The 118,164-nt window shown below is 44.3% G+C and overlaps 6 protein-coding genes across 16 annotated transcripts; 4 read left to right on the forward strand and 2 right to left on the reverse strand.

Annotated features, from left to right (window-relative positions):
• The first annotated feature begins 408 nt into the window (after window positions 1–408).
• Window positions 409–43,555, forward strand: numb (NUMB endocytic adaptor protein). 10 transcript variants are annotated; one of them, XM_071909546.2, is made up of 11 exons: window positions 409–541; window positions 22,991–23,127; window positions 28,575–28,649; window positions 34,953–34,985; window positions 35,664–35,738; window positions 36,509–36,649; window positions 37,143–37,347; window positions 37,847–38,152; window positions 39,295–39,465; window positions 40,335–40,469; window positions 40,916–43,555. In XM_071909546.2, the coding sequence occupies exons 2-11, from the start codon at window positions 23,002–23,004 to the stop codon at window positions 41,656–41,658; spliced, it is 2,010 nt and encodes a 669-aa protein (XP_071765647.2). In that variant the 5' UTR covers window positions 409–541; window positions 22,991–23,001; the 3' UTR covers window positions 41,659–43,555. The 10 variants fall into 10 exon arrangements, with proteins under 10 accessions (XP_071765647.2, XP_071765648.2, XP_071765649.2 ...); XM_071909547.2 differs by having other exon boundaries at window positions 40,919–43,555; XM_071909548.2 differs by having other exon boundaries at window positions 39,322–39,465.
• Window positions 43,556–44,083: 528 nt separating this feature from the next.
• Window positions 44,084–51,308, forward strand: exd2 (exonuclease 3'-5' domain containing 2). Its single transcript, XM_078289548.1, has 10 exons — window positions 44,084–44,140; window positions 45,596–45,666; window positions 45,758–46,199; window positions 46,460–46,716; window positions 46,836–46,962; window positions 47,289–47,605; window positions 48,150–48,256; window positions 48,401–48,536; window positions 48,840–49,208; window positions 49,634–51,308. Exons 3-10 carry the CDS (start codon window positions 45,789–45,791, stop codon window positions 49,848–49,850), a joined length of 1,941 nt encoding a protein of 646 aa, XP_078145674.1. The 5' UTR covers window positions 44,084–44,140; window positions 45,596–45,666; window positions 45,758–45,788; the 3' UTR covers window positions 49,851–51,308.
• A 3,201-nt stretch (window positions 51,309–54,509) lies between these two features.
• LOC139922324 (BRD4-interacting chromatin-remodeling complex-associated protein) lies at window positions 54,510–63,388 on the reverse strand. The gene is made up of 12 exons (XM_078289687.1): window positions 63,348–63,388; window positions 62,964–63,006; window positions 62,682–62,747; window positions 60,951–62,489; window positions 60,213–60,458; window positions 59,235–59,901; window positions 58,837–58,994; window positions 58,289–58,350; window positions 57,126–57,274; window positions 56,357–56,451; window positions 56,038–56,140; window positions 54,510–55,246 (listed from the first exon to the last, which is right to left on the reverse strand). Exons 1-12 carry the CDS (start codon window positions 63,386–63,388, stop codon window positions 54,510–54,512), a joined length of 3,906 nt encoding a protein of 1,301 aa, XP_078145813.1.
• A 2,365-nt stretch (window positions 63,389–65,753) lies between these two features.
• Window positions 65,754–69,874, reverse strand: LOC139922323 (enhancer of rudimentary homolog). The gene is made up of 4 exons (XM_078289646.1): window positions 69,703–69,874; window positions 69,028–69,115; window positions 67,810–67,930; window positions 65,754–65,889 (listed from the first exon to the last, which is right to left on the reverse strand). Exons 1-4 carry the CDS (start codon window positions 69,703–69,705, stop codon window positions 65,787–65,789), a joined length of 315 nt encoding a protein of 104 aa, XP_078145772.1. The 5' UTR covers window positions 69,706–69,874; the 3' UTR covers window positions 65,754–65,786.
• Window positions 69,875–70,026: 152 nt separating this feature from the next.
• psen1 (presenilin 1) lies at window positions 70,027–82,703 on the forward strand. Its single transcript, XM_071912806.2, has 11 exons — window positions 70,027–70,143; window positions 70,853–70,938; window positions 72,983–73,359; window positions 73,948–74,089; window positions 74,950–75,017; window positions 75,897–76,117; window positions 77,824–77,922; window positions 78,519–78,608; window positions 78,731–78,904; window positions 80,128–80,246; window positions 80,445–82,703. The coding sequence occupies exons 2-11, from the start codon at window positions 70,903–70,905 to the stop codon at window positions 80,598–80,600; spliced, it is 1,482 nt and encodes a 493-aa protein (XP_071768907.2). The 5' UTR covers window positions 70,027–70,143; window positions 70,853–70,902; the 3' UTR covers window positions 80,601–82,703.
• A 5,483-nt stretch (window positions 82,704–88,186) lies between these two features.
• Window positions 88,187–116,034, forward strand: paplna (papilin a, proteoglycan-like sulfated glycoprotein). 2 transcript variants are annotated; one of them, XM_071912804.2, is made up of 28 exons: window positions 88,187–88,394; window positions 90,917–90,979; window positions 91,584–91,687; window positions 94,279–94,339; window positions 94,805–94,907; window positions 95,373–95,503; window positions 97,659–97,782; window positions 98,367–98,447; window positions 98,766–98,938; window positions 99,777–99,900; window positions 100,104–100,230; window positions 100,613–100,678; window positions 102,849–103,053; window positions 103,475–103,654; window positions 103,853–104,003; window positions 104,178–104,258; window positions 106,046–106,244; window positions 106,508–106,592; window positions 107,518–107,644; window positions 109,814–110,285; window positions 111,859–112,017; window positions 112,212–112,339; window positions 112,988–113,045; window positions 113,183–113,323; window positions 113,471–113,598; window positions 113,959–114,067; window positions 114,566–114,741; window positions 115,259–116,034. In XM_071912804.2, exons 2-28 carry the CDS (start codon window positions 90,923–90,925, stop codon window positions 115,417–115,419), a joined length of 3,711 nt encoding a protein of 1,236 aa, XP_071768905.2. In that variant the 5' UTR covers window positions 88,187–88,394; window positions 90,917–90,922; the 3' UTR covers window positions 115,420–116,034. The 2 variants fall into 2 exon arrangements, with proteins under 2 accessions (XP_071768905.2, XP_071768906.2); XM_071912805.2 differs by lacking the exon at window positions 100,613–100,678.
• Window positions 116,035–118,164: the final 2,130 nt, after the last annotated feature.

Below are 118,164 nucleotides of genomic sequence, written 5' to 3' on the forward strand. Positions count from 1 at the left end.
ATATTTAATGAGGAATGTGTCAACTCACTGACAGCTGCTGGACTTCTGCTTGCTGTCTGGTCTCTGCCCCTTCCATTTCCTGATTTGTCCACCTGTCCACTCCACACACACATTGCAAGGGATTACATGATATTCTGTGTAGTCTGGTATCAAATACAGACAAGAGTCCAGTCCAACTGCTGAGAATAACCCCCTTGACGTGATTAGTATGCGGATAACAGGTGCTGGAATGCTTACTACATTAAATATTTTGTAAGAAATGCACTGACAGTCATCTTCATTCCAGAGCACACTATCATCAATCGATCACCTTGAATCTGCCCGCATCCTCCAATGAGCGCGCGCAGGGGCGGTCCGTTGCTAAGGGGGAAGTTTGGTTGAGTCTCCGAGTAGCAGCCATTCAGCAGCAGTGGTTGAAGCGATTGGACTGCGAGCGTCTCTCCCAACACTTTCTGTGGAATTTGAATTATTTTGGCACGGTTGGTGAGAAATAGGTGACAGCACTGACCGAACATCTTCTGGGACGCAACGCTGATCACAGGTAAGTTGAATAGGTGCTGCGTTATTTAATTAGCCCGCCGGTAAACCCTGTTAGCTAGCCAAGCTAAGTAACATTAGCTGTGTTTCTTGGACGCGGCTCAGAATAAACCGCACGCAGCTAATGTTAGCTACACGGCTAATGTTAGCTACTCTCCTCTGCTTTCTTGGTTGCCAGCCACGTAATGCGGAACCTCTAGGACCCAATTACATGTTATTTAGCTCGCTTGCTAACCCACCTAGACAACGAGATCAAAGCGTTGCAAAGGGACTAAAATTAAAGGTGTGAGGCTTTCTACCATCCTCCGCAGGTGTAGGAAAAGCTCTGCCCCTGCCCTGTCGAAGGGGCTAAGGCGTTAGCCGGCTAGCTAGTTAGTTAAGTAGCTAACGTTGCTCAACATACCTGGTTAGGAGGTTACTCAGCAAAATAATGGACCCGGATCGGACTGAAATGATGGGGCAAAGTTATCAGCCGTCTGACATTTTAGATTGCTGAATAGATCATTCATGTAACATCATCGTTAGTGATCTAGGTTAGCAAGAAGAGGGTGCATTTGCCAAGATGCAGCTAAGTTTAGTGACTTAGTTTGTAAATGTGTCATCGACAGCCGAAGCCGCTGGTTGAAAAGGCAGCTTTTCAACTTGGACCTCCACCCAGCTTGAACCCAGCCATTAGACAGGTTGCTAGCCTTGGACAGAAACTGTGACTCAGAGTCTGACAGGATTTTTGTGTAGTGTGATAATGTGCCCTCAGTTAGATTCTCTTATATGGTAATCATATCAGTTCCAGACCTTTAGTTTGTATGGGAGTTTCATCTTGGAATAACCACACAGCAGACATTTCCATTCTTGTCCGCCGGCCGTGGTTAGATAAACATCAGTGGTTACGTTAACATTCACATGCAGACTTTACAGAGATAGCTCTCTAATAGACTGTCCGATTGACAAAGCAGCACAAGTAACCCATCCATTCAGATGAAACATCCTGTTCATTGGTCAGTACAACCAAATTCGGATGCCCTAATTAGCCATGATTGTTCAATCGTTGCTATTTTGTTGGTAGTGGGGAGAGGAGTTGTGTGACTTGAATTTGTAGACGCTGAGATAGGCCTACTTATTTTGGACTGATCTAATTTCCAGCCTTGGGTGTGTTTAGCTCTGATGCCACTCTCTTTATATGGGAGAGAGCGTCACATCAAACTCCATGGTGAAATTTGTCAGTTAAATGTTGACAAAAGTGCTGCTGCTTGGTGTATCATATGTATGCCGAGGTTATCAGTAAGCCCTAACTATTTGGAAAAGGTCTTGAGTCACGTTCTACAAGGTTTGTTTGTTTACTGATAAGCAAGTCAACATTTAGGCCTACCTGCCAGTTTTCGCCACCTGTCGGGGCAAGTGTGTGTTATGCTTTGTGATTTGAGGTGAATTTCTTCAAAATTTCAAACACATCTTCCATGTAGAGCTCTTGCCTGAGTTCATCTCTTGAGAACAGTATGAGGGAGGCGAGATTGGCTATCTGCCATCAAACCTAATGTACCAGTCTGTCAGCTGTTTGAGAGAGGAGGAGAATGCAATAGCGAGTCTCTGTCCGAACCTTTGTGATGCACTATGTGGGTGAAACTAACTTTACTCTTGGTATCTCGGTCTACTCTCAAAGGAGAGGCCCTTTCTTGGCAGTGAGCTGTCCATGTGACTGCTGAACAGTGATGCAACACGGGTAGATAAAGTAGCTGTACAATGACAGTGCATTCAAAGCGCTTCACTTTCTGCAGTCTCACTCTCTCCTGATGGCAGCCAGATAGTCTAGCTTCTTGCCTCGAATGGTGGATGTGATGTGAGCTTCGTTGCCAGTCAGCTTCCGGCCCAATGTTAATTGAATCGATCTGAGATGACAAGAAGGAGAGATATGCCTCTGTTTTTCTATTCTTCTTTTTCAACATCAGACTGTCTGGATCAGGGCAGGTTGTCTGCCTGACTGCTCGCCTCTCCTGTTTATCTGTCATGTTAATCCTTTCTTCAGGCTGCAGTTTTGATGCAGGCCCTTGAATGTGCTGGCTGATCGTGTCAAACACAACTTGTGCTTGATGTCTACATCACTGGTACACTAGGTACCAAGCATGTTTATTCAAACTCTGAAATGTTTACTCCTTCAGTCCAGTTTGTTTGTGGGCAGGTGAGAACAGTGCCATTTGAACTCTGAGACGCCTGAAATGAGGTGTGCCGCCGTATCATTAGGAGTGAGAATGTAATCTGAATCTGTGTGTAAGGAGACAGATGTTGACACCTGATAGCCAGCAGTTTCTCACCCTTGGAAAGTCTATCAAGTCCATCATGCTTAGTTACAGGGACTTGGGTTTGTTTTGACTCCCTCCACCACTAAAATCTCTAGCCTCACAGGATGACAGGTTACCAAACATCTGTCCAATAAATGAGCTACTTGTGAGTCCATGTGAGTTTTGTTTACAAGCCGTGGTTCACTTGTAATTTGGCAGTTTGAACCTAAACGAACCAAATAGAAAAATGCAACAAAGCAAACTTCCTGTTTAGGTGTGATCACACCTTGAAGTTGAAAAAGTTTGTCTAGTGATAATTTAAGAGGACAAATCTCCTAGTAAGCATCAGTAACGTCCAGGGCCATGTGGCAATTAGTAGGCTACATTTGCATCATTAGGAAGAAGGCATACCATCTGCACGTGTTAGATTTACGCACAGCCCCATATTCTGAGCTGATTGGGACAGGATCCAGCAGAGAGACTCTCTGAGAAGATTCAACCAGAGGGGAGATATTAGAATCAGGATCTCAAATGTGCTGGTGACCCCATTTCAACATAAGTAGCCTAAAATAGGTCCTGTGAAACTGCAGCGTTAGTTTGAACTTATGTCTTTGCTGTGTACATTAGTAAGCAGTGTCATCCTTTACCACCGAGGCAAAAGGTTATTGGTCATCAACTTGTTCACGCAAATCAATGACTTTGTAGAATGTTGTCTTTCACAAACTGATTGTACACAAAACCGAGGCTAAGGAGTGTATTTTATCCAAGCCACTGTTTGTCTCTATAGGCTGTTTCTTACAAGCTGCTAATTGACGCAAATTTGGCTGCGTCAGCACCCATTTAAAACGGTGTCTGTGTTGATGTTCCTCAGGTTTTATCACTTTGAACACAAAGTTCTTTGACTGTCCCCATTTGGGACAATATCTTCAGCTCTTAATTAGGTCCAGTGGGCTTTGAGCTCCTCTTTTTGCCCTGGCTGTTAAGGCTGTGGATTAGGGCTGGTGGGGGGGAGTCACTGTATGCAAGGAGTTGTCTTTCAGGTTTGCCTCTCTATCTCTCTCTCCTCTCTGTGCATGGTATGGGGTTCAGAGACTCCTTTGTCTCTCACCACCACCCCTGGGCCCCTATATAGAGCGATACCTGAGCCTCCTGGGCTGGAACAGCTCATGCTTTATTCAGCCCTCTGATCTCTGCTTTAATTACGAGTGACCCAGGATGGGAGTGACTGGTGGTGTATCTCAGAGGGTGGGAACTTAGTACCAGCTACCAGTGCCAGCCAAAGTGCTTGAAGCCTAAGCCTTTTGGCTGTGGTGTGTACATTTGTCACCTCACCCAGAGCCGTTTATTTAGAAAGACATTCAACTTCCAAACCAGAGGAATTACCACGCTAAAGTCACTAATAGATTACAGAGCCATTGGATTAGATATAAAAATAGGGAAGCAGCTCTTTCTGCTCTCTACTCTATTAGCCACTGCAGTGTGTTAACTGCCACTGGTCAGTGGATGCATTTTTGGATTCAAGGAGTTTGGCTTGTGAACAAAAAAAAGTTAGTTTCCCACCCCTCCTTGTGTAGCAGTCAGGCTGCCGTTCTCTGGGTGTATCTGTCCCTCCATCTGTCTGGCTTCTCAGTTCCACTTTAAGGGCTGATGAGAGCATCTCCAAGTGCGGTTGCCGTAATAACTCCCTGTCCATAACCTAAGTGACCTGTGTGTGTGCATGGGCATGTGTGCTGGTTGTGTCTAATAACTCCCTGTCCATAGCATGGGCCACAGTGACATCATTCCCTCGCACTGTGCACAATTTCCATGTACCTGGCTGAGTTGACAGTCGGCATGCTGCCTCTGATATAGCTCTGTCTAATCTGCAGTACAGTCGCGGCCTTTCTGCTTCTGGGCCCTGCTGTCGTCACTCTGGACACGCATCGATGTTGCCGTGGCTCCTGTTCCCTGGTAACCGCAGCGGTTGCTGGGTGATGCGGTGATAAGAACATTATGACCCAATGGCGCACAGAACGAAATGCCCAGAGAGTTGATCCCCCCCCCCCATCAAAACCACCAGTCATCTCCCCTCAGCTGATTGTGGCTAGGAATGCACTGATACTAGGCCTAACACTGTGCCAGGTAGATGAAAAAAGACTCAGGTTTTACGTTTTTGCACCATAATTTTTGAGGCAGAAAAGCATGCAGAAAACATTCAAATCAGATCCACAATCCTTAAAATGTTTATAACATCTTATTTATTATTCATTACATTTTTCCCATTTGATTTGAACAGGAATTATTTCCACTTATTGACGAACTAGCATTTGAGATTGAAATAGTTAACATAAACTTAAACTTAAAGCTTAAATGTTTACATGTTTTCCGAATATCGCCCCACACCTCACAGTGTGATTGTATGTGTGCGGACTGTGTCAAGTGGTGACTGCAAAGAGAGAATACGGTTACGTTTGCTGACAGTGTCCCCATTTAGACTATGATTGGAAATTTGATTGTTGACTGACAGCCAATTCGGGATTTATGACAACCGTGTCTTTGTTATCAACCGAATAACATAATCGTGTATTGGCTGTCAGTCATCCAGTGCTATATGCAATCGTAGAAGCGCAGTATGTTTTGTTTTGAAAAACCACCTGCCAATGAGGCGGGTGAGAAAATAAGCATGTAGAATATCGGAAATCAAAGCAAAGTGGCTTCATTTATCTGCTTTTCACACGCATTAAGTGGTAGATCTGTCTAATGGATGATAATGGTTTACATCTTAATCATTTTTTGTGCAGTGACCTCAGAGTCTTGTCTGAGTCTGCAGAATTGCCAGTCTGAATTGGGTTGTTATCAGTCAATACCTAATGTTCTTTTCTTGGAATTGGTATCAGAAGTGAAAAAGTGGTCTCGGTGTGTCTGTAATTATGGCATAAACCACTACATTCCCCACACTCTGAGCATGTGGTTATGTTGTTATCAAATCGGCCTAGTAAATAGACTCTTATTCCCCTAGCGTAATATCTCTCTTCTCCCCGGGCCTCGCTGTTATGAGATCAGACTCATCTGCTGACTCGTGGTTTACTGGGAAGCTCCTTCTGGCCCATATGGGTCTACTTGGACCGGCACTCGCTGTTGTGTAACAGGAAAGTGTCTGATCCAAAGTCCGCTGGCTACTGTGGTGCTGTTAGATAACTGTATATGATATGAGTAGGCACAAGACTCAGTAATGATCGGAGATACTCAGGTTTGGTAATATAGTTGTGTTGTTTGCTGCTCGCGGTAGTGACTGATAGGTCATCTATTGTCGAAGTTTGAGGAACTGTTTGGGGTCAGTGTGTTGTTGAGAATGGAGGGAGAGGCAGCGCAGCATAGCAGCCTAGCCTAATCGATGACGAACGCTCACCACCACAAGAAAAATATGTAAATTATTAATGAGCTGAGTATCATGTTCTGCCTCAAGTAGTGAGGCCTAGTGTTTGTTTTTTATCGTTGCTGCTAGCTTGCATTTGTGCTAGACAGATGCAGCCACCAGATTGTTGGTGAGAAAACGAGAGGGGAGACGCATCATTCATATTCGAGAGCGCAGACACATATTTACTGTGCTTTGTCAGTCCACACTCCTTCAGATAAGGTAAAGTAAGGTAGAAAGAATGTAGATGCATTTTTCCTGGGTAGGAGGGGGTTGTCAGTGGAGGGTGGAGGAGTGTGTTTTCTGTGTGTTGCATCAGTGTGCAGCAAGTGCTGCCTTCAGCACTGCAGCTTTTTATCACACAATTACAGGGACAGAGGTGTGTGCATGCGTGTGTATACACATTTGCGTTCATGTTGCATGCGTGCAGAAGAGAGAGAGATAGTGTGAGAAAGCCCTAAAGATATGCCTAGCATGTTCCCTCACTCCACACCATCCCACCACTCCTCCACCACCAAGCGGTCTGGGGAGAGGGACGGCTGGCTTGTGAGAGTGCCACTGTGCTGAGTCGACAGGAGGGGAACAATGGCTTCGCTGTGCTGCTTGTCCGTTTGGCCGCCTTCATGCAGCATTTCAGCGAGGGGCACCGTCTGCTTTTGGCTCGGTGAGCCCTGTTGACCAGGCCTTTGCCTGCTGGTCACTGACCCGTTGTGCCCGCACTGCCTGCAGCTCGTCAGGCCTCTGAGGGCCGCCGATTATCCCACAGTAATTGGTGCCTGGGCTCTGGCTGATCAAAGGAGCCCAGCTGATTGTGGAGGCCTGGTAATTTTCCATTCTCTGATGCTCTGCAGTCCCTGCCTGCTTGCCTGTCCGTCTGTCTGCCTGCCTGCCTGCCTGGCTGGACCCCGTCTTTGGCTGGGGAGGAAAAGGCTTAATATCTGCTGGCTGTGTCGTTCCTGCTCTTCTCATAAGGGATGACATGGCATGGCTGTCTTTCACTTGTCTTGTCCAGAAATTACTCCTGCCTAGTTAAGCAAGTTTAGGTATATGGAAAGATGAGTTGAACTCAGTTTCTCACAATCAATACAGTTAGGGTAGCCTCGTGATTACAGACACTGTCCTGTAATTGAAAGGTGATAAGTTCAATCCCTGCAGCCACAGTGCGTCCATCAACAGCCATGTGACTCGGCAAAGTGTCCTTGAGCAAGACACTGACTGAACCCTTCAATGCTCGCTCATGGCAAGTTGCTCTGGATAAGAGTATCAGTATAATTTCTAAAATGTAAAATGGCTTCATTGCCTGCCTGAGTCCCGTCTCTGGCTGCAGAGGGAGAGGCCTAACTGGCTGTCTGGCTGTCTGGCTGCTTGGCTGTACGAATGGATGTGGTGAAATCACTTCCTCTGTTCATACTACAGCTCTCCACTCCACCAAAAAGACTTATCCACCATGTGGAAAAAAATGACACCTACTCTGACAAAATGATTGCTGGCATGTAAAGAAAGCACATTATGGCATACTATCGAAGTTATGAGTCATTTTGAGACCTTTGCTTACAAAGTCCTCTTTTTGCGGTTAGAATCATCTGTTTTTGAAATGTTGATTGCGTTTGGAAATTGGAATAAAACCCTTCATATTATGAGCTCATTCTCACTCACGTTCCTAGAGTCCATAGTCCGGCTTCACACCTACACAGGCGCTTTCCAGCCTGGCTTCCACAAATTACCTCCACCCCATAGCCATATTTAGGAAGAGTTATTTGCCTATATACTTATGAAATTGGCAAAGATCCAAAAGTTCCCTATACTTCCTGATGCAGTGTTCACTAAGCTAATGTACCCATGCAACAAACACAATTCCAGCCATTAAGCGGGGCTTTGGCTGATATTGCTTAGCAACAAATTGTAGTCCCAGGAAATTTAAAAAAAAAACCTTGGAGGCTTAAAATGGTTCTGGACCCCCTCAGTGTCTCAAGTCTTCTAGGTATAAGGCTTTGCTCCAACACTGACTGGGCTGCATCATAAGTCTGCTGGGTAAATATCCAGGTAGGCTTGCAGTTCGGCTTAATCATTTGCGTAACTTTGTACTCTGCAGTCATCCTCACCTCCAAGCAACTTAACAAATAGCCCAACCAGGAGACAAAGAAAGGAGCCCAGGTACGTGGAAAGCATTCCTCAAGTGAGTTAGCGGCTCGGCAGCTGCAGTGAATACCACGGCCCCATTTGCATTCATGCTAGCAGGACCAGTTTGGTTGGCTGATGCCTGACGTCAATACGACCTGCCTTGTCTCATGTGGACTCGTATTACCATCTGACTTGAGCTCCTTTTTCACTTTGGAGGTGAATGGAGAATAATTTCTGGAAGATCATTGTGTTTCCTAGATGGTAGACTCTAATAAACAGTGTGTGGTCACAGAAATATTTTTTATTCTTCAAGTCAAGTCAGCATGTTTCAAAAATCTCAGTAGTTTTTCTGTGTCCTGGCTTCCAGGTGAGGCAAGTTAGGAAATAGTGTGTTTGTGCGTGTGCGTGCGTGTGCGTGTGTGTGTGTGTGTGTGTGTGTGTGTGTGTGTGTGTGTGTGTGTGTGTGTGTGTGTATCTGTGGCATGGCCAGGTCAGAGGAGCAGCGTAGCATTCGCATGTCTGTTCGCTCTGCAGGAAGTTCCTGTTCCACTCTATCCTCTCATCACTCCTGCTGCTAGACAAATAATGCTACCGATACACACACACACACACACACAGTAAGTACCACTGACTGCGGGTCCATTTACCAATAGTGTTGTTGGGGTGAAAAGTTGTGTTATTGACAACACACTGACCCAGCAGATGGAACCATGGAGTGTGTTCTTTGGGTGGTATTGATTCCTCTGTTAGTATTTTTCCATGTAATCTCTTTTCCCTCTCTTTTTCACCATCTCCCTCTCCTTTTTTTTACATCTCTCTCACACTGCCATTCATTCTCTCTTCCTCCCTCTTTCACCCTTTCTCACATTGACCTCCCTTGTATACATCTCCATCTCTGCTTCTCTGCCGTTATTTTTCTCTTTCACTTGTTTGTGTTGCCCTTTTGAGTCTTGCTTTTCCCATGTGCCCGTGTTTGTGTGTATCTGTGTGACACGTGTGTTTTTCAAGTGCATGTGTGATGCGTCACAATGTGTCAAAGAGTATTTGTGTGTGAATGGCAGAAGCCAGCAGTGCAGCGTGTAAGGGCCCGGTAGAATAAATTTCCCCTGCAGCCATCTCCAGATGATGATGATGGGGAGAGCAGTGAGGAGTGACAGGTCTTCATCACTCAGTGAACACAGTGAACACACATACTGACACCGTTCCACACAGGGAATTCCTCGCCTCTTAAACGCTTAGGTAGCCTGCCTAAATGTTCTTTGTGCCCACCTAAATAAAAATGTGAAAAGTACTGTTAATGTCATTTATAGCGTTTTCTCACATAAGATGTCTGACAGAGTGAAGAAAAGCCTGCTAGTTTGCAGTTTGTTTAAAATCGAAAAGGGCGGATGCCATTTTCCATTATTTTCCCCTGGAGCAACATTTCACATTGCTGGAGCATTTACTGCTTTTTAGAATTAGGGCTTGCATGATTATGGCTGAAATGATAATCCTGATTATTTTGCTAGATGCTGCAGTCGTCACTATAAATCAGGATTATTAGTCTTGATTATTTGAGGAACAAAATTATTTACTGCACTTTTTGCATCTTATATCAACATCATGACTAGCATTCAACCTTTAACTCTAACAATAATGGCACACAGGCAACTGGCTCTTTTGCATTGTAGGTAATGGCACTGCAGCTAAATGAATGTAAAGAAAACATACACTGTCACAGTGAAATGTTGGTGCTTCAAAATCTATGATTACCAAGGGGAGGGAATGTAATAATTTGTGATAATTACAAAAAACAGCCCGCCTTTATTAATCCTGAAGTTGTCCCCTGATATTACCACCACATGAAAGGATATTGGGACCCCCCCCCCCCCCCCCCCCCAACCACCACTGACAGCCCTATTTAACTCTCCCTTCCCATATCAGCACCACACACAGGGCAGAAAAATTAGCCCTATGCAGCTTAATTCTGCCTAGATTGGTTCAGAAGCTCATTCAGGGAGCAGGTTAATTGGCTCTGATCATTTTTCTTAATTTGTGGGTTTCCTTTGATGACTAAACCATCTCACTTTCCTTTTGAATTTGCGACCGTGTGAGAGTAGCCACCTCCATTAGAAAAACGTTACTCTGAGCGTTTGCCTGTGGCTGTCAAGCCGGTGACATTGCTTGCAGTCAGTGCCCCATAATCATCTTTTAGGAGCCAAAGCCATTTGGCAGCTGCAGGGCGGACATCTCCTCTGGGTTGCCTTAACACAAGGACAGGGAGCAGGATGAGAGCACTGGAGGGGAGGAGGAGAGGCAGAGAGGAGGTTAGAGAGGAGAGGAGAGTAGGGAATGCAGAGGGGGGACTGGTGTTTCGCCATGGAAGAAACTCACATAAGTAGGGATGGGACGATACGATTCTGTACGCGATATGGGGTTCACGATTCGATACAACCACGATATAATATAATAAATAAACGTTCAATGACAATAAAGTATGACTGTGCAGAATTAGGCCTGTGTTTACACAAATCTTTCTAGCAATCATAAACAACAATTTAAAAAATGTCATTACAAAGTACAAATAATATAATTTGGATGGAGAGCTTGTTAAATTGTGATGGGCGAGCTGTATCATTTGTGATTACTACAGCAGAATAAAACGGAGCTGGAACACATGCATTTGACTGCTGTTTTAGGTCAGCGGGGGGCAAATGTAACAGCCGTTATTTTGCAGGGTGTTACTGCACACTAGTTGTTTTCAAAATTGGCTTGAGGACCAACATGGGTCCTGTAGAGGTTTCTCACGCGGTCTCAAGCAAAATGAAGGGTGGTTGAATTTCATTGTCATTTCATTTAGGTTTTACAGGACTTCAATTAATCTAGATTATTGAGATGAGGTATTCTGGTCATCGGTTTCACCCCACCTCTAGACACACTAACCAAGGATGTATTACTATTACATCCTTGCTTTCTATTACTGTTGTTTCTTGCTTTTTCCTGTGCTTTTCATGCTCCTGACCACTTCTTTAAGTACTACACCATGCTTTGAATTAATGGGGAGAATAAATCAAAAATTGACAGCATTTTCACAGAGGAGAGAGAGGAGGGGTGCCAGGCTCTGTGTGTGTGTGTGTGTGTGTGTGTGTGTGTGTGTGTGTGTGTTAGCAGTAATGAAAGTGTTTAAAAACCCAGCTATAGACAGTGCGACTTGCTCTGCAGCAGTTAAATCAGAAATGACGATGCTGTCAGTGCAGATGAGCTGATGGCTATCAGCGAGGTCTTTAGCTGCTGATTGCCGAGGACTGAACCAATGCATGCTGTGTGCGTAGCTGCCAGACTGCCTGAGCACGTCACCAAACTACCGGTAACGTCACCGCAAGGTTTTTTTTTCGCTTCTGTATCAGCAACTCAGCAGGAAGTACAGTCTGGTGCCTCTGCCTGCCTATTTGTACATGCCTGCCCTGCATGCTAACTGGCTCACACCGGGACAACCAGACCTGTTTAACTTGACAGAACACTGCGTCTGTCTGAACAATATTGGATACGATGTGACACAGGCTAAGCTGTCGTTCTTGGGGAAATGGGCTGACACTTGGTGGTTAAATCCTCAGCTTTAGTTAAGCACAGCAAAGGTTCTAACTTCGCATTTTGATTTTGTTTTCAGGTGTGATGTTTTTTATCTCCCCTTTACAAATTAGTCATTATCTTTTCTTTGTGTGTTTTTTTTTTTTTATACGTAGTGACTGTTTTGTTCTTTTTGCTTCTGCGTGCAGATAAACTGAACTGCAGTAGTACTATTATTGTAGTAAATGCTTCAAAAAAAGATGAATTAATGCCTCCTAGGAAATCTAATGAGAGCACTCAACTTGAGATTCAGAATACGGATGTTATTTTTACAAATCATGCTTGGAATTTTGTTTTTCCCGCGTCTATGTAGCCTTACCCACTGTCGTTTCACAGATTGTGAATTTCATATTGCTCAGCCACTGTCACTGTACATCAAATTGAACATCAGCCGATCAGATGTTACTAACACCCATAGGGAAATTCTTTTTTTGCCCTCCTCCACACGGTTTGGCTCCAGAACAGCATCCCTGGAGCAGGTAGGGATTCAGTGCCTTGCTCAAGGACACTTCAGCAGGGCAGCTTCTTGCTGACATGTTTTTTTTTTTTTAACTCAAGTCCTCTCATTAAAGGACAGTCTCTCTGCTTACTCACTAATCCACCCTGCTGGTCCAAACTGTAGCAAATCCATAACACCACTCACAGTAGGATTGCAGCTCTAGGAATGGTCACCTACCAGTTTTAGGTGAGCAGAAGTGCTGATGGATCCGTTTTTTTTTAATGAGTAAGGTAACATCCCAGGGACTTGAGCTGTGACCCTGGATCAGCATTCCTGCTCCGAGACTCAATATAAATATGTGCTAATGCTGTCGTTTTTGTTAGGAGTCGACCATGAGTAGGAGTAATAGATCATGTATTAACTGCGCTGTGCTGAGGCCTGGTGAATATGTAACAGTGGCTGTGTTTCCTCGGGTCAGTGAGGAGATTTGGGAGAGTGCCTGTCGTATAGTATTCCCCCTGATTCGCCCACCTTGGCATGGCTCGTGTAATGGCACTTTGTTTTCTTCCCCCAAGAACACCAAAGTGTAATAAAAGAGCCATTATAGCTCTGGGGCCTTGAGAAGCGGTAGTCGTCCGTCTCATTTGTGTGTATGTGAGAGAGAGTGTGTGTGTGTGTGTGTGTGTGTATGTAAGAGAGAGAGTGTGCATTTTTGAGTGTGTTTGCATTTGTGGGTATATGAGCAGGTGTGGGTATATGCGAGTGTGTGTGTGTGTGTGTGCATCTATTTGTGAACTCTTTTTTTTGCATGTGTGTGTGTGTAATGCAAGTGATGTCAAGGGAAAAAAGTAAACATGGTTTCTATGAGTAGCTTTTTGGCTCCGAGATTTACACAAAGTTTCCCAGCAGAGTTCACTTCCAGAGTCAAGGACAATGTGTAGCCAGCCACTCTGAGTGATCGCCTCTGAGGAGATTAAGCCTCTGTCCCACAGTTTGTACAACGCTGGTCTCCCCAAGGAAGAAACACTCACAAAAATAGTCATTCTCCTCAGATGAAGAGTAAGGAACAGGCTGGCTGTTTTAGGTCAGTCGGGGTGCAAACTAACAGCCACTTTGTTAAGACGTCTTCCCAGCGCTGCCACATGAGTGGGTACCTATTGTGTTACCAGCCGCAGTGTGCCGTAAAGAGGGACCGGGATTGATGGAGTTGGGGCACTCAGTCCACTACATCTAACCCCTTCTAGCAGGACAGTGCATTCAAGTCAGCAGCCCTTCTCCACAGCAGGGCTATAGTGTTTACAGCTCTATTCATTTAATTGAAACTCCACCCTAGTTGGCAAATCGTCTCCCCTGGCAACAATTTGTGAAAAAACAATCACAGAAATGCGTTTTTGGGGCATAAACAAGGGACATAAATCTCAAGGAAGCCCTCTCGTTGCCCCGTTTGACTCTGTGGTGGAAACCAGGCCGGGTCTATTGATTCAGTGTATGAGTCATAGCCAGGGTACGCCTGGGGGGAGACGATGTAGTGACAGTGATTTGCCTCTCCCCAGTGCCAGGGTGCTGCCCTGGCCATTTTAATCTGGCCTCAGCTGTTCCCTAAAGTGATCTGTGATTCTCCATGCTGAATGGCCGGCTGGCTGGTTGACTTGCTGCTGGGCTGGGCTCCCCAATGCCATGCCTGGCTGCTTTTAGACGCACACACACACACACGCAAAAGCACGGGCACACAGATACTCGCCATTACACACCCACAAATACCAAATACACAGATACAGACGGATGGATACGCACACACACACAGTGAATGACAGAAGGAGGGAGGGTGGAGAGAAGAGCAACACAATATCCCCTAAGCAGCAGTCTGGGCCCTATTTTCTTTCTCTGCCTGATCCCTAACCCCACTCAGTCACGCAGTATGCTCAGGAAACGGGGGTCATCCACTCTCGCAGGGGGCAGGGAGCAGATTGAGGGACTCGGCAGTGATTCAGTGGCAGACAGGCAGGCAGGGAGACAGGGAGGGAGCGAGCGCTGCACACAGTAGCAAACACTCCTATTCCCACCATTTCCTTCCTCTCTGGAGTACCACCCATTTGCACCGAGTCCTCATCTTTCTCTCTCTGGCTCTCTTCCTCTCTCCTTGCGTCTGACTAGTAGTCAGCTTTTTGGGACTTGAAAAATTAGTTCATTTTCCCGCTGACCTATGCACGTTTTTGATATTTTACAATGTGTTCTCAGTAGTTTGGCTTGGTCCCAAGATCGTAAAAGATTTTCTACATTTGGAGGACAGTTACAGCTTTGGACTATGGCAAAAAGAAACCGTCAAATTGCAGGTAGAAAGATTGCAGTCTACTGTCTGTAGTTTGTCTTGCGCTGTTCCTTGTCTCTGCATCCATGTTTGCACCATGGGTGTCAGTATGTGAAATCCTTTAAGGTGTCACTGTCTGTGTGACAATGTCACCAAGACGCATTCCTGTACTTGGCGAATAAAGTGCTTCTGCTTATTGTGGTGACAGTGACGATGTAAAGCATTCAGATCATCGAGCAGAGCGAGGGAGGTGCTGAGCAGGAGCAGCTGGCAATGAGTTAGACTTGTTTACTGACAGTCTCTCTCTCCACCAGCTCATGCAGGCTGCTGCTGTTTTGTTGTTGTTGTGATGTGATGTTTTTTTTTTTTTCCCTCACCACTGTTTCTGTGTTGCTCAGCCTTTTGAAGTCAATTACAGTAATTGGCTGTAATGAAGAGAGGAGTGATGCTGATGCTGAGGTCACAGCTGCATCAAAACCAAATTGCTATTGTAACTTGAAATTTCATAATGCTTGGGCTCATGAAACACTTTCAGAAGTCATTATATAATGTCAAAAATGTATTTCGGACAATCAAAAACGAAGGCTGTTTTTCTTCGTCCCTGATAAGTTGACATTTTGGAGATATAAGGTTTTTACCCGACAGCAGCAAAAAGTTTGTGTCTGACTTCAGTTGAGTTTGTATAACTTATCCCCACTTGTCACAAAGTGAGAGTATTTTTTCTGTCTTCACTTACAGGTGTGTTATTTTTCCATTAATAAAGACCAAGCTTTTCAATAGCTGTCCTGTCTATGTCAGGTTGATGGCTGGGTGAGTGTGTGCATAAGTCTGAGACCATGAAACCAACTCTTTAAGCCACCAGCCACAATGGCTGATGGATTCCAAAATTTACCAGCCACTTTGACTTTTAAACCACGTTCAAGCTATTTTGCCAATCCAAACCAGTTTTACCAAAGAGTCTGGGAAGACACTTTAATATAGGCAGCAACTTGAGCCCGTAACGAGGAGATTGATTTTACTCTGATGGGAGCGCCTGCTTTTTGGCTTGAGCAATCGCAGGTTACGTTAGTTTGTATCTTTCGAGCTAAATTATTCCTCCTGAGGAGTGGACTGCACCGACTGCCATCGTTACCATTCAAATTGTATACTAATCGATGAGGCCCAGCGCTCAAGGTTTGAGCAGAATATGATTGGACAAAATAATATATCAATTTGCTCCTTGCCATAACTAACCCAAATGAAGTCTAGCTTACTGGGCTATGAAAAATACCCCTTTTAACATTATTTTGAAGGCATTTCTGCTCTAGTAGATAGCATGCAGTACAGTGTGACAGGAAAGATGAGAGGTAGGGGGGATGACACGTTCCAAAGGTCATGATACAGATTCAAACCCACGCTGTTATGAGCACATGGTACATGCCTTAGTCCACTGAACCACCAAGATGCCAAAAAAAAAAGCATATTTCTATCCATGGAAGGGGAAAGCTGTACTGTGATCTACCTCTGGGGAACCAGTCCTGTAGACTCAGCTCTACCTCTTATCACTCTACCAGCTCCAGCCTGACCGACTGTGACCTCCTGACCCTTGACCCCAGTCCCATGCTTTCCCCTGGTCATTGTAGTTCTCTCAGCGTTTCCCTTGTATGCCCAGCCCGGCTTTCCTTTTTATGCAGCATCCAGATTTCCTCCTTGTTTTTTTTGTTTTTTTCTCTTCTTCCTTTTTTTTTTACATAACCATGCCAAGCCACAAACCGGGGCCTGGAAAATTGGATTACCACGGTAACAGCATTTTTCAGATTCTCCGGTCGTACGGCTGTTTGGGAGCAAATACGGAGGCGCTATCACCTCAAGTCGGCGGCCTCCCAGATAACAGGGCTCAGCCGATACGCAAGGCATGCTTCACATTACGGATGGCTGGCCTTATTGATTGATGTGCCCCCTATCTCATTGTCGCTCTCCAGCTATCAACTCAGTCCGAACAGAGGGAACGCTGTGAAATGCCTTGAATAGAATAGTATAAAATAGGATGAAGGATATTGGCTGGCACGGTGGTGGGGCGAGTCATGAAAGGGGACGGCGGGTCCTTTTTCTCTTGAATCGCTGCCCATTTTCTCTCTCTCTCTCTCTCTTGCTCTCTCACGCTCTCTCGCTCTCCTACCCTCTCTCTCCCTCCTCTTTGAAAACCCCACCACTGTACTCATCCCTAGGATCCTTCTGCAAGGATTAATCAGTTTTCCATTCCTGGAGAGATTATTCAAATACTGTTACATCTACAGCCAGCAGCGGCAGTCCCTCCCTCCCTCTCTCCCTCCCTCCCTCCCTTCCTTCATCCCGGCAGCACAGCGCTGACTGAGGGAAAAGTCTCACTCTTTCTCTCCTCTCTTTTTCTCTCTAAGCCTATTTCCTTGTTGCTCTCTTTCTCCCTCTGTTTCTGTCTCTCTTTCTGTCTGTCTCAATGTATTTCTGTCATTCTCCATTTCCGTCTCTCCCTGCCTTTGTCTGTATGTTTCTCTGTTTGTCTTTCCTCCTCTGTATTTCTGTCTCCACTTTCTGCCTCTCTATTTCCATCGTTCTCACTGTCTGTCTGTATTTGTACTTGCTCTCTCACACACCCTCTCTGCGATTACCATCAGTGTTGACCGTGTGTGAGCGCTTATGCCCATAATTGTCCAGTGAGCGAGTTGATGATATTGTACATGAGAGTCTTTTGAGTGGTCCATGCTTTTTCTCATTCACTGTTGTTTCTCTCTGTGTATATAGACTCACAGAGAATCTAAATGGTCCTTGTGTAATCGTACTCATTAGGGCTGGCAGGAGAAAGGCCAGGGCTCCTCACGGCACCAGACTATAGGGGCTGTGACAGCTCCTGCGGCGTTCAGATCCTGCTTTCTCCAATCCTCCAAAGCCTTCACCTCCCCACCCTCCCTTTCCCTCTGTTCCCCCCCTCCCTTTCCCACTCCCCTCCCTCCCTCCCTCCCTCCTTCCGTCCTTCATTCGCTCCCTCTGCTGTTCGCCCAGGTAAATTAACAACTGCCGAAGTAAAGTTTTATTTTGGGCGCTGTGATGCAAAAAGCTGGCCTTCAAACCTGTTGTTTCTTTTCAACGTCGTTTGCAAAAACATTTTGAATTGTTGTCAAGCACTGAAAGCGTGTTAGTGAGCTATAATGGCCTTTTATTGCAGCTACGCAGCGCATGGTATTGGGCATTTACTGTTCTTAAAGGAAAATATGCCTTGCATTTCTGGACTCGTTTTGTTGTTTGGTGTATTTTTCTTTTCTCATGGATAACTGGTAGATGGCATCATGCCAATATTTCCAGCGCAGCTACAATGGAGTTTGATTGCAGACAATTTTTCAGCTATCTAAAACATCAATAGTAATCATGTTCAACAATCATACAGGGAGAAATCCATCCTTGAAGAGGATGAGATACCAGCGTGTTGAGTAAGGGGCGTGACTCACTTTTCCCGACTCGGAAAAACTCGCTTTGTTATTGCTCTCTCCACCTACACCTACAACCAACAGATAAATGTAGGAGGTAACCCATTTATAGTTAGCAGCTGTCATACTTGCTTCACTCAAATAGCCATAATCAGATGGGAGTATCATAGTCAGCTAATGTTGCTGTAGCAACTTAGCTAATGCTAGCCTCATCAGTTTATACCAGAGTGACATTTAGACTTTAGTGCCTGGAAAGAATATGAAACACCGGGCTTGCTAAATGAAATATCAATAAAATGTCTAAAATAAAGTGCAAACCTAGGGAAACGGTGCTGCTTCATCTCTTTTTACCTCTGTTCCTCCTTCCCCCTCTCTTTCCTATTCCCTACCTCTCCTCTCTACTTCTCTCCCTCCTTCCCTCCTCTCTCCCTCCATCCTTACTGTATGCTCTTTTCCCTCTCCCCACCTTTCTTTTCCCTCCCATCCTCCCTCTCTTGCTTTGCCGTTCTATCGTTTTCTCTCCCACCTTCCCTCCCTCCTGCCTTCTCTTCTCCTTCGCTCCCTCTTTCTGTCCCATGGCCAAGCCACCCTGCTGGTCTGGGGCTAAAGCCGCCTCACATGACATGCCCCCCCCACCCCAACACCCCCCCCCCCCCCACCCCACCCCCCCTCTCAGCACCAGGCCAACACAGCCAGACTTTCCCCCTCACTGCTCATTCGCTGCTCTGTTCCCTCTGGCCCACAACTGCTGGCTGCCTGGCCTGCATCTCTATCACTGCTCACCTCCCTGCCAACACTACACACACACACACACACACACACACACACACACACACACACACACACACACACAATAGAGTTACCTACTGCTAGGGGTGCCGCTAGTAAGGGGGAGACGGGGGAGTACTTGTGAGGGAGCCTCAAGCTGGAGTGGCCCTACAGAGAGGAGAGGTGTGACATCTTGTCAGGGGGATTTCTAGCAGAGCTTCAGCCTACCGCCTTTCATTTGGCAGCACCACCCTTATCATGCACGCACATGGATGCAGGTGCATATACTTCCATGAACACATACACCATTCACCAAGTGCACACACACACAAACACATCAAACACACACACTCTCTTTCACACACACACACATACACACAAATGTATGTGCTTTCATGTATATATTCCCTCCCTTTCTCTCTCTATGGCTCTCTCTTACACACTGCAGAAAGCAGGAGGGAAAGTGTGTGGGTTGTAAGCTGGCAGTAGGACAAGTGTTAAGTGTTTTAGGAGGTGAGTTTAGTAAGGCGCTGTGAGAGGAGGCAAAAACCCACGGTGCCATAATGGGCCAACATAAGCCTGTAGGGCTGAAGAATGAATACCCCCAGACTCTGTTCCCGGGGCGGATTCAAAGAGACTCTTTCCAAAATGAGATCCCCTGGCAGGAAATGTTTTTTTTGTCCACCGGCCTCTCAATGGCTCCCAGAATTCACCAGCAACCATTTTGGAGGTTTTTCACAGTGACACCTCAGTTAAAGCCTGCTTTAAAAGAAAAAAGAAATGTAAAAAAAACCCAACAAGAACTAACCAAAAGAAAATACAATGTTGGAAATGGCAAATTGGGATGAAACTAGATTTGAAAAAACAAAAACAAAGATATTTTAGGAAAAAGGGTAGGGTCTAAACAGCTGTGGGTTTTGACAGATCAGGGATGAAGGTAAAGACGACATGACTGGAGCAGGAAACAAAATTTCTAGTCCAAAGGCCAAAGAAGATGGTCGTAATTCACCAGGCGCTTTCACTATTGTCTATACCAAACTGATCGATTTTTTTTTTTTAGAACAGAACAGGATCTATAAATGATGGCTGGTTTCCTGCTGAAAGCGTCTGGTAGAGTAGACAAACTTATTAGCCAGAGCCAAAATGTAGCAGCATTTTCTTGGTGGCTGGCGTTGGAAAGATCCATCATCTGGAAAAAAAACAAAAACACGACGCCTACTTTAAAAAAGATTGCTTACCTGAAAGTAAAACCCTTTGTTGAGTTATAGTTTTCTTGGAGATGTGTCTAAAAAACATGGTGTCATTTATCTATTCAGAATATGAAGAATGAATTCAAGGTGACAGCGTTTACTTATGTTTACTAATGGGTATATAGCATTTTGGACTCAAAGCACCTCCATTTGTTGCGCCAGAGAAGAAGAGGTGCGGCATACACTTGTGAGAGCAGAAGAGTCTGTGTTTTCTTTTCCTCCTCCTCCTCCTCCTCCTCTTCACTCTGCAGGCTGGAGGCAGGCTGCCTGTCACTGGCACTGCAGTGAGCCCAAACATGATATGACCTAAATAAACGAGTGTGTTAAGAGAGAGAGAGGGAGAGTGTGTGTGTGAGAGAGAGAGAGTGCAAGAGAGAGAGAGGGATGAAGCAGTATATCTCACTCTCTTACTCGTTGTCTTGTTTTCAAACACTTTAGTTTTTCAGTCACTCTTCTGCAGGCTACTACCTGTGCGTGTGTGTATGCGCACAGACAGAAGCGTACACACACACACTGTAGACGCACCGGGTGTGTTTATAACGTGACACCTGCAGGGGTCTTTGGCTCCGATTACAATTATGCACGCGTGTACGCACCGGCATTATGCCCCATTAGTCTGTGTCTCTGCCTGATTTTCAGACAGCGCACCATTTGAATTCACATCTCAATCTGTGGCCGAGGGGGGTTGTGGTTGTGTTTCAGTGAGTGATACTGTGGACCGTAGATAAAAGGGAAAACAGGCGTTAGCTGTGCCACACAAGGGCCGGAGTTGCCAGTATAAAACGTGGGAACGGGGTGGGAAATACACACCAGCCACAGCCAAAACTTTCTGGCATCAGGCTGGTGGCTGGCAAGCTTGCCCACGTTACCAGCCATATGGGCAAGTGGCCAACCGTCATTTTAGAAGTCTTATTCTGTTCAAAATATGTAGTTTGCTTGTAAAATTGTTAACGCGGCAGGTGAATTTTGGGATTGAAAAAGTTTCCTGCGTTTTGTGAGAGCAGTCGGTCATCGGCGGAGGCTTTTTGAATATAAAGCGAGCGAAATATGCCACCGCGCCTCGCAGATTCGGGCTCTTGTGACGTTCCGTGACGCCGCTGTCCACTCCTGGTTCCTCCGTTTAGCGGCAGTAGGAGGTTTGATATGCGTGCGTGCGTCCGCGGCCTGGTCAGGGCTGAAAGCTTCATTGTGTGCTGCCCACAGAGCTGCAGCCTGGCAGAGACAGATAAGAGAGCCTCACCTCAGACAGACTTTCTACCCCCAGCCATTACCGGCTCACAGGACAGGTTTCATTATGCAAACAGACAGCTCAGCCTTGTGTTCGTCTGTGTGTGTGCGTACGTGTGCGTGCGCGTATTTAAGTAGGTGGATGTGTGTGTGTTTGTACGGTCGCTCATGTGCGTGCGTGTGAGTGTACGTGCGTGTTTCCGTGCGTGGATGTGGACAGTCAGTTCTCCTGGATTAAAGGCCTCTAATCCCACCAGATCCTCATCAGCTCAGAAGTTAGTCGGTACAACTTGTTAGTCAAGGAGCATGCTCAGCTCACATGTTTAGAGTCGGAATTGCATGGCCGAGCAAATTTGGGTCCCCAATTATGAGGGTGAGGTTTAAGGTGAGGTGAGCCAGGCTTTCCTTGGTGGATGCTCCGCTCAGCTCTGGTGTGGAGCAGCAGTGTCTGGTTGGGTCTCTGCGTTCCTGTGCCTCCTAACCTCCTAGAACCAGTGTTTCCTCTAGACTAAGATGTAGCAGCACAGCAGGAACTCTACTGCCAAAGCTAAAGAAAAGGTGCTATTAAGAAAACATTAGCAATTAGTTCTGTTTTACTCTGAAAGTGCAAAAAGGTATACATGTGGTGTATCAACATGGTGCTATTAGCATAATAAATTGCACAATTTGAGAAGAATTTATGCTGTAACCTACATTAAAGCTAAAACTGGGATTAAACGAGGACAAATTTTACTCCCAACCACCACTGGTGCATGAATTTCACAGCTGAGCAATTAATTGTGTACAATTGAACATCACAATTTTACTTTTCACAATTTATAATCCTAGAATTTGGAAACGTAAGGATTTCATTTTATTTAATTGGTTATTAATTATTAATTAGGTGCCTGTAAGTGGAAATGGTCAAGATGTTAATTGAAGACGACAAAAGCACAATAAACCAATTTTGCTCCCCAAATCGTCTAGGTTAGTAATCGTATTTAATAATTGTGATCACACTGTCTAGTGAAATAATGTGGATTATCATTTCAGCTGTAATCTTGCAGCGTTAGTACATGTAGCAGGTAAAAAGTACATCGGCTCTCTGGGTAACAGCAGGCTGGCCTGTCTGCCCTCTTCTCCCTTTTAATCAGGCTGTTGTGACTCCCAGCCATGCAGAGACTCAGGCTCCAGTTCTCTCATCTCTCCTTGTGTGCCAGTGAGACAACAGCTTACTGCGTTGCTACACTGATGTCAGTGTTCATAGCATTCCTATTTACAGGCACATTACTGTAGCTCTGACAGCAGTGGTCTGGCACTGCGACACTGCACACCATCGATGCCATACTTCCCGTCCATTATCTTCTGCCTTCCTCTTGCCTGTCCTTATTTTTTCTTCTTTTGTATATGAAAGTTGACTTATTTACATGTTGACATATTGGCAGCATTAGTCAATTTACCAGAGTTGCAAACTTTCTGTTTATTTTTACTTTATATTTTCAGTATTGCTTCTTTATACTTTTTGTCTGATGCACTTTTTTTAATCTCTATATCTTCGCAGTGCTGCACCTTTTTATTATGCTGCTGATGACACCTCCAGTTTTCACCCTCTCTCTCTTTCTCTTTCTCTCTCTCTCACCACTCGCAGGGGGCTCAGCGATGAATAAGCTACGGCAGAGCTTCCGCCGGAAGAAAGATGTGTACGTGCCGGAGTCGAGCCGGCCGCACCAGTGGCAGACAGACGAGGAGGCGGTCCGCAGTGGCAAATGCAGCTTCGCCGTCAAGGTGACTCTCCCCTCTCTCCCTCGCACACAAACACACCTGCTCATACACAACCCTCATACACACTTTCACAGACACTCATACCCAAAGTCTCTCTCTTACACACACTCTCACACTCACTCACGGTGCTGGGCTAACCTCACTGTGGCACACTCATACCTCTTTGAGAAACTCGCACACTGCCTGGCTCCCCAAGGACGCTACTTGTGATTAATCATAAGCGTTCAGAGACCGTGAGTGCAGCTTTTATCTAGGTTGCAAGATAATGTGCTGTACCAAGCTGCTGCCCATCCAAACCTGCAAGATGATCTGTGAAAACGTCTGCTCAACTTTTGACCTGTAACCTCAGGGAGTAAATCAGAATCACTTTAATTCCCAAATACAATGAATGTACAGGATGTTTTCTTTGCGACTTATTGACAGATAACATAATTAATTATGTTATCTAATTCAAGTGCACATTGGCACAAATGGCACAAGGACAGCAGGACCTTACATTCAAGTGCAAGGGGGCAGTGCAAGACACACAACAGACAGTAGACTATACATATCGCTCTGCATTCAATACTCAATACTAATTGGACAGGATGAACAGGACCAGCCAAGGTGCAGCTGATGGACACAGGAGTGGAGAGTTCACTGTATTGTGGCAACAAAACCCTCCACTTTTGCCAACAGAAGCGCAACGGTACGCTTCCCCTACTCACGTGGGGCCAGACGCTGACCTTAAGACAGAAAGGGAATTGAGAACTTGTTCAGGAAGGGATTCGAGAAAGTGAGGTTTGACTTGGAACAGATGGAGTTCATGGTGGGTCAAGGGGTGTGCGCGTAGACGGGTGTATGGGTTTTATGGTTTTATGTTGTGTGTGTGTATACTCTGTCCTGCTTGTTTCCTTAGCGCTAGAAAGGGGAATTGAAAATGCCTTCAGTGGAGGGAGGTGAAAGTAACTATCATGAGATTTTCTAATTTTAAGGTGGATAGATAGAGACTTGTGGTGGAGATAGGTGTGTGTGTCATTAGATGGTGGGGGGGGATGTAAGACTGTCGTAAGTTTCCAGATGGAGACTTGATGTAGGGCGTGTGTGTGTCGGTGTGTCGGTTTATGGTTTCAAGACGCGTGTGCACGCTCCAGCCAGCGTGTGGGACGCCCTAGATTCCATCTCTCCCCTAAGTTGTCTTCCACACACGTCTTGACAACCCCACCCCCCCTATACACACACACACACACATAAACATACACCTTCCCTCCCCCACCTGCTCCCCATAAATTACCTCCCTCCGCTGCACTCGAAACTGGATTTGTTTATGAGCGACTAGCCTACTCCTTCAGCACCCTTCTTTAAATGTGCTGATGACCTCAGCCTCCTCAGGTTTACTTTTTGTTTACCACGGTCTCTTCAAGGATACACATCGTCTTTGATCTTTTTTTTTAAAGAGATTTTTGGAAATTGTTTGTTCAAGCTCGAGAGGTTTCATTAAAGTTATTTGCTGATTTTGCTTTCCTCTGTCTGCTTAACTTTTTAAGTGTGTGAAAACAACACAAGAGCAAAGCTAAAGATAATCATGCCCTTTAGGGTTGGTAACTAGCCTATAACCAGCCAGTGAGCAAACACTAATAAATTCTCTACTCTACCAGCCAGTTTGGCAGGTAACTGACCCTTGTTGAGGTGTCCTACACCAGTAAGGTGTTGTTGGCTGATAAAATGCTGAAAGTGGCCAGTGAATTTCGGAATCGACCAGCCAATGAGGCCTGTGGACAAAGAAAAGTTTAGTTTTCTGCCCTGATTGTCATGCTTTCCTTCTGGCACTTTTGAAGCCACACATACCTCTCCTGTGTAATACCTTCAACCGTTTTCTTTTTTTTTTTTTTTTCCTCCTCGCTCTCTGCACTGGCTCTCACCGTGCTGGTGCAACCTACCGTGCTACTCCTGCGTATCCCTCCTCCCCCTCCCGCTCCCTCTCTCCCGCTCTCGGTGCCTCAGAGGAACCCAGTTCTTGTGTGTGGGTTGGAATAGTTGCAGTGAGATTATCACCGGCGCGCTAAAGAGTGAGAGTTGAAGGAGGAGAGGAGGTGGAGGGGGAGAAGGGGGAGAGAATAAAGGCTGCTTTAGGTGGTGAGAGGGGAGAGGGAGGGGGGGGGGGGGGGGGGGGGGCTTAAGAGGGTGAAATGAGCATTCACTGTTGTGGCCCGGGGCTTCCTCCTTATAAACAGACGGTGACTTGAGAGAGCAGAGGAAAAGCCCAATTCTCCTCTCATGATCAGGCTCAAGCTCTGCCCTCTGACTGCACACAGCCTGCCAGTGGTGTGTCACGTTAAGGCATGTTTGTGTTTATTTGCTTGTATTTATTTGCGTGTTGTTTGCAAGCTAAAATCGCTTAGACAGACAATAATTCATGTGACTCAAGGTCAGGATTTTCAATGCCATAAAAATGTAGACTGTTGCTTTTTTTTTTATGGAAATGTCAGCTGTATAAGGCTACTGATGTCCAGAGACAAAGACAGTTATTCAGTTGACGCAAGGTAATCTTCAGTGCCGTAAATACATAGACTTATTTGTATGGAAATGTGGGGCTTATAAGGCTACTAATGGCTGTAGACTTGTGTGTGTGCGCATGTGCATGTGTGAATGTGTGTTGTCTGAAATTAAAACAAATATTCACACAACATAAAAGGACTTTCAGTACCATAAATATGCACACTGTTGCTGTTTTTTGTATGGAAAGTAGGGGTTTGTAAGGCTGCTGACAGCATGTTTCACTGAAATTGATGCATGGCCCATACTCTGAATTAATTCCTGGAATGCATCTGGATTACTTCCAGGGGACTTACACAAAGCCAACTCCAGTTCTGATTTGTATACTGTACGATAGATAAACCCTGAATATTTAAACAAAACAGGAGTGTTTATTACTGTCTGGGTTTGTTGTTTTGGCCCCTGCCCTCCTTATCAGTAGCTGCTTGTAATGTTGGTGTTGATCCATGAATTGAAGCTCATCCTACTGTTGCAGTGTTTCCTTTACTTTAAATTAGCTGTGGCGCTTCAACAGCTGGAAAATTGCCCTCGCAGCTAGAAAAATGTAAATACAAATCATCATCTTGCCATATTCCTCAACCTGCAGAAAAAAAATAACATTTGCAATTAGAGCACAATTGTACAAATGCAGTATAAGTATCCAAACAAGAGCCATTCCTAAATTGCTATTTATCCTGGCCCACTCCAGGATTAGTTCCAAGTAGAACTAATCCTGGAGTGGGCAAACCTGGGTCTCAGAACCAAAATAACCTCCACATGTAAATATTTTTGCAGGAAATATTGGTTGCATTTGTTTGAAGTCGCTCCGGTTAAGAACATCTGCTAAATGTGAATGTTTCAGCCCCCAGACTGTTGCTGCCAGTGAGTTCCTCACAGGACGGAGTAGGACACTACAATGAAGCATCTGTTGTGACAGTTTGAGCCTCCCATGCGGTTACTCATCTCACCTAAGCCACGTCTCCTGGCTGATCCCCCATTAGTAGCGCTACTGCTTCCCCTGTCCTCACTGCCCACAGCTGCCTCCTTGCATCAGTATTCCCCTCAGGACACATGCATGCTTGTGTGTGCGTCTGTGTGTGTTTAGGTGTGTGTGTTTGTACACGTGTGTATGCTAGTAGGCCGACCGTGTGAGTCACAGTTGCGACGTCATGCTCTCAAAATAGCAGGGCCTGGGGGTGGCGGGTGATGGGCGGGGGTCAGTGTCGCTTGCAGTGTGTGTGTGTGTGTGTGTGTGTGTGTGTGTATGTTCAGTAAGGAAAAGGGTAAGGACTTCCTCTCCAGTCCTGCACGCACAATGGCTGACTGCCTCGCGCCGCTGACCCCCGGAGGCCGCTGGATCGGTCAGGGTTACGACTCCAGAGTGACACACAGCAGGGTGTGATGCTGCTTCAGGTCCGGGAGTCAGGGAGGATGGGAGGATAGGGTCGGAGGGGGCAGCCTTTTCCGTTCATTCAGTCACAGTCAAACCCACTCACAAAGTATTTTCGAATAATTCCTGCCGTTTGTTTTAACCCTGTTGGAGTACCAGATGGGTGGGGTTTGCCATGTTGCACGATGTCGTACAATGCGTGCTAGAAGGTTCAAACAATCGCCGGAAATTACTTTAAAGTCAGTTTTCTGTGAATGACAACGTTACGTGACCCTGATCTGAATTGTCTTGTTGCGATGAGCCCCACCCACCTGGGACAGGAGCACACAGGAGTGTGCGGCATGCTGACCGTGCTGAGGGTCTGGAGGGGAAGCAGGAAAGCGTAGTAAAGTTACACTCATGTCGTCCCTGCTCCTCCTTGTATTTGCTTTTATATTCTCATGTATTTACTCACAGGCTCACACACTTTTGCTCTCGCATCCACGTACGTGCCCGTTTGTATTTGTCAGGGATGCGTTTTTTGTATTTTTTCCAGATTTTTTTGTTTTTTTGTTTTAGACCTGCTACTCCCACTCATTTTTTTATGTCCCCAGTGACAAATCTGCTCTCACCCTCCGCCGATCCAAGTTTCTACGTTGCCACTCACCGTAGTTAAATGGCACCTGGGATAGTTACAGCAGATCCTGTGCATTGGTAAATTGGAGATTAGTGTTTTCCTGCTTTCTCCCACAGCTCTATTGCTACAGCACAATGGGAATCAAGAGCCAAATTTAGACATGTCAGTCAGGGGTGTAACTCTTCTTTATACCTGTATGCTATCAAATTTTGTCACAGTTTACAGCCCTTGAGAAAATAATTTTCCGACAAATCATGTCTTATTTAGAGTATCTAATAAATAAAAGATATGAAAGTTGTATTATTGTGAAAAATTAACTAGAATCTTCGCATCTTGGCTGCAACTTTTGACACAACTCCCTTAATCTTCATCTCATATGCAAATAAATTTCACATGATGTCGCACGACATGAGAATTTCCTTCATTGCTATAATTGTACATGGACCGCTGCAGTGCAGTGACATATGTAGCTAAATGTTTACGATCGTTATACAACAGATAATCTGGCATTTTATATTAAAGTGCATTGTTGTATAAGCAGTGCTTCTATGTAAAAAATGAAATATGGTGTAAGCTATGTTCACTAATGGTTCAGTTTTGAATGTTAACAAGCAAGGCAGGTAGTCTAACGTTACTATGTCCTCCATGGATAAGATCAGGCAGCTTATCAACTAGGGAGCCATAGAACAGAGATTACACTCAAACTGCTAGTTAATTAGGTCTATACTTCACCACCAATGTATCATGGGACTGTACAGAATCTGAACTCATTTAAATCCCTGATCTCATGCCAGATTGTTTGGAGTTAGTTATTGTAGCCTAACTTTAACTTGAATAAACTAAGGGTTGTCACAGCATCACTCAGATTCTCTCTCTCTCTCTTGTCTCTCTATCTGTCTCTCTCTTCTTTCTTTCTGATCCCTCCTGCAGTACCTGGGCCACGTGGAGGTGGAGGAGTCCCGGGGCATGCACATCTGTGAGGACGCTGTGAAGCGGCTGAAGACGGTAGGTTCTCACTAGACAGCCTCACTGTACTCCTAGGAACAAGTCTTAAGGCCGGACGCTGCAAAGTTAGCAGACGTCCCTTTGCCCTCCTTTCTCTTCTTTCTCCTTCCCTTCCCTCCGCTACCTCCTTCTCTAGGGTATCTCCATTTTCTCATCCTACTGACTTTTATTGACATTTCCTCTTATCACGGCAGCCCTCCCTCATCTGTCATCTTGCGGCTTGTAGATTTGTTCTTTCGTAGCGCTGCTGCTGCTGCTGTGTTTATTCCTGCCCAGTTTTCTCTGTACTTAGAGGCCTGAGTATGGCTGAATCTTGCCGTTTCTCACTGAGGGTCTCCTCCCAGCGTGGCCCTCAGACAACCTCCGTCCGTCCGTTGTCTCAGAGCAGATAGGCCGACATGTACTTCCTGCTGCAGTAGATTCCGGCAGTTACGCAAAAGAGCAAATTCCAGTGTTGGGGGGGCGGGGGGGGGGGAAATGGGGAAACTGTGTAGCGATTGCTTTTCCATGTTGTTAGTTGTTTGCCGAGGCCCCACCCAGGTCATAAACTCCTATGGATGAATGTGACTGACACTGTGTGAGTCGGAGCCCAACCTGAGGTCGCAGGCCTGTTTGTGGTGGGTCCCTGTGTGTGTATAGAGTACCAGTCTGTTCAGGAGGATTAGCGTGTCATGTCTGAGTCCCGGGACAAGACTAAATTAGACTCCGGTGCTGATAAAGTCTAACAATCCCCGCTTTAAATGTCTGCTGAGTGACTTCAGCTTCAATTTGAGATGACTCAAGCTAGTTGAAAATTAATTCTTGTTTTCATAAAGTAACATATCCCCTTTAGTGCGGGCTTTTATCTAAAGCACCTTACAATACCATGAGTGCGTATATTTTTAGTATGGGCGGCACCAGCAGGATCTGAAACTGTACAGCTCTAGTTGTTTGAGTGGCATGCTCTGCTTGTTGAGCTATTGAGAAGCATTTATGTTTGAGTATGATTAATGCTGTAGCACATGCTACAGAATAATTTCATATTATGAGCATCAGCTCTCTCTTTATGAAATTCCATGACTCATACACACACACACACATACACAGTCTTACAGCACTCATACAGAAGCACAACACGTATGCAAACACATACCGGTACCAGACATACACACGTAGAGCTAATACACACACACACACACACACGCGCTCTCTCTCTCTCTCTCTCTCTCTCTCTCTCTCTCTCTCTCTCTCTCTCTCTCTCTCTCTCTCTCTCTCTCTCTCTCTCTCTCTCTCTCTCTCTCTCTCTCTCTCTCTCTCTCTCTCTCTCTCTCCCTCCCTCTTATAAGGCAGAACTAGGGCACACAGAAGTGGAACACACATATGCATACAGAATCAAAACACACGCACACACACACACTCTTGCAATACACACACAGAAGCACAACACACATGCAGACACACAGGTATAACACATACATACATTAGGAGCTCATATACACACACACACACACACACACAGTTAGGGCACACAGGGGCATATTTTACATACACAGTGGCACAACAAGCGCACCTAGAGGCTAAGCACACAGACACACTCATACACACTCTTATAAGACACATACACATAAGTACAACACACACACGCTCTCTTGCAGCACTTATACAGAGGCACGACACACACAAACACACACAGAGGTACAACACATACACACAAATAGAGCGTGCACACAGAGGCATAATTTAGGGCGCACACAATTGCACAGCAAGCTCACCCAGAGGTACAATGAATACACAACACAGGCACATACACACAAGTAAAAACACACACACAAGGCACGACAAGTGCACCCAGAGGCACAAGACACAGACCACTTGTACACACACACACACACACACACACAGGCCGTCTTGCAGCACTTACAAAAGCACAACATACATGCAGACACACAGAGGTACAACACACACACGCACGTAGAGCTCATACGCTCATATACACACACAGTACACACAGAGCCGAAACACACCCATACAGACACACAGCTCACAGAAGCACCATGCACGTACGTAAACACAAGTACAAAACACACACATACAGGCACAACATACACACAGAGGTCACATGGTGTGCACAGAGCCTGAGGCGGTGGGGTCTTATTGAGTTACAGTCGTCGTAACACGGAGCACGAGACGGAGCCCGACTCAAACGGAGAGACGGGGTGCTTCTGCCTCCTGTCCTCCTGCGGGCCGCGACTCCCTGACCTCCTCGCCCTAATGACATTTCTTCCTCTTTCCCCTCCGTTACTTCGCTCCCTCTCTCCCTGCCCGCCCAGAGGCCTTATCTGTACTCTAGTGCAGGCATGGCTTTATTGATCCGTGTTTATGAGCAGGGTGGGAAATTAACACCAGCCAACAATGAAATCCTTGTCACTTCTGGCTGCGGCTGGCAAGTTTGACAACACTACTGTACCTGCCACCATGTGAAGGTCCTGTCCGCTTAACAATCTATTTGGACGGTGAAATTGTGAAATCGGTTGTTGATTTTTGGGATGAAACAACTGCCGTGGTTGGTGGACAAAAACAAGTTAGATTCCTGCCGTGTTTATAAGTGACCGTCATCCAGTTACTCTATTCCGGCCAATGTCAACATACTACAATGGCCACGTGACCGTGCTGAACCCTGGCCAGGTACGTGGCATTTTACCTGCATGCCTGATAGGCTCACCTGACAGGAAGTGCCAGAAAACCTTCACAGGCCATTGGTACACAGTATGACTGCCCCCTGGTGACAGTTATCCATATCAGAACTAGACTCTCAGGCCAGACCAGCCATCTTCCTGGAAACGGATACACAATTCAATCAGCTAGGCCCTGATAGTTCCCAGTTCATCCTCATCGACTGTTCAATAAGCTAAGTGTTGCCAGGCAACAAATACAGTTCCAACCAGTGAACAGAATGTGGGCTAATATTGCTTAGCAACAAACTCATGCTCCAGGAATTAATGGCTGAATCACTGAGAAAACAAGGCCCCACACCCATCAACACTGCATAACTGGTGTAGGCCGATGAAGGGAGGCTGTTCTCTGAAAATCCGCTAACAGCAGTCAGGCAGCAGCCACAACACCAACTCCTCAGTCTGGCAGCATCAGCAGCTACTGTCTTGAGGCGGGGGGGGGGGGGGGGGACAAGCAGCAACAGAGAGCTGATGCTCCCTGTGGCGTGAGCAGGGAGAGCATGGAAATAACACTAATCTCTGTATGTGCATTGTGCAGGAGGTTGTGTTGGTGGTCTAGCTGTCCGACTGGATATGTCTATCTGTTTGTGTGTGTGTGTGAAGGCTGTGGCTGGATACACCGCTCTGAGCTGGCTCCATTGTATTCCCAGCAGCCTTTGGGACGGTAATGAGAGTTTTCTCACAGCTCTGTGACCCGTGACTCAGAGGGGAGGGTGGAGGCGGTGGAGGAGGAGGCTGCACTGCGGCACCATCAACCTCCAAGCTGCCCTTTTTACGTTTTCATCATGATGTCACTTCCTGCTGGCGCTGGCCCGTGGCCCAGGGTCGGAGGTGTATTCGGTGTTCTGGCGGTGGGAATGTTTTTGCTCAGTAGCCAGTAGCGAGCGGGAGGGTTTCTCCTGTATAGACTGGGTGGGCCGCTGACATGCTAAAAGAATTTCACTTCATATTTGTACAACACCGAATGGCCCAGCATCACTGACTCTGTGTCCAAGCGTACCACAAGGTGGATATATAAACTGTTTCTTTTATATTGGTTTCAAAACACTGTCACATGTTGTGAAATGCTGTCTCAGAGGCCTTTCCACCCACACCGGAGACATTTCTTGAGTAATCACTGAATGTGGACATGTACACAGCAAAAACCTCAGTGTTCATTTAATTCTGAGAGTATTAACATCAAAACAGTGCCAGTGTTTATCAGTCCATACCCATCAGAGTTAATTTAACATTTTGTTAGCTAATTTTGTCAAATCGAATTAATTGCCATTGAAAAGTCAGCACTTATTAAAGCTGCTATAGGCAACTTTGGAGAAATTAGCAAGAATTATACACCGCAAAATATATTTTTTGTCACACATAGATTAGTTACCGCAGTTGCGAAGCCATAGCTACCTAACACCGGTTGACATTCCCGATGAACAGGTCTTGTGCTGTGGGGAAAACAACTGGCTTCCTTACACAAATACATGGCTTCCTTACACTTCCTTCCAGTCCCAGTATTCAGTTTGGATTATCTCTTCTGTGGACATATCTGTCTTCTCTCTGCAGTTTGCAGGGAGGTCAGCACTAGACTGAGCTATGTGTGAGTGATTGACAGGCAGTAGGGGACGCCTCCTCGCAGAGAGCTGTCCTGATTGGTTGAGGCCTGCCGGGAGCAGTGAGATTTGTGAGCCTGAAAACAGAGCCAGGGGCGATCAGAGAGGCCTGATCTTCTGTCAGATCATCTGAATTACTCATAGCTGAAAAGGTGTTAGGAAATTATTGCCAAATAATGCAAAAATAAAGTTGCTTAGCCCAGCTTTAACACCAGATAATTTGCTGTGTAGGCAAACTTCCCCCTCCTCTCTACAAGCACCGTGCAGGATAGTGGCTTAGGATTCTTGGACAGCCTGTCAGGCAAAATAAGGTTTTGCTGTCCAGGATAAGCTACTCTTCCTAAAGCAGAGATGTTTCTGACATGTGATTAAGATGAATGTTGTAAGGCGTTGCACAAAGTAGACCTGTGACAGATGTTGCACAAGCTATGTCAGTTGTCGTTGCACATTCTGCTGTTTGTTACGGTTATTTTCAGGGAGGGAAATTACTGTCAGCCACCCGCTGGTAGTAACACTGGTAATTTTTGACAGTGACCGGTGTGTCTCCTCTACCAGCCAGTTTGGCAGGTAACTTATTTTCATTCGGTGACCCTATTCTAAATATCTTGTGGCTGGTAAAATCTGAAAGTTGTCAGTGAGTTTTGTGATTGGCTTGTAGGCTAGAAAGTTGTTTTCCTGCATTTAGTTTCTACCCTTTAGGCTTCATCTGTCAAAACCCACGGCTGTTCCCTTAGAACCTGTCCTTTCTCCCCAAAGAGCTTTTTTCCCCACTCTAGTTTCATCCCAGTTCACACCTGAATTTGATACTTGAATATTGTATTTTCTTTTTGTTACTTTTTGTTGGTTTTATACATTTCTTTTGTCTTTTTGAGCAGGTTTTTATTGTGGTGTCGCTGAGAAAAGCCTCCAAATATCCCCTCACCTCCTTCCCATTCTAGCTATCTCAACCCTATAGAGATTTCTTCTTACCCATAACATACTAACACTGGCTGTGTAGGCTCTGCCTTCGTCTGCATGTCTGTGGTTCACACACACACACACTCACACTAACAAGCGCTTACTCATTTCGTGTGAATCCCCAGTGCTGGTAACACGTTAAATCATGCATTAACACGGTGCTCTGAGTGCCGTCTCCACCACGGCTGTGTAACAGGAGCGGAGTGGCACTCCTTTTCACAGCCTGTGGGGAGGAGAGGAGTTCTGGGGGCGGTGCAGCGAGGGAGGATTAAGGCTAGCTCGGGTTTGATTGTTGGCCGCTTATGTGACGCGCGGCGGCCTAAACTTGACCCCTGACTCTCGCTGACCAGCGGCCAGTCACTTGGCTCGACTCAGAGGTCAAACCGCCGTCTGTGGGAATCTGTTTATGTCTGCTGAACAACCATGGAATGACCACGTCTTGGTCTTAGGCATCAGAGGAAAAAGAATAAAATGGGATTTAGGATTATCCCCTCCACACACACCTGAAGCTCTGCCAGCCTTATCTCCCCTGTCCAGGCGGCTTGGTATGATGTCTTCACTGCGGGACTGCCGTAGACTTGTATCGCCTTGTAGGGTTGTTTATTCAAATCCTCTCAGGACGGCTACAGGGGAACCTACTGGTTCCCGATATCAGCAGGGAGACATGCTGGGGCGTGAGCTTACCACTTCCTGGTGCCTGGGCTCTGCTGCGAAGCGTAACATGGTTCACTGGCTTCCTGTGTGGTAGCACTAACACTGATCATAATGACAATAACTACCATAATATCACCCAGGCCATCACTACACCTATCAATATAGAATCATGTGGACCGACCCGATCCATTGCTCCGCTCACTCACTCACACTCATAACTCAGCTTCACCTCCATAAAAAAACAAAAGCAAAAACAAACCAAATCCCTTCCTGTGGGCTCCAGACAATTTGTAGACCTCATCGGTAACATTTTCATGCCTTGTTCCTCCCTCCATCTCCCCCACCCCTCTCACCCACCCTCCCTTTACCAATACCACTTCCAGGACAGGAAATTCTTCAAGGGATTCTTTACAAAAGTAAGTTCTGCTTTGTGTGTCTGAGTGCGTGCCTCTTTGTTTATTATAATTTTATTTGTTTTTTTCTCCCCTCACGTAACACTTCACTCTTTGATCACGTCTGAAGGCTGGCAGAAACACACAGGGGGGAATCTGTCTGGACTGAGACAAACACGATGATGCATGTGTCTGTGACCGGGTGGGGCGGGGCACTTTTTCGTGTTTTGGTGTGTGTGTTTGTTTGTCTGAACGGGCGTGCCTTCTCTCCCATCAGCTCCTCTTCCATGAAGCAAGAAGGGAACAATGAGCAGTTTGTGTGAATGAGTGTTGTCTCTTTGTTTGCACACACACAAATCTTTTATTGTTGTTATTCTAACCAATGGGCCACCATTGTTGACTGCCTTATCACACCTATTCTCATATCATGTTTCTTTTATAAAAATTTCGGGTACTATTGCACAACACGCAGAACGCTTGACTTCTGTCTTCTCTTCTGTCTTTGAAAGTCTCCTACCTGGTGCCTTCTCTTTATTTCCAGGTGGTGTGTGTGGTTTGTGTTTGCTTACTGAAGTTTTATGTGGATTTTATGCATAGGTTTCAAGGAATGGTATGAGGGGATGTGATCTGCGGGGCGTGGAGAGACTGAAAAGTTGTCTTGTTTCTTACTTGTTCCTGTCCCCCCTTGTGTTTCGTTGGCAGGCTGGGAAGAAGGCGGTACGCGCGGTGCTGTGGGTGTCGGCGGACGGTCTTCGTGTCGTAGACGACAAAACAAAGGTAATGAGTCCCTTCAGGCCGCTACCACAGGCTCTAAAATACCTTGATCAAAAAGACAGAGCCGCCAGAGGAAATGCATGTGGCTGTTTGGGCTCTGAAAGAGGAAACACTGGTAGTTAAGGCTCTATCCTTGTGGTCTAGTGACCTCCAGAAGGTCCTCTTTGGAAATATGTACTCACTGCACCTGCAAGAGTAGATGTGAGTTGAGCAAATTCAGTACGTCCGTTTTAAATTTTAGGTTACAGTGCCACCTGCTGGAAGGCATTTGGTACTACATCAGGTACTACCTTGCATTTGTAGGTTCTGAGAGCACCCAGGAACCTCTAAAAGAGCTGGACTCTGTGGGATCGTCAGTACTGCTGGGGTCTGTCGGGGTGTGCTCGCACTTTACTGTAACGCTTCATGTCAACCGTTGGCTATGAAAACGGAAAAAAGTGCTCCATCTAGTAGGATGAGTAGGCTAAGTAATATTAAAGTAGTCAAAAGGACATGAGGAAGTTTCTTTTACATTACTTTCAATCCCAATCCAATTTGTAACACTCAGTTGATCCCTGAAGGAGAAATTCTCTTTTCACTTTCACCCCTTAGCCGCAGCTCGGCGCTCCTGCAGCTGGTAGCAGTTCAGTTGAACTCAGGCCTTCCTTTGAAGTACTACTTACTGCGCCACCCTCCTGCCCATGTATTGATTAGACTGAACTGAAACTCATTTAACCCTGACCTTAGTTTGAAGCTTACGGTAATGAGCTAATTGTGTTGCGCTCCAATTGCAGGACCTGATTCTGGACCAGACAATAGAGAAGGTATCGTTCTGCGCTCCGGACCGGAACTTCGAGCGGGCGTTCTCTTACATCTGCAGGGACGGCACCACGCGACGCTGGATCTGCCATTGTTTCATGGCCATCAAGGACTCAGTAAGAACTTGTTACAAAGCCTGAACCACCTCAGTGTGTGTAAAGACAAGGGCATCTATTTACAATAGAACTTGATCTACACAGTGTGGGCTACTGTCTTTGGCCTCAACTGGAATACCAAACAGACAGCAGCACATAATGCATAATAAAACTTAATTTACGCGAAAAGCATCATAATGGCACACAGGATTCTATTCTTATATGTCTTGATAGCTCTTTACAATACTATTCTCTTGATTGATTATCTTAACTTACTGAAAGATATGATGTACAAATGTTGGAGTACATGTCATGTGGAAATTAGGCTGATGATTGCACGTTGAATTAAAATAGTCCTATAGACGTCCGTAGTTGGTTAACACTGGTTAGTATTTTAGAGGAATATTTGTCTATTATTTGAATTTCATGTTTTCTCTATCAATGGTGGCGAACACCGAGGAGACCCTGGATCCCAGAAGAAGACCGTAACATTATTTATCGTTCTCTTCTCCAGGGAGAGCGCCTCAGCCATGCTGTGGGTTGTGCGTTCGCCGCCTGTCTGGAGCGAAAACAGAAACGGGAGAAGGAGTGCGGCGTCACGGCGACCTTCGACGCCAACAGAACCACCTTCACCCGCGAGGGCTCGTTTCGCGTTACCACGGCGACAGAGGCGGCAGAGCGGGAGGAGGTCATGAGGCAGCTACAGGACGCCAAGAAAGGTCTGTATTTGTAGTCCCGTTCCCTGATCTGGGAAATCTTATTTTACCCATACATTATCTGAGTAAAGGTCAGTGTTTGTGTTCGTACTCAAACTTCCAGGTAATGTTATTGTTTAACTTGGTTGGCATATTTCACGTGTGGAACAGCCAAGAGAGATCTATTTCAGGAGTTTCGTACTAAAATGAGATATCTGCCGTTTGGGGGGAAAAAGTGACTCTGACAAAACAATTGATCATCAAAGTAAAACTCAAAGTGGAAAAACATTTGTTATTGGCTATTTCAAGACCATTGCCTACAAAATACTAACATTTTTGAGGATTTTATCTTTCCTATTCTTGAAATATTTAATGATGAAATTCAGGGAGCAACGTCTTCTGCAAATGAATTTATAGTGTTTTGCAATGAAACCCTTCATTTGGGTTTACTTGCAATTTCTGGACAAAGCTGTTCTTTTCCTTGGTGGATTATTGTTTGAACTTCCCCCCCTTTCTCCCACAGCGGAGACAGATGTGAAGGCTGCGGTTCCTGTGAGCTCGGCCACCTGTGCGACAAACTCCTGCGCCCCCCAGACGGGAGGATCCCCGTCCCCTTCGTCCTCCCCGCCCCTCTCTGCGGCCACCCTGGGGCCCCAGGCCATACCGCGCAGACACGCGCCGGCAGAGGCCCTGGCCAGGCAGGGCTCCTTCAGAGGCTTCCCGGCCCTCAGCCAGAAGACTTCTCCCTTCAAACGACAGCTGTCCCTGCGCATGAACGAGCTACCCTCCACCATGCAGCGCAAGTCTGACTTCCCTAGCAAAAACACAGGTGAGTCGGGACTCCTGGCCTAACCATATACTCAACTCTTTTGTTTTCCATCCATCTCACTGACGCCTTAAAGGAAAAATCCACCCTAAAACACTTTAAAACTAACTCTGTTAAAAAAAAACAACTACTGGTGATGTACCTTAAATTTCTTGGCCCATTTTGTTGTTTGGTGGTGTATTTTTCTTATTGCCACCGATAAATGTAGATGCCGTGATGTAACGTCAAACATCATTTTCAGTGCAGCTACAATATAAAATATCTAGTATCTAGAGATCTAAAACATCAGCGGTAAACGTCAGGTTTTGGTGTCAGTCCCTCAGAGTCAAAGAGCGAGGGCTTTTCTCCAGAGCCGCCATTTGCAACCAACATTCAACAATCATAGAACAATCGTAGAAGAGGAGAGAGACCAATTTCTCACCTGACAGTAGCGTCACGATGCAATGTAGCCACAGCTTGCATCTTTGGTAGCGAGTAAAATACAACAGCTGCTGCTTCAATGGCTTTCTTGTAATTTTAACAACCGGCACACAACACTTGAGGCATTGTTCTCTCTCCACTCTCACTTTTTCTCCACTGAAAAAACGAACTAATACCACACTATTCCTATCGCTGTTGTTCTCTCCACCTACATGTATGACCTACAGCTGAATGCAACAAGATCACGCCTGTTCTCTGGCGGGTGTTGAAAGTCATTCTGGGAAATGTAGGAAATCACTAACTGAAGTAGAAGTAGGCAAGGCGTGTTGAGTGAAAGTGGGTTCACCCAAAAAAGTAAATTACATTGAACATCACAAATGGATGATATCTAACAGGGTAAGAGAGTTAGAGTGGATTTTTCCTTTAACACTTTAAATTTCAAAAACTAAATGTCAATGCACAGCCAGTGAAGAAGGCAGCAGGCTGAAACATCTAGCTATGCCACAAGACATCTTGATGAAATTAATCAAATTGAATAGTTGAATTATCCTGAGTGCGGTCAGGATAATTTTTGAAATCCATTTAGAGTTTTTGGGATCGGCACCATTTTTGCAGTCTTTGAAACAAGGAACTGTTCTTGCATGAGCCCATTGCCTACATAATTCCATTATGTGTGCTCGCGCTGTCACGGCTTTTATTTTATTTAACTGATGTTTGCTTCATAGAAGTTTCCTCTGGTGTTCCCCCTCCAGTCCCAGAGGTAGAAGGAGAGAGCGACAGCATCAGTTCGCTGTGCACTCAGATCACCACAGCGTTCAGCGGGCCCCCGGAGGACCCCTTCTCCTCGGCCCCGATGCCCAAACCCGCCTCCTCCCCACAGTCTCCCGTCGCGCCAGGTAACCACGCCGTAAACCTCTGCTGATAGCCTTCATTATGTAATGTGTGTAACGGGGCGTTCACACTGCGAGCAGCTTGGTTGATGGGTCGCTTTATTCAGACAAATTTTGGGTGGTGCGAGAGGCTCAGATTGTGGTATCGTGCAAATACAGTTTTGAAGAGGCGGATTGTGTATTTTTGCTTCTCTAGTATTGCCGTCTTAACCTTATGTCTAGGCTAATTAAGTAGCATTAATTGAAAATAAACAGAAAAAACACAACAAAATTACCTTCAAGCTTACCATCGACCCCAACGATGGCTGCAACTGTTCTCCAAGCGTCGTTTTTGAGACATTTATTCCTGTAGTCTTTCAAAATAAATGTTTTAGAGAACTGGGAAGCTTTGAATGGCTGTAATCAACTTTTCGGCCATTTTGCACTTGGCAGGAGTAAATATCGTCCATAGAACTAAATCACATCAGTAGGGAAACAAGGAAGCACGCAAATTGGATTGGCTGTTGACGGCCAGTGACTGCAAAAAGTTCAGCTCTGGACAACTGTTCTCGGCTGACAAACCGTCCACACGTCGGTTTCCCTGGTCGCTCAGCTCTATAGGAGATGAATGGATGAAATAAATGAATTGAAATTAATTTGGTGATTTGTTTGATTGTGTTGCTCGCAGTCTGAACGCAGTCAGAGAGTATGTGCCTGCGTACGTTTTTCTCATACCGTAGTTTTAATCGGAGCATTTATTTTGTAGGTGTGATTAACACATGTAAAGACTGTTAATTAATTGCACGGGGATGTTCTGCATGTCTAACATTAGCTCAGGCTACGTCATCCACTTCACAAGCTTGCCTGTACTAGCTTCTATCTCTTATCTGCTGTAGTGAACGGCACAGCTCCCGCCTTCTCTGTTGCTGCTGCTACTGCTAACCCCCCAGTTCTGCCCCCTCCTCTGCCTGCTCGAGACACTAACCCCTGGGCTAAGACCCCAGCGGGGGCCCCCGCCTCGGCCCAGCCAGGTAAGCAACTCTGAAGGGAGGCTCAAGTGTCAGGTTTGCGTGTCACAGGATGCGCTGAGAGTACACTATTGAGATGAAAAATAAGTGATATGGATACTCCACTGTCCAAAGTTTGTCTTGCACTGTCTCTTTGAGCTACTGTATATGTGTGAGGTTCTGTTGTCCTTGTATCATTTGTGTCAGTACTGGGAGACTCAATAATTTGATTCAGTAAGTTGTCATTGTTACCAAGACGATTGTACTTGCTGGTTTAGGTGGTTCTGACTCTGAATCATTATTTTGCAATAGCTATAACCCGGGATGATGAGTGTTAGCTGCAAACTTATTGAACTTGAAGTTCATCAGGATTTGTCTCTGTCTCAGTGAAATGCTGTCCGTTGTACTCCATGTTAACTCGTATTTGCTTGATGTGTAGTCACTCGCTCATTTTACCCACTCTCTCCCAGCAGGAGACTGGTCATCCCCCACTCCGGTGATAGTAGTCCCCCCCACGTCTTCCCCAGCCATGCCCTCCCACAGACGCACGCCATCGGAGGCGGATCGGTGGTTGGAGGAAGTGTCCAAGTCTGTCCGAGCCCCGCAGGCCAATCCGATCATGGCAGCAGCCTCGCCTCCCACCCAGCCGTTCGCTGCCCCCATGCCTATGCCTGTGCCGTCTGTTACCCCGGTGGCCTTCATGTCCTCGCTGCCCTCTGCGGTGCCCATGTTGCCCCCCCGCCAGCCGGCCTACCACGCTCAGCCTCCAGCCTCCTACCCGATGTCCAACGGGCTGCCGTTCGGCCAGCCCAGCGTGCCCGTGGTCGGCATCACTCCTTCGCAGATGGTGGCGAACGTGTTCGGCTCGGCCACGCAACCCCAGCCGTTCCCCATCCCGGCCTCCACGATACCCCAGTACGACGCCCAGGCCGTCGGTAACGTCAGCCCGTTCAGCAAGCCCCCGCAGCCCGCCGCCGCGAACCCCGCTCCCCTCCACCCATCCAACGGTAGCGTAACCTTTAACGGGGCGGATAGCTGGGCCGCTCCCCCCCAGCCCGCTCCGTCCTCCCCGGCCCCGCAGCCCCAGCCGCAGGCAGACGCCTTCGAGGCCCAGTGGGCAGCGCTGGAGAGCCGCTCGCGCCAGCGCACCACGCCCTCGCCCACGAATCCCTTCTCCACTGAGCTGCACAAGACCTTTGAGATCCAGCTCTGAAGGCTGGTGGTGTTTGGGAGAATTAAAGATCAGAAAGGACCGGATAATGTGGAGGCTATTTGGTTGATTGAGCAGACGGGGAAAAGACTGGAGAGGAGAGGGGAATGTCCTCCTGCCTCTCTCCCTCTCTCTGCTCCAGTGGACAAGCTGAGCAGGGTGGAAAGGAACCGGGGGACGATGGAGAGCAATGGGTGAATCAACAGGGAGCAGAACTCTGCACAGCAGTGGAAAAAATACAGGTTGTTGTTAACAAGGGTGCAGCTCACCAGGCATTTCATTAGCATTGTCTGTATTGTTTTGTTCTTGCTTCGGGGCGGTGTGGTCGTCATTACCCTGTGGAATAGCGGTGCCGAGCCGCACCCAGCCCCCCCTCTGAGCCCTGCCATCCCCTGCCACCCATCCAGGTGTGACGGTTCCTGCCCCCATCCCCCTCCCCCCCCCTCCGCTTGGTCCAGCTCCCAGCTCCCCCCCCTGCTGGCAGGAGACGAGACCTCCCTCACCCGGCAGAGGGACTGCAGCACTGAGAGAACTAAGCTTCCAGACGAGAAGTTCTCATTAATAACTTCACAATCAGAAGAATAAAGTGAGAGAATGCCAAAATCTTTATTTTTATGCATTAAGTATATTTTAAATAGCTTTGGAATCTAACAGAAGAGTTGTAAGTAATCTTGCCAAAGGCACAGGCTAGCTACAATGAGATGAGTGGATGTGCGTGTATACAAGAAATGACCGTATATATTATACATAAATATATATAAATATATCTATAAAGAATCTATACTGTACACACAGCTCACGGCAGTGCTAATTTTTAATGTGATGTAAAGAGAGATTGTGTGAAGGGACAGCTGCTTTACTTTTGTGTTTTTGTTTTTTGTTTTGTTTTTTCTTTTTTGTTTGTTTTTTTGAAGAAAAATCTCTTTATTGCCGTCTATTGCATCCTGTGATTGGATGTGCAGCATCTCACTGTAAATAGGGTTTCATTGCAGCAACAATCAACATGGACCCAGCAATGGTGGTGGTGCCCGACTGGTTGCCTCTCCTACCAGTGCTTTCTCTTAAACTATCAGTTTTTAATAGTTTAGTACTCATCAGTCCTTAACATTTTACTTCCTCTGTCTTCACTGTCATTCTTTTTTTTTTTTTTTTTGTGGTAACATTCATGTTTTTTTTTATTTTAACACAATGGGTAGTGTTCTCTCCCGTTTCTCCACCTCTTGTATTATTTTTTTTTTAAGTAGTTGATTTCTAAATTTTTATTTTGCACAAGCACTAAAGTAGATTATTTGACCTCACAGGTGACTATGATCACCAGTTGATGCTGGTGATCTTAGTCAGTCTTGGCTGCAGTAACTGAGAAGCTGTGGCCTAAAGCCGGGGTTTCCTGCCCGGACCTCCGTTAACCTGCTGCGGTTCTGACGGTTTGGTCTGCTGTTCACAGCGGAAAACGACGGGGAGATTAATTCGTTTCCTCTCTCATTGTCTGATTTCTCTCTGTCATGTTTTTATTTTATTTTTAAATCAAACCTGTGAATACGATCTGTTCTCTGATCTATTTTTTTTTTTTCCATTTTGTAATTATTTCATTACTTTATTCCACTTCTTTCCAGAAATATTGAAGCTAAAAGATTGAATAAATTGATGGTGGTAGAGGAAAAGGTGGTTTGTGTGTTCTTTTCTGAATACTGTCATATTTTGTATCTATACAACATACTGTGAAATCTGCTTTACAATCTGTTTATTTTTGATAAAACGAGTGGCCAAGTTGGTGGCACCAGCACCTGATATACTAACACTCTAAAATTGCAAAAGGATCAATGTCAGAGAAAATGTTGTATGGGGAAAGTCTACAAATAATAGCCTGTGATCACTTTGAATTAAATTGAGAATACATGGTAAATTCCAATTGAGTTCACTTCTTAGAAAGATTGTATTGACTTGCTAAACATAAATCAAACATTACGAATCAAATAATACAGTTAAACAAATCAAATACATTCAATCATTCAATACATCATAAAATGTTAAAGGTACCTTTCAGGTGGTATTTTATGATATTTTCAGTATTGATAATATATAACACTACGTGTAATCTCATATGTGGTAAGAAAAAAAAACATGGAGTTTCATTTAATTTCATTGACCTAAATTCAACTTCATGAAATTCCAATTAAATTCCCATTCTGTTTCCTGTAGCTTTTTTCAAATTCCAATTCCTCAGTTGAATTGCACTAGATGAGTTCATTCATGAACTGACCCAGACCCTGCTGTGCACCTGATAATGATCTTTCCTCTAGATGCTGAGGAAGTATGTTGTTATGTCTCCTCATCCGTTCAATGGGCGGCGCTAGCTGGAAAACTGCGTCCCGGTCCAGCAGCATCATTATAAATAGAGGCCGGAAGAAATGGATCAGATCAGCAATGAGAAACAAGTGTGCATGTGTATGAAAGCGGCGTTGTGGTGTTGGTGTAACACGTAAAGGTAAGACTCGAAATGCATCTATAAGTAAGCAAACGGACTGCGTTGCTAAAATGCAATAATGCCACCAATGCAGTCCAAATCATTAAAGAGCCGAGGAAGTTCAAGCTGCTACAAGCTGACTGGAGCTGTAGGAGTTGTAGCAGCAGCTAGCTAGCCTAGCTTGCCCTCGTAGTGAGTGCAGAAGCTTCGCATTAACGATTTGTCAAGCCAGCCAGTAGATAGACAGAATAATAGCGGAAGTTTGGCGATTTACCTTCAAAATAAAACCTTACCTGTAATGTTTATCACGTGAAGAAAAGTATACTAGGCAATGCATTGAGGTGTACATAGCCCCGATGCGTTCCGTTCTTTGTTGCATGGAGAGACCCGGCAGGCAAAAGCCATACCAAAAATTGACAATTAAATTCTGCCTTGCTTGTATGCACCTCTTGAAACATAACTTAAGACTGTTTTATGAGCCGATAGCGTCCTTTATTCAATTCGGTATGCGTCCAATACTCCAAGAAACACATATATCAGTAAAATATTAAGTTTTGTATCTGGTTCACCTGGCAACTCCTCCACAATCTTCCTCCAAAATAAGCCGCAGTGGTATCGAGCAGAGTGAGTTGAAAAGTTGAAATTTTATTGAAGTAACTTTAGCTTGGTGGGACACTTGTATGCCGAATTTACCAGAAAACTGTAATCATTGAGAAAAAGTTACGTCTTTTTCTGCGAGGTGTGCAACACTCTCCGATAAGCAATAAGTTACAACATTAAATTACAAGATATTTGAATTGAGTTTGGTGTGATGTTCTCTCAGTACAAGGGAACGGGATGTATCGGGGCCAGGGTTTACATAATTCCAAACCGTATCAAATTACTTACTGACATCATCACGCCTTAAGAGGAACACTTAAACACAAAAAAACATACCAGAAGACGGCAAGCCGATATTGGTTTTATTGTGGAAAAACTTTACCGGAAGTACTGTCTTTTATTGTGGCTGGCTTGACTGGTGCATCAACGCTAGTCCAAGTTGGCACACATTCAACTGATAACAAGCTTGCGTGACAGCACAGACCAAAGCTGTATGCTGGATTTAATCTGATCGTCACTTCATTCTAGACATGTCCTCAGCCCAACGAGCATTGCAGTCTATTAATACTATAACATACTAACGTTAGCTAGCCAGCGTTAGCAAGCTAGCTATCTAGCTAACGTGAGATAACTTGGCCAGCAAGCCCAGGTTGGTTGAGGTGAAGGTGGTCAATGCATTTCTGGCTTTGTCGTGAGAGTTAGTGAGTGTTATCTGGGCATGACGATGATATCTATGTCAAGGACTGCATTTTTCTTTTATCCAGCATATTGTTTTTAAAGTAGCCTACTGTCCCAATACTGGTAAGTTTGGCAATCGGGTATGAATGGCGCATTGATGGTGTAAATTTACCTACTGACTGGCAACCTGTTTCCCAGAGGGATGCGGTGCCTGTCCACATCACAGAAGCAGAGCCAGGTTTACAAGGCAGCCCACTGACACAGGAAAGGTAACGTTATTACTCTTGAGTAGAAAAACTGTTCAGTACACCTTGATCTGGGCACTGAAGGCAACTGGGCTCATGTGTGTTTCGACTCCAGGTTTGCACTTTTCAGCCCACTACAAGCCAAGATGTCTCACCGAGGGCCTCTAACTGCTGTCCTAACAACAGTCCTGGGGGCAACACTAGGAGGGCTGCTCGTATGGCGAGTCTACCGCTCGCACAGGAAGAGGCTGCCTTCCACTCAGAAGGTAGCCGATCCTGTGGAAGCTCCACATCCTGTGAAGGAGGACTTCACGGCGGTGGAGTGTCAACACGCACAACCGCCACATCTCGCCGAGAAGGACTTTAAGGCTGTGGAGAGTCGGACCGCACAGCTGCCCCGTCCTGTGCAGATACCCTCCGCTGAACAGCTGCTGGGGGTGAAGCCGGTGATGGTGAGCTGTGAAGAGGAGTGGCAGCAGCTGTGGCCCTCGCTGCAGAAGGAGCTGTCAGTCTTCCCTGTACTGGGGCTCGACTGTGAATGGGTAAAGACCAACGGCGTAAGAAATACCTTTTGCATGTTCTCATATACTTGGAGGAAAAATCCACCCTAAAACACTTGAACGCTGTTACGGTGTATTGTTCTTAAGTAAATTACAACACCTGATCATAAAGTAACGCCTTGACTACACTGAATATCGCAGATTGATGACATATGAGTGTAAGGGTATCGGAGGGTGGAATTTTCCTTTTTTTAAAACATCATTAGTTTTGCAAGTGTCTTTCTCCTGTCTGACCTGGCTGCCGTTTCCTGACCCAGGTGTCGGTGAAGGGCCGAGCCTCTGCCGTCTCCCTGCTGCAGATGGCGTCTTACTCGGGGCTGTGTGTCCTGGTGAGGCTGCTGCCGTTCCGCAGCGGGCAGCAGCCGTTCCCCCTGAGCCTAATGGAAGTCCTGCGCGACCCCCACATTTTGAAAGTTGGCGTCGGCTGCTATGAAGACGGCAAACGTCTGACTCGCGACTACGGCCTGCCGCTGGGATGCACAGTCGACCTGCGCTATCTTGCCTTAAGACAGAGGTACGGCTGGGTTGTTGCTCTTTCAAGCCTTTCTTTGTTTTGTTCCTAATCACATTATGATCATTTAAAGCTGTGTAAATTGCTGATCTCCTTCTCCACAATTCTGCTGACATTTTTAGGCAAGCTACGGTGAATAATGGCCTTAGTCTGAAGTCCCTGGCAGCAGATCTGTTGAATGTATCTCTAGACAAATCCCTGGAGCTGCGCTGCAGTGACTGGGAGGCCGATCAGCTGACACTGGAGCAGGTGACGATTCAAAATGCATTGCCGTTTTAACGTAGGCTGCTTGAAATCGGAATATCTTCGTTTGCCAAGTGCAATAAATGTACAGGGAATTTATCTTGGTGATGTCTGACACCTTGTATAAGAACAACAGGACCTCACATACAGAACAAAGGGAAAATGAAAGACGTACTATGGACAGTAGACTACAGTATTCAGCAGCTTAGTGTGATTTTATTTGCTTTTTTATTAGTTTTCAGCTTAAAAACAATGTAGTGAAATGATCAACAGTTCAAATGAGGTATGCTGTTGAGTTTTTCCTCTAAATCTCCCCGGTCCTCTCGCTCCAGATGTCCTACGCTGCCAGAGACGCCCAGGTTTCCATCGCTCTGTTCTTCCACCTCCTCGACCTCCGCTCCGAAACCAGCCCCGCCTCTTCCGGCGGGAGCAGCTACTCCGAGCTGTCCGCCCGCTGCCAGGGCCTGGTGGACGTGCCCTTCAGGGGCCGAGCCGGAGGCGACGGAGAGGAGAAGGCCGCGGACGGAGAGAAGAGACGACGGACCAGGAAGCAGCCCACCTACGAAAGCCCAGAGTCTGGAGATCAGCAAGTCCCAGACCCTCGGAAAAATAACAAGAGAAAACCACTGGGTGTGGGCTATTCTGCCAGGTGAGCGCCCAGGCAGACCAGGAAACTGACATTTCCATCCAATGGCATTCCAAAATACACCAGTCACTTTCACTAGTTAACCAGCCGTATGTTTATAATGGAAAGAGAAACCGTACACCAGTGGTTTTCATACATATGCCATCAAAAGTATCACGGTTTTCATTCTGCCCTAACATCACAGCAGCTCATTTCACTGATTAGTTCCTCCTCTCTGTGCTAATCAGTGAAATCAGCTGCTGTAGTGTTTGGTTTGGTGTAAAAACCTGCAGACTCTTGGGTGTCCATGGCACATGCTTGAAAACCACTGTTCTGGGTGGCTACCTGCCAGTGTGGCTGGTACAGCGGACCGACTTTCCCACCACAGCCGACATTTACCAGCATGTGTCTGGTGGTTGGTTTTCCATTACGGTCCTGCTTGCCTGTCCAATGTTCTTCCATTGTGGAACATGAATGATGTTGACCCGAAAGCCACTTGTTGAAAGTTAAATGGGTTGTAGGGATTTGAAGAGCTTGGATCAGCAGCCTCTCCCTCTCTCTGTTCCAGGAAGTCTCCTCTCTATGATAACTGCTTCCTCCATGCACCAGATGGCCAGCCTCTGTGTACCTGCGACAAGAAGAAAGCCAAATGGTACCTAGACAAAGGAATAGGAGGTAAACCAATAACTCAAATGTGTAAAATTAAAACGCATTTAATATCATTTATCTTGCTTCTCTTACTCATAACTAAGGGCTGCTTTTTAATGTTGGCAAATGCCTAAAAATATAATGCTATGTGCATCTCTCATCCTGACCCAGAGCTTCAGAGTGAGGAGCCTTTCATAGTGAAGCTGCTGTTTGAGCCGTCGGGACGTCCCGACTCGCAGCAGGACTACTATCTCACCGCTAAGGAGAACCTCTGTGTGGTCTGCGGCAAAGCAGATTCCTACATTAGGTTTGGCACACTTTACGTTAATTTTGTTTTTATTTATTTCATCTGCAATTGGAAGTCTGGTGTTCCAAAATGCTGTATATGTTTTAGGGAAAAAAAATACATATACATACTATAAATACTAATATTTCTAGAATTTATTGAGGGTCTATTGTGTAAATGTGTGATAATTTTGTCAACCAAGGACTTCAGTTGCTGACAATGCTTTAATAACATTTTTTGCACTCAGTTACGTTTTTTCATTATGGAGTGACATTTTTCTCTTCACAAATGTGATTTAACTCGTAATCTCCTCGGGTCGCGCAGGAAAAACATCGTCCCGCACGAGTACAGGCGACATTTCCCCACAGAGATGAAGGACCACAACTCCCACGACATCCTGCTGCTCTGCACCGCCTGCCACGCCGCCTCCAACGTGCACGACTGCTTCCTGAAGCAGCAGTTGGCCGACGAGTTCGCCGCGCCCCAGGGCTGCGAGGAGGGCGTGCGCCTGCTGGAGGACTCGGACCGGCGGCGGGTGCGGTCGGCGGCCCGGGCGCTCGTCAGCGCCGGGGACGGCCTGCCGGAGCAGCGGCGGGACGAGCTGCAGGCGTTCATGAAGAGCTTCCTCAGCGTGAACGAGGAGCAGGAGCTGACGGCCGAGGCTCTGCAGCGGGCCGCCAGTTTGGAGACCAGGTGAGAGTCCGGATCCTAGGGGTGGGGTTTCTTTTGTCCGGAACACAGTGGATACGTTTATAATTTGCGTTTTTGTATTTGGTAAGTTGATGGTTGGTTACTAAAGGTTAGTAAAATGGAGCTAATCCTATGAAACTCACAGGTAGCTTGTTTATTCATAGTGTTCCCATGAGGTCACATGCATTTCCTCCTATTTTCGCTGTAAATATGTGCTTTACCATATTTACAGCTCATTGGCTGTGGCTGTCATTTGGATTTTGATGAGGTGCCTGCTGTATTCTTCATAGAAGTGATGAAGGCAGCTGATGAACTAGGGAGCTGACATCACATTTAAACAAACTAATAATTAGATCTGTGTCATTGCTATGAATGTGCCGTGGGACTGTGCAGAACTTGTCTTCTCACTGCTCGTCTCTCCTCTGCAGGATCTTCAACGAGGCCTACGTGCCTCACGGGCTCAAGGTGGTGCGCGCCCACGCTGAGCTCGGCCTGCGGGGGCTGATGGACCTGGAGCGCCGCTGGAGGCAGCACTTCCTCACCGCCATGCAGCCGCGCCACCTGCCTCCCCTCTGGTCCGTCGACCACAACCACAGCAAGTTCCTCCGCAAGTACGGAGAGGACCTTCCCATCCAGCTCAACTGACCCGCCGCTCCCCCCTGCAGGGAGAACGACGAGCAGAACGCCAACCAGGGCAGGAAACCGAACTTTCTCACCCACCGGTCAAAGTGCCGAACGGAATTCAAAGTTCCGCAGCCACTTTCAGTCATTTTATAAGCCAAATTGCTTTTTTTAGAGTAGAGACCGGTGGTTTACCTGTGTGGTTGAGTACACAATCTTACCAGCGACGATTGAAATGCACCAGCATGTGGCTGGTGTCGAGTTCCCACCCTGGTGTCAGCGGGGCCATGATGGGGCCGGGGGGGTGTGTGCGTGTGTATGTGTGTGTGTGTGTGTGTGCGCGTCGATGCACTGGGTCTGTGGTGGCTGAAGGAGGGCGTTTCACTCTGATCCTGTGGTGCCAAGTATGTGAGAGCCAGTGAGCCGCTGCTAGTCTGCCACCCAGACCCTGAATGAACTAAATGAACTAGAGCAGAGACTGGCCGCAGTCCCAGAACAGTCTGCCTGTGGAGAAGAAAGCCAGCACTGAATCTGAAGAACACTAACTCCACAACGCCATGGTGGAGGTCATGCGATTGCATATGGACACTTGTTTTTTTTATGGAAAATGATTCTTTTAGAATAAGCTGTAACCTGCTCTTAATTTCCTCCTAAAATTACTTAATATCCCCCCCTGCAGGTTAGCAGCTCTTATTACCTCTGTCAGTTCAAAATTGTTTGCTTTGCAGAGAGAGGGTCATTTTAACATGACCTAATACTAAAATGATGTATGGAGCTCCCCCACTTAATTTTCAGCCTATTGTCTGTCTTCAGTCAATAGATCAAGGATGGGTTTCCCAAAAGAATCTTGAAGTGAAGTTCATCTTTACTCTATTCCCTTACAATAATGAGCTTGGTCTCGAGATGCTTTTGGACCAGTATGAATTCATCCCAGATGGTGACCATCCATTCTCAGGGTTTTCTTTTTTTTTTGTTTTGTTTTTGGAGGGGGAGAGAAACGCTAAGCAGAGAGAAGTTGGCTCATTGACTGGATCTTGCAAACTCCTGATGTTCCCATGTCCTGGCACTGTTTCTCCTGACGGTTGGGACACCTCCATGGCTCATGTTTTAATGTGCCTCTTAATCCCCTAACTTGACTGGAGACTTGTCACAGTATCAAGACATGGACTCGCTCCAATTCGCAGCGCTTTCATTCCAGCGTCGCTTCACCACAACCCACGATGAGAGAAAAGGTGCCAACTTTGATGTATTTGTTTCCTGAGAGTGATGAACTAGATGGGTTATGAAGATGGCCTTAAAGACAAACCACCCTTTGCAAAGCATAGATTTTCATCTTTTGAGTATGATGAATGAATTTATTTATATCAAACTAAATTATGAAGCCGGCTTAGTCTTTTATTTGCATTTGCCCAGATGTAACCCCTGAAGCTGTTTTTGTTTCCCTAAATTGTAAATGGTAAAAAAATAAAAGTCTTGTTTGTATTTTGCTTTGTTGTGTTTGTCTGGTATCAGTTATCAGTCGAGGTGAACATGTGCTTTCACATCCAGCCCCTGCTTAAAAAGACGTGACCACATTCACTGTTTTCAGTTTTTTATTTCTTACAAAATCACAGTTTAATAAATAGTCTGTAAAAATGAGTACAAAAGCGGTTTTCTTAACATTTCATATATGAATCACTCGTGACTTTCAGGTCAAAGGAGTCTTTAGTTGGATTTCGTCAGGAATGACATTTTTTTTACAATCTAGTTTTGCTGAATTAAGGCCTCTTGATTTTGGCATCAGAACAATCTGTCAGTCAAATGTTTTGTATCTGAAGTTGAATTAGTGTAGGATGTGAGCTCCCCTGGTTTCACAGTTCAGTCAGGAAAAAAATAACATTACAAATAAATAATACCAAATGGCTTAACATGCAGATGTAATCCCTTTCTCCTAAATGCTGTCAAAACTAAAGTACAAGCATATTTCTAATGGTCAGTGTTACACACTGCAGACATATGCAAGAACAACAATGGCACATGAGGCTGCTTCATTTAAGGGGAATTCCATTAAAGTTGACTTGGGTTGTCGTCCTTCAGTCTGATAATGTCATGGGACTGACTTTTTCCTTAACAAATTTCCTGTTCACAAATCAAAACATTAGAAAATGGGAAGAGTTTTTAGTCAACTTTAGGAAATATTTTGTCAGAATAAAAACCCGCAAGTAAATTTTGGTGGAATTCCCCTTGAAGAAGTTTAGCGGTGACAAGGAGTGCAATCCCGTGTTGTGAACGACACTCTGACATCTTTACTGCATTACAGCGAAACCTCCGTCAGGGTGGAGGCACACCTAAAGATTTATTCATCTAAACTCCCAGCTTTGCTCCAGTTTTACTTGGGACTAGTTCTGGTCAGAATCCTCTAGTGTGTGTCCACCCTTAACTACTGCAGAGGTTTTAACATTTTTCAACACTATATTACTGCATATTATAACGACTCCTTTTGTTCATTCCAGCAAAAGACAATTTTTACATAGAAAAAATAATAATGTAATTCAAGAAATGAGAAGGCCTGTTTTGATTTAGCCCCTAATCTCTTAGAGGCTAGAAGGGTTTTTGAAGGGACAGGTTGGCATTACTTTCACATTTCAAAACGTTTTTTAAAACTTCACATTAATTAGTCTTGTTTCTTTGCAGTTTCCAGTTCCTTAAAGGTACGCTGAATTAAAATAAGGCATATTCTAAACATTTCCAATTTGCAGTCAAACCTTGACCCCTAACAATATCTCCAAAAGCTAAATTTGAAGCACATTTTCAATTTATATTACATAAATTAAGAGACATAATTCGTAGCTTTTACATTGACCTTCAAGATGAATTCCATTTACAAAGAGCAATTCTTACACGTGTCATAAGGGAGAGTGGTATAACCAATACAAATCATCTTTATCGTTTCGTTATGACCTTGCTCTCTTACGTATGCGTCATTTCATGTGAACAGAATTCACATTTCCCACACAGACCAATAGATTGTCACATTAACATAAGATGTCGCTAAATCATATTGCTCCACAATGGCGGCTCGAAAATAAATCTTCAGCTTAGTACAGTGGGCTACAAACCAATAATCCAATAAATAAATAAAAACACAACCTCCAAATGCGGGTTATGTGAAGCTGATGATTCCTCTAGTTTTTGGTCAAAGGCTGTTCGATGATGCAGTCGAAGTAGCGAGGCTCTAATGCTCAAGCTGTCGAGGAAAAAACAACACAACTGCAGTTTTGGTGTTTTTTTTTTCTTTCTTGAACTGAAAGTGTACATGGTCATGTATGTGTTGAGTGAGTTTCATGACCCCTTGAGCCCTTGAAACATGTTAGAAACACATTGTATGCTTTCTAAAATACACGGGCTTCGATGAGAAACTAAGAATCCTTCATTCCTGAAAGATAAACTTTGCAGATTTGTGTGTTTTTTTTTTGTATCCGACGACAGCGATAAGCAAGACAGGCAAAGATCTCCCTCCTTCTCACTGCACCACCACCGCTCCCAACAACCCTCTCTCCTCATTATTGCTTGCATGTTAACACATATGGGAACCGTTCTTGTCTTCGAAAAACAGACAGAAAACTAGGAATATTTCACAGTCGGACTCCAGCGCGAATGACGACAACAAGGGTCAAAACTGAAAAGCACGACTCTGTCAATCTTTTGCGCCCCCCGGGTTCTTCATCTGCTGTAATAAGGACAGGCTCCAGTGCACGTTTATTAGGGGAAGAGACACAACATCGACATTTGCTGGTGTATTCAGGATGTAGCAGGTCAACAAATTCTTTGGAGTTCATTCGATAAGCCGAGATGGAGCCTGCCAGATTTCATGTACCATCCAGTCGCAGGATGCAATGTTTCACATAAGCACTGACGCACTCGATCTCAACAAATGATCACCTCAAACGCACTATCTCCTTCTATCCAGGCAAACAAAGTCAAACAAATAAATTTCACGTACATACACTCGTCGCACGCTTGCAGCGCAGACACACAAACTTACTGCCTCTCTCGACTGGATCGACGCAACTCATCTTAAAACACGATTGGCACAGATTATCAAAATAAATACCCTGGAAGCTTGGCACTATGCAAAAGAAAATTCACATTTGAAAGGAATCTTATAAAAAACTATTGAATAATCTCAGTCTACTCCACATGTTTCGTTTTCCTCACTATTACTTATATACTATATGCTGATGAAGGTCACACCAGTGTGTCGTAAACCTCTGAATGACTTTAAACTACCACTGAAACAATATAGCTCCTATTCAAATAGATTTTTTTTTCCACAAACATGTACATCAAAATGAAGTATCTAACATCTATCGACTATAGATAGTGCTGTTGTCTGGTATGCATCTCTTTTTAGTGCCTCTTAATCTTTTTCTTCTCATCTTCCTCCCCTCCTCCTGTCACACAATCAGTTTCTTAAAAGTAATCTCTGAAACCCAGAACAAAATCTCTTTTAAATTGCTCGGACATTTGCCATTTTGGTTCTGGGAACAGAAAAGAAGTCAAGATTCCTGCTTACCAGGAAGTATGCCTTCCTTCGTTCAGTTTCAGCCGCCTCCACTTCTGGTTAGACCCATGTCAGGTGTAACTGCGGCCTGCTGACAGATGTTCGTATGGCGATGCGGACGTCTGTCAGGGCGGATGACCTCACAGCTGCCCCCCCAGGATGCTGGTGACAGCCTGGTCCAGTGAGGGGCCGGCCGGGGCCCGGGGCTGGGCCGCGGTGGGGCCCTGCAGGCGCTGCAGCTCCAGGATGCTGTCGATGGCACTCTGTAGATGTTCACTGAGCATGTTGTCCTCCTGGAGGGGCGGCGGCGGCGGCGGGCTGGACCGAGGCGGCGGATCCGGTCGGTAGCATTTCAGCTTGGGGGCGCTGACATCTTTAGGAGGCAACTCAAAGCAGGCAGCCTGTGGCTCTGGCATAGAAAGGGGATTTGGGGCTTTTATTTTGGAATCAGGTGCTGTCTGTGCTTCGGCGGCCCCGTCGCAGGATGGGATGTCCTCAGCGGCTTTAGCAGGCAGAACTCCATTGGAGATCTCCTCGCCGCGCTGAGGATGCCGGGGCTCGCCGTCCGGTGCCTGAGAGTTGCGCTCACTCACAGCACCGCCGCCGTTGGTCAGCTGGCCGGTGTGGTCCCTCTTCAGGCCCGGGTCGCAGGCCGAGTTGTGGACCACTTTGCGGGAGCCGGACTCCTGCTTGATGGTGAGCCTGAGAGCCCCCCGGGAGCTGGAGCGGTACGTCTTGAGTCCCGGAGGCCGGTCGGAGAGCCTGGTCCAGGCCGGGGGGGAGGAGGGGCTGATGGAGGAACACGGGTGGGAGGGGCCAGTGGCGTACGCACCATGAGGGGAAGACGCTGAAGTAGCCAAGGCCGTCATAAATGACTCTGGAATGAACAAACATGTGATTGACTGAACACCGTCACCCTTTTAAAACCCTTTTTGAACACATCACCTACTATTTCCCACTCTGGACCAGGCACAATTCATAACTTCACTCAATTTCTATACTTGTGTTGGACAACTTAATTCAACTCGAGTCCAAATATATTACAGCGTTCCTATTCATTCTCACTAATCAAAGTCTATTCTATTTCCAGGACTAATCCATGACATTCAGAGGCTTTTCCATTACCAATACCGATGTTCTAATTTTGTTAAATAGTTTGTTTGAGGGTTGCATGTTTTGTTTTGGCTAGCTCCAACTATCACTTGGGATTTACATAATCAGAAAATTAGATTTTGGGGTTATTATTATTCCTTCAGAGGTTCCCAGCAGCCAAGCCTATATTTAAAAATGTTTTCAAGACCATTCTGTCATTTTTCCAAGTTTTTCACTGATGTAGGAATCGCATATACTAGCTCTTAACCAGCCACATAACCTCTCATTTGTCATAACTTTGAACCTTTATATATTCTGAGCATGCATCGTCTTTTTCAGTGCCATCCTGCTTCACATTTACACAGACACATTCACACCTGGGAGCTGCGCTGGAGCAAATATGGAGGTTAAGTTCTTTGCTCAAAAGCCATGCAAAACTAGTTTGTGAGGAAATGGACAGTATTACTCATTCACTTTTCCTGCTCAGTCCAGGGATTCGAACCAGTAAGCGTCCAGTCAAAGCAGGCAGTCTGTCTAGAGGGTACAGAGGCCCCTGTTATCTGCTGGGACACTGACCTGGGTCTCTGCGGGCTCTCCGCCTGTCCTCCCCCAAAGCAAATCGCTCAGCCTGGAGGAAGAGACGCTCCAACATCACCATCTCTGCTGATGGACTCTCCTGCTGTGGAAACCAATAAGGTTGCGATCACACCTACAGTTCGTTTTCTTTGGTCTGAACCGTAGTGGAAAAGTTGACTTTGTTGCATTTTTGTATTGAGTTCGTTTAGAATCACACTTCATCCCACCAGGTTAGAGTCCAATTAGAGAGAGATTTGATTACAGCCGAGATAGATACAGATTTTACAAACATAGTGATGGAGAAAGATATGTGTCTTACCTGGGTTTCTCCAATCAGTAGCTGCCTGTATTTGTTGACCATGTCCTTGGTGCGTTTCAGCAGGAAACCTGACACAGTGTCAAACTCCTGGTCCACTGTGCAGAGGAGAGAAAGGATCATTACACTCAGAATAACAATGTTTCTGAAAGGATTAGACCCTAATGTGGGATCTGAAAGTTACAGAAGGGTTAAGGGTTAAAGCTATACTGTATATACCCATATGTTTGGATTGAAGCTGAACTGAAAGCTGATGTTTTCTGCAAATATTCAGTATCTTTAAATTTGACCCTTTTTGATGCCAAAAAATCCCTAAAGTACAAGTGTTTATTGTTTTCCCCAGAATTGTATTCCTGGTAGGATTTAGAGCATGGGACACTAAAACTCTCCACTGAATTACTGATCAATTTTACAATAAATATGAAATCAGACTGCATCCTATCCATCATATCGGAGGTGGACAACACTTACTGGCTGATATACGATTTTTAATAAAAGGTCCAATATATCCGCAAATTGACACAGTATATCAGTCTGACCATAATATCTACTTATTTACCTGAAGTTTGTCATTCAGTATCTCTAAAATATAGAGGGTCCACTTCTCATTTTGTCATTTTGGACTTAAGTAACCAGCTGCTGTCACTTTTTTTGAGATAGCATTTAGTTAGTTTGGGAACAAAACTCTTCAACTGATAAGCTCAGAAAAAACAATCTGATTAATTTGGTCTGTACATGTCAGTGGTGCAGACATCCGCCGATGCTCACTAACCTGAATTGAAGTCATCCTGAGTGGGCAGGGGACCGGCACAGGTGTGGTAGGGCAGCAGGCGCCTGACAGCGTCCTCCAGGGTGGAGAAGGGAGGGCCGGTGTGTGGACTCTGGACCGCTGCATGGTCCAGACAGAGCTGCTGCTGGAACCTGACGGACACAGTGAAGCTCTATGAGTACGGATGAAGCTCAGCCAGAACGCCTGCCTGTGCTGCTACATATAACAGCTTGAAGACTACAGGCTATTAAAGTAATAATCTGTGACGTTTTCATGTAAATAAATTTACATTTTGCTACTCTCTATTGCCGATTGATATAACACAATAGTGATTCAACCTATGCACAGTTCATGAAAGCTGTGACATCACAGTACAGTACAGTACAGAAAGTGCAGTGCAAAAACACTTCAGCAATGAGCACTTAGCACCAAAGGTGTCGCCAAAATAATGAACAAAAGAATCTTGCAGATTAACACTTTAAACACAAACACTTCAGGATAGGATAGATTGAGCGTAGTACACAGCACTATTACTGCTATTAGCACCCAGAGGAAACTCACACTAACACACAGAGAACATTCAGTAAAAGTAGCAGTAGAAGTAGTAGTAGCAGTAGTAGTAGTAGTAGTAGTAGTAGGAGTAGTAGTAAGAATAGTATTAGTAGTAGTAGTAGTAGTCCTAGAGGACTCAGATGAAAATATATTTAGTCTAGGATTAGGCTTAGGTCATGTCTGTGAAACTAGCCAATTGTTAATAAATTAATTAAATAACTGGCTAATTATTACTGAGGTATGAAACCTTCTCTCCAACACCTCATATCCACTACGACAATTAAAATCAAGCCAAGCTATCTCACTTAGTTAGAATAAAGAGTATCATCCCCTCTATGTTATGAAAACCACTGCTGCCACTGAGAAACCAAATCCAACTTCAGTGATTCTGAGGTTTTTACCTTTGAGGTTTAAGCTCTACGCTGTCCTGTACTCTCGTGACCTTCGGGACAATGACATCCATTCAAAACTCATGACAAAATATGAAAAACGCACCGTCGTCGGTCTGAAAAGAAGACCGTATTTTTCCTAAATTCGAGTGAAGTAACTTTCTGAAGGTTTCACCCAGCAGTACAGAGTAAAATCAACATTAGATGCGGTGCTCTGCCTCTTACCTGTGCCTCCGCATTGCTGGTGTGAGCCTCTCCTCTCTCTCCTGCTCCACAGGACCTGCCAGCTGGCATGTGGATAACATTTTGGATGACATCAAAGGATGGAAACAGGGGTGCATTTTAAAGTCATTAATAATAAGTTTGCTGTATTTAACAAATGATCAGTTCAAAGCCTGCAGCTGTCTCCATTTCAGGGCTGGAGCCAACTCAGTTTAGATTCACTCAATCCACAAAGGAAATTCCTTGACTCATTATAGAAACTTCAATCTCAGTTATTAAAAAAAAAAAAAAAAAAGGAAAAAAAAGGAAACATATAATAATAATACAAATAAGAAATAAAATATATAATAAAAATACAAATACAAAAGTAAATCAATAGTTTTTATAATATGTGTAATAATCATAATAATAATAATTGTCATAATAATAACCATAATAATCATAAAAGTTATAGACTGGATATAAGAACCTCTTTTTTGAATTTGGAAGAAAACATACTGTCCTTCTCAAATTAACTGGATTGAAAGTGAATTGACCTGAACCACGCTCACCTTGGTGCCGGTCTGCTGGCTCGTCTGGATGGGAGGCCCCTGCCCACGCTCCCTGGGAGCCGGGGGCCCGTGAGCCTGGACACCCTGGGGTGCAGGAGAGGGTGGATGGACATCGAGAGTAAACGCTTTACCCTCTACGGCCAAGGCAGCTGTTGGCTCTGATGATGAAAACACAGATGGGAATGTCGATGATGACAAAGGTGGTGATGATGATGATGACAGTGATGATGATGATGATGATGATGAGTGAGGATGATGATAATAACAAAAATGACAATAAGGATTATAGTGATGGTGACAGTAACAGCAACAACGAGGGAGAAAGAGTGAAAATAGTTAGAATTTCAACAAAAAGAACCTATTGTTGTGTTATATTTACATGGTGGGATCAGACTCACTGTTTTGTGTGTGCTGTTGGACAGCAGGGTCTTCTCCTCCGTTGGAGAGACTGGCAGACAGAGCCATGAGGTCAGGCTGCTGCTGAGGCACCGAGACGCTGACAGGCAGAGGGGAGGGGCTGCTATAGACTGAAGTCTGGACCTGGACCAAGGACTGGGACTGGGGCTGGGGAACTGAGACCTGGACCTGGGCCTGGACATGGGGAACTGAGGCCTGGACATGGACCTGGGACTGGGGAAATAAGGCCTGTGGGACCTGGACCTGATGATGGATCTGGGACTGAGCCTGGGACTGGACCTGATGATGGACCTGGGACTGGACTTGGGGATGGGAGACTGTAGCCTGGGGGACAGGATTCTCCGGTCCAGGCGTAGCCAACGGTGGCCCACTTGGTGGGGAGAAGCTTGCAGGAGCTACGCTCCCTGTGACCTGAATGGGAGGGGAGGAGCAGAGCAGGGGCGTGTCCTCGGGGTCTGAGGGGAGTGGAGAGGCCTCCACACATTGGTCTGCCATCACGGCGCGGGTGTCAGCCTGACCAATGACTGCATGCGTCTGCGGCTGGGCCTCTCTCTCATTGGCCACGGGGGAGGAGAGGGACTCCATTGGCACCACTGGCAGAGCTCCAACCAGTAGCTCAGATGACGTAATAGGAGAACTAAGTGCTTGCTGTGGTAAAAATGATGAAGAGAGAAACATAAATGGAGTTACATCAACAGTAAGAACCATCATTAGTGGATAGGAAAGACTTTTACATTATATGGATATAAATTAACTTCAGCATTTAGTCGCTAAATGGAGTCGCTAAATTAAAAAAAAATGCTACAGAGAGAAAATGATCATGAGTCATCTGAATACTGAAACACTGTAAACACAACCATCATTATTGTGGAGGCAGCACTTCCACAACAACATTCAAATGTAAATCAGCTCAAGCATTTTGCCACTAAGTGAAAATCCTGGTTTGCTGATGCTCTGACCTGTTGCAGATGTTGCATAAAGGCCTGGTTCTGGGTCAAGGAGTGGGTCAAGGAGTGGGTCACCTCCTCCACTACTTGGGTCAGGTCCGCGGGGGGCATCAGGAGTTTGGGCAGCTCCACGACTGGATCGGGGACCAGAGGAGGTTCTGGGGGCGGCTGTAGGACTGTCACTACAGGAGGAGAAGGGGACTGGAGCCCTGCAGCGGCGGGCTGCACAGAGACGTGCTGGAGAACGTGTCCGTACGGCTACAGGAGGAGACAACAGCTACAGTCAGAGAGCTCAGACCTGAGTCAAACACCAGTGGAAAATACCTTTTTTGGGTTGTTTTCACCTGGTTTGGTGCCAGAGGGATGGGGTTTGCCACTGAAGACAACACAGTGAGTACCAGCAAGTTTAGACAAGTGCAGCTAAGTCAATTTAATGTACTTTTCTATGATTGACCTGATACTATGTGAACTGTTCTGATGCAATAAACCCCAGCCATCAGGTTCTCCAAGCAGGTTAAAGCAAATGCTAAGAGTTATTTGCAACTAATATTTGACCCAGATCTGATATAGCCACTATTTTGAGTATGGGTTTTAAAAAAGACAGTACAACTACAGCATCAAATGGCTCATTTACATTTTAAATTTACACTCCTGGCTTTGAGTAGATCTCTAGCTGAAGCAGGACATCTATCTGGTTTCAAGTCTAGCTTTGGAATGCTAGCTCCAGAGACTGGAGTGGCTGCACCTCACCTGTGGGAGTTGGTGAAAAGTCTCTTCTGAGCTGGTCCTCTCTTCTGGGACAGCTCTCTCAGGCAGCAGCACCACAGACGCCTGCTGGAGGCTCAGCTGTCCCTCTGTCACTCCTGCCTGAGGACCCTGGGCCTGGGTGGCAAAAGGCAGCCCCTGTACTACCGGGGGGCCGTTCATGATAGAGATGGAAGTGAGATCTGGGGGCAGCACCCCAGAACTGTTGATCAAGGTAATGTGGTTCCCCAGGGCGGGACTGTGGACCAGGGTGGCTCGCTGCCCCTGCCCTCCCGGAGTGTAGGTTCCAGCCAGCTGCGCTGGCATCTGGAAGACAGTAGGGGGTGCTGACTGTAGCTGCAAAGGTCCTGAAAGCACAGTGGCCTGGCGGAGCGCTAGCTGCCCTGTAGGGGTGGTGAAGACGGGGCTGAAGTTCAGCTGTCTTTGGGGTACAGTAAGGATCTGAGAGCCGTCTACAAGGTGCCCAGCGGAGGGAGTCATGCTGTGGACCGACGGCCCATGATGACTGGTGGTGAGCAGCGGTCGAGCTGCACTGGCAGGCTGGGAGATCGTCACAGGGCACTGGCCCGGAAGAAGGAACTGGTTTTGGCCTTGGAAGAGTCCCTGAGGCTGAAGCACAAAGGAGCCGCCCTGGTTGACCAGCTGTAAGCTGACAGGCTTGTGGAGCTGCTGGGTCGGCTGCGGCTGTGGAGGTGGAGGCTTTGTGCCGGGAGGTTGGGACAGTAGAATATTTGACGAGGCAGTCCCAGGGACAAACGTAAGACCTGGGGCTGGTTTCTGCCCAGAAGGCTTGGGGCTAATTTGAACCAGTCTGGGCTGGATGCTGATGGGCAGCTTGGGCTGGATGGGCAGAGGGGCGCGCTGCAGGAGGATGCCCGGTGCTGCTGTTGTCGCTCTCAGGGTCGGGGCGAGAAGATGACGGCCCGTCACACTGGGCACCGCCTTGTGAATGATCATACTGGAGCCCTGGGCAGGACTCAGAGAGAAGGAGGTCTCAGGAGAAGGAGCGGGGAACACATTTCCAGGCAGGAGCCCCATCAGCTGAGGAGGGGCAGCGGGCTTCAGAGAAGGGCAGCCGGGCCCAACAGCCAGAAGGGAGGGCTGGGGAGGCTCCACCGCTGCCTGGGTGTCCCTGGGCAGAGCTGGGGTGATGGGCAAGGTCACTGATTTGGTGAGGAATGGTACAGTAGGTGGGGAGAGGAGAGGGGCCGGTGAGTACAGGGAGAGGCCGTCCCCAGGTTGGGCCAGGCCCGCCTCCAGAGCCATGGTCTGCTCAGTGATGTCAGCCTCCTGGAGGCTTTGCTGGAGGATATCACATGCCACCTCCTCCTCCTCCTCCTCTTCCTCCACTTCTGCCTCCTTCCCCTCACATCCCGCCTCCCCAGGCCCGCCCTGTGCCACCCGCGGGTCCTCTCCTCCCTCCGGCGATGACAGGAGGGCCTCCTCCAGGAAGGACAGATCCACACACCCTGGTGGAGGCGTGTCTGGGGAGTCCCTGTCATCTCCCAGCAGAGAGACAGGGCTCTGGGAGAGGGAGAGAGACAGTGGGAGACGGGGGGACACAGAGAGGGGGAGAAAGGAAAAGGAGGGGAAAGTCATGTTATTAGCAGGAGTTAACAGGAAGCAGTTACAGGCACAGACGGAGAGAGGAAATCATTCTCATGGGGGAAAATGCTGGTTGTTGTGACGCTGCTGGCTGTGGATCCAGACACTCACCGGGGCATCTGTGAAGAGGGAGGGCTCCCCAGAGGAGGAGTTAATGAGCAGGTCTTCAGTCTGCAGCTGGTGGGATGAAACGATTCAGTCGCTTTTTAGGCTGGGCTCGCATAGTCATGGTGAGAAACGCATGCGGTGTTACATTATAAATCCCTTTCACGCTGTTAGCTCTGCTCCACACATCCCGCAAGATTGTGCCAAGAAATATTTCAAGCTCTGAACATATCATTTACACTATTGATTTTTATTCGAGTCCCTCTCTATTTGAGACTGTTTTGTTACCTCATTGGTCCCATGAAGGAAGTCGTTCAGGGCTTGGGGGTCACTGTGAAAGACGAAGAGCGGGACGAGATTAGAATCAGAATCAAAATCACTTTAATGCTGGTGAAAATGGCACAGTGACATATTGACAACCTTGACTTTTGCAGTACATAGTACACAACAAAATATGATACGTCAACAGGATCTTACGTCCAGTGTCAAAGTGACCGTGCACGACATACTATGGGCATTAGACTACAGATGTCATTCTAGATATTAAACGTTATATAGCCAACAAAGCCCTGTTCAAATGATTTTATCATTCACTCTTGATGATCTACAGGATCATGTTCATTTCTGCTGCATAATACACCAAACCTGCGCAATAATCAGAGAGAGACTCACCACAAAACATCAAGTAGACAAGTCCCATCTTCATCCTCCATGTCAACTGAGGGAAAGAGGAGGTGGAATAAGGCAATGATGTAAACAACACTTTCCATTATGGGGTAATATGGAGAGGATGAAGCAGCTAGGGGCAATATTTACATGCATTCCCCTTGTTCCAGTTTACCTGCTCTTCATCCCCCTAATTACAAATTGAGCAAATCGCCCACTGTCAGCCAACAACAATGAGAATCTTAAGCTCTTCAATTTCCTCACCCATGTGTTCAGACGGAGACCGAACATGTGGACCTACTTCATATGTAAGAGGCCCCATACAGAGCGGTCAGGCTGAGTTCTCGTGGTGGCCTCATGGGAAACTCTGGCTGGCTGTCAGGGTCTGGAAGTGGACGGATGCCAGGCCGAGGCGGCGGGACGGAGACGGATCCTCCCTCTGCCGGGGCATCGCTGTGTCTCGCAGTGTGGGAAGCCGGCGGGGAGGCTGGGGGGCACAGACCCACACGCCGTCAGGTCACCTGAGGTTATCACCAGCCAAAACACATTTTCATCTCAGCAGTGAGACATAAGATCAATATATGATTCATCAGTTTCTTTGCCAGCTGGTTTCATGGGCTGTTGTGTGCTTTTGCAGAGACAGACACACACTTGGGAGAATAGTCTCAATCTTAGCACCAATAATAACAATATTTTTTGACTGTATTGATTATGCCAGAGGCTGAAGGAAAAATGGAAGCTATTGTTGTGGCTATCACTGGCAACACAGACACGGGAAAGGCAAATCTGGACGCCTCAGTTGTAAATAGATGGCTCCCCCTGCGCCTGGATGAGACTTGTCCTCATGGCTGGTTGGAGCAAACAGCAAATGTGAAAAGCTCGCCACAGTGCAGCCAATTATAATATTACTCTCTCCCTCGCTCGATTTCCAGGGGAGGTCCCTTAAAAAAGACAAACCTCCCTCACCGATTCCACTGACATATTTTTGTTTACAACACGACAACCGCATTAACACCCTCAAGGTACCGCATCGCCCAATGAAATACAGGCAAACGACCCTCATCAAAACCTGCAGCGGCAAGTGCATGCTATTCTCTTTCAATAACAAGGCATGGAAACAGTGATGCATACCCCCCCAAATACAGGTTACGTAAGGTGAATGTGTGTTCATCTAAAAATAATGCTCCAAACGATGCCGGACGGGGGGCTGCTGGTGCTCCTTGTTATTTTTTTTATTTTTTTTTATTTTTTCTTGGAAGGGGGGACCACGGGAGCTGACGCCTGCTGTAAATCATATCGCAGTAACAAAAGATGCCCGTGTTAAATATCATTGCCACACAGCCGCCCCGAGCGTTTTCCCTTATCATTCTGCCATTAGAGTAATTCCGCAATTCAACCAAAAAAAAAAAAAACTCACCCCTTCTTTGTGGTTTATTGTCCTGTCAAGCGGGCCTCTGCGCCATCGATTCTCACTCAGTGGTCTTTTCAGATGCTAAAAGGAGGAGAGGGGGTGGTGGGTGGGTTGGTGGGGTGTAGGGGATGGGGGGGGTGGGGGGTGGATGGGGTAGGGTGGGGGTGTGGGGGACCGGGGTGGGTGTGAGAAACAGACTGGGAGCCGATCACAACACAAAGGTGGAAAAATAGTAAAAGAGGCACCGAGGCTCCAGCTGCAGCGGCGTGTCGGCGAGGGGGAGACTGGCCGCTTCCTGCGCTCCTTCAGGCGGCTGCAGACGCTTCAAATATCCCCGCTCTTTGATAATGCTCCTTCATCCCCCCGTTACAGCTTTTTTTTTTTTTTTTTTTTTATTATTCCCGCAAAGCCTACGGCGGGGATCATTATGTTAAGAGCAAGAAGAAAAAAAAACAAAAACAAGACAGCTACAAAAATGTGTAATATTATTCCCACGTCCAATAGGAAATCAATATTTCAAGACGCGCTTATTTGCCACTGTATTGAGCGAAAAAAAAAAAAAAGGAAAATTGCCAAGTGAGCTGCTGCAAAATAAATTGTCATCCTTCGTCGCATTTCTTCCACAGTGAACACCAGACTGTCCAAAAGAGACAGCAAGGGAGAAAGGAGGAAAGACAGAAAGAAAGAACAAATGAAAGACAGATGGAAAGAAAGAATTAAAGAAATAAAGTGTAAGAAAGAAAGAAATGGGCCCCTACTTGTAATGAGACATAACAGAAAACCCACTTCATACCCCCCCCTCCAAAATCACAATGTTTTCTTTTTATTTAAAGCAGATCTTTATTAACAACTTGAACATGTTAATACAAAATAAACACCCCCTCCAAAAGAAAAAAAAACAAGTTTTTGAAAACAAGTTACAGATAGGAAAATATTACTGATTCACAATATCATCCTGAGCCCTTGTCCCCCCCCCCCCACCCCTATCCCCAACCCTCACCCATCCCCACCCACAGAGACTTCTGGAACCGGCTTCATTTCCCTGCCTGCTGGGCTTGACGGCGAAGCAGCACGTAGATCTTCTCTTTGATCCAGTCCTTGTTGTACGGCTGGTACGTCTGTGTGTCGGTGCGATACCTGAAGCACCACAAGAAATAACATTAAAGTTTTTGATTTGGGCGTGCAGGTAGCTCACTCTCCTCATGCACATTCTGCATCATGCACAGAAGATGAAACGACTGAAACACACAAAACACGGATGAATGAATGTGACGCTTCACTGATTCCTGTATGGAAATTCTCTTCTTGATTATTGAGACTTTATTGATCTCTTTTTGCTTGTCCTCCTCCAGGGAGGTCAGAGGTCAGGCTCAGCCACAGAGCAGCAGCCCTGCAGCTGGGAGGGATTCAGTGTCTTGCTCAAAGACACTTCAGCAGGACGGGTGTTTGAATCCCGGTCCTCCAGCTGAAAGATGGCCGCTCTCCTGCTGGATCTACATCTCGCATAAGAAACCTCTCATTCGAATTTTTGGATAGCGTGCGTGTTCGTTGCCGCTCATTATATTTTAATCAATTGAGATCTACGCACCTAAAAAGACTGAGCTCAAAGCACAGCGAGTTTCTACTCTCACAGTGTATTTGCAGCAGTATGGGTTTGAATCCCGGCTCGTTCTACACTGTTGCACCTCTCTCATGCAAACCATTGTCTGTCCTCACCATAATAATAATAATAGCATAATATAGTGGAGTGGAGGGCGGTGTACCGGTAAAAACACACCAGTATAAATCTGTGCTAAGGTTTAGATTTGTCCATAGTCTTTCTACCAGATGAGCCAGACAAACTAGAGGCGAACAATCTTTGGTTGAACATTAGCCTTTACATTTAACAGACTTAATGTCAAGAATAGGGATGCACCGATACCGATACTGGTATCGGTATCGGTGCCGATACCAGGCTAAAATGGAATATCGGTATCGGAGATTTTACCCAAGACTAAAATCTGATACCGAAAGCCATGAGTAACATGTAAGAAATAAAAGCAAACTGTCTTGATTTTATGCATTTGTAGCACGTAGAAGCCTGTATTTCTCAAACAGTGGGAAAAACAAGGATTTTATCTCAATAATTTTGTCCATTGACCCCAAACTAAGGAAGTAAGCCTGCACTGTTCAGTAAAAGTAATGGATCGGATCGGTACTCAGTATCGGCCGATGCTTAAACTTTCATACTCGTAATCAGTATCGGCATTGAAAAAGTGGCATCGGTGCATCCCTAGTCAAGAAGTTAGTCATAATGTCAAGACACGTGGATAAAACCCAACATGAGATCATCTTATTTGCTCATTGCTCAGCGAGTCTACAAACAAATGAGTTACATTAGAAGAGCTAATCTGAACTCAATATTATACTTCCATACTTGTCATACTCTGAATGTAGTGTTGAATCAAGATGGATAGGGTTCAACTGATATAGGTCTTACAAGGCTAAAACCAATACCAATATTTTTTGTATTGAAGCTGCCGATAGTCAGTATTTTGTGCAGACATTCAATATCTTTATATCTGACCATTTTCATGCCTCGCAAAAAATACATGTATTCAGTGTTTCCCCAGAATGTTATTCCTGTCAGGGTGGAAAAGCCTCTGAAACAGCATTTAGACCATCATGGGACACTAAAACTCTCCACTGAATCCCAGGATGATGATAATAAGAAAACATATTTATGCATCCAATGAATCCAATCAAGATGTCGCATTACTATCAATCAATATTAAGGGTTTTCCACTGACACCGAGTGTAAAAAAGATCAATTATACAATAAATATGTAATCAAAGTCTAAAATTTCCATTATAACGGAAGTGGCTGACAATGACTGGCTGACATATGGCCCAATTTATTGGCCCAATTTATTGGTAAACATATATATCGGTCTAGCGTTAATGGTGGAGAACATTAAAGCAATTTAGAATACCTTCTCTTTGAACTAGAGTGAAGTACAACCTGGTATATTCCCACCAATCTCCTTTTACTGAAGCCAATTTCCATGTCAAACTTACACCAAACAGCTGAGGTCAGCCAGGTCGTCGATGAAGTCAAACAGCTGGCTGATGTCGTACGTTATTGATGGACTGTTGGGGTTCATTCTCTTCAAGTGCTCCTCATACATCTTACACACACCTGTGCGGGGGACAGAAAAGATATTATTCCCCTAAATCAAAAATCTTTTAACCCATCCAGTTAAATCCGCTGCAGAAGAATGACAGAGCAACACAATGCAAGATAAGAAGACATATTTATCATATTGTCTGGGGGCTGTTTTGACTCCTGCTGCTGATTTAGGAATTTAAGCTTATTTTACTGTTGCACTTACTGTAAGTTGCTGGCTAAATGCCTAACATGTAAGTTAAACCAATATAGTGTAATTTTATACGTCCTGGTCAAGTAAAACCCAAAACCCAAATCCTCATTACAACTTAAAACAATATGATTAGGCAAATTGCAATGATGTCTATGAGTATGTTTACATGCAAACTGCACTTCTGATGATGCAAATCCTGGTTAATGTCTTAATTGGAATAAGCAGTTAATCTGTATATTAACATGCCATTTACAAATATCCTTGTATACATGAATACAAACAATATTCCAAATACTACCATGGAATTGGCACTGCGCTGATAGCTGTAAATGGGGTAAGTGTACATGCATCTACATATGCCAAATATTATCGGTATATCCCAGGTATTGTATGTTATATGGATTTCTCCTAATTTGGATAAAACACTGCCTGGGTTTTTGTAAGTGAATTGTTATATTTACATGTCCCAACTCAAAGACATAATACTTGACTGTCCTGGATATTAACGAGATATCACTGCTGAATATTCAACATCGTTCAACTAGTGCTAGACAAATGACGATTTGTGGATAGTTGCATTGCATCCTGAGGTGGTTTTAAGTCTGTGTCACATGTCTGTTGCCCAGTATTTACAATTTAAGTTTGTCTCACATGGAACAACCATTATGTCCACGTGCAAAAATGGAAAGGCAAGCTGTATACATGTCAGCAGTGGATATAAACAGATTTAACCTAGGGGGAAAAAAGGACAATGTCTGTGTTGAAATGGAAGGATAGGCAGTGCAAACTGGAACAATGCGGGGAAACCCTACATAAACCCAAGAGAAGTGGAAATTTACATTCTTTACATTTAATGTCACTGGATGGCAATACCAGTGCTTTAAAAGAACAGCGTACAAAAGCACCATTAATTTACCTTCCATACACTCATTGACTGACTCATAGTCAGCGTACGTCCTTCCCTCGGGCCTCTTGGTGGGCTGCACCAGCAGGATGGTGTGGGACTGCAATATCAACACATATTGTTAGATTTTAGTCCCATTTTCAGTGTGATATGTCTCTATTCTGTTCACATTTGGCTTCAAACCATTTGTGAGATAACTGTCTATAGGTACTATATACGTTAAGTTAATTGGTTATTAAGTAAACATCATGAAACCAAGGATTTTTTATGGATGAAGAGACTAGTTAGACACGTAACGTTATTGCAAGCAGTAGAGCATGTCATTCGATACGCCCCCACGACCGCCTTATCCAATGAATAAATAGCTGATTAACAGATTAAATTTTAAACTTATACAAAAAAATACTGACAAAAACCTAACAGATTTAGCCAACGTTAAGCCTTTCGATTTGCCCCCGATCTAATAAGCTTTAAACCCATGTTTTATTTGACTGAGTGTCGCTCCTGGTCAGGACTCCCAACCCTCCCCCACATCCATGCTAACGTTTGAGCCAAGCTTGCATCGTTATCAAACACCTGTTCTGCTGTTAAAACACTTTAAAAACAGCTACCTGGCTTTAACTTTCATGGTTTTCAGAACAAGATTTAAACAGTTGTGCTATAAACGTTAAGTCACCACGTACTAACCATGTTTTTGGATAGTTTCTTATTCAATTGCTGCGGATCCTTGCTTCTTCTTGGACCGAGGAGCTGACCTTTGCAACCGGAAGAATAACTAACCAAAGCTAGCCTGTTTAGTTTAGCTCATATTTGTTTTTATTATTTTCGTTAGTTTTGCTCCATTGTTGGTCTAAAAGCTATACATCAGATCAACAAGATCACACATATACGACGTTGATTTATTTAAACCAACAGTGTTATATTTTTACTAAAAGAAAATAATTTACAAACAGTCGTTTCAGTCTTGAACGCGCCCCAGATCCGTGTGAGCAGGAAGTAGCTACTGTAGCAGCCGGATGTTCTGTGAGCAGACAGGAACAATAAAGAAGAGAAAGTGCCCGGGCTTTAAACCTACTTGAAACCACATAAAAGCGAACGATCAAGGAAATTGACTGTTAGTCACATTAGGTAAGGCTCGCCCAAATTAGGTCGCTATTCAGAAACTACATTTAATTTGAGCTATGGAAGTTAGCTGCCCAACGCGGCCGCTGGTGTGCCGTTTTGGCATTATTGGCTAACTAACCATATTAGCGCTAAAGCTAAAATACACCCCACCTACAATATGCCAGTGAATACAACTACTAATGTTAGCTAACTAGCACCCAGTCGCTTCTAGCCACATGCTAACGTTAACTAAGTATTTTGGCAGCACGACAACGTTAACTAATTTTGAATTCTCTAGCATTTGATCTGTAACTACTTAGCAGCAGTGAATGGTTCAAAAAGCTAGGTCCTTATTCGGTAAGCTAGTTTCCATCCCCAGAACAAGTAGGGTTGCCTGTAACGGGAACGTTAATTACTAAAGCATCCTATGTAACGGTAGTTAGTTAGCTTGTTTGGTTTCATATATATTGATTATAACGTTGCTGTTGAATATAGATTAATGAGTGTAACGTTAGTAGGTACCATAAACCACCCAGACCGCGGCATTGGTGGCGTTTAATCAAATATAAATCGTAACTTGTTGCATCACAACATAGCTTTTTTAAATGTAAATGTAAATGTTCTGTGTTTTCTAAGTTGTTGTTTTTGTATTTCTCATGCTGTCGTTGATGTGCCTTCCTAAAATACATTTGGTGTGCCATAAGCAAAATGTTCTCTCATTCTCTTTCATCAGGACAAAAGAATTTGGTTTGCATGTGAGGACAAGTGTCTGCCCGGCCAACAATGGCGAACACTACAGAGGATATTGAAAACAATATGGTCAGTATAAAAGAATATGCTACAGTTGCTCTGTATCAGTTCAGTCAAAATGCATTGCCAAACTGTTGCCTAACATTTTAGTTCTTGTACAGCCCGTTTCAGTGGCTGGTGAAGCAATCAACAGTTGCCTAGTAAGTAATGATGTAATGTGAGTTTCATACAACACACACTGTGGAGTAAAACTTGTCATTTCCACTGTATTATCTTTGGCCTTACATGTGATAATTTACCCAAGACAGTGTTGGCAGTAGCCTCAAGAATAATTACATTTTCAATAAGAAATGATTGTTACGTGGGACACAAATAAATTATGGCAGCTGTTGATTTTGTTAGGTTCTGAGTCAGCAAGGAAAGCAAGTATGTTACTTTGCTGTCCCCTTTTTGGTCTTAAATAAAGGTGTGGCCTCTCACGCCCAGCAGAAGAGTCAAAGTCCTGCTTCACTGTTAGAGTCCACTAGCCCTTGTCGACTGTTTTGTTTACCACATAACAGCTTGCTGTCTTAGTGCATGTACAGTACAACAATGTTTCTCAGACTTCTTGGTCTTAGGGACCTGCAAAAGATTGCCTTCATGTCTTGGCATGGCAAATTATAGCAATTTATAAAGGGCTTTAACCAGTAGTTTCAGTCATACCACCTTGAGTGACTGATTGACTTAAAGTTAATGCAGTAAAGTATAGCCTATTTCTGTGGCATCCTGGGGACCAGCACTGGTCCTCTTCCCAGGCTTGAGACACAATGCAGTACCACACAGTGAGGTCATTTGGTACAGTGGCTTGTTAAAGAGCCGCGGCAGCATTCACTATTCAGAACAGTCTCTGGAGATGACTGCCTTCATTTCTGTGTACCTGGTGAGATTGCTGTGAGTCTGGGCTGCCTCATGTCTCGACTTGCCAGGCTGCCTGACAGTTTTAGTTCACAGTCTCCTTGATATGCCTCTTTGTTTTGTCCTGAGGGGCTGGGGCCTTGGGGTGAGTGGGAATGAGGGCACTGTTGTTATCCTCGGAGGAACTGAAGTAGTGTGCGTAATGTGCCACTTAAGCTCTGAAATGCAAACATGGATGGCCTGATAACATTTTGTCCTAACATCAGTCTAATTTGAAGTCGTTTTTGCCAACTGATACCACACATTAAATGCTTGAATCGAGCACGGTTGATCTGTTAATATAATGGCAGTGTCCTCATATGGCCTAGATATTGATACAGAAGTTATACAGACATGTTGCTGTGTCTCGACATGGCAAATTGCCAGAGCCGATTTTTCAAAATATCTGGTTCTCATTCACACATAGAAATCAGCAACATTTATAGAAAAGTCTGCATTTGTGAAAGTTAGTATAGTTGATCAGTGGTTATGGCAGTGCTTGGCTGCATCTCGACCAAAGGAGATTTTTGTCAACTTCTGTGTAATCCCAGAGTTTACTATCTGTATGTTTTGCACTGTCCCCTTGTATTGAATGTGAGGCTTTGTACCATGTATACTTGCATGTACAGTACTGTGCAAAAGTCGGAGACCACCCTTTCGTTTATTTAATTTCCAGTCAAAACGGCTATTAAGTGCAAGTTATTTATTTTTCAGTGTCATAAAAAACTTACACAGATGCCTCCACAACTAAATATAATATCACATTTTTCAGTATTTAGTGTGTCCACCCTTTGCCTTTATTACAGCTTCCATTCTTTTTGGGAGACTTTTTCAGATCTGAAGCAAGGGTGGAGCTTGATTTTTTTCCCTTTCTCTCAAAGATGACAGCTTTAAGTTCTGTCTATCTGATGGCGAGAGTTTCGGTGGACTACCGACAAATTAAATACTGATAGATTTGATATTATACTTAGTGTTGGAGGCTTTTGTGCACCGAATGGCTGATTGACTGGAAATTAAATAAACAAAAGGCTGGTCTGTGACTTTTGCACCGTACTGTACTTATGTTACTGTCATAGTTTTCAGAATATCCTTGCACCAATATCACCCATAAATTCCTGTACATTAATTGTATTTGGCCAATAAAATCATTTTGATTGAGTTTTATCTCTCATCCCGACAGCAGGCCAACGAGGCGACAGAACCCAGTCAGCAGCCAGAGGAGGCTGGGGCGACCACAGTGCGCTCCAGGGGAGGGGCAGGAAGTGCAGGAGGTGGAGGGGATGGTGGAGGAGGAGGAGGAGGAGGAGGAGGTGGTGATGGTGGAGGAGGAGGAGGAGGCGGCGGCGGCGGCAGCGGGCCGGAGCAGAACGGGCAGCCCCCCACGGCTCAGCCTCCGCGGGTGGTGGAGAGCGAGGAGGATGAGGATGAGGAGCTGACCTTGAAATACGGGGCCAAACACGTCATCATGCTGTTCGTTCCCGTCACCCTCTGCATGGTGGTCGTCGTGGCAACCATAAAGTCCGTCAGCTTTTACACCCAGAATGACGGGCAGAGACTGTGAGTTTGATGACCCTTATTGGGCAGATTGTGATTGACAGGGAGATGAGATGGGACTCATGCCAGATCCAAAGACCTCATTTGCTTTTCTGTGCTTGAATGAAATGCAATAGGACAGCAGTGCCACTAGGTGGGGATAACACAATGTTTAACATGCGTACATAGTGTGAATACCGAGGCAGAACTATAAGTATGAAAGATCATTAAAGTAGCGTCTTCATGAATCTAGTGCGTTTATTTACATCACATTTTTACACCTTTAGCTGCTGCTCTTATCCAGAGTGATTTGGATTAAGTGCAATTGCAGAAAAAGCTGAAATTCCCACCAACATTACAAGCAACCAGGTGAAAGGAGAGCAAAGGTCAAAACCACAGTGCACAAACAATATACTTAACAAATACCGTTGCATCTCTAAAATGTTATTATAGGACACAGAAGAGCTATATAACGAAATAAAAGGCAGAAAGGCTGACTTTCATTTTCATCTATCGTTCATATTTTTCTTCCGTTGATTGTCTTGAATGAGTCTTGTAATGGTTCATTCAGATTCCTTTGCTGTTTGGTTTAAATGCTCCTGTAACCCGCAGGATCTACACACCGTTCCCTGAAGACACAGACACAGTAGCACGGAGAGCCCTGCACTCCATCCTGAACGCCATCATCATGATCAGCGTGATCATCGTCATGACTTTGGTGCTGGTGCTGTTATACAAGTACCGCTGCTACAAGGTACATGCTGGGATTAGTCATATCACACTGTAGCACACGTGTTGTAGTCCCATTCACTGCGTGGGGCGAGTAGTGTTTAGTGTTTGCTTTAACTAGGGTTAGACCAATATATATCAGGCTGATTTTTACATTTTATGAAATATCATCAGATATCGATATGATGGAGGCTGCTTCCTGACTGCAGCTACATAAAAGCAGGCTGTAAAACCTGCAGTGAAATTTTATACTTTTGAATTATCTTAGTTAATTGTTATATTTTTTGTAAATCAATTCTTCATGTAAAGGCCTTGCGTATCTCACAGTTTCCCTGCCATTGAATAGGAGGTGTGGGTCGACCTGCCTCAAGAAGCTGCTAACCCACCTAAAAGAATTAGGAGAGTTGGTTTAAAAAGAGTTAGTTTGGGTTTCAGTGGAGAGTTTTAGTGTCCCATGATGGTCTGAATGGTGTTTCAGAGGCTTTTCCACCCTGACAAAAATACAATTCTGGGGGAAACACTGAAAACTTCAATTTTCTGGAATGAAAATGGTCAAATTTTAAAGCTATTGAATATTGGCAGTTCTGCACAAAATATCATCTGTCGGTTTTCAAAAACCCAAATTGGTCTAGTTTTAATCCAATTGGAGCACCAGATGGGTTTTAGCTGATCAGGACAATTCAGATTGTGTCAGATAAGTATACTAAATGGATTTTCAGGTTGTCCACACTCTCTGGCACTCATTGTGTCGCCCTGTGTGGCAAACCCCACCCATCTGGTACTCTTAAGCAGTTTAAAACAAACCCTAACAAGTATTTGCAAGTACTGATTTGTAGAAACAATGTTGTGCATTATGTCCCGTGACTTTGATCTCTGTCTTCACAGGTGATCCAAGGCTGGCTGTTCCTCTCCTCCCTCCTCCTGCTGTTTTTCTTCTCCTACATCTACCTCAAGTGAGTGCAGCCCTCAACCTTTTCCCCTGATGTGATGATATTAAAGTGATGTTGAACTTCGGTAGTACCTTGGGTTGTGTAGCTTCCTGGCCGTGATATAACCCCAAAATCGGCGATTCTCTGTTTTCTGTTGCTCCGGTGCTCTGTGAGAGACGATTGGAGAATTGCATTTTTTTCTCTCTCCATTCATTGCCATTGTATGGAGGAACAGGTCTGAAAATCACGCTTCCAGCACATAAACGAATTTGAACAAAGCAGATTCTGACAATGCATAAAAAAACTAGTACTATCGCTCGCGTGTGGTTAAATGAATCGCTGTCTTCGTGTTTATTAAATTAAATGTAACACAGAAATCCGGTCGGAAGAATTTTGGTGTTACACTTGTTCAAACTGAAAGGTTTAATGAACATAAAGAAAGCATAAAGAAATTCTTCCGACCGGATTTCGGTGTTACATTTGGTTTAATAAACATAAAGACAGCGATTCACTTAACCACACGTGAGCGACAGTACTAGGTTTTTTTTGCCAGAATAAATCGCATTCGTTTATGTGCTAGAAGTGTGATTTTCAGACCTGTTCCTCCATACAATGGCAGCGAATGGAGAGAGAAAAAACGCAATTCTCCAATCGTCTCTTCCAGAGCAACAGATAACAGAGAATCGCTGATTTTGGGGTTATATCATGGCCAAGAAGCTACAACCCAAGGTACTACCAAAGTTCAACATCACCTTAAGCCTTTTTCTCTCTTACCAAGGTTCCCGTAGAGTCCCATAAACGCCAACTTGTCTGATTTTTATGATGATAGATGGGCTTCTCTCTGCATCGTCAGACCATTAAACAGGTGTTTCTGACATGTCACGTCTCCGCTCTGTCCGACAGAGAGGTTTTCAAGACCTACAATGTGGCCATGGACTACATCACCCTGACGGTGATTATCTGGAACTTCGGAGTGGTGGGCATGATCTGCATTCACTGGAAAGGACCGCTGCGGCTCCAGCAGGCCTACCTCATCATGATCAGCGCCCTCATGGCCCTGGTCTTCATCAAGTACCTGCCAGAGTGGACCGCCTGGCTCATACTGGCTGTTATATCTGTCTACGGTAAATCCCGCTCTCCTCTCCCTTTTCCTCTGACCTCTGAGACTGAATGCTTTTAAGGAGGAAATCTGAAATCTTCTCCCATCCTCTTGAAAATGTTAATTTGTGCAGCAACATTCAGTATTTCCTCTGTATTCATTCAGCGGTAGTGTGCCATAACATAAAGAACACTTCCACCATTGCTTGAAAAAATGGGATATAGCCAACTTTCTTTTTATAACACAAAGAAGTTTGGGCCCAATGTACAAAATTGTTTTTATTAGAGAAAAAGTATCCAAAGAAAAACATGTTAGCTCTTTAACCTTTGCTAGAAGCATAACAAAACAGGAGCGGATGTGGAACCACAGCCAGAATTACTCCCTATTACAACTACTGCATAAAGGAAACACTGCAACTTTCTAGGACTGTGGTCATTTAATGATATATTATTATTTATTGTGGTCATTTTTTTCCCTCTGGTGGTTGTATGCAATAAAGAATGACAAATATCACCATTGGTGTACTGACAGGAAGGATGTGGCTCAAGAGCTGAGACGTGCAAACAAATGTTTTAAGGAAATGTGGGCGGAAAGACAAATCTGTGAGGAAATGTGGGGGAGACGGTTGTGAGCTGAACTTAAGACGACCACCTTGCCAGCCGAGATAGGACCCGATTTCCTGTTAGCTGCTGAGAGCTGGTCACAAACTGGTTGGTCGGTTTCTCACAGCCCACTGAAAATATAGTTACAGGTGACACATTTGGTCTGATTATTTATCTTAGGAAACCAGTGTAAAGCAAGCCTGGGTCAAATAGCATTTGCAGATAATCCTAAGCATCTATTTGATCTACTTGGCACACCAGGTGGGTGGGGATAACCCAGTCGGTACAATTCAGATGGATTAGTTGTCAATCATAGAAACATATTCTAGATTAATTCTAGTGTCCAGAATTAACTTTTTGGTCATCTGCCAAGGTCTGGTTAACTAAAAAATTGGACCTGCCAATAATAATTTTACTGGCCAAAATAATTACTATACATTTTTCACAGTAATTTGTCATTTTTTGGAAAAGTTTTCAAAAGTTCATATGCTACCGCTTTGTGTAGCATCAGCCTGTTTGATCAAGACGCCATTGAATTGTTTTGGTTTGATTGTTTTCTGGTCAGAGAGAGCGTATGGTGGCCAGCAGGGACAAAGTTTGAGAACAGGCAAAGATCCATCATCCATCTTTCTAGCAATGGCACTGACTTGCTAGAATGTAAACAACAATTGAAAAATGTCATTATAAAGTGTAAAGAATTGAATTTCAGTGGAGAGCTTGTTGAATTGTGTTGGGCATGCCGTCTCATTTGTGATTACTGCAGCAGAATCAAATGGGAGCTAATATCACGATTCATTTTTCCGCCCCATGATACGATCTTTGTATTGCGATATATTGAATTTCTATATATTGTCCCATCCCTACACATGGCTCTTCATGGGCACATTTTTGTGGCGATCAAACCTGCGGACTGTTTACGAGAGAGGTTCGCTAACCACTAGTCTATCCCGCCACTTCACCTAGTTCTTGTAACTGCAGCCAGGAACAGTGTGTTTTCACTCAGTCCCAGCCTCCCGTTATCACAGATGTCATCATTGTCTGGTTGCGCTGGTCTTGGCCTGTCAGAGAGCCTCCTCTGTTGGGTGGCTAACATCATTTATCTGTCCTCTGTGTTCCTTCCCTCACACAGATCTGTTAGCGGTGCTCTGTCCCAAAGGGCCTCTGAGGATCCTGGTGGAGACGGCTCAGGAAAGGAACGAACCCATCTTTCCAGCTCTCATCTACTCTTGTAAGACGGCTACTGATTTATAGTGAAGTGAAGCAATAAAACCCAAATAATACAATTTCACTTCCTTTTGAAAACCAGAAAAACATTGAAGAAAAAAACATTCTGATAACACTATTTTTCGTTTGTGGCTATTATTAATAATAATAACAATAATAATAATAATACATTTTATTTATATAGCACACTTTAAAGTACAACGAAATCTCAAGGTGCTTCACAGAAGGAGTAATTATTATAGGCATAAAGCAAAATAAGGGTTAAAATAAGGTGAATATAAGAGACTAAAATTTAGAGACCCAAGTTTAAAAGGATAAGCACATATATTGATATACACGCCTACCTTAGGAAAAGAAGAGCATAGCATTTTCATTTGTTGCATTTTAAACTGCCTCTTCGTTTTTCTTTGTGGCTCTATGATGCCGATCTTGAAATGAATCTTAGTAGAAAGAATGCTGCACACTGTTCTTGCAACTTATCTTTTAACCTTCACCCGACGCACCTGCAGACAGTTTTGGGAGGTGCAAATATATCTTTATAAGTCGATCTTAAAATGTGTAAAATGTCTTTTGAGTCTGTCACTCTCGCTCTCTTCCCAGCTACCATGGTGTGGCTCGTCAACATGGCCGACACCGACAGGCCCAAGAGGAACTCGACAGAAGCGGCGACACCTCAGCCAGAGAGTCAAGGTGAGCGGGGTGCAGCAGCCGGAGAGCCGGGGGGCCGGAGCGGTCACCTTCACTAAAACACTGATTCCAAATAGTCTGTTGGTTTACGGTTGATTAGTCAGACTCTCACCACCTGTCCGCAGCCGTAGCAGCCCCGCCCCCCTCCAGCCCGACAGAGGACGACGGAGGCTTCAACCCGACTTGGGTGGGCCAGCAGGAACACCAGCTGGGACCCCTCCAGTCCACCGACGAGACCAGGCGGGAGATCCAGCAGTTGCCGTCCGCTCGCCCCCCCGTTGAGGACGACGATGAGGAGAGTGAGTACCGACAGCAGAACATTTTATATCTACATTTTAGATTCGATTAGTAGACAGTGTGCTCACTCGAGGGACTTTCTTAATGCAGGGTCCCAAGGAATTTCCCAAAAAGTCAATCTCACTCAGGACCGTTCAGTTGAATACTTCAATATTTATTTTATATATTCGAGATGAGTACACAAGAAGCATCCAGACGTTTCGGCTCTGTCGCCATACGCGTCTCATATTTACATTTTAGCTCTTTAGCTGACACTTGCAGCCAGATGGAGTTGACAGGTGTTCAGGAGAGAATATGTTGGGTGTTCAAACTTGTGACCTTCCAGTTACAGGACGGTCCCTCTAACCACTATCAAACAGAACAGCAGCAGAGTTGCATATACAGTAGGGCTGGGCGATTTATACCATACTTTCAAGTGATTTCATACCGGTATGCATTCACGCAAAGTTGTTTTTTCATCAACAATATTCTTTCTTTAATTTTTGTGTTTTTTTTCTAATATTTCTCATGTTCCTAATGAAAATAGTGGAAGCTAATACGTTGTTTTCTACAGAGCAATTGAAGAGTTTTACTTTTAATAATCTGAATGGAGGAGAAACCTGTGTTAGTACTCTTGTGTATCTTTCATAAAGGGTCAAATGTATTGGGGAAAAATTCTGGCAAGTATTGGTATACCATGAAATGTAAGAATAATATTGCATTATGATATTTTGGCAATACCACACAGCCCTAATATAAAACCCAGTCCTGCCTCCCTGTGATTCAAATTTATGTGAACTCCTAGATTGACTTGTGTGTAATGATCAGTTTTCAGTTCCTTCTTCTCTTGAGAGAGTAAAATACATAGGATTGTGAATGTTTTATGTGTTCCCTTTTCTGTGGAATTTGTCTGTGTCTGTGTGTGTGTGTGTGTGTGTGTGTGTGTGTGTGTGTGTGTGTGTGTGTGTGTTTTTGTCTGAATACCAGTATGTGTTTGGCAGCGGACTGTTTTTAGTTATAGCGGATTAGGAGGCGATTATTCATGGCAATTGCTAGGTTTCATGTTTGCACTTCTTGGGGGCCTGTGCTCTTTCTCTATTCCTGTAAATACGGGGTGGGAGCCTCGTTTGTACAGTAATTACAGTCGAGGAAAGATTTCTATGGGGGTTGGAGGGGCGTGGGGCAGAAGGGAATCTGGTGTTTGAATTGACCCCACCCTAAATCTGGTGCCCCGCTGTGTTCTCAGGGGGCGTAAAGCTGGGCCTCGGAGACTTCATCTTCTACAGCATGCTGGTGGGAAAAGCCTCGGCCACAGCCAGCGGCGACTGGAACACCACACTCGCCTGCTTCGTAGCCATCCTCATTGTGAGTGTTTATTTTGGTGTTAAGCTCTAGTCACCGCAGCCTCATATCTAGCCTCTCAGTGCAATATCTCACCCACATTACGTGAACCGCTCAGTTGTGTAACAAACCGATTTTCTGTGGAGCTGATTGTGTTTGGGACGCAATCTCCCGATGTGCTATTTCCTCACAGTTTTGTTTTGACAATCTCTGCCCCCGCAGGGCCTCTGTCTGACCCTGCTCCTCCTCGCCATCTTCAAGAAAGCGCTTCCCGCCCTGCCCATCTCCATTTTCTTCGGCCTGGTCTTCTACTTCGCCACAGACAACCTGGTACGGCCCTTCATGGACGAGCTGGCGCTTCACCAGTTCTACATTTAGCAGGACGCCGGCCTGATTACCCTCACCCACATATCTCTCCGCTCAACAACAGCAGAGCGGCCCCCTCGCAGCCGGGGAACAAAGGGCGACGTCCTGCCTCCATATCCCCTCCTGTGAACTCATGACTGACGTTGTTTTTGTTCCTTCCTTTTATTTCTGGCTCCCTCGGAGGGTATTCCCCACGACAACCGTTCTTAACCATAAATATTTGATTTTTGTTTAAAAAAAAAAAAAAAAAAAAAAGTGGCAGTTTAGCCGCGGTTCGACAGGTTCGAGGGAAGATCGCTTGACTTGGGACCTCATCTTCAAATTGTTCTATCGATCAATGGTCTCAGGCACAATCCAAACCAAGAGGAGAGATTCCACATATGAGGGAATATTTTTTTTTTTATTTTTTTTTTTTACCTTTTATTTATCCAGGGAAGCGTGACAGAGCATGCATGCTCTTTTTCAGCAACGCCCTGCTTCACATTCACACACATCCACATGTAGGAGCTGCCCAGTACAACCACAGTCCTCTGGCTGTTTGCCACCGAGCAGCCGGGGCTCAGGTGCCTTGCTCATGGACACCTTGATGGTAGCTGTTGAGGGAGGGGAGAGCATTCCTCGTTCAGTTCCCCTGCCCACATTTTCCTAGCCAGTCTAGGATTCACACCGGCAACTTTCTGGTCACAAGTCCATTTCCACGACCTCTTGGCTACCACCGCCCCAAACAACACCACCATTTAAACCGCCTTCATCAGACTAATGGACAATAATGTGGCATTCTTTTGATGATAATGATGACACTAGATTGGTAAATGTATAGTTTTTGCAGTTTGATTGTGTACGAGTTGTCCGTCACCAGAGCCTGCTTTCCTCACTGCTGTTAAGAACGGTTATTTAAGAGTTTTTGCCCAAACTTCAGAAGCTCGGAAAACCAGACCGAAGCTCTGAATCTGAAGCGATGTCTGCCCAGACTGGTTTACGCTGAACAGGATGTTTTGAACATGTGGATCTTTCTGATGTGGATAATGTGGAAAAGTGTTGTGTCTGTAGAATTATAATATGTTTTATTGTGGCACCACCTCAACAGAGATTCACCCTTCACCACATATTCTGCCCTTGTTTTTTTTTTTTTTTTACCAGGCAAGCTGACCCACAGCACATTCTTGTTCACAGCAGCGGCCTGGGAGAGTAGCTGCAGGGGGGAGGAAGGGTTACACACACATTCACACGAGACCCGGTACATCAGCCTTTTACTGAGCAGTTGGAGGTTCAGTGCCTTGCTCAAGGGCATTTCATTACATTAGTTATTATGGGACGGAAATGTGTTACTCATTCATTTCCCTCACTGATATTTTCCCCCAGCCAGTCCAGGAATTAGAACTGGCCATCTTCCGGTCACAAAGCCAGCTTCTCTTAACTTTTTCGGCTGCGGTCGCCCCCGTGTCGCTCCGCCCCGGTGCTGTCTGGAACTATGCTGCATTGAGCACTAAATTTATTTAGAGCATTACTGATACTGTTGTGTTTTCAAGATATGCAGAGGTGAAACATTGTTTAATTAAGTTTCAAAAGAGCGGCGTGTCTTACGGGGTTCCTACGCAGGTCAGGAAAGCCTGGGAAAGTATGGAAAATGAGTTTCGCGGTCTTCTAAAGTTAAACGAGACAAAAATTCTGGATGAGTATGGGAAAAAAACACTTCCTCAGTCCTGATACACGAGGGAGTTTGTGTCATTTGCCATACTATATTTGTTGTAAAGAAGAATCGTCAGTTATCGAGCGATATAGCGTTAATCCGATTGAAAACAAACCAAAATGTTCTGGTTTTAGCCCTAATTCCATGGCTTCTCATATATGAGATTCTGCTGCCTGGTAGAGGGAGACTAGGTGCACTGATTGCTCTTTTTATTGTTGCACTCAAGTTTCATGCTTGCTGAGGAGAAACCTGCACATAAGTGGGAAAATATAATTGTGCTGAGACTGTTTTTTTTTTTGTTTTTTTTTTCTTTTTTCTTTTTGTTTCTAGGAAATCTGACTGACTCTTTTCTGTCCTTCACATGCATATGTGTATTATGCAAGGTTATTCAATTCAGATTTTGTTCCTTTTTTAATAAATAATGAAACTGAAAATAAGTCTTTTTTTATTTTATTTCATTTTTTTTTTATTTGACTTGCAGAGCTTCAAGTCTCTAAAATGTTATTTTCTCGGGTTCCCAGTATAGCCAATGGTGAGAAGTCACTCCAGTGATTAAATACAACTGTCAGTAGTTTTTTTTTATAGTATGCATAAGGATTCATCACATTTTGGATTGAATGAAAGCTGCATACATCACCATGCTGAATATACCCTCTTCTTATGGTTGTAATGATAATGATTGCATAGCGCTTAAAGTGGTAATCTGTGAGAGCCTAGTTTTTTTTTAAAATTGTGGCTGCATCTTTACTGCTCAGCCTCATTGCTGTGGTGTTTCTGCACTGCACTTCCCAGAGATCACCTGTCACTCAAACAGTGTGGGCGGAGCTTGGTTTTTCTGTTGATGAAGTTTGAGTGTCTGTAGGTGGCGCTCTTGTCTTTGTTCAGCCATGGTGGCTATCGCTGCTCATGCTAACTACAAAGTTCTCCTATTTATTCCAAACAAACTGACAGCAACGTAAAACGTAAAAAGGGGATTTTTCCCAGGAAAGTGCTACCAGACACCAGGTGTTAAGAACAACAAATGGAAAGGTTTTTAAGAACTGGGTATAGAATAACTATTGCTTTATCCATCGGTGATAAAGTAGCAAAACAGACATTTATTTATATGACAATATATATGGGTGTCGCCCGGAAAAACTCAATAACCCAGAAGTTATACTCTACATGCAGGTGCTTGATAGCCGGCCACGCATAACAGTCAGAGCGGTTAGTCTTTTATTAGTCATTTGTACATACTGAAACATACAGCACAAACACGACTAAGCTGTTACCCCCCCCCCTCCACAGAGAGGTCAGAGTGCAGGTTCAGCTGCAGAGCGACGCCCCTGGAGCTGCTAGGATTATTACTTTAACACAGTTACAAAATGCTGTTGTTGTCTCTCCTCCTTTGTCCGCGCTGCCTTCAGAGAGCACGGCCTCCCTGGTTTTGACGCAGAGCGGCTCTGCAGACGGTGGGAACATTGTGGAAATTCCATGGCCTACTGGTACACTGGCATTCCTCGCCCGGCCCCGATGCCAACTGGCTAACGGCGTGATTGGCATGTCGCCTAGAGCGCTGGACGCATTAACTGTCGCCATGGGGACCGTTTGGCCTCGCAGGCCACGACAGTGTCACAGTATGGCAGTTTACCCAGAATGTTTAGCCCCATACTGTGACTTACCTAACGAGTCCCCAGTGAGGCCTCGCTTTGGCATGTGAGTCTTGTAGCTCGGCTGGCACAGAATTATAGAGTTAATTCCATAAGGCTTCTCTTGCATCGATTCCAGACACCTGTTCTGTCCAGATTAGGTTACGCCATGTACTTGAGACTCATTGGGCTGGTTTCCCAGACGAGATTAACCCTTGCTCAGGGTTGAAATGTTTTTGCCAATGGTGAAGAATTCCCATTCAAAAGAAATTTGAATCATCACACGTCACGTTTCTTAATAAAAGTATACGCTTGTTTACTGACAAGTGAATGAGACTACAAGATGAAGTAGTCTAATCTGTCAATCACTTTCATCCTCTGTAGATAGAATGGACTTGGGGGTAGATGACGTTACGGCTTTGTGCCACACCTGTGTGCATTAGAGGTTTCCCAGGATAGCTCTGCTAAGGGGATTACTGGGCGTAGGGCAGGGAAGGATGGCTGCTCCATGTGGGACATGCAAGGAATTGAGGATTAGACTTAAATAATCACTCAAGACAGGCAACAAACGCACTCACTCAACGGTAAAGGCGAAAGGAGACAGCCACCACAGCTCCGACAGTCAGGCCCACTTTGTTCCAGAAGAACAACCGCCCTCTGAAAAGTGAAAAAAAAAAAGTTTGCGATAAGATGTCTAAGGACAAGCTGGAGAGCCTGGTGAAGCGCATGGAGGAGACGCTTTCGGAGATGGAGCAGCTGAAGTTGCACTGCGGGAAGCAGAGCGAGGAGCTGAGCCAGCTGGTGGTGGAGCTCCGGAGAGAGAACCAAGAGCTGGTGGAGAAATACAACCAGCTCGCCGTGGAGATGAAGGAAGCCAAGGAGATTATAGAGCAGCTACAGGACACCAAGTATGCCTTTGAAGCTAAAGAGCGACAGGCACAGAAGCTCAGTCGGCAGCTCTGAAGCTCCAGAGAAGAGCAGAGGAAGGAAACAGTGCTGGCGGCTGGCTGTATAGGTGGATGTAACCTGGGTTTGCTGGGAAAAGGACTGGACACAGTGGTTGGAAAAAACAGCATGTTACGGAAGATTTTAAAGGACCGGGCGGGCATGAAGGCTAAACTGGGCACAGCTGTTTTCCTAAACGTATAGAAAGTGTATTTTTATGTCTGAGTGAGCGTAAGTGTACATTTTAGGGCAGGAGGGGATGGATGTAAAGCTACGTAATTTGAATGTTAACTTAAATCCTGTGGGTTAGTGCTCCTTTTAAAGCCATGGGTAGACATAATGACCAGGAATCAAAACTGGAGGTTTCAAAGAAATGTGGATGTGGAAAATGTGGAATTTGGTTGAAAAGGGGCTTTTCAAAGTGGCCATAGTTTACACATAGAGCATTGTGCTCATTAGTTTTCTATAATTAAACCAACAACAACAACATGCCTGGCAGCTAGGTTATACTGCCCTTATAAAGATTTTATTTGACGACAGCCTTTGGGTATTATCTTTACTTATTGAGTGGCCAGAAGAGGTGGGTGGTCACCTATTTTTGGCTTTGAAGAATCAAAGTGCTAAAAATGTCTGATTATCCCTCCCCGCCCTCGACCTTTGAGATGGAAGACTTGAAGGTGCCTCTATTCTGGATCACAGATCAAAGACGGAGCAAAGCAAATGTGGCTTGATGTGCATCATCCCTGTCAAAATAAACCCAATAAAGTATTGTCAATGTTGAATATGTTTAACTGGGTAAATTCTGCAAATCCTCTGCAGATTTCTTGACAGCAGAAAGCAAGAGTGACAAGGTATTCATTCAGCAAGAACAGATTGAGAGAGGAAACGCTCAACCTTTTCCATTTGACTTGCTTACCTGATTATGATTCGTGTTGGAGGTGTTCTGCATCATCAACAACTTGGTGGGATTTTTCCAAGACAGGATGTGATGTAACTATTCTTCAGGTCAGCACCTGTGCAGAAACCTAGCTTGGATGTTAGAGGAAAGGGTGGGGAGAGCAGGAATGTCATCGGGGTTATGATCACAGATATTTTACTGAATCAGGCCCATGACACTCTGAGAAGATCCAACAGTAAGTTCTGGTGATGTGCCAGACCCCCCCACCCCTCCCCCCAAACACACACACACACACACACACACACACACACACACACCAGCTCTCAACACTGATCAGAACTACGGTCACATACACTCGAGGCCTAGACCTAGTTTACAGCATTACACCCAATTATTTCCAACCTCACTTCATTTTCAACAATAAGCTAATGAGACGGTTGACCCAAATGGGTTGAAATCGCTCGCTCAGCAGTTCAAAAACTAAATTGTACCAGCAGTCATGGGCAAAAGAGATGGCTGACCCTGCTGGCTCTATACATGTGAATGCCATTGTCAACTGTTAAAGAAATAGTTCACCCCAACATGAAAATCCAGTCATTATCTACTCACCCCCATGTCAGTCGTAACTCCATTGAAGTTTGTAGGACCACCAAACACACAGCGAGTTAGCCTCCATGGTTCCATCTCAGCCTTCTCCCAAACTATTAAAGTTAATGGAGACATCTTTTTTACAGCTCCAAAAATAGCATAAAATGTCCATCAAATTTCTCCAAACAGCATAATCCGTAAGTGTTTTGTAGCCAAACAATTACTGTGGATTTAAAGGTTCAATATTTACCTCATTATCTCCTAAATTTGGTCGCATGTGCACCCTACAGCGCAAAAATATAGGAGGTAATAAGGTAAATATTCCACTTTTGGACCCACAGTGCAACCATTTGGCTACAAAACACTTTATGCTTATGGATTATGCTGCACAAGCTGTTTGGAGAAATTTGATGGACACTTTATGCATTTTTGAGCTGTAAAAAGATGGCCTATTAATAACTAGTTTGGGAGAAGGCTAAAATACAACTCTCGGGTGTGTTTGGTGGTCCTACGAACTTCAATGGAGTTTCGACAATGGGGTGAATAGATAATGAGTGAACTTTCATTTTGGGGTCAACTCTCACTTTTTATTAGGTCTTTCTGGGAGGTTGTGCAACTTATCTGAAATGCTGTAAGTTCAACATTTCTAGTGATTTCTGTGAATACCCATCAGCCTTTATGCTGTCTGGCTCTAAGCATGTGTTCCCAAACAAGGAAAATTATATTTCACTGTAACCAGACAAACAAACCCCTGGTTTGTGTGACGCTATGCGTGGCGTTAAAAAGGTTTTCTCTGGCTTGTTTACATGTGAAGAAAATCTTGGGGCCACCATGGCTCCTTCACACACCCCTTCTGAATGAATAGCAAGTCATACAAGTAAACAGTAGAAAGTTAGTGCAAGAAGAGTACAGATTACACCCAATGCATATTTTTACATAATGCCAGGCTCTCCACAATTGCAGTTTCTTTGGGTGTTTCTTCTCAAAGGGGAGTATAAGTTGGGATCACTGTGTTTTGAAAAACCTCACCCCCAAAAGAGAGGGGAGGGGAAAACTTTTTGGGAAACATGTGATGGCAGCTCCCTAAACATAGCTTTGGTGGTGGCTCTGGCGGTTTCCTCTTAAAAACCCAAAATAATCACTTATCTCTCTGTCATATTCAAGTGATGGTTAACATGATGTGCATGGGAGCGTGATAGAGTCTCAAAGACCCTCTGTGTAATTCTTGGTTGCTTTCTTCACTGTAAATCTAACATCACATGAATGAGTGATCAACTCCTGCTAAATGATGTAATGTAATGCAATGTAATGTAACTTCAGGGACTAATTAGATTGCCCTTTGTGGCCGCCTCAATATGATTATTGTTATTTTCAATTCAGTCCTGACATACATACAATCCAGAGTCCTTCTGACAAAATAAGGTAACATTTGGGACCTATTTTCAGCTAAAAATTATAACACTGTCTTTCCATTAGGCTATATGAAGGCCAAAAACTTTCAAGGGGGATGACTTTGGATGTTTACCCTGGCATTACATGGATACTCGATACTGAGAGCGCACCAGTGGGGGAGCATGATAATGATGCGTTGGTTAGAGCAAAGTGGGAATAAACCTTTCAGAGACCCATCTAGCATATGCTTATGGCGACCTTACAACAAACGAACACGTTGATTAACTGTTATTTTTACAGTCTGAAATTACAGTCTGTGCGTAAAAGATCCCCATTTCTGCCATCAGGGGACTGTAATTGCCCTGGATGCGCACTGATTATAAGCCAAGTGATGACGCCGCAGAAGAGGTTTCACCAACTGGACTTCTCCTTCTCGTCGATTTCCTGTTGGAAACGAGGGAGAGAGAGAGGGAGTGAGAGGGGGAAAGGGGTCCAGCTAGATAACCCTCCTCATATAGCCGGGACACCCAGCTCTTGTCAGACGCATCTCCAAGTCAAGCCTCCGGACAGAAACCAGCTCTTATTTCTGCTGCGCCCCGGTCCTCCGTCTGGATCCACCTGGGGTTTGGGACTTCCGAGAGTCACATTTAAAAACACGGAACGGGGTGAGTAATGATTTATTGATAAGGTGTCTTGTTATTGCAGATTTGTTCAGAGGAGATTTGAACCCAAAGTTTGACAGGCAGTTACTGGAAGGAAACTTTCTCTTTCTCACCCTTTTGGATTGAGGAATTGGTTGTTCAGCGAAAACTTTTAAATTAAATGTTATGATGAGTCAATAGCAGAGATGAAAAGTTGCTTAAGTTTCAGTTTCGTGGTGATGGAAAAAGGCAAGTTTCAGTTCTTTAAATTTATAGAATCATATAGTCTGCTCACCTTTTTACTCTCCTTACGCAAAACAACAATAAACTTTAAAGGGGCACTATACGTTAAGGCTATCAAAGCAAAACTATTAGTCCCTATAGGAATAACACATAAATATTATAGAGATACTATAGAAGATTAAAAACCAGAAAGTACAATAAGGTCACTCTAAACTCACTATTGAGTACCACAGACACACTACACTTCTCTATAGGAATATTATAGGAATATTATAGGCATACCATAAGAGATAAAAATAAATACCATAAAGTAACTATAAACTTACTATTGAGTACCACAGACACACTATACTACTGTAATATTAGCTATAGTGATTTTTTTGACAATCAATTGATCATATAGATTTACTATTTAGTCCCAATAGGAATATTACAGGAATATTAAAAGTGATTTTTCCTTATAGGGTCCATTGATCATTTTTTGTCACATCAAGAAATAGTTTAAGACTGACCAGGTCTCTTGGTTTGGTGTCTGACCACCAGCAGACAATAAGCTTCATATGAAACACAGGACACAAGACACAGCCTGCCCGCACTAATTATTTTCCCCAACCTAGAAATAATTGTTAATGCGGTTAGATAAACGCTTGTAATAGCCTCCAGTTAGGTACAGTGAGTGAGTGACTTGACATGCAACTTTTAAAAAGCCCAATGGTTGATTGTGTTGAGATTCAAGAGGACACACTGAACTGATAAGATAACAAAGCAAATTGGTCAGCCTTTCAGTGTCAGTTTGTGTGTGTTTGTGTGTGTGTGAGTGTGTGTGTGTGCAGATTTATGAATATGTAATGGGGTGATGGGGGACCACTCTATACAGAGTTATTGAGTAGTGAATGATTGCTCTGGGTCCTGCTCTCACTGACTGAATAGACCCACATTACCACCGCCCAGGGGCACTGACACCATTAACAAGCTTGAAGTGTGCTCAATTATGGACAGTTGGTTCAGTGTGTGTGTATGTGTGTGTGTGTGTGAGAGAGGGAGAGAGAGAGAGAGTGGGAGGGAGGGAGGGAGAGATCAGTGTAGGCAGATATGGCGACTGCCTGTCCCTCACCTCTCTGGCACAGCCTTGCCTCTGACTTCTTGCCCATTCTCAGTGGGGTGTTTGCGGCTGCAGGGTAAATTTCCTCGCCATGGGGGCATTTGGTAGCCATGGCCAGCGGGTCAGAGGCAGCTTGGCAGCCCCCATGCAGGCGACCCCCTCCGTCTCAGTGGAGCGGGGGTGGGCAGGAAACCCGTCCCTTTGCCTTAGAAAAACAAATAAACAGCATCAAGTTGGCTCACGTACAAAAAAGGGTAAATATTTAGTTCAATTAAGCAATTAAGTGATGAGATGGTGGGGGAAAATGACTAGGCTGGTGCTTCAAGTGTTGGAGTTCTCATGCTGATGGATCTCATGAAGACAGACATTGAAGGCCAAAGCTTGACTCAACTTACAAGCTATTTCTTTACAGAGGTATATCCTTAAAAATGATAATTTTCAACATTTTCTCATTGCTATCTTGTGAAAACCTACAATGTTGGTGATTTTTAGGCTTTAAGTTTAACTGAAGGATTACTTGCTCCTCTATGGAGAAAGTTCTATGAAATCTTGGTCTTATGAAACCCTTTCAAGGCAGTTTGGATAAACTCAAAAATGCATTGTGGTCAAGCTAAAAGCCAAAGCTGACACATCCTGTTTAGAGTGTATAGAGCTGCTGATCCCACCTATCATCTAGTGTGGTTGGTGGCTGCAAACCACAGCAAATCACTGCTGCTCAGTGTGGATATACTGTGCACTTCACTGACTTGAAGATCTAATAGGATCTGACAAAGAAATGAATCTGCAGCTAAATCATCGCTACATTCACAACACTTAACGATTTAAAGCTGGAGACAGTGATATATTTGGCAATATTTTGGGGAATGCTGTAGGGCAACGACACCGATGCTAGAAGAAAATGCGTACATAAGCCAAAAACTGAGGCCGTTAAGGGTTTTATTGTTATTGTTTTATGTTTACTCTTGTAAGATGGGATGAGAGGAAGAGAAGTTTTGCCCAAGGAGTTTTCTCAATACTCTCACGATGATTTATTGCTTTGCAGTGTCGTTTTGCCCTTATAAATCCCAATGTAATGTTGGCCTGTGTCTCACATCAATTCCTGTCAGAATCGTTGCCCTGGCTTGTTTCCGAAAAAGTTGCTCAATATGTAATAGCCTTTATTAGTCACAATGACTAACTGTGGATGTCTCGTTCTTCCTAGTGAACAATGAAGATGCTGCTGCCTCTGGCGATCCTTCAGCTACTCTTGGCTCCAGCGCTCACGGTAAACTCCCAATGGCTCTGAATGCATAAACACTGACAAAGTGATGCTAGAAATACTGCATACATAACAAAACCTGAGGCAGCAATTTTATTTTTATTCTTGTGTTTACTGTTGTAAGATGTACCTATGTCTCCCTCTCTCTTTTTTAAACCAGCACAGTGCATTTTAAGTCTAACGCATGCATTATGTGTACATTACACATTTGGAACCATAAACAAAATCAAAATAAGGGGGAAAATCCAAAAGGCTCAAGTGAAAACCCTAGATTCAGTTTGGTACAAAAAGGGTTTACTGTAACTGCACATAATAGCTTTTTATAATAAATATCAATTTTCTTAATCCTAATATCTGTACAGCTATGAAAGGTTCCTGTGTTATGTTTTGAATAAAGATTTTGTTTTTCCTCAGCTGTAAAATTAAACCTCTAAACTCTCTATATGTAGTGTAAGCACCACATAAAACCCAATATAGTATGTTGGATCTATTTAACAGAGAAAATAGCTGCCTCTTTTTTAATCAGAGTTAGTGTTTTTTTTTACATTGTGATGGAAAAAATCGGGTATGGCTGGCAGGATAAGTGACTGAACTGGTGTTTTGTGTCCAGCTGCCCAGTGGGGATTACTGGGAGGCCTGGAGTCCTTATGGAGAGTGCAGTCGAAGCTGTGGCAGCGGTGTGACCATGAGAACAAGACGCTGTATCACTCAGAGGTATGATAATGTGTCTGCTTTTTTTTTTTTAAATACACCCACCTGTACATAAACATGCCCAAGTACATGTAAAAACACACATGCAAACACACATGTACAGGCATGTAAGGACAAATGCAGCTTATTGTGAGGTCTTGAATACACACACACACACACTTTTCCCTCAGTGAATAAAGCTAATTATGAGGTTCATGAGTACACATTGTATCTTTACCCCGATGGTAAAAGAATGCCTTGAAGTTACGTGGATGTGGGCTTGTCTTCCATCCAAAACAGAGTACAGGGAGGGGCTCTTTAACATTAAAAGGCCTCTTCTGTGTTGGGTGTTGCCTGTTGGCTGCTGAAGGGGATTGGATGGGGAGCGAATATTTCTCTCTGCCTGTGTTTGGTTGGGACAGGTTGAAAAAAATAATTTCAAAAGCTTTAAAAAAAAAAAAATCCAGCATCAGATCATCATCTGTCTTTGATGCAGAGGCGTTTTGATCCGTTTCAGTATCATTTCTAGCCATGTTTGGGTTTGTGCTCCTGTGCTGCTTTGGCATCTGAGTAAACAGTTGAGTGAGGAGTGATAAAGACCAGGTCATGCTCACCCTGTCGTCGCCAGCTTACACTGAAAGTGTTGTGTGCATAAATCGTTTTGCTGGAATCCAGCCAGCATGTTGCCTCTTGCGCCACATAAAGCAATCTGTATTTATGAGGTGGGAAACGGTGAGTATCTTCCTTTCTCCGCCCCACTTCCAACGCGGGTCACCCTTTCCAACGCAGGGTCACCGCCTCTGTGATTTCTCCTCAGCCTCCCCACTTACTTGTCATTCCCTGACTGTTTAGCTGATGATATTTACGGCTGTGGGACAGTCAAAACTCATTTCGGTTTCTGCCCAAAAGACGAGTCACACATCAGCTGCACATGCTGTGTTTGCAGTCTTTCCAGCCGCAAAATGCATAGCAGAATGTAGGTGTGCCTCAGTAATTGAGCAATGACACTGGGGGAATTTGGTAAAAAGACCGACTTTGAATTTAAAAGAAGGATGCCCACCAGGCAGAACATGAGTATAACAAACCATTTCTTTGACATGTTCAAGCACAGTAAAGTGAGATCTGATAGTTGAAATTGTACATATGATGCTTGATGATAAAGTTTTGATGTTTTCCTTGATCTCTGTTCACGTAACTGGAATTGATCCCACTACCGGTCTCCTATTTAGATACACACCCATGCAGCCAGTCAGTGAGTCAGTCAGTCTGCCAGTCAGTCTGTCAGTGAGTCTGTTTCCCCTTTGTAGCTGGAAGATGAGTAAGAGGGAAGAAGAAGTGCTGCCCAGCACTTCCACCGTTGGATGAACTCTGTTACGTCTTGTCTGCCAGATTAGTCAGAAGTTGCACCTTTAAATGCTATGATTAGACCAGTGTTGATGCAGTGTGTTAATGCTCTTACCTGGAAATGAAGACTTCCATTCTGCATCGCTATACAGTTTTTAGAATAAAACTATTACGTCATCCAGAAGATCCAGTCTTTAAAGTGTTACGACTGGGGTCAGGGTTATCATTTTGACAATTATGCACTTACTCTTACTATGTACTCTCCTTTAAAAAGTATTATAATCTGTTTCAATTTTGTGCTATCAATCATTTTGTAAGAATAGCTGTCATTTTTTCCACATGTCGGCTATATCATTTTGAAATGATGTTCCAAATGTTGATTTTGCATTCCTATGTGAAATGGTTGTTGGCTCAATGTTGTGACTGACTGTTTTGACATGTTTCGTTCCAGTATTGGCATGTTGAGAGGAGCATGTCTTGTATTTAGGCCTGGAGGCATGGTAGTTTTGCGGAGGTGACTTAATCAGTTATCAGTGTGGCTGCAGGGGAGGGAGGCAAACAATCTGCTGTCTCACGAGTGTGCATGGCTGTTTGTACGAGGTCGGACTCCACAGTGTTGATTTATGAGGCTTCTCCTGTCCTGAGAACTTGGTTTCACAGGAATAAAAAGGAATGCCACTGAATTTCAGATTTGAAACATCCTCCTATGCTCTCAGACAGTTTGAGTTGTATTTGCATATATTCACTGCAGTCTCACATAGCCGTTAACAGTCTATCCTGGCTTTTAGTCTGTGTCACAATGATGCACAAGTTAATAAAGCATTAAGTTAAAAAAGATGCAAAAGTTTGATTGTGGCAATACCCATAGCTTTGATGCTTATGCAAATACATTCTGTGGCTTGGAACCGACTGGGTTACTATAATATGAGGCTCATTTGACTATGAAAGCTCAGAGAAACAGAGCATGAGTCTGCATAATCAGTCTGCTACTCAATGCAAGTGGAGCAACTCTTTTAACTCCATGCTGTAAATACACATAGATTATAGTCTTGCTTCTCTGTTTTATAGCTTTTATAACTTCATGATACTCAAATACCACTTAACCCTCCCTGGCTTTAAGAATATCATTTTGAAAACTTCTTGCACTGGGTGGGATTCCTCCTGCCCCTCCCTTAACAAAGAGTTTAGTCTAAGGCCAGGTTTAATCCATCTAATCATCCCAGGTGTGTTTTTAGCCAACAGACACTCATACTCATGTTCCCAACATACAGGACTGATGGGGGACACAACTGTGTGGGTCCAGACAAGTCCTACCGCTCCTGCAACATCCAGGTGAACAACAAGTCTCAAATACCATTGTTGTAATCACTTGAACTCAGTAACTTAAGTCTTTTCAATTGTAACTTAAGCCTTTCAATAATTTAAGTCTTTTTCCAATTTTTGACATTTTTAAATGCCAAACTGAATATCAATTTTGCATTTTGTTGACCTATCTATGGCCTGAATATCATGCTTGTGCCTGTAATAAGCCATAAACCCAAATGTTGCAATGAGAGATAAATAGTTATTGAACACAGATTTTGGATAGTCGGTAATATTTGAGAAACAGACATTTTTATACCAGAACTTGATATCAGTGCATAAAACACTAGAAACGTTCTTAAGTGTTGTACTATGTTGTTTTATTTTCTGTATCTGGCATCTGGTTCACATGATTTCTTTTTCATCCTGTGTGCATCTCTGCTCAGTTTGTGTCTTGACCTTCGACCTCTCTGCTCCTCCCATTGTTCCACTCAGGACTGTCCCGAGGGATCCAGGGATTTCCGAGAAGAGCAGTGCTCCCAGTTTGATGGGACTGACTTCCAGGGGAAACGCTACAAGTGGCTCCCATACTATGGAGGTCAGTAGCAAAGCAAAGCGCAGTGGGAAGTTTGGGCTGATAATTCAGAGAAACTAGCCAAGATTAGATAAAATACTGTGGTAAAATGTGTTTTTTCTGTCCATATAATGGTGATACACATATGCATGAACATTAACATTCACTAGTGATCTTTCAGAGAGAGAATGAAGACACAGAGATCTCTCTCTCTCTCTCTCTCTCTCTCTCTCTCTCTCTCTCTCTCTCTCTCTCTCTCTCTCTCACACACACACACACACACACACACACACACACACACACACACACAATGAATGAATTGAAAATTGAGAAATCTGGGAACTGGGTGACAAATGCCCTCAGACGAGGAATACCTTTTCCACAGCTCATAGGGAAAAACACAACAGCAGATACAACAACAACAACTTCACAGAAAGGCAGTTCTCACTAAGATTTGACATTCTGAAATTCTGCTCATTTCTCCAATAGCTGAGAACCCATGTGAGCTGAACTGCATGCCAAGAGGAGAGAACTTTTTCTACCGCCAACGCAGTGCCGTGGTTGACGGGACGCCCTGCCACCCTGGACGGAAGGATGTCTGTGTGGACGGAGTCTGCAAGGTAGGAACTGAACACACTGATGAGATGAGATCAAATGGAATGAAATGAAAAGATGAGAAGACCTGAGAGGAGAGTAAATTAGGGGAGGGGAGAAGAGATATCTTAGAAGATCTGAATGTACTCTCTTGCTGTCCTGAATCTTAGAATCTGCAACATTTTCATATAAATAAATGTCAGATTTGCTACTCTCTATCGCCGATTGATATAACACAATAGTGACTCAACCTATAGCCAGTTCATGAAAGCTTTTCTATTTGCTGTTCTAAACACCCAGTGTCTTTGGTTTGTTTGGAATAAACAGAAGAAGAACTGGGTAGTTAGCATGAGCAGCGATAGCCACCATGGCTGAACAGACAAAGAAAAGAGCGCCCACACTGTTTGATTGACAAGTGAATTCTGCGAAGTGCAGTGGGAAAACACCACTGACCGCTTAGCACCAATATGATGCCAAAATAAAAATAAAAACGTACAAGAATGTTGTGGGTTACCACTTTAAACACAAACACTTTGGAAACTAGCATTACTCAAAATTAGCATCTTCAACACAAGGACGTCAGAAGACTGCTTGAATTTAGCAGAGAAGTTTTAGTTTCAAATTTGTTTTTCAGTTGGGAATCTGAAATGATAAATGATAAATGTCTTGGTACACAACAGTAGGACATAGCTGGGCTCTACTTGCTCTTCCAGGTAGAGTTTCCCTCCCTGAGTGTGATGTAAGTTTGAAATGGCCACCGCAAAAAAGATATATTGAGAGATACACTATATTATAGATTTGATGAGGAGATGAGGAGAAGCAATAGGGCATATTGGTGGCATGTAGGCGTTGTAGGTTTGAATCAATATTATGACATATTCTCATATCCTGTCATTTTTTAGAACAACAAAGACATCAGAGCAAGAAAGTATCTCAGAGGCTCAGAACACATCTACACAAACTCATAGTATAAAGCTCAATATGGCGTTAATCAGAGCGGACACAGCCAATGGAGCTGACCAGCAGGATGACGGATTAGTTTCACTTTGCGGTAATGTCAAACACTTCTCAGCGTAGCTTTTGACCAAACACATTCTGTTCTCATGTAATTACTGTAGCAACCTATTACCCTCTTGTCATGAAACACCTCCTCTATTTAACCTCTTAGATCATGTTTTCATCACCTAGTTTGTGGGTATAGTGACGGTCCAGAATCCATTCTATTCTCATGTTATTGTTGTTGGACCCCGTTGCTCTTTTATTTTAAAAACCCTCATTCAACGCTATGTTTTTGTCGCCTGGTTTTTGGATTGCTACTTTCCCAAAAACATCCCGTTCCCACAAATCTTCCATTCTCACCTTGTTAAACCAGGTTTTATATCGGTTTGGCCCCTGAACCTGCTCCTCTGCTACTGGACTGTTGCCTTTTGGAGAGCTTATGCAGCAAATTTTGACTCAACACTTACTTATGTGTTGTTTATCTGCAACTTTTATTTTTGTCTTTACCAGGTCTCTCTCAAAAAAGATTCTTAATTTCAGTGGGACCACATGGTTAAATACAGGTTACATAAGCAATTATACAGTATATATTATTACTGTACTAGGGTTCGATTGATGTGGGTTTTTGAAATCAATACCAATATCAATACCGATATTTTTGAGACTGAAATCGATATCCTGATATCTATACTGATATCCTGTGTCGATATTCAGTATCTTTAAATTTGACCATTTTCATGGCAAAAAATTGCAAGTATTCAGTGTTTCCCCCCAAATTGTATACTTGCCAGGGTGGAAAAGCCTCTGAAACAGCATTTAGACCATCATGGGACACTAAAACTCTCCCCTGAAACCCAGACTAATGAAATTGTTTCAGCTGGCTTAGCAGCCCTTTAATGCAGGATGACACCTATTCAATGAAAAATGCCTTTAAATGAAAAATGAATTTACAAAAGACTTAGTTGAAGAATTAAATTAAGAGATACAATTTAAGTGCAGGTTTTGCAAACTGTTTACAGAGGTATGTAGCTGTGGCCAGGGAGGAACCTCCATCACCGTTTTCAGATATTTAATAAAAGACTAATACCAGCCCGATATATCTGCAAACTGATATATTGGTCTAACCCTGGTACCTACCGCCCTTTTTTTTATGTAATCCTTCCATCCCTGTCCCTCCCCCAGCGTCTGGGCTGTGACAACATGTTGGAGTCGCCTCAGCAGGAAGACCCCTGCCTGCAGTGTGGGGGGAACGGCCAGTCCTGCTACCTTGTCAAGAACACCTTCTCCATGCGCGACATGGCTACCGGTATGGTGCACTCCTCTAATAAACAGATTTTTGGGAGTAATTAATCACCAAATTTGTCGTCTTTTTTTTTTTTGCCTAGATCACGGTGCTCCCAGAAACTCTGGGATGTTGATTTTTGCCTCCATCATCTAAATTTGTGTGAGGTTAATGTTGCTAAAAATCTGCAGCCCGGCCTTTGAGAGAAAACCAGTAGAATGATACGATGATTTAACAACAATTACCGTAGGAAACATGTTGTACTAACATAGTGATAGGTTTGATTTGTCACTGCTGAGAATTAGACGTCTTCTCTGCATTTGTGTGACTCTGTGTGACTTATTTATCCAAAGCACCTTACAGTACCATATGTGCATATACAGTATATTTAATATTGTCCTGGCAGTGTTGGCATCATGCTCTAACACTGAGCTACCTAGGACCACAATATACAGCTGGAATTTGAAATAATATAGGAAAAAACATATTGTAACTTATTATTACAGGCTAGTTACACCATAACTCCTTGCAAAATGTGACAGTTTAGTTTTTGTAGTTACTTTAACTTTCTATTGTATGTCTAAGAAGTTGTATCATTTGCATCTCAGGCTACAACCAGATGTTCATCATCCCGGTCGGAGCCACCACCATCAGCATTAGAGAAACGGTTCCCACACGCAACTACCTCGGTGAGTCTGGGGTCGAATTTGACTTTGAGTTTTATTTATTTATTTACTGTATATGGAGGATCTACCATTGAGTTATCCATTAAAAGAGAGCCATGTGTACAGAATGTTAGAAAAAGAAAGAGAAAGAGAGAAAATAAATAAATACAATACCAGAAGATATGTCCATAAAGAGAAAATGAGTGATGAGAGCAGCAGAGATTGGAGATTCAAACCCCTTTGACAGCAAGCATCCACTCTGCTGCAGCTTATTCATAACTGTGCAATATGTTTGAGTTTGTACAAAACACTGACCTCTCTGACTGATGTGCATGGCCACAGCTATCAAGAATCTGCGTGGAGAGTACTACCTCAACGGCCACTGGGTTATTGAGTTTTCCCGGGCGACCCCTATTGCCGGCACGGTGCTGTACTACCAGCGAGGCGCCGAGGGCCACAACACCCCTGAGACCATCATCGGCCGTGGCCCCACCACTGAGCCGCTAGTCATCGAGGTAAGACATCTGCCTGACTGCACCGGTCCTCAAGTGACTGTCTTTATCTACAGTCTGTCTTGTGATCTCTATGCTGTAAATCTGTATTAACATACAATATCTGTGCAGATCTTTGTCTGTCTTTATGTTTGGTGAAAATGTATGGATCATAACATTTGTGTAACTAATCTAAATCCAGAGTTCGATCTAAATTTAAATCTGGGATCCCCTAGTTCCAAGTTGAGGGAGGTAAGACTCAATTCGGAGACACTTCAGCCATCCATAACGCTGTCTCACTGAACGAGCCAAAACAGGCCAGCATTGTTTATCACAAAACAATTTGTCCACAATGTGAAATCTTTGTCTGGGACAACATAACTATGGCAAAAATCACACTGTCTGAACAGACCTTTACAGTCTAGGGAAAATGCTTCTTATAAATGTAGTTGTAGTTATCGGTAGGACTGTACCAAATCTGTGACCTATGATTTTCACTATAACTGTCACATAATAAAAGGTGAATTTTAACATAGTCCCATTGCAGATAAGCTGCTTCACAGTTTTAAAAAAGTGCCTTGTCAAACTTTGTCTAAATCTATGTCAAGATCTCTCCAAAAAGATTGACATTTGGGTCAGTTTTTGTTTGCAAAGGTTTGTTTGGTATTATTGAGAGTAGACAGAATTTATCAGTAAGATAAAAGATTAGTTTCCTCATGTGGTTGGGGTCACTTTTGTCTTTCATATTTTTTGGGGGGGAGTTTCTTCTGCCTGTCTTAAATCTTAAATTAAAAAAATTGTGTAAATGATCTCAACTTGCATGAACTGAGTTTGATCTTTGAATCCAATTCTGTCCTCCCAGCTGATCAGCCAGGAGCCAAACCAAGGAGTGGAGTATGAGTACTACCTGCCGACCGGACGCTCCAGAGAGGGATACTACTGGAGCTATGGGTCCTGGTCTGCCTGCAGCAAGGAGTGTGGATCAGGTCGGTCAAAGAGAAAAACAGCCATCAGATTCTTTAAACGTGCCCGAATACATATCTGATCTTTCGAATCCTTTAGCTCTTATTGAAATCCTTATCATGCCTTTATAATGAGGCAATACTTTGAAAACTCTACATTCTGTATATAATTCTGACTGTTTCCTGGATTGGATAATGACTCAGTTCTTGGCCCCTTCCTTCATTAGGCTACCAGTCTCGTCTGGTCTTCTGTGCCATCGATAACGAGGCTTATCCTGACTATCTGTGTGCCTCACTGCCAAGGCCACAAAGCAACCGCACATGCAACCCCCATCAGTGCCCACAGACCCGCAGGTAAGCCAGGATAAAACTTCACTGATAAAGAGCTAAAATGCCTTAAAACTTCACTGATAAAGAGCTAAAGTGCCTTAAAACTTCACTGATAAAGAGCTAAAGTGCCTTAAAACTTCACTGATAAAGTGCCAATTTTGAATAGATATGGGCTGGGTTTCCCAACAGCATCTGGAGACTGAGTTCATCTTTGTTCCATTTTATGTGATGTCAAGATGTCAAGAGAGTCAAGATGAACTTAGTCTAAAGATGCTTTTTGGGAATTTTACAGTACATCAAATTGTGAGTTTTCTGTAATTTTTTGGCTTGTACAGATACAAGTGTCAAAGGTAGATGTTTGTCGGAGCAGTTCTCACTGTTCTTGGTGTGTTATGATGTCTGAAAGGATGGCGTACCTGTATCCACCACAGTTGTGGAAGTCCTCAGAAACACCCAGAGCCTATATATTCAGGTAACCCAGGGTCTGTGGAGTCGTAGCAGAGTTGTATGTGACCACAAACACAGGGGGAGATCTAAATCATGAAGTCATTATTTACTACAAATATAGAATCCAGGAATGATTTTCAGCAAGTCTTCTACTGCACAGCAAAAAAAAAGTCAGTTAGTCTCATATTCAGCTGTCAAATCTTATTTTTCATAAACCCAGCGAAAATTCTGCCAGTGAGGAGAGATAACTCCACTTGTTTCAAATGCAGCTTCACTTGTTTCAGGAATTTTCTAGAAATGAGTGTCAGTATCTTGAAAGAAGTCAGAATAAGGCAGATCACTGCACTGCTATCAAGAAAATGAAAATTGATTCTACAAAATTCTTGAAACAAATTGATCTGCATTGGAAACAAGTGTTACACTTATCTAACCCCATTGGCAGATTTTTTTCACTTATTTTAAGAAAAGTACAATTTTAAATGACTTGTTATGCTCAATAACAAGTCAACAAGTCTGCTCAATATTTATGAGCAGCTCCAAAGTCCAAGATAATTCTGAATGTCCATAGATTTTGATTAAGTTAACAGTGTGAATGATTAAAAGTGAATTCACCGATATCAGTCGCACACTCTCTCCCCCTTCAGATGTGTTTGACCTTAGCTCTAGCGTCTGTGTTTAGCGCAAAGCCTGTTCTTCCTTGCGGGGTTGAGAACAAAGGCGCGGGGCAACTGTCCAGCTCAGAGATCTCCTTTCAACCCTTAAACGCCTCCTCATTTGTCTCGGACACGCTTAACGCCTCTCCCCGGGGAGACAGAGGGGCGATTTGATGCCCGAGTTGCATCAAAGACCTCCCCTCCCCTCGACCTCCCAACCTACGGCCCCTGGTCCCGATCCTGGTCCTGATCCCTGAGCTGGGCTGCTGTCCGGCTGCTTTAGCAAACAGTCGAGCCAGTAAAGCTGTCTGTCTGTGTCCATTAATGTAGTTTGTGTGTCGTCGATGTTGAGGTGTTCCTGGGTTAAGGGTCGCGGTGCGGGGGGATTGTGTACATCCGAATGAAAGTGCTACCGGTGGTCTGGCAGTAAATAGCTGGGGCTTCAGTGGCTCTGTGGTATTTCCTGGTCCTTTTCTTTGATGCTGCTGCCGCTCGGAAACCTGAGATGCCTATGAACCCCGGGTAGAGCAAACTGCACCCTCATTAGTCCTCGCTTTAAAGATGCATTGCTCCGAAAACTAGAAACATTTGATGGTTCACTTCACGCAGGATGCGAGTTGTATGTACAGTATGTGCAGTATGTGCTATATTTGAGACAGAGATTTAGGAGATAAAATCTGAGCATGCCGGTCTTATTTGTTGTTTTTAGCCCTGCTTCCCAGTCTATGTATACTTACTGCTTCTAGTAATTATTGTTTGTTAAAACTAACGAGGAGAAAAACCAGCTTTCTGCCCTTCAGTGGGTTTGGTTGGTGTGGCAGCGGCTGGTGGCTTCGATGGGTGATTGACTGTGACCAGCTTTCTATAACACTACAGTCTTAAAAAGAATGTGTTGTTTTTAACATATCCATGTGCCTAATTTAGGATAAAGCACATTAGTGCTGCTTTTCAACAGTGTAATGTACAGTATATTAATAACAACACATATTCAAATGACAAATGTTATTCTTGAGTAGCTCAAATGTGTGTTGTCCTGGACAGTTTTGCTGAAAATGGTGCATCCTTTTTAAGAGTTCATTTGAAGGGTTTCATTCCAAAACACTAAACACCTTTTTTTTTCTACAAAAAATTTTCACCTGATACTTATTGCTCAATATTTAAAATATTAATATTCATTAGTGAGTTTTACTTTAAAGCTGCACTAGGCAAGATTTGTATGTAAAAATACACCCATCTTATCGAGTGTCCCATCCCGTCTAATTGAGACGCTGTAGATTTGCCTTATATGCCCAAATGAAATTCTAGAGCCAGATATGGCTGTGTACAATTTACTGACGTCACGTTAAAGGATTTCTGAGTATTGAAGTCAACAGTGTAGCTTTCTAGCAATCATTTTGTCAGACGAGGTATAATTTTTCTGATTTTGAAATGAAACTCTTTACTTCACTCTTTACAACATCAATACCGTTCCTGATCTTTGTTTCTTCTCTCTCCTCACCCCACCCACTTCCCTCCCTCTCTGCTGCCGGTGGGTTTTCCCAGCTGGAAGACCGGGGAGTGGAACACCTGCTCTGTGACGTGCGGCGGAGGCTCCCAGGTGCGCAGCGTGCAGTGCGTCTCTCACGACGCCGCGGGACCCCGGGTGGTGGAGGACGCCGTTTGTGCCGCCTACTCCGAGGCTCCTCCCTCTCTGCAGACCTGCAACATGCAAAAGTGTGTCGAGTACCAAGTGACCAGATGGAGCGAGGTGCGTTACCGGACTAGCTGCTGTACCGCACTGCAGCTGATATGGACGAGGCAATAATTGAGAGGCGTAATTGAGGGAATGAATGAAATATGAAACGCACTATACCTGGTCACAAAAATATGCTGCCGAGACTAATTATCTCATTGTTGCTCAACACACGCCTCACTTTACTCAAATTATATCATATAGTACAACTTTAACCAAGGCTCTCATACACAGGAATCCTTGTATCAAGAGTTCTGTCACTGAATCTGCTAACAAAAATGTCTCCAAATCCATTTCATTTTACTCTGTAGCAGTGCAGGTTTACCCTTTTATTCACATTTTGATTAAGGATTACGGCCTCAAAATACAGTTATATCTGTATTACAAAAGCAGGACTTTTTCTAATATTGTATTGTATGTTGTATGGTGTCCACAGTGCTCAGTGACCTGTGGTTCGGGGGAACAGACCAGAGCCGTGACCTGTATAGGTTCAGGAGGCATGAAACTGGAGGAAACGTTCTGCAGCGCGCTGACCCGCCCAACCTCCATCCGACCCTGTGAGATGACCGCCTGCCTTCAACAGCACATCAGCTGGCATGTTGGAGAGTGGGGACTGGTGAGTGGTACAGGAATACACACACACACACACACACACACACACAAACATCACAACCTGTGTCGCATCTCCTCCCCTCTCTCTCTCCCATCTTTCCTGTCACTCTCAACTGTCTTATCTGGCAAATCAGACATGGTTTAAAATAATCTTACAGATTGAGAGTTGAATTCCTGAGCAGCTCTCTCCATCCCTCTCCAGTGCTCCAAGAGCTGTGGCACCGGCCTGCGCGAACGCCAGGTGATCTGCTCAGACCGACAGAGGAACCTGTACCCTGTGGACCAGTGCAGCGCCGACCCCAAACCTTCCACAGTCGAGGGCTGCAACGCCCAGTCGTGCTACAGCCCACAGGGTGAGCAGATAGATGCTGTGTTTGGGTTTCTAGATTAGGCCATTTGGTCCTCCAGCACATATTGTCCTGCTTTGTTGTTGTCTTATTGAATTAATGTACTTTTTTACACCTGTGTTATATACTGTATTCTTATCCAACTCATTGTCTTGTGTCTGTTTCCTGCTTTGTGTCCAGTGGTTCCCAGCGTTCAGGATCCAAGAGGACATGACAACACACAGACTGGATTCCAGCCCTATGTGCCAGACCATGCAACAGGTTGTGTTTCATCTCAGTATCTCATTTATTCCTTTATTTACCTTTTGATTCATGGCACTTTCTGCTCCTAGAATCTTGCTTTATACTAAGACACTATGAGCGCGTAGACACCAAGCATATTTGGAGCGGTTTATTGAAACTCTGGAGATTTTACTCCTTTAGTTCGGTTTGTGTGGGCAGGTGCGAACAGCCATTCCAACTGAACCGAGACGCCATGAAAATGCGGGTATTGATCCTCTTCCAAGTGAATTGCAGTGCAGTTAGGAGTGAGAACGTAATCCAAACCAACGACTATAGGAAACGGCTCCAAAACACAAGGTTTTATGGGTATAAGGAGACAGATGTTGACATCTGCCAACAGTTACTCATGCTTGGAAAGCCTAGCGCAGCAAAATGAGCATCTGGACTGATGCTCATATTCTGCTATTTCTTCCTGTGTTTCTAACTGGTAAGACAAGAGAAGGTAAATTGTAACAAAGAGCGCAGACAAATGCTTAAGTTAGATGAATTGGAATCTGATTTGTTTTGATTCCCCCCACTGCCAAAATCTCTAACCTGGTGGGATGACAGGTTGCCAAAACTCTGTCTAATAAACAAGCTACATGTGAGTCCATGTGACTTTTGTTTACAAGCTCTGGATTGCTTGTATTCGGACAGTGTGAACCTAAACAAACCAAATGCAAAAATGGAACAAAGTAAACTCTTCCTCTATGTTTTGGACCAAAGAAAACAAACCATAGGTGTGATCGCGCCCTAACACACATTTCTAGAGCGCTGTTCAACCCTTCAGCTCCCCTGCACCCCTCCCCTCTGCTGATATAACTCCTGTCACTTTGTCCTCGGCAGAACCCCCCCCCCCCCCCCCCGGGTCTCCTATCCCCATCCAGCCCCTGTCCCAGCACTAATTATCCAGGCCTGATTGACATGTTTTCAGGGGACCGTGGGCATTGTCGGCCTGATTAAAATATTTGCGAGGCACTGAAGTGTGCTGCCGAGCGCCGGCCTGGGCTGTGGTGTTTCTGGCATGTTCTGGCGTTCTCCCGCACTGCGTTGCCCCACTGGCCAGGAATTTCAAGTTTTTTGAGGTCTCGCGTGTATTCTGCTCCTATTTGCTTGCGAGTTTGTTTATACCGATAAATGTTGCTGTGTCCTCGTTCCAATTCATTTCCCAGTGCTCTCTGCTTCATCTTGACCTAATCAGATAGTTTGGTAGTAGAGCAGTAAGCAGTTCCTGTTCAGTTTCATTTGTGTACTATACTTACTTAAGTACAATTTTTGGCACTATTTCAGTTTTATGAGACTTTATACTTTTACTCCACTACATTTCAGAGGGAAATATTGTACTTTTTACTTCACTACATTTATCTGACGGCTGTAGCTACTAGTTACTTTACAGAATAAGGTTTTACATGCAAAACATACGATAAGCTCATAAAATATGTTGCATTGTTAGAGCTTAAACTCCACAACAGCATATGGAGTTAGACCTGCAACATTAAAATACTTCTTCCAGTTAAATGCTTCAACAATTTAACACTCTGAAAGGGACCGTTCTTCAGAATGAGTACTTTTGATACTTCAGTACATTTTACTGCTAATACTTCTATATTTTTACTTAAGTAAACTTTTGAATGCAGAACTTTAATGAAGTATTTTTCCATTATGGTATTGATACTTTTACTTAAGTAATGGATTTTTCCACCACTGTCTGTATGAAACACCCTGAACTATGGGGTCTGGTGTGCCCTGTACAATGTGTGAATTCTCCCTGCTTGGCTTGTCCTCAGTCCGCAGGCCGGAGACGGTGGACCAGACCCAGACTAACACGGTCCACGACCCTCACAACTCCGCCCCTGCCCTCCATTGCAGCCAGTCCTATTACGGCTGCTGCCCAGACGGACGCTCGACGGCCCAGGGCCCCCGAGGCCAAGGCTGCCCCCGGGGCCCGGCTCCCACCCCCGTCCAGCCCTCCTGCGTACAGACCAGGTACCCAGCTCCAACCCCTCATTATACTGAGGCTCTGGGAGACATATGGAGAAAAATATGGGGTCTGTTTTAGAGTTAACGTCTTTTGTATGGACGTCAGTTTTACGACTAAGTGACCACAGGGATTTTTTTGTATTACTCACGAACACAGTAATTACCAGTAACTGACCAGGCTGAGTTTTTTTATTTTTTATTTTTGGTACACACTTTGGGTACAAACTGTTTTATTGCTTGTATCTGCTGCCTTCTCTCCTGTGTGACAGCTATGGCTGCTGCCAAGACGGTGTGACAGCTGCCCAGGGCCCCAACAGGGAGGGCTGTCGGGAGTATGTGGCCCCCGCACCCACTGTAAGCAAACACACATGAAATCCTTATATGGAGTTATACATTGGTTCAACATCACAGATAAGGTGGAGGGGCAAACTCTTGACTCTGGTGCAGGACTCTATATAGGGTGTAAATTGGGTGGTGAAAATGTACTATTACAGACCAAACGTAAAGAGATGAGCCACTAATAGGCACTGACCCCTCCCCTTCAGATAATATAAAAGAAGTATGTCAGGTCGATAATGTGGAGCTATTTCATTTATCTTTTTTTTTTTTTTTTTTTCTATGTTTATTTGAATAGGGACATATACATAGACATAAAAATCTGCTGTCACATATGACATTTATAGACTATGCTAATTTGCAATGTTTGTCGCTAGATGGACTTTTGTCTGAGAGAGAGAGAGAAGAATGACATCATTGATATCATCTGTCACTTAATTATAATCTAGTGCAGCCTATACTCTTTTTTTTATATACTAAATATTTTCCATTTCTCTTTTTTATGTCTTATATTGTTAAATAATGTTGTAATTGTGCAAAAATATAAATATATAGATAGTACTTGATAATGTCATGTGGATTCAAGTCTTTTTAAACACCTGTGATGTTTCGGTGCAATCAGTAAGAGAACCTGAGGAAACAACAAGCGAAACGCGTTGTTCGCCTCCTCTTTGCAAATGCTATAAGAAAAATAAAGATGTGATTCTTTATAATATAAAAAGATGTCTGCATGAGCCTTATAGTCAAAAAGAAATAAAATTGCAGATGCATTAACATAGAAAAATCTGTGGGTTTTTTTGGGTACGGACGAGTTTTCATCTTTAATTTTCATTCTCAATTTGTTCTGGTCACCAAAATATTTTTTCTAACTTGGTGAATGTGGTGTTTTTCTAAGCCACTGATTCCTACTTGTCTTTCCCTTTCTCCCAAATTGTCGCCTCAGATTGCTCCTACTCTTCCCACTGAGAATGCGGTTCAGTGCCGTACCACCACCTATGGGTGCTGTTACGACCGCACCACGCCTGCAGGAGGACCCAGCGGGGAGGGCTGCCCCGACCCCCCCAACCACAGTAAGAGACCGAGAGGCAGCAATTACATAAAGCAGCGGTAGAACGGCACGGAAACATGTTATATATAGAGAGATAAAGATATAATAATATGATAGACAGGACAGTTGGGCTTTTTTTTTTTTTAGCTTCTGGTTTACGGTTCTTTAACTTTTTAAAGGTTTGCGGAGCCTGAACGTTCTGTTCTAGCAGTTTTCTGCTTTATGGCCATAGAGTTTCACAAAGTCACATGTGAGAGCTGCCAAGTACAACCACAGTCTTCTACTGTTGGCTGCTGAGAAGCTCCAGTTGGGGGTCTTGCTCACAGGCACGTCGACAATATTCCTTGAAGTAGAGGAAAACAATATTCAGTAATACTTTATTTTGATAGTCCACTGTTGACTCTCTGCAACATTTAGTCTTTGGTTTGTCTCAACAGACAAGTAGCATGTCTTCAACCAACCACTAGGCATCTCAAGTGCTAATCAACAGACTTCATCTATCTGTTGATTATCAGAAACACATTCCTACATATGAAATTGTTTCATGAGTCAATTGCCTTACTGTCCTATAACCCTAACTAGCCAAGTTTGTTTATGTGGCTAAAATTAAACCTAACCCTAACCCTAACCTTAACCTTAACTTTAACCAACTTATTTTATGTGCCTAACCCTAATCCATCTCTTTTATGTGCCTAAACTTAAACCTAACCTTAACTTTAAGTTGTTGACAGTCTACCTACCTACTGATAGAAAACAGGTGTACTTGACAATCAAGTTACAGGTAGTTGACATCAATTACATAGTTTGTTGAACCTTTGTTGATAGTCAACTGAAAATATCTAGCGGTTAGTCTGTTGAAACAATTATTGTTGACAGTCACTTGAATATTTGATACACTTGAATATCTACTGATACATTGCTGAGAATCAACAGTGGAGTATCAAAGTAAAGTGATACCTAATATTCATTCTGTAGTGGCCCAAATTAAGCTGGTCCACTAAAATATTTTTTCTTTTTGACAGCCCATTTGGATCTTTTAAAAGAACATTGTTTTCCTGTGGAAGTGGTCTCTGGCCTTTTTTGTTTTCTCTGATGGCTCTAGTGTCAGTCATTTTCTTAGGAGCTGTCAATCATTTTACTTCAACCCTGGTTGTCCTGTCAATCAGTGGGGAAAGAGCAGGTGTTGGCATTTAGTTAACTGTCTTTGGTGTTGCGGAAGCCCCTCCCTTCCCCTTTAAAAGAGGAAGGAAGTGGCTGAGAGGCTGTTTTCTTAACTACTGCTCACCTGAGCGGACCACATGGCCACAGTCTAAAACCTGTCATGCGTAGCACTGCAAAATGTATAAAACTCTATAAGTGATTGTACTCAGATTTTACACACTCTCTTCTTGTTAGAGGAACAAATTCAGTTGACTGGTGGTTTTCAGATTCTTCCAAAATCTCCCAAATGTCTAACAAAGGGTTCAATTTAGTAGATCCTCAGACTCTGTAGCTTGGGGATAGAAGAGGCAGCAGCTCTCTGTGTGTCGGGGGGTGGGAGGCTGCCACTGGTGGGCAGTGGTGATGACCGCACACTCGCGCGTGAGAAGTTTGTTTGTTTGGTTGTGTGTCTGTGAGTCGTTTAAGTCCCCCTGGTCCACTCCCACCACATCTGTCACCCAAATATTTTGTTTTACTTAACAGAAACCTTCAGTTATTGAAGAAGTATTTATTTCCTTAAAATATTAAAGAGGCATTATTTCGTTATGTGAAGAGGCATTTTTTCATGAAGGAACCTGAACAGACATATGTTCGTTATTAAGAGGAAAAAATGGTGTATTTGTTTGAGTGGTTGAGTATTTTCCCAGCTGATCTGGGGAATCAAACTGTTGACCTCACAGTTATGATTGATATAGATCCAGTTTTCTTTTCATTTAGACTTGAGAACTGTGGGAAATTTTAGGTAGCCTGAATGAAGAGGAAGTGGGCTTTTGACTGCAAGGTCATTGGTTCAGATCGCTGGACCAGCTGGTCAAGTGTGGATAGGAAAATGAATGAGTTGTGTTTTCTCCTCCCTCAATAACTGCAAGGCAAACCTCCATTGGATGAATAAAAGATAGAAAGAGTTGAGACTAGGTTTGTGGTGATATTGTTGTTATGAAATGTGGAGATTGCATGCTGTAACGTTGTCTGTTCTGTTCCTTTGCTGCAGTTGAGCGCTCGTTCTGCTCCCTGCCTCGTGCCGCCGGCTCCTGCAGCGGCTGGACGGCGCGCTACCACTACAACGTCATCACCGCCAAGTGCGTGCACTTCTGGTACGGAGGCTGCCACGGCAACAGCAACAACTTCATGACCCGAGCGGAGTGCCAGAGGGCCTGCCAGGCGTCCGCACCCAGCCAGCAGGCTCCGGGGCCAGTTTCTCCCGCAGGGGGGGCGACTAGAGGCTCTGGAGGATCTGGAAGAGCCACATCTGGAGGGTCCAGAACAGGAGGATCCACCTCTGGAGGGTCAACGGCTGGCCGGGGGCGCGACATGGGGAGGGTGTTCACCGTCCAGGGTGGCTCTACACCCACCGGCAGACAGGCCACCAGCGCTGCCACCCATGCCCACCGGGCGAGGGTCCACATGCGCACCCGCCGGCCTCTCCCTGCCACCGCCGCCCAGCACACCGGCCCAGCAGCGAGGTAAGACCCCGAGGAGCCGGGGAGCGCGGCCCAAAGCCCCCCCCCCCCCCGCCCCAAATCCTGCCACCACCGGCCTCATAATCTGGTTAACTGCCCTCCTGCCCCTCTGAAGGAGCCTGCCCCGATCCTGAGAAGGGCGAGAGTGTACTGAAGGAGATTAAAACTCACACCGTCCGAAGACAAATCGTATGCATTCACCCACCCCCAGAATATATGTTGTGCAATATATACTATGCATACATGCTAGATTTTAGACTTACATCATTGTTGTGATGCTTATTATAATCTAAACCCTTCCTTGTTCGGGCTTAAACTTGATTTGAAAAAAAACACCACACTATTGCTACGCCGCTCTTGCTCTCCTAAGCAGCTACGCTTTGTTTCCTGCTTAAACCTCGACAAATGTCAGGAGAAGTTGACGACCTCACAGCGACCCTAAATGGACAGTTCTATGCTTCTGGGACTTTTCACTATCTCCTCTATAAATCTGCCTACAGCTGTGTTAGTCTTGTGCTTGTTTGTGCCCGCTACCTCACTGTGTCAACCACCATGTTTGTGTCTTGCGTTGTCACCTTTGATGTCATCAGACTGAACTAATAAAGGATCTGCTGTGATGCTTCATCCGTCCTCGTCTGTCTGTTAGTCACTAAACCCTGTCTGTCTTCCATCTCACCTTTTTGTGTACTTTTATTATTCGGTTTGTGTAGATGTGGTTTGCTTTCACACTTAAAGCTGGTAGATGTTGGGGCAACTTTTCGGGGAACGTTTCTGGGCAAAATTGCCTAAATATTGGCCTTATCACTGATGCACTGATTACATGGGTACAGAAGGATTAGGGCCACATGTGAAAAATGTATTTGAGTTCTGAGTTTAAAGTCAGAATTCTGAGAATAAAGTCAGAACTCGGAATTCTGACTTTATTCTCGGAATTCAGAACTAAAAATTTTCACATGTGGCCCTAATCCTCTTCCATAGATGGAAACTTCTTACAGCTAGTGTTAAATACATTTTTTTGACTCTGGGTCTTTTCTGTTTGTTTCCTAGTGTATCGCCACCTTTGGTCTCTAACATTGGTAGACTTTTAATGTCTGAATTTGTCACTTTCTGGTTGTGGGTTGTATTGTTTGTCACTTCATTATTTGTGTTGCATGGGCCTTCTGTGTGCCGAAGCTGGGTGTGTGTCTCCTCTCTCTCAGCTCTCTCTGACAAACTGCTGAAGCCAGGTTCTGGCCGATCTTTATGCTTGCTTTGGTGATGGGTAATAGTTCCAACAGTAGAGCATAAAGTGACTCTGTCTCTTTCTTTCTTTCTTTCTTTCTTTCTTTCTTTCTTTCTTTCTTTCTTTCTTTCTTTCTTTCTTTCTCTCTCTCTCTCTCTCTCTCTCTCTCTCTCTCTCTCTCTCTCTCTCTCTCTCTCTCTCTCTCTCTCTCACTCTCTCTCTCTCTCTCTCTCTCCCTCTCTCTTCCTTCCACTCCCTCCTCTCTCTTTCTCCCTCTTTCTTCCTTCCTTTCTCTCTTTCTTTTTCTCTCTTTCTTTCTCCCTCCCTCCCTTCCTCCCCCTCCTCTTCCCTCAGTTTGACCCTGGGAGGAGTGACCATCGATAAGACGGACCCGTCCACAGTGGAGGCTCTGGTGGGACAGACAGTAGTGCTTCCCTGCAGAGTCAGCCCTCCTCCGTCCTCCACCGTCATAGTGGAGTGGAGGAGAGACGGCGTCCCTCTCTCCACTCACAGGTAATTGGAGCACACGCATCCATGCATGGTCCAGTTAAACTTAAGCTTTATATAGGCTTACTGTGCAAGAGGTTGGGAAAACTACTTCTGATTTTACTCTGAACTCTCTATGAATGACTATTGCTGCTTAGTTTGAATGCAGGAGCAATCTTACCCTCGATTCTTCTCAACCTTTTTATTCATGTTCTTTCCAGGCATCACCAGCAGCCCAATGGTTCCCTGTTGGTTGGTCCTCTCACCAAGTCAGACTCTGGTTGGTTCCTGTGTGTGGCTACTCGTGAGCGTGAGAGAGACCACCGCTACATTTACCTATCTATCTCAGGTAATGCAGTGCATCTGTTTTAAATCATTTTATCTATTTACTAAAACTAGATTCACTCTACAAGACTTTATTAAGTTTACAAGTTCTGTAACTGCAGTATGGAAACTCCTGTTGAAAGATTCTTGCGACTTTACTGGATTTGTTTACTTAGTGATTTATGTGATTAAAGGTGTTTTCTTTTTTAATATCTAAATTAATTGTTAGTTTTTGATGCAGCTAAAGATGAGTTGGGCATGTATTTTGAGGCCATAAAGTTTTTTAAAAAACATTTTTAATGTTTGTTAACTTCTAAAAATATTAACATAACCACAATGTAGATGGTGCAATAAATTCCAGATTGTGTCTTTTAAAGATTAGATCACTCCTCGGCAAGAAAGCTGCTGAGAAAACCTTGTTGCTGTGTGGGATGGGCTAATTGGGGCCAGATTCAGTCAAAAACTTAATTTCACTGGATTTAACCCCAATTAGTCCATCTGTCATAAATCCAGAAGATTGGATAGTTGTCTTAGGCTCTCTCAGACCATGCTGATCTTGAAAAAGTTATCTGGTCATTATGCAGGATCTTATGCAAGCAAATCTTGTAGGGACCCCTGTGTCACCCTGTGTCTACCTAATCATTATTGTGTGTGTGTGTGTGTGTGGACACAGAAGGATCATCTCAGCTCATCCCAACCGCACCACTGCCTGGAGATGGTCCATCCCCCAGGTACAAACAACTTCCTTCCCTTGCTCTTGTATTCTCTCATGAAGCGGAGGAGACAGGTTAAAGAATGATGAATGAGACGTGCATGTAAACACTCCACACAGAGACATCAAATTTGTGTTCCTGTAATAATTTCTCAGGTTCAGCATAGAGCGGTCAGGCTCGTCTCTGCTGGAAATGCGGGCAGGACAAACTGCCAGGTTGCCCTGTAAGATTGCGCCAGCGCTTCCATCTGTCAACATTCAGTGGACAAGAGACGGACAGACGCTCACCGACTCCAGGTGAATTGGAATTCTCATTCCTGACCACAACCTGACCTGACCAAATTATGAACATGTGTTCATAATTTGTATTGTTTCCAAAATGAATTTTCCTCCTGGTCTGGGAGCTAGTGTGAATATGGGTCCTGACTGATTGCTGTGTTGCAGATTTACCCAGCATTCAGATGGCACCCTGACCATTGGCCAGCTGAAGTCTGAAGACTCTGGCGTCTACACCTGCACCGCCTCCACTCACCACCAGCTGGAGCAGAGGCAGCTGCAGCTCAGAGTGCAAGGTGAGTTTTGCCAGCATTTTTATCATCATCATCAGCATCTTATGTGCCAGAGACTTGTGAAGGAGGAGATAAGTTCTATCAATTTTGTTGCAATTCCTACTAGTCACCAGTAGAGGCCGATAATGGTAATAAATTATTTTTAAAGCAGGTTTAATTGGATTCTCCCTTGCATCTCTGATGTATGTGTATGTTTTATCAAATAGACAATATCGACGCAACATCTGTGCTTCTGCATAGCTGAATATCAGACAGGGATAGGGGTTCAATTCCCCCTGAGAACATCCACAAAAACACATTTTGGGTAAAAGCGTTCACCAGAAGGCCTGTTTCATATGATCTTCACCTGCTCTCGTTGTCCAGCGGACCTGAAGATCACCACAGCTCCTAACAACATCCAGGTGTCTGAAGGCAGCACGGCCCTGCTGCCCTGTGTGGTGTCCGGAGACAACGTCAACGTGGGCTGGTCCAGGTAGTAAATTAGTTTTATCAAGCTGCAGTATTTATCCTATTAGACCTGATGCTGAATTGACAGCCAACACCAAAAATAATTCTCCCACCTGTTGACATGAACCTGATGAAGACCATAGTAGTCTCACCACAATGGTTTTAAACATACCGTGTCCTAATAAACTCTTTTAGATATTGCATTAATAGCAGAGTGCCTTGGACTTTACAATATAACCTCTTACAAGGCTTATTTTCTTCAAATGAGGTTGATCTTACCTGATTTTTCTGCAGATATTAATGATACAAATAAGACCCAAACAGAGGTTCAGTTTCCTTTTTTTTTTTTAATCATTCATTATATTATTTCAGAAATTCATGGACATCAATAAAAGAAGCTCTTTCTCTTAATTTCCAGAAAGACTCATTTTAAAGATCTTCCATCCAACAACAGCAGTAGTGGAAGGTATACCAATGCTAAGGAACCGCAACTGGCTCATGTGTTTATCCTTTGTTACTGTAGAAACGGTGTACCGGTGCGTCCAGACGGGCGGAACATCCTGATGTCGTCTGACGGCAGTCTGATCCTGAACAACGTGCAGCCGTCAGATGAAGGCACCTACACCTGTAACGCTTACACTGGCATCTACTCTGTCAGCGCCACGGCTGAAGTCAGGGTCACTAAAGACACACAGCAAGGTGAGGATGATGCTCTCTGTCTGGCTGGATTTACACTGCTAGTTCAAATATGATGTTTTTATGATGAAAAACAAAAATGATTGTCTTTAGCTTTCATATCTTGACAAAAATTAGTTTTAGCTTTTGATTTATCACACAAAGTTGGAGAAAACTGATGCAAACCCTGACTTTGACATTAAGATAACTTTTAAATCAATTATCACATTGGCTAGTTGTACATAAGAAATTAGGCCACTGATGTTTTCATTGATGGTGAAACATGGACGTCTCTCATGGAATCGTTTTTTTTTTCTGGTGAGACAGCATGGAAAAAAAATCAGATCTGTGCAATACAGGTGAACAAACAAGCAGATAAAAAAACCCAACTTAATTCGGATTCAGCTCGTTTACCACTCATTCAACTTTGATACAGTCATTTCCAGATGATTTATCTCTTATGGGAAAAAAAAAAAAATAAACAAAATGCAATCAAAGTCTAACTCTGTCTTTTGACTTTCCTTTGCTCTGTATGATGCAGGAGTTGACGTGCCTCCAGAATGCGTGGACCAGCCTGAGCTTGCCAACTGCGAGCTGATCGTTTACGCCCGACTTTGCTCCAACTCGTACTACTCCAGCTTCTGTTGTGCCAGCTGTACCAGGCATTCTCAGAGGAACAACAGGCTCGGCCAGCTGGGCTAGAGCCACGGAGGGATTTAAGACTTACGGGATGGAAGAGGAAGAGGGAGAGAGGGGTCAGGGTTCGAAACCTTGGAGCCATTTTGGAGGACCGCATGTTTAGAACCTGAAATTTCAATTTTGAACTGCCTGAACTCCCAAAAGGACTCAAAATACCCAGATCTGACCAGGTTGTGTAATAACAAAATCCAAGAATGCATTAAAAAGGGACATATTGTTTAGGTGCAGTTGCATCTAAGAAATAAGACTCATTCTACAGTTTATGCTTTGTTCAGGGAGTCTGTTTGTACACTGCTGCATTAAGCATAGACACTGAATTTGGGAGCATAATCTGGGTGCCTCAAAACTTAGGTACCATATAAAGTTATTAAGTCTGTTGAAGAATGGGATAAAGCAAAAGTAAAACTTTGCCAATGCATGAACATGCATGCATGGATCTCTCTTCATGTTCTCTGTTTTCAAGAGAATCATGTTTATTTGTCTTTGTGGTCACTGAAATAATTGAATGTGTAAATCCAACTTATCTATTCCCTGTGAAATGACTCTATCTGCTGTGCTGTTTGAACCACTACTCTTTTTTTATGGATATCATGACAATTCACTGATACAAGATTGTACTTGTAGATTGTACTTTTTTTGTAATTATTTGATAATAAGAATAATATTTTGATAAATCCTGTGATGGCTTGAATTATTTGAACCTTATGCACAACATGCCATTCCTGTTTGCACCACAAGGGGTCGCACAACAGCCCACAGATCCAGAGGACACAGTATCTGAGTGTGTTTGAGTAAGAGAGTTTTCTGAGCCTGACTTCACCTACAATCTTTCACTCAGCTGCTTCAAACCGACCATGTTGCTACACTTTCCTCTTTGTGTCTGATTGCTTAAATGCAAGTTTTAACCTGCTATTGAAAACTAATCGCTCACATCTCCTACATTACTTTACATTCCTACATTCATTCCATTCATCTCTTCTTACATTTCAACAGTGAAGATTCAAATCTACCAGTCATTTTCCATGTAGGCATGCAGTCCTATGATGATGTAATATCTTTATATTCACTGGTGCCTTCATTAGAAGGTTACAAGTGTTTCAAGCTAAACTACAATGATGTACTCCTGTGTTTTGACACGGAAGCTGCTCCAACAGGAACTCAGGCAGCAGCTTATATAGTCATGTAAAGGTCCGGCTCAGCATCAGTAGATAGAATGATCTTCAGCACAGATGTCAGACTCCTCTAGTTTCAGTTACTGTCTTCAGGCGAGGCTTTGTTTCCTGTTTATCTGACTCCAGCAACAACAAACATGTTTTTCAAGGCGACAACAGGAGAAAGTAGAAGATGTTCTTCCTCAGTCTGATTCCCACTGGAGCGTCCCATGGTTGAAATGAGCTTTGACACTTTGACAAGAGACACTTTGGACAAAAACATCCACCAAATGGCTGCTATGTTTCAAAGAGAGACACATACTGCTGCACAAGCTTGTCATGAAGATTATTGATAGGAGAAACCACAAAACTATCAACAATTTGAAGTAACTGAGTCCAATGTAAACACCCTCACACACTCTTTTATTATGAATGGATTGTAATTAGCAGTCTTTAGTTTGCCTGATGTTGATTTGTGTGATTGTAACATAATTCGAGTTTTACATCTGTCTCATGTTTGACCTTAAACAAATTTCTGCACCAGATCATAATAAACAGCTGTTGTGTGTGATACAACACACACACACACACACACACACACACACACACACGATCATACTTTAGCTTCAGTTGACATAGATATAAATGGAGTATTCTTCTCGATCCAAAGCTATCTCAGCTGTTTGTACAGAGATGTGGTGTGTGTGTGTGTGTGTGTGTGTGTGTGTGTGTGGGGGGGGGGTTGTTGCAGAGATGCAGGTGTCCTTTGCGAGGCGCAGGTTGTGGTAAAGTGGAAGGTTGCACCTCTGTCATTTCTCAGCACTGAGAACGATCTGCAGCCTGCAGCTCTGCGACCACATCCTCTTCTCTGCTGTCGCTCTCAACTCCCTGCAGGTTTCAAGCCCCAGTTTCTTCCTTTCCACCAACACACTCAACCTTCTTCTGTACACAGATGAGAACATTGGTTTCCTGTTGATATGGGCTGGAGCAGACTCACACTTGTACATTTACTTTTCTCCTGAATGTCAATCAACACAAGCAAAGCATCTCAACTGAATTCTTAAAGGAAAATTCCTTTTTTCACAAAGAATATGTAAAATGTAATAGAGAAATAAATCTGCTCTCATTTGTGCAGAAGCTAGATATGACTCAAATATACTCACTTCAGTAAGTTCAAATGAATCATATAAGCAGATTTAACTTATCAAGTAAATGTCAGTAGACTTTAGTCATCTCTCAGTCTTTCTTAGTGGAAAATGTAGTCATGACCCAAATGAAGCCACTTGCAGAGCTTTGCTGAGCAGAAGCTTAGTGCAGCAAATGGAAACTTTAGAACATACGTGGGCCAGAGATGGAGGATTTCTCAGAAATCAGACAGATAAGCAAACTGCTAAAAATACCTCACACTGACTCTGGAACAAGTGATGTTCAGTGCAGGAAGGGATATGAGAGCGGTGAGGGAGATGCTGTCTTAATTTGTAATGTAATCAGCCTCAAAAACAGAAGCACCTGTTGTTAAATATTACTAAGCTAATTACTGTTTATGAAAGATGCAAAGATGAATGCATGCACTTTTGGTTTAGATATGTAAATAACA

Source organism: Centroberyx gerrardi, chromosome 17 (assembly GCF_048128805.1).
Source record: "Centroberyx gerrardi isolate f3 chromosome 17, fCenGer3.hap1.cur.20231027, whole genome shotgun sequence".
NCBI lineage: Eukaryota > Metazoa > Chordata > Actinopteri > Beryciformes > Berycidae > Centroberyx > Centroberyx gerrardi.

Bases quoted from the DNA above. Each gene is read 5' to 3' on its own strand.
- psen1 (XM_071912806.2), top strand. From the start codon at position 70,903: ATGGCGAACACTACAGAGGATATTGAAAACAATATG. The intron at 75,018-75,896 runs GTGAGTGCAGCC...TCTGTCCGACAG, and splicing joins TTCTCCTACATCTACCTCAA to AGAGGTTTTCAAGACCTACA. The intron at 77,923-78,518 runs GTAAGACGGCTA...CTCTCTTCCCAG, and splicing joins TCCAGCTCTCATCTACTCTT to CTACCATGGTGTGGCTCGTC.
- LOC139922324 (XM_078289687.1), bottom strand. From the start codon at position 63,388: ATGGAGGATGAAGATGGGACTTGTCTACTTGATGTTTTGTG. The intron at 62,490-62,681 runs GTGAGTGTCTGG...TCCCTCTCCCAG, and splicing joins CCCTCTTCACAGATGCCCCG to AGCCCTGTCTCTCTGCTGGG. The intron at 58,351-58,836 runs GTGAGCGTGGTT...TCCACATGCCAG, and splicing joins GCCAGCAGACCGGCACCAAG to CTGGCAGGTCCTGTGGAGCA.
- exd2 (XM_078289548.1), top strand. From the start codon at position 45,789: ATGTCTCACCGAGGGCCTCTAACTGCTGTCCTAACAACAGTCCTGGGG. The intron at 48,257-48,400 runs GTAAACCAATAA...ATCCTGACCCAG, and splicing joins CCTAGACAAAGGAATAGGAG to AGCTTCAGAGTGAGGAGCCT. The intron at 49,209-49,633 runs GTGAGAGTCCGG...TCTCCTCTGCAG, and splicing joins GCCGCCAGTTTGGAGACCAG to GATCTTCAACGAGGCCTACG.
- paplna (XM_071912804.2), top strand. From the start codon at position 90,923: ATGAAGATGCTGCTGCCTCTGGCGATCCTTCAGCTACTCTTGGCTCCA. The intron at 103,054-103,474 runs GTGCGTTACCGG...TGGTGTCCACAG, and splicing joins AAGTGACCAGATGGAGCGAG to TGCTCAGTGACCTGTGGTTC. The intron at 113,324-113,470 runs GTGAATTGGAAT...GCTGTGTTGCAG, and splicing joins CAGACGCTCACCGACTCCAG to ATTTACCCAGCATTCAGATG.
- numb (XM_071909546.2), top strand. From the start codon at position 23,002: ATGAATAAGCTACGGCAGAGCTTCCGCCGGAAGAAAGATGTGTACGTG. The intron at 36,650-37,142 runs GTAAGAACTTGT...TCTCTTCTCCAG, and splicing joins TCATGGCCATCAAGGACTCA to GGAGAGCGCCTCAGCCATGC. The intron at 38,153-39,294 runs GTGAGTCGGGAC...TTTGCTTCATAG, and splicing joins CTTCCCTAGCAAAAACACAG to AAGTTTCCTCTGGTGTTCCC.
- LOC139922323 (XM_078289646.1), bottom strand. The intron at 67,931-69,027 runs GTAAATTAATGG...TCCCCCGCACAG, and splicing joins AGTCAATGAGTGTATGGAAG to GTGTGTGTAAGATGTATGAG. The intron at 65,890-67,809 runs GTAAGTTTGACA...GTGGTGCTTCAG, and splicing joins GCTGACCTCAGCTGTTTGGT to GTATCGCACCGACACACAGA.